The following is a 109,464-nucleotide window of genomic DNA, read 5'->3' as shown; positions in this document are numbered from 1 at the left end:
CGATGTCGTCGGGGGGGGGGGCGTTCCCCTCGATCCGATCTGGATCGGGGAGGAGGGGGGAGAGCGACTGGGGGAAGGGGGCGAGTGGGTGATGGGGTGGGGTTAGGGTTTGGGTCGTGGGGGATATGGGGAATGGGGGGGCGGCTGGGCCTTTGCCCAGTTGGGCCGGTTGGTGGCCTAGCCGGCTGGGCCGTCTGGCCCAGTGGGGGGTGCGTTTCCTTTTTGTTTTTGTTTTTTTTTGCTTCTCTCCTTTTCTTTTTATTTATTTTCTATCATGTTTTAAACCATTTTAAATCATCTAGGCATTTTATAAAAATGTGTTAGCTTTACTATAACTACCCTGGCATTTAACTGCACACTCCGAACATTTTAGTTTAATATTTTGAAACCTTTGCCGTTTGACATTAATTTGAATTTGAATTTGACGCGGTTTCGAATTAACCCAAGATTAGTAACAGTAATCGCAGATGACATGGCATCATTAGGAGAGTTTTACTATAGCTTGATTACCCGGGCGTTACACTGGAAGCGGAACTGCCCCAAGTATTTGGCGGATAAGAAGGATGGCAAAGTGAAAGGTATATTTGATATACATGTTATTGATGTGTACCTTACTAATGCTCGTAGTAGTGCCTGGTTATTTGATACTGGTTTTGTTGCTCATATTTGCAACTCGAAACAGGGGCTACCGATTAAATTAAGATTGGCTAAGGACGGGGTGACAATGTGTGTGGGAAATGGTTCCAAAGTCAATGTGATCGCCGTCGGCACGCTACCTCTACATCTACTGTCGGGAATAGTTTTAGACCTAAATAATTGTTATTTGGTGCCAGCGTTGAGCATGAACATTATATCTGGATCTTTTTTGATGCGAGACGGTTATTCATTTAAATCAGAGAATAATGGTTGTTCTATTTATATGATTAATATATTTTATGGTCATGCACCCTTGATGAGTGATCTATTTTTGTTGAATCTCGATTATAGTGATAGACATATTCATAATATTGAAGCCAAACTATGCAAAGTTAATTATGATAGTGCAACTTATTTATGGCACTGCCGTTTAGGTCATATTGGTGTAAAGGATGAAGAAACTCCATGCTGATGGGCTTTTGGAATCACTTGATTATGAATCACTTGATGCTTGCGAAGCATGCATCATGGGAAAGATGACTAAGACTCCATTCTCCGGGACAATGGAGCGGGCAACTAACTTATTGGAAATAATATATACTGATGTATGCGGTCCGATGAGTGTTGAGGCTCGCGGCGGGTATCGTTATTTTCTGACCTTCACAGATGATTTGAGCAGATATGGGTATATCTACTTAATGAAACATAAGTCTGAAACATTTGAAAAGTTCAAAGAATTTCAGAGTGAAGTGGAAAATCATCGTTACAAGAAAATAAAGTTTCTATGATCTGATCATGGAGGTGAATATTTGAGTCATGAGTTTGCTCTTCATTTGAAACAATGTAGAATAGTTTCGCAACTCGCGCCACCTGGAATACCACAGCGTAATGGTGTGTCCGAACATCGTAACCGTACTTTATTAGATATGGTGCGATCTATGATGTCTCTTACCGATTTACCGCTATCGTTTTGGGGTTATGCTTTAGAGACAACTGCATTGATGTTAAATAGGGCACCATCTAAATCCGTTGAGACGACACCATATGAACTGTGGTTTGGCAAGAAACCTAAGTTGTCATTTCTTAAAGTTTGGGGCTGCGATGCTTATGTGAAAAAGCTTCAACCTAATAAGCTCGAATCCAAATCGGAGAAATGTGTCTTCATAGGATACCCAAAAGAGACTGTTGGGTACACCTTCTATCGCAAATCTGAAGGCAAGATATTCGTTGCTAAGAATGGATCCTTTTTAGAGAAGGAGTTTCTCTCGAAATAAGTGAGTGGGAGGAAAGTAGAACTTGATGAGGTAATTACACCTTCTCCCGAATTGGAAAATAGTTCATCATAGAAATCAGTTCTAGTGATTCCTACACCAATTAGTGAGGAAGCTAATGATGATGATCATGAAACTTCAGATCAAGTTACTATCGAACCTCATAGGTCAACCAGAGTACGATCCGCACCAGAGTGGTACGGTAATCCTGTTTTGGAGGTCATGTTACTTGACCATGACGAACCTACGAACTATGAGGAAGCGATGATGAGCCCAGATTCCGCAAAATGGCCTGAGGCCATGAAATCTGAGATGGGATCCATGTATGAGAACAAAGTGTGGACTTTGGTTGACTTGCCCGATGATCGGCAAGCCATAGAAAATAAATGGATATTCAAGAAGAAGACTGACGTTGATGGTAATGTTACTATCTACAAAGCTCGACTTGTTGCGAAAGGTTTTCGATAAGTTCAAGGAGTTGACTACGATGAGACCTTCTCACTCGTAGCGATGCTTAAGTCTGTCCGAATCATGTTAGGAATTGTCGCATTATGATTATGAAATTTGGCAAATGGATGTAAAAATTGCATTCCTTAATAAATTTTTCTTAAAGAAGAGTTGTATATGATGCAACTAGAAGGTTTTGTCGATCCTAAAGGTGCTAAAAAAGTGTGCAAGCTCCAGCGATCCATTTATGGACTGGTGCAAGCCTCTCGGAGTTGGAATATATGCTTTGATATTGTGATCAAAGCATATGGTTTTATACAGACTTTTGGAGAAGCATGTATTTACAAGAAAGTGAGTGGGAGCTTCGTAGCATTTCTAATATTATATGTGGATGACATATTGTTGATTGGAAATAATACAGAATTTCTGGATAGCATAAAAGGATATTGGAATAAGAATTTTTCAATGAAAGACCTCGGTGAAGCTGCTTATATATTGGGAATCAATATCTATAGAGATAGATCAAGACGCTTAATTGGACTTTCACAAAGCACATACCTTGATAAAGTTTTGAAGAAGTTCAAAATGGATCAGTCAAGGAAAGGGTTCTTGCCTGTGTTACAAGGTGTGAAGTTGAGTCAGACTCAATGCCCGACCACTTCAGAAGATAGAGAGAAAATGAAAGTCATTCCCTATGCCTCAGCCATAGGTTCTATCATGTATGCAATGCTATGTACCAGACCTGATGTGTGCCTTGCTATAAGTTTAGCAGGGAGGTACCAAAGTAATCCAGGAGTAGATCACTGGATAGCGGTCAAGAACATCCTAAAATACCTGAAAAGGACTAAGGATATGTTTCTCGTTTATGGAGGTGACAAAGAGCTTATCGTAAGTGGTTACATCGATGCAAGCTTTGACACTGATCTAGATGACTCTAAGTCACAAACCGGATACGTGTTTATATTGAACGATGGAGATGTAAGTTGGTGCAGTTCCAAGAAGAGCGTCGTGGCGGGATCTACGTGTGAAGCGGAGTACATAGCTGCTTCGGAAGCAGCAAATGAAGGAGTTCATATCCGATCTAGGTGTACTAGCTAGTGCATCGAGTCCAATGAATTTTTTGTGACAATACAGGAGGAATTGCCTTGGCGAAGGAATCCAGATTTCATAAGAGAACCAAACACATCAAGAGACGCTTCAATTCCATCTGCGATCAAGTCAAGGAGGGAGATATAGAGATTTGCAAGATACATACAGATCTGAATGTTGTAGACCCGTTGACTAAGCCTGTCTCACGACCAAAACATGATCAACACCAAGACCCCATGGGTGTTAGAATCATTACTATGTAATCTAGATTATTGACTCTAGTGCAAGTGGGAGACTGAAGGAAATATGCCCTAGAGGCAATAATAAAGTTGTTATTTATATTTCCTTATATCATGATAAATGTTTATTATTCATGCTAGAATTGTATTAACTGGAAACTCAGTACATGTGTGAATACATAGACAAACAGGGTGTCCGTAGTATGCCTCTACTTGACTAGCTCGTTAATCTAAGATGGTTAAGTTTCCTAACCATAGACATGTGTTGTCATTTGATGAACGGGATCACATCATTAGAGAATGATGTGATGGACAAGACCCATCCGTTAGCTTAGCATTATGACCGTTTAGTTTTATTGCTATTGCTTTTTCATCATGACTTATACATATTCCTCTGACTATGAGATTATGCAACTCCCGAATACCAGAGGAACACCTTGTGTGCTATCAAACGTCACAACATAACTGGGTGATTATAAATATGCTCTACAGGTGTCTCCGAAGGTATTTGTTGAGTTGGCATAGATCAAGATTAGGATTTGTCACTCCGTGTATCGGAGAGGTACCTCTGGGCCCTCTCGGTAATGCACATCACTATAAGCCTTACAAGCAATGTGACTAATGAGTTAGTTGCAGGATGATGCATTACGGAATGAGTAAAGAGACTTGCCACTAACGAGATTGAACTAGGTATGATGATACCAACGATCGAATCTCGGGCAAGTAACATACCGATGACAAAGGGAATAACGTATGTTGTTATGCGGTTTGACCGATAGAGATCTTCGTAGAATATGTAGGAACCAATATGAGCATCCAGGTTCTGCTATTGGTTATTGACTGGAGATGTGTCTCGGTCATTTCTACATAGTTCTCGAACCCGTAGGGTCCGCACGCTTAACGTTCGATGATGATTTGTATTATGAGTTATGTGTTTTGGTGACTGAAGTTTGTTTGGAGTCCCAGATGAGACCACGTACATGACGAGGAGTCTCGAAATGGTCGAGCGGTAAAGATTCATATATTGGAAGGTTATATTCGGACATCGGAATGGTTCCGAGTGATTCAGGTATTTTCCGGAGTACCGAGGGGTTACCGATACCCCCGGGGAAGTGTTGGGCCAACATGGGCCTAAGGGAGAGAGAGGGAAGCCCGCATGGGGTGGCCGCGGGCCCCCCTCCTAGGGAGTCCATATAGGACAAGGAGTAGGGGCGGCGCCCCCCTTCCCTTTTCCTCTCCTTCTCCTTCCTATTCCCTCCGGTGGAAAAAGGAAGGGGGAATCCTACTTAGACTAGGAGTCCAAGTAGGACTCCCCCCATGGTGCGCCCCTCCTAGCCGCCGGCCTCCTCCTCCCCCCTTTATATACTAGGGTGGGGGCACCCCAAAGACACACCAAGAAATCTCTTAGACTTGTGTGCTGCCCCCCTCCACAGTTTACTCCAGTCATATTGTCGTAGTGCTTAGGCGAAGCCCTGCGCGGATCACATCACCATCACCGTCACCACGCCGTCGTGCTGTCGGAACTCTCCCTCGACCCTCTGTTGGATCAAGAGCTCGAGGGACGTCATCAAGCTGAACATGTGCTGAACACGGAGGTGCCGTACGTTCGGTACTTGGATCGGTTGGATCGTGAAGACGTTCGACTACATCAACCGTGTTAACCTAACGCTTCCGCTTTCGGTCTACGAGGGTACGTGGACACACTCTTCCCCTATCGTTGCTATGCATCTCCTAGATAGATCTTGCATGATAGGAGGAATTTTTTTGAAATTACATGCTATGTTCCCCAACACAAAGAACGGACTATCCAGAAGGAGCACGACTAAAACGCTACCGACTCTTCTCACTTCCACCTTAGATCTGATATTCCTCCTCCTTGTTTTCCCTCTTTAGCATACTGGTCCTTATAATCATATTACATTTATCGTGTAACTGGTGCATTTGAGTGAGTCAGAGATATCCTAACATCTAGCATCAGAGCCTTCTCACCACCATCCCCAAATTTGACCAAAATTCTGCCCAATTTTCCCCCACCCTTCCTTCGACCTCCACCACCATCGATCCTGCCTTGAAAATCTACCTATACAAGTTCCATGTAGAGACTAAGGCGCGGACCAGCGACATCCTCAGGAAACTCGAAGACCGGGAGATCTTCTACTCCAAGTTCAACATGGTGGTTCCTTCTCTGCAGTTGGCGAGCTCCACGATCGCGACCTCTGATGGAGGCTTCACAATCAACACCGATGTTGTGCCAGTCATCCCCAATATCTCCCGCTCCACCACCAAGGTCAAGGAGGTCCTCGAGGTCATCCATGAAGCATCCTTTGGCTACCTCACAATGGTGCTGGTCACGTGTTTGATGGATGGTTTGAACCAAGTCATTAACACTGCCATCGTCAACGAAGTTCATGACGTGACCATCACCGTCTACCACAAGCCCGCGGTCGACCACAATGACAAGGAGGTCGAGCAGTTTGCCTCGGTGCGAGCAATGTCCTCCACCGACAGCGACACATCCTCTGTCACTAAGGAGGTCATTCCTCCCAAGACGATCACTGTCGATATCGATCCCAAGTATGACTTGTAGGAATGTGAGGCACACACACCGGTGCAGGCGACTGTTAATGCCTTTTCTCAATGGTTTTTCTGGTGACCAACAAGGCGTAAGACGTCATCGACACCATCTATTTTGTTGCAATGGCGCTGGCCATGTATTCGATGAACCGCTCTCATCGCGACACCAACCTACCGAGGTATGCGTTTCACCCAGCTACGATACCCTCATGACTAGTGCAACAATCGAAGTTGTGGCCATTGTTTTTGTGAGATATTGCAGATGGAAACCGACACAACCTATGTTATGGACATCATTTTCTTGCTCTCATGAACTACGTCTCAAGCACGTGGGCTTCTATCACAAGTTACTTATGTGATGACACATTTTTCTGCTAATTTGAATTTCTTAATAGAATCTTTGAGTTATCAACCAAGTCTACAACCACATGAAGTTCACATCTCTAGGCTAATTATGTTTCTATTCGGAGATAATGATTTTCTTGAAGTTTACTGTTCCGAGTTAAGTCTCATGGAGGAAACTTTCAGTTGTTTGCCGGGCGCACATAGGTAGTCTTGGCGTCCACTTGATCATGCAATATCTATGCTTACAACCAAGCAAGTTACAGCTAGGCAATGGTACATCGACCATCTTGCACAGAAAACCTTTCCTACGCTGAAAACCATGGGTTTCTTCATCGTGCATAGAGGGCAGCCACATGATTGGATGGACAAGCCACTTGTCGCTATCCACATCACAGCCTGGGGCCGAGAGGCCCTAAGCGACACCAGACATGAGAAACAAAAAAACGACATCTCATTGCGTGTGAGACACCTCCTATTTTTTCACATTTGAGCAATGGGAAACACGTGAGCAATGAATAAAAACAATATCCATTAGTTTGAGCTCCAAGGCAGTGTTGCGTACAGAATTATTAAACACAAAAACCAACAAAGCACGATGATTATACACGAACACAAGCAATGAAGATCTAACAACAATGCCTGTAAACCACACCAATACCTTCTATAACCGCCTCCCCAGAAGATCGGCAACATAGCCTAGACTGCATCCCGCCGTGAAAATGATCTCACTCGCCCGACTGCAAGAAAACATCCCTTGTCAAGCCTTTCTCGACAACCATCCACCATCACCGACAATATTTGTAGGCCCATGTTCTCCTATCACAGCCTCTTCACTTCATTGTGGTTATAATGTGCAGTTGCCCATCCATCAAAGAGTAAGTCTGGATTTGCGCTGCACATATAGAACAAGCATGCAAGATAAGACAATCGGACAATCTAAAAATGAGAAAAGGGCTATCTGATCTCCACCGACGGGAATTAGATTTCCATCGCCAGCCCAAACAGAAGCTACAACGGCAAGACAATTTCGGGGAAGGAAGCAATGGCTCCTTTCTCAACGTGATTCATACAGAAAAAATCGGGCAAAACGAAGCAAGACAAAGAGAGCAAGAACAGAGGAATAAACAGGCAAAAAAGCAACCTAGTCAAGCAACGTACAGGTCCAACGATGACAAGAAGAGCTTGCATAACATGAAAGAATGAAGAACGAGAGAAACCACAGTTAGGCAAGAAATGAACCCGGAGAAAAGAAAGAGAAAAACCGTATCAGAGCCAAAAGACACGCCATACCGGGCAACACAGGCGAGAAGCATACCCAACCTCGAGAGAATCTAGAGAGGAGCAAAGCGAGGGACCCGAGGACGAGATTCTCGTGGCACGACGACTCTATCTGGCAAGGCGGCGGGTTGTAGGGGATGAACACCTACGTGAGCCTGTTGTTGGGTGGCTTGGAAACAGACAACGTTGCGAGGCAAGTAGGGAGAAGAGGAGGTCCACCCCCTTATATACGAGCACCAAGCCAACCCCAAATGGACGGGCATATATACCCAACGACGTATGACAACGAACAACACCACTCGGGCAACCGACAACACGCAATCCCACCCCAGCGCAAGCGGGGTCTGACAAACGCAACGCCCACGATCCACCTATCATGGAACTGAGGCATCTCTCCCAGGTGCGTGCCGTCCGGGTAGATCGAAAGGTTTGGAGTGCCTCGGGAAGCCAACCACGGAAGGCCAACACAAAACGGATGGCCGAAAGGCCTCCACGCTGGCAGAGGCTGCAAGGAGGCACACGGCCGGCCGACGCGAGCCAAGCACCCCAACGTGGGGCGAAGGACGCTGACAAACAGACCAGGTCTGGCCATTTTGAGCGGGGCAATGCGCGAGAGCGCTCACGCGGGCACACACGACAACTCCACATGACGGCGGCCCGGGCCACAGTCCCTCCGTCATGGACCTCCAAGGCACGTCGCCTAGATGCGCGCCATTCGGACAGATCGGACGGCATGAAAAGCCTCAGGGAGACCCCCATGGCATGCCACCGCAAAATGGACGACATGGAGGGTACTCTCACCCACGGAGGTCCCAAGAGGCGAGTACTCCATCATTCTTTAAAGGATTAATACATCATATAGTGTTTCACTCATAATCGACCAACTTTTTTAAACATATAAACTTAAGTACTTTGAGCAAGTAATAATTCTATGCTGGACATGTAATTAATTTGTGTTGGAATTTGCTAGTGGGGTTTTGGCCCAAAGCCCAACTAAAATTCTGAAACTCTCTTGGCCCATTCATGCACACATCTGAGTGGAGTGAGGCTAAAGTTTAGTCCCACCTCATAAGTTGAGAGAGAGTTGCACCTATTTATAAGGTGAGCTCTTCTACCACTTGTATGAGCATGAGAAGAGGAGACATACATGCGTGCTCCTCCTCCTCGCTCTCCTTGCCACGCCTCATCACGACGCGCTATGGGTTGCAGGGTTGAGCCGAGCCGAGGACAGAGCTATGCACATTGTCTATATTTTTGCTGCTTGGGAAAAATTAATGAGTCATTAATTAATGATTAATGGGCGTGTTAATTACTGAACCGTTTCTGATTCTTTTGGATCGTGACCACTCGGACATGGGGTTTACTTCCACGACCTACCCGACCCGCACTATATAGTCAGGAAGATGTCTACCCTAGCCGCCGCCGCTTTGTATGGTTTCTCACCATCGTTCCAGATCATTACGCCGCCAAGCAAGTCTTCTTCATCCCTCCTTTCGGTGTGCACCGGGAGAAGGGACAGCAGGCCTACGGAACCCCGCCTCTCGTGATCCTGTACGGGAGAGGGGCGATCAGGTTTTTGGGGAGTGCACTCGCGCGACTGCTGGCAGCGACGACTTCATGAACGACGACTTCTTCCCCGACCTCGGCAACCTCATCCTCGACGACATGGGCGACAACGTCAACGCTGGCGGGGCTGCTCCCGCTACACCGTACGTGATTCTATCCTTCCTGTTTGAGATCGTGGTAGAATTCATGTTTCTAGTATGTGCCCTATATGTGATCTGTTCATCTACTATGCTAGCTCGCATGATTAGTTCAATCTCTGCTACAGTAGTCGTGATTTCTTTTGTTTATTCGGATTCAATCTCGTAGTAATTTGCTCATATTTCCAACAATCCAAAAACTGATTATAGGCAATTTACTCCGAGTGGTTTTGCTGCGCATCTGAAGCCGTCTGCCTTTAAGGGGGCGCAATATAAGAGGTGGCGCACAAGAGAAGTCTACTGGTTTTAGACCATGGGCTGCTATGACACCACCAAGGGCAAGCCTGAGGGCGATCTTAATCCAGCACAACTGGAAACTTTTGAGAAGATCGATACTCTCTTTAAAGGCGCTCTTCTGAGTGTTCTGGATGATTCCATTGTGAATTCTTATATGTCGTTTGAAAATGGCAAGGACATGTGGGCTGCGCTCGAGGCCAAGTTTGGCGCCTCAGACGCCGGCAGCGAGTTGTACGTCATGGAGCAATTCTATGACTACAAGATGACTGATGAGCGCTCTGTTGTACAGCAGGCTCATGAGATACAGTCGCTCGCAAAAGAACTTGAGTATTTCAAGTGTGTGTTGCCGGACAAATTTGTTGCCGGGGGCATCATTGCCAAGCTTCCACCTTCATGGAACAATTTTGCTACTTCCCTGAAACACAAGAGACAGGAGTTTTCCATTGCAGATCTCATTGGTACTCCTGATGTTGAAGAGAAGGCGAGAGCAAAGGACACGCGTGCTCGAGTTGCTGAGGGAGCTTCTAGTGCCCACATGGTACAGAAGAAGAACTTCCAGCCCAACAAGTTCAAAACAACAAGAACAAAACTCAGGGAAAAGGCAAGTTTGATACAAAGAACAAGCCATCACATTCTACCAACTTCAAGAAGAATTCTCATAAGAAGGGGAAGGGACTTTGCCATGTCTGCGGCGATCCTAATCACTGGGCTCCGAAGTGTCCTAACCACTTTGAGGAGCACGAACATGAGAAGAGCGGCAGGTCCACTAATGTTGTCATTGGTGATACTGATATGAAGGAATCAAGGTACGGTATTTTTCTTACCATCCTTTCAGTATTTCAATTCCCTGATTGGTTAATTGACACCGGTGCCAATGTACATGTTTGTGCTGACGCCTCCATGTTTTCTTCTTACCAAGCCACAGGGACTTCTCCCGTGTTGATGGGGAACGGGTCACATGCCATCATTCGAGGTGTTGGTACGATCGATCTGAAGTTTGCTTCGGGGAAGACCGTGCGTCTGAAGAACGTTCATCATGTGTCGTCCATCAATAAAAATCTCGTTAGCGGCTCCCGTTTATGTCGAGATGGTTTTAAGTTGGTTTTCGAATCCAATAAAGTTGTAATTTCTAAGTATGGACAATTTTTTGGAAAAGGCTATGAGACCGGAGGCTTGTTCCGCCTGTCTTTGTCAGATATTTGCACTGAAGTTATTAATAATGTTTGCCAGAATAACGAGTCTGATATTTGGCATTCACGACTTTGTCACATTAACTTTGGGTGCATGACGCAGCTAGCCAATATGAATTTAATTCCGAAAATCTCTATTGCCAAAGGCTCTAAGTGCCAAGTATGTGTACAAGCTAAGCAACCTCGTAAGTCCCATAAGAATGCAGAGGCAAGAGACTTGGCGCCACTAGAGCTTATACATTCTGATCTTTGTGAGATGCATGGCGTGTTGACAAAAGGTGGAAAGAGATACTTCATGACGTTGATTGATGACTCCACTAGATATTGTCATGTGTATCTTCTGAAATCAAAAGATGAGGCTTTAACTTTCTTCAAAAACTATAAAGCCGAGGCAAAGAACCAACTTGATCAAAAAATTAAACGGCTTAGGTCCGATCGTGGTGGAGAATATTTTTCCAATGAATTTGATCTGTTTTGTGTGGAACATGGTATAATCCATGAGAGGACGCCTCCCTACTCACCCCAGTCAAATGGGGTAGCCGAAAGAAAGAACCGAACTCTAACTGATATGGTTAACACCATGTTAGACACTTCGGATCTCTCCAAGGAATGGTGGGTGGAGGCGCTAATGACTGCGTGTCATGTCCTAAACCGAGTTCCCACAAAGCATAAGACCATGACTGCATTTGAGGAATGGGAAAGGAAAAGATTGAAACTCTCTTACCTACGTACTTGGGGTTGTTTGGCGAAAGTCAATATACCAATTCCCAAGAAGCGCAATCCTGGACCAAAAACCATGGATTGTGTTCTTCTGGGCTATGCTTTTCATAGCATCGGCTATATATTTTTGATAATGAAATCTAAGGTATCTGACATCCATGTTGGTACGATTATGGAGTCGAATGATGCAACTTTCTTTGAGGACATATTTCCTATGAAGGATATGTCGAGTTCATCAAATCAGGAGATACCAACTCTATCTAGTGAGGAATTCACTATAATTCCTGAACCCACCATTGCGATGGAACACGTTGAGAATCCTGTTGAGGGTGACAATGGAACTCCTGTGAGGAGTAAGAGACAGAGGACTGCAAAATCCTTTGGTGATGATTTCATTGTATACCTCATGGATGACACACCTAGGACTATTTCAGAAGCCTATGCATCTCCTGATGCTGACTACCGGAAGGAAGTTGTACGTAGCGAGATGGATTCCATCTTAGCTAATGGAACCTGGGAGATCACTAACCGTCCTTATGGGTGCAACCCTGTAGGATGTAAGTGGGTGTTCAAGAAGAAGCTTAGACCTGATGGTACGATTGAAAAGTACAAGGCACGGCTTGTGGCTAAGGGTTATACCCAGAAAGAAGGTGAAGACTTCTTTGATACTTACTCACCTGTGGCTAGACTGACCACAATTTGGGTGCTACTATCACTAGCTGCCTCACATGGTCTTCTCGTTCATCAAATGGACGTTAAGACGGCTTTCCTCAATGGAGAGTTGAAGGAGGAAATTTACATGGATCAGCGAGATGGTTTTGTAGTACCTGGTCAGGAAGGAAAGGTGTGCAAATTATTAAAGTCTTTATATGGCCTTAAACAAGCTCCTAAGGAGTGGCATGCAAAGCTCGAAAGAACATTAACTACTGCCGGCTTTGTAGTAAATGATGGTGACAAGTGTGTGTATGTGACGCCCCCAATTCAATCGTACACTAATCATACACACAAACGTGTACGATCAAGATCAGGGACTCACGGGAAGATATCACAACACAACTCTACAAATAAAATAAGTCATACAAGCATCATATTACAAGCCAGGGGCCTCGAAGGCTCGAATACAAGAGCTCGATCATAGACGAGTCAGCGGAAGCAACAATATCTGAGTACAGACATAAGTTAAACAAGTTTGCCTTAAGAAGGCTAGCACAAACTGGGATACAGATCGAAAGAGGCGCAGGCCTACTGCCCGGGATCCTCCTAAACTACTCCTGGTCACTGCCAGCGGGCTGCACGTAGTAGTAGGCACCTCCAGTGTAGTAGTAGACGTCGTCGACAGTGGCGTCTGGCTCCTGGACTCCATCGCCTGGTCGCAGCAATCGAGTATAGGAAGGGGAAAAGGGAGAGCAAAGCAACCGTGAGTACTCATCCAAAGTACTCGCAAGCAAGGAGCTACACTACATATGTATGCAATGGTATCAAATGGATTAAGGGTATCATATGTGGACTGAACTGCAAAATGCGGAATAAGAGGGGGATAGCTAGTCCTTTTGAAGACTACGCTTCTGGTAACCTCCATCTTGCAGCAGGAGAAGAAAGTAGATGGTAAGTTCACCAAGTAGCATCATGTAGCATAATCCTAACCGATGATCCTCCCCTCGTCGCCCTGTGAGAGAGCGATCACCGGTTGTATCTGGCACTTGGAAGGGTGTGTTTTATTAAGTATCGGTTCTAGTTGTCATAAGGTCAAGGTACAACTCCAAGTCGTCCTGTTACCGAAGATCACGGCTATTCGAATAGATTAACTTCCCTGCAGGGGTGCACCACATAAGCCAACACGCTCGATCCCATTTGGCCGGACACACTTTTCTGGGTCATGCCCGGCCTCGGAAGATCAACACGTCGCAGCCCTACCTAGGCACAACAGAGAGGTCAGCACGCCGGTCTAAATCCTATGGCGCAGGGGTCTGGGCCCATCGCCCATTCCACACATGCACGTTGCGTACGCGGCCGGTGAGCAGACCTAGCAACCTCCATTACAAAGGAAGTTGCGTTACGCGGTCCAACCCGGCGCGCCGCTTAGTCGCTGACGTCACGAAGGATTCGGCTGATACCACGACGTCGAGTGCCCATAACTGTCCCCGCGTAGATGGTTAGTGCGTATAGGCGAGTAGCTAGACTCAGATCAAATACCAAGATCTCGATAAGCGTGTTATTTTGAAATAACCACGGACGCCGACCAGGGCCAGGCCCACCTCTCTCCTAGGTGGTCTCTGTTGGGTTTCGTAGTAATTTCAAAAAATTTCCTACGCACACGCAAGATCATGGTGATGCAAAGCAACGAGAGGGGAGAGTGTTGTCTACATACCCTCGCAGACCGACTGCGGAAGCGTTGACACAACGTAGAGGAAGTAGTCGTACGTCTTCACGATCCAACCGATCAAGCACCGAAACTACGGCACCTCCGAGTTCGAGCACACGTTCAGCTCGATGACGATCCCCGGACTCTGATCCAGCAAAGTGTCGGGGAAGAGTTCCGTCAGCACGACGGCGTGGTGACGATCTTGATGCACTACAGCAGCAGGGCTTCGCCTAAACTCCGCTACAGTATTATCGAGGAATATGGTGGCTGGGGCACCGCACACGGCTAAGGAATAGATCGCGTGGATCAACTTGTGTGTTCTAGGGTGCCTCTGCCTCAGTATATAAAGGAGTAGAGGGGGGAGGCTGGCCGGCCAAGGTGTGGCGCGCCAGGAGAGTCCTACTCCCTCTGGTAGTAGGATCCCCCCCCAATCCTAGTTGGAATAGGATTCGCGGAGGGGGAAAAGAGAGAGAGGGGGCCGGCCACCTCTCCTAGTCCTAATAGGACTAGGGGAAGGGGGAGGCGCGCAGCCCATGTAGGGCTGCCTCTTCTCTTTTCCACTAAGGCCCATCATGGCCCATTTAGCTCCCGGGGGGTTCCGGTAACCTTCCCGGTACTCCGGTAAAATCCCGATTTCACCCGGAACACTTCCGATATCCAAACATAGGCTTCCAATATATCAATCTTTACGTCTCGACCATTTCGAGACTCCTCGTCATGTCCGTGATCACATCCGGGACTCTGAACAACCTTCGGTACATCAAAATGCCTAAACTCATAATATAACTATCATCGTAACCTTAAGCGTGCGGACCCTACGGGTTCGAGAACAATGTAGACATGACCGAGACATGTCTCCGGTCAATAACCAATAGCGGGACCTGGATGCCCATATTGGCTCCTACATATTCTACGAAGATCTTTATCGGTCAGACCGCATAACAACATACGTTGTTCCCTTTGTCATCGGTATGTTACTTGCCCGAGATTCGATCGTCGGTATCCCATACCTAGTTCAATCTCGTTGCCGGCAAGTCTCTTTACTCGTTCCGTAATACATCATCCCGCAACCAACTCATTAGTTGCAATGCTTGCAAGTCTTATGTGATGTGTATTACCGAGAGGGCCTCAGAGATACCTCTCCGACAATCGGAGTGACAAATCCTAATCTCGAAATACGCCAACCCAACATGTACCTTTGGAGACACCTGTAGTACTCCTTTATAATCACCCAGTTACGTTGTGACGTTTGGTAGTACGCAAAGTGTTCCTCCGGTAAACGGGAGTTGCATAATCTCATAGTTACAAGAACATGTATAAGTCATGAAGAAAGCAATAGCAACATACTAAACGATCGGGTGCTAAGCTAATGGAATGGGTCATGTCAATCAGATCATTCTCTTAATGATGTGATCAACTCATTGTTCATGGTTAGGAAACATAACCATCTTTGATTAACGAGCTAGTCAAGTAGAGGCATACTAGTGACACTTTGTTTGTCTATGTATTCACACATGTATTATGTTTCCGGTTAATACAATTCTAGCATGAATAATAAACCTTTTATCATGATTATAAGGAAATAAATAATAACTTTATTATTGCCTCTAGGGCATATTTCCTTTAGTCTCCCACTTGCACTAGAGTCAATAATCTAGATTACACCGTAATGATTCTAACACCCATGGAGCCTTGGTGCTGATCATGTTTTGCTCGTGGTAGAGGCTTAGTCAACGGGTCTGCAGCATTCAGATCCGTACGTATCTTGCAAATCTCTATGTCTCCCACCTGGACTAGATCCCGGATGGAATTGAAGCGTCTCTTGATGTGCTTGGTTCTCTTGTGAAATCTGGATTCCTTTGCCAAGGCAATTGCACCAGTATTGTCACAAAAGATTTTCATTGGACCCGATGCACTAGGTATGACACCTAGATCGGATATGAACTCCTTCACCCAGACTCCTTCGTTCGCTGCTTCTGAAGCAGCTATGTATTCCGCTTCACATGTAGATCCCGCTACGACTCTTTGTTTAGAACTGCACCAACTGACAGCTCCACCGTTTAATGTAAACACGTATCTGGTTTGCGATTTAGAATCGTCCAGATCAGTGTCAAAGCTTGCATCAACGTAACCATTTACGACGAGTTCTTTGTCACCTCCATATACGAGAAACATATCCTTAGTCCTTTTCAGGTCTTTTAGGATGTTCTTGACCGCTGTCCAGTGATCTATTCCTGGATTACTTTGGTACCTCCCTGCTAGACTTATAGCAAGGCACACATCAGGTCTGGTACACAGCATTGCATACATGATAGATCGTATCGCTGATGCATAGGGAACATCTTTCATATTCTCTCTATCTTCTGCAGTGGTCGGGCATTGAGTCTTACTCAATTTCACACCTTGTAACACAGGCAAGAATCCTTTCTTTGCTTGATCCATTTTGAACTTCTTCAAAATTTTGTCAAGGTATGTTGTTTGTGAAAGTCCAATTAAGCGTTTTGATCTATCTCTATAGATCTTTATGCCTAATATGTAAGCAGCTTCACCGAGGTCTTTCATTGAAAAACTCTTATTCAAGTATCCCTTTATGCTATCTAGAAATTCTATATCATTTCCAATTAGTAATATGTCATCCACATATAATATCAGAAATGCTACAGAGCTCCCACTCACTTTCTTGTAAATACAGCCTTCTCCGAAAGTCTGTATAAAACCAAATGCTTTGATCACACTATCAAAGCGTTTATTCCAACTCCGAGAGGCTTGCACCAGTCCATAAATGGATCGCTGGAGCTTGCACACTTTGTTAGCTCCTTTTGGATCGACAAAACCTTCTGGTTGCATCATATACAACTCTTCTTCCAGAAATCCATTCAGGAATGCAGTTTTGACATCCATTTGCCAAATTTCATAATCATAAAATGCGGCAATCGCTAACATGATTCGGACGGACTTAAGCTCCTTTTAATTATTATTATCAATAATATAATATTTACTTATTTTTTGTTTTTTTCCAGGCGGCTGGGCCCCATGTGTCTGTGGCTCATTAGGGGTTGGTAGCGCAATTAGCGCAAATGGCCTATTAGGCCGGCGAGTAGACGCCGGTGGCTTTCAGCCACGGCGGAGGCATGCCAGATTGCCGCTATGGGCGGCGAGTCGAGTCGCGGTGGCCACCGAGGGCGAGCTCGCGCTCGCGCGGTTCCAGAAGAAGCAGAGGGAGGCCGTGGGGTGAAGGGAGGAGGGCCATGGCGGAGCTGGGCGGCGGCGGATGCGTGCGGGGAGGCAGTGGAGGGCGCGGGCGAGCAGAGGCGTGGCAGAGCGGCGGGGCGCTGGCGGCCAGGGCTGCGCGCGGTGGGCGAGGCCGGCGAGGCCAACGCGTGGGTGCATGGTCGGGAGGGCAGCAGCGGGGCATGCCGCAGCGGCAGGCGACGCGACGGCCGGCAAAGGCGGGCACGGCAGGAGCGGGTCGAGGTGGAGGAGGGGGCAAGACGAGGACGACTCGGTCACGGGGAGCACGACGCAGAGGGCGCGCTGGCCGTGGCGGAGGTAGGCGGAGCGCAGCGGGCGAGCAGCGCGATGGGGGCGCGGTGGCACGGGGACGGACCGGCCGAACAGGGTGTGCGCGGGGAAGGTAAAGGAGGATAGGGGGTTCCTCACAGGGGGGCTGCAGGGGCTAGGCAGTGGGCTCGGGGAGGCGGCGGCAGTGTTGTCGGCGATGGGGGCGGCGTCATTCGGGGGGGAGTTGTGGGCGTCGAGGTCGATCCCGTCGATCCGACGATGGAGCTCGACGGCGGGGATGAGGAAGCAGCGACGCGGCTCCGACGAGTGGACCTCCAGGCGGCGGCGGTTGGTGTCGAAGCGAGGCTGCGGCTCCAAGTGGGGTCGCGCGAGGGAGAGGAGAGGCGCGGAGAAGGCCGGGGTGGCGGTGCTCGGTGCCAGCGGCGGCCTCTGGGGGGGGGAGCAGTGGCCCGGGTGCAAGATCAGGCTCCTCCCCGATCCAAACCAGCGAGGGAAAAGGTGAGCAGCAAGGGGAGTGGGGTTTGTGCGGGTGGGCGTGTGGGGGGAGGTTGCTCTAGGTCACGGGGTAGTGGGGGATAAGGAAGCCCGGCTGGGCCTGGTGGGCCGGCCAGTGCAGTGGCCAGCTGGGCCGTCAGGCCTAGCATGTGGGGTGGGCTTGTTTCTTTCTTTCTTTATTTTTTTTTAACTTTTCTGTTTTATTTTAGATACTGCTTCTTTTAGTTTATCCAGTAACAGGCTTTTGTAAAATGAAACAATCTGTCAAAACAAATACTAGGCATTATTTAGTACTGCCACAAAAATCTTGGAGTTTTAATTGAAATAGTTTAGAACTTCTATAATTCTAAAAAGGCATTTCAGTAAAGACTTGGTCCCTGTTTTAATTGCTTTAGGGCAATTAAACATTTTATTAATGTTGGTTTCTCCCTGATAATTAGTTAAAGAATATTTGCAAACCACCAAACATTTTTATTTTACCATTTGAAGACACAACAATTTGACTTAAATTTAATTTGAATGTGAAATTGGTTTGGATCAAAGTGAGGTGTATTAAAATAGTCATGATGACCTGGCTTGATTAGTGTGTGATTACTGTAGCTTAACGACCGGGGTGTTACAGTGTACTATCGCTATGGTGGGGGCGAAGGAGTAATTCTTTGTCTGTATGTCGACGACATATTGATCTTTGGAACCAAATTGATTTAATCAAGGAGGTTAAGGATTTCTTATCTCGCTGTTTTGAGATGAACGATCTAGGAGTAGCTGATGTTATCTTGAACATCAAGCTGTTGAGAGATGAGAATGGTGGGATCACACTGCTTCAGTCTCACTATGTGGAAAAAGTCTTGAGTCGTTTTGGGTATAGCGACTGCACGCCTTCTCCAACTCCATATGATGCTAGTGTGTTGCTTCGAAAGAATCGACGGATTGCTAGGGATCAACTGAGGTATTCTCAGATTATTGGCTTGCTTATGTATTTGGTGCGTGCCACGAGGCCTGACATCTCGTTTGCTGTGAGCAAGTTGAGTCGGTTTGTGTCAAAACCGGGAGATGATCATTGGCATGCGCTTGAGAGAGTTATGCGCTACTTGAAAGGCACCGCGAGCTATGGGATTCACTACACCGGATATCCAAGGGTACTAGAGGGTTATAGTGACTCAAACTGGATATCTGATGCTGATGAGATTAAGGCCACAAGTGGTTATGTTTTTACACTTGGTGGTGGCACTGTTTCCTGGAAGTCTTTCAAGCAGACCATCTTAACGAGGTCAACTATGGAAGCAGAACTCACAGCATTAGACATTGCCACTATTGAAGCAGAGTGGCTTCGTGAGCTCTTGATAGACTTACCTATGGTTGAAAAACCAATACCCCGTATCCTGATGAACTGTGATAACCAAACTGTGATCGTCAAGATAAACAGTTTTAAGGACAATATGAAGTCCTTAAGGCATGTGAAGAGGAGACTAAAATCTGTCAGAAAATTGAGAAACTCCGGAGTTATTAGGTTGGATTATATCCAAACATCGAAAAACTTGGCAGATCCCTTCACAAAGGGTCTATCACGTAACGTGATAGATAATGCATCGATGGAGATGGGCTTGAGACCCACCGCATGAGTTGTCCGTAGTGGTAACCCACTCTATGTGATCGGAGATCCCGTGAAGTAGAAGTGGGAGACAAGCTGTTGGTCAGCTGAGAGGAGAGTATTCCTATTTTAATTATCCCACTCCGTGAAGATGCAATACTCTTCTGATCTGCATGGCATGTTGATACTTATCTTAATGTGTTCCAAGTGGCTTATTCGGGTAAGCAGAGATGTTGTCCTGCAAAACATCTTCTGAGGAACACACCTATATGAATTTGACTGTTAACGTCGCAGTCTGCGAGAATTGGGTGTTCTCTAATAAATTCATGAAAAGGCCCTGGAGTACGACGTATATGCTCTACCTGCGGGGAAGCCTTGCGGCAGCCTAGTATCGGTCAAGAATTTGTGTGAAACTAGTCTCGCGGAAACTTGTAGTTCAAGGCATAGTTCACTATTCAAGTTGTGATCTAGTGTAGCATAAATCTCTAAGTGGAAATTCAACTTCACACTTTTCACTAAGCACCGGTATATAAACAATGTTTTGGACCCAAATGGTGAGATGTGCCAATGAGACTTTGTGGGGGATTGTTGGAATTTGCTAGTGGGCTTTTGACCCAAAGCCCAACTAAAATTCTGAAATTCTCTTGGCCCATTCATGCACACATGTGAGTGGAGTGAGTGAGGCTAAAGTTTAGTCCCACCTCATAAGTTGAGAGAGAGTTGTACCTCTTTATAAGCTGAGCTCTTCTAGCACTTGTATAAGCATGAAAAGAGGAGACCTACACGCGCGCTCCTCCTCGCTCGCCTCACCACGCCACGCCACGCCTCGTCACGACGCGCCGCCGGTTGCGACATTGAGCCGAGCCGAGGACAGAGTTATGCACGTTGTCTATATTTTTGTTGCTCAGGAAAAATTAATGAGTCATTAATTAGTAATTGACGGACGCGTCAATTACTGAACCGTTTCCGATTCTTTTGGATCGTGACGACTCGAACATGGGGTTTACTTTCATGACCTACCCGGCCCGCATTATATAGTCAGACAGACGTCTACCCTAGCCACCACCGCTTCGTATGATTTTTCACCGCCGTTCCAGATCATTGCGCCACCAAGCAAGTCTTCTCCATCCCTCCTTTCGGCGTGCACCAGGAGAAGTGACAGCAGGCCTCTGGAACCCCACCTCTCGTGATCCTATACGGGAGAGGGGCGGTCAGGTTTTTGAGGGACGCACTCGTGCGACTGCTGGCAGGGACGACTTCACGAACGACGACTTCTTTCCCGACCTCGGCAACCTCATCCTTGACAACATGGGCGACAACGCCGATGGTGCTGCTCCCGCTGCACCGTACGTGATTCTATCCTTCCTGTTCGAGATCGTGGTAGAATTCATATTTCTAGTATGTGCCTTAGATGTGATTTGTTCATCTACTATGCTAGCTCGCATGATTAGTTCAATCTCTGCTATTGTAGTCATGATTTATCTTTTGTTTATTCGGATTAAATCTCGTAGTAATTTGCTCATATTTCCAACAATTTTATGTATAAATACATGTATAAATCAACATTAAGATATTTCGGATATTAACAGTTCCAAGTATAACATCATAAATAAACACTGAAGCCTTGCATGCATAAAAGTCAAACAATCACATCTCAACTATGACCTTCCCCGTTGCATGGCCACTCAAGCTCTTTTCCCACGCATCTGCCGCCTTCTCGAATGGATGCCGCGAGTCGATGACCGTCTTGAGCTTCCTTTCCTTCACCAGCTCAAGCAAAAACCTGAGGTCCTCCATACCCAGCGACAGGATAACCGTGGACAGCTTCTTCTTGGAGAATAGCGTCAGAATGGACGCGACAAAATTCCCAAAGTTGGGAGCTACGTCGACCACTCTGCCGTGGCTGCCGAGACTCGGCTTGAACGCCGACCACTTGCCGCCGTTCGTGGTGTTGACGATGTAGTCGTACTTCTTGCCGGAAGAGTTCTTCAGTGCCGCGCCTTCCGGGGTCTTGTAGTCGAGCGCCTCGTCGGCGCCGATGTCCGCGACAAGCTCCAGGTTGCGCGCGCCGCAGGTGGCCGTGACGTTGTGGTTCCCGAGCTTAGCGAGCTGGACGGCGTACGAGCCGATGCCACCGGACGCAGCAGTGACCAGGATGTTGCTGCCGACGCCCGTGCCGTCGAACTTGGTGCCAATGGCCTTCACGGCCTGAAGCGCCGTGAGGCCGGCCACGGGGAGCCCTGCGGCATCCGCAGAGGACACGCCGGTAGGGAGGGGGGCGGTGATGCTCTCCGATGCCGCCACGTACTCTGCGAGGCCACCAGCTTTCTGCCGGCGCGATTCGTCTCTCGTTAATGATGGATGCCACGAAATGAAATGGATGTTAAATGCTGAGCAAGTTCGAAATTACCCAGAATATCAACTTGGAAACAACTTTGTCGCCAACTTTGAACTCTTGGACCGCAGAACCAATCTCAACAATCTCTCCAGCAACGTCGGTTACTGTTTGACAAATCGCAAGCATTTTGATAATTTGGAAATAAATTATGTATCATCTAAAGAGAAGCCATTCATTCCTTCTGACTGAATTTCATTGGAAATGCAGCAGCTAAAATATGAACAGGTAATATCTCTTACTACTACAGTACATCAGTACTCACTGTTACGGCGATAAGTAAACTAGTAAATGCATTAATACCTGGAATGAATGGAAATTTAGGGACAAAAGGACGTAGCAGTCCCTTCTGTATCCGACAATCGGCTGGATTGATGCTTGCTGCTTCAACTTTTATAAGAACTTCACCTTTTTTCAGTGATGGAACAGGGATCTCCACATACTGCATAAAAACAGATTGATTTTTTTTCCTTTTGTTCTCAGATTACCAAAAGGGGAGCTCTCAAGCCAATTGAACTAATTCGGTTTGCAATGCTCCAAGAGTAACAGACAGTTCATCAGAAATATAAAAAAAAACTCATGACTTAGCTGGAGGCACCAAAAATGTAGAGCAGCATGTAGTTTTCTTTCAAGAAATTGTTTTCCTTTTTACAGCGCCCCCGGCATTACAAAGTCAACTCAATTGGGTCCACAGAGTGTAGCCCGTATCCCCTTCCACGATCTACTTATTTCTAGGAAGCTACCATATCTAACAAAATCCCGATAAGTGCGGAAATTTCAGCACAAATATACATGCTAGTATCTTCTTCAAGAATTTGTCTGATTAATTAATTAATTTGCTGATTAATATCTTCTCATAGGTCACCGAGTAGCCAATAAACTAATAAATCGTCCGATTAATAGATTAACTTGTCGATTAACCTATTAACTCACCAACTAACCGAGCAGTTACCGGCGATGTTGGAATAAGCCATGGCGTCTGGTGTGGTCGGGCTCGTCTCGTGCGTGCGGGACGTGTGGGACGCAGCGCCGTGGCGAGTGTGCGTGCAAGCTACAACAGTATTGTGTTTAGCAGTCAAATGCATGCGTGCATGGGTTAGTTAAATGACTGCATGGATAAGTCGTTAGCTCCGGAGGGATTCCGGGATAGTTAGCTGGGCGTGCGGTACGTGGAGTAGTGGCCGAACCTGCCGGCTAGTCAGGTACGTGTGTGAGGCCAACTCTTTGTATATATGTTGCATATATCAAGCAATGAGAAAGAGGCCGGTGAGGGCCAGAGAAGAAAATATAGTGCATGTTTTCTCACCAGGAGCAAGAGGCGAAGCCATTTTCCTCCTTGGTGAAGTGTGTATGTGTTCTTGAGAGAAACCTCATGAGAGTTGTGTGAGGCAGCTTGGGGAAGAAGAAGAGCGGCGCTGCGACAAGAGTTGGCGCCAACATTTGGTATCATGAGCCAGTTTGTCTTGGGTGTTGCTCCCCTTGCCGGAGGCGGTGTTGGCCGGTGGCTACGCGATGAACCTTCGGGCCGTGTGTCGGCCTATGAAGGTATGCGGCGGCAGTTGTCACGGCGGACATGGAGGCCTCGGCGGCGTGGCTGCGGCGAGCGCGAGGCGATGGCAAGGCGGGGCGAGTCCGGACATGGTGGTGGCACACGGCTTCGACGTGGCAACCGCGGCTCGGGCACGGCACGATTGGAGAGGACGTGGAGGTGCGCGGTGGCGTTGGGCGGTGGCGTTCAAGGCGTTCGAAGAAAGGACGCGGTGGCGCATGCAGGCCGGCGGCGAGCGCGCAGACGGGCAGCTAATGATGACGGCGGCACAATGGGCGACTCAGGAGCGACTGCAAGACGGACGCGGCATCGGCGTCCATGACGACAACAGCGCGACAAGTACATAGCCGGGAAACTGAGGGAAGCGTCGAGAGCACGGGCACTTCAAACGCGAGTGCCCGCGGCTGTATAAAGGACCGGTGGCGGAGCAGACTCTCCTAGCCAACGCCAACATCAACGACAACGGACTTCTTTAGGCCGTGCTTAGGAGGTGTGTGTTGGAATAAACTAGAACATTTGGTGTGGTCGGGCTCGTCAGGTGCATCAGGTGCGCATGCGACATACGGAACGCGGCGCCGAAGGGAGTGTGCGTACAAGCTACAACAGTATTGTGTTTAACAATCAAATGCATGCATGCATGGATTAATTACCGGCTGCATGGATAAGTTGTTAGCTCCGGAGGGATTTCAGGATTGTTAGCTGGGCGTGCGGTACGTGGAGTAGTGGCCGAACCTGCCGGCTAGTCAGGTACGTGTGTGAGGCCAACTCCTTGTATATTTGTTGCATATATCAAGCGATGAGAAAGAGGCCGATGAGGGCCAGAGAAGAAAATATAGTGCATGTTTTCTCACCCGGAGTAAGAGGCGAAGCCATTTTCCTCCTTGGTGAAGTGTGTGTTCTTGAGAGAAACCTCATGAGAGTTGTGCGAGGCAGCTTGAGGAAGAAGAAGAGTGGCGTTGCGACAAGAGGCAGCGCCAACAAATGATTTCCTCAACGATGGGTAGTATAGTAGTTAACGATTTCCTCAATAATGGCTAGTATAGTAATTAACGATTTTTTCAACAATGGCTAGTATAGTAGTTAAAGATTTTCTCAACAATGGCTAGTACTATAGTATGTCTCCAGATGATAAACGGTTATGGGGAACAGATTTGCAGAAAAGCAGATGCAATTCCACCAAAATGGTTACCAAGATCATCCATTCCAAAGCACACGCTTCCGAGATAGAAGCGAACTGCAAATTAGGCTGACCTTGAGGGCAGCGCTGCCGCCACCGTAGCCACTGTACTGGACGGCGCGCATGGTGGCTGGCCTCCCGCCGGTGCCGGTTGCCATGTTCCTGAGCTAAACCTGCGTACTGCAGTTCTTGGATGGAGCTGGGTTAGAAGATAGCACAGGAGCATACAGTGCCCCAACTTGAGGGCGTCTGCAATTCTGCATATACTGCCATCTACCAAAGGCATCTGACTTGGGTACGAAGGGTTTGACCGTGATTGAGTTAGATCTTCGTAATTTAATGCACCAACAGTTCTTTTAGCACCACTTGGTATGTTTGACTCTGATTATAATTAGGCTACTTGTTATATTGATCAATTGTTGTCGCAATCGCCGCATCAATCATTATGCAGTTTGCTAAATGCAATGCCCCTGCAAGAAAAAGAATAGTTGCCGATGCGATGAACGCGTCGCATCATGCGGTGTCAGATGCGGATAATCCCCTCTGCACAGGTGTGGAGACGCACCATATTTACATGAAATGCATATTATAAATGGTCATTCTTATATAACTATTGACATCAGATTTTGGCACGGTGAAAAACTTAATTAAGATGGCCTTAAATGGAGAAGTGCTCAAAATGAGAAAGTTCCGTATCGTCAAAAAGAAAAACTTTGATATTTGGGCCATAGTCATCCGGTCTCATCCCTAAGGCCGAAGTTGTGTTCGAAGTATTCAGATTTTGTATTCGAAACACTTTTCGGCTGATTATGCCCCCAAGATGGCCTTATATGGGAAAAGTTTTCACACGGATTGTCTTCATCTCGTCGAAACGATCGATTTTAATATAAAAATCGTCTCACTCCAAGGTCGTATGCAAAAGTTAGAGCCTGCACAGCGCGACTCTTCAATGAGAAAAATATGACGCCCGGAACCAGACACATGTGTGGGTATGTCTGATGAGCTGCGTGAATATTTAGCTATTTTGCGCGAGGAATTTGGCCATGAAGATGACCTCGGATCAAAAAACGTTCAACATGAAAGTTGTTCGCCTCGTCGAAACGGTCAAGATTGCTTTTGGGCTCGTTTTCATCCGAGCTCGTTTACCACCACAAAAAAGACCCGTAATGTGCAGTCAGTTTAAACCGAACAGTTTTGGAAAGTTCGGACAAAACCAATCCGAAATTGACTAGGGTTTTGGATGTGAATCCAAACCTTTTCCTTGCATGGGAAGTCCAGCCGCCTTTTATATACCCAAGGGTTGACGGCCGATTGAACAACAACACACAATCGCAAAACACATCTACTTTTTACCCTAGTTTTACATCCCTCCCTTGTTCTTTCTCTCTCGTTCTTCGTTCGTTCTTCGTGTTGAAGGGAAGCGATCCTCGAGGCTCTAGGGGCGGGCGAACTGACCTAGGGAAGCCCATAGCCGCCGCACGTTCAGACGGGATCCCTCCCGGGCGCTTGGGGTTTCGGGTCCTGAAAAGCACCCGCCGGATTGCTTGTGTACCGCGCTTCCGGATGGGTCTCCTTCGGCGTGAGCTGCGGTGCATCACCCTCGGTGTTGGAGGTACACGGTGACGTGTTCGCGTGCGAACATACTTTTTGGCGACTCCGCTGGGGAAGAAAGATCAAGAATCATCATCAACCATGTCAAATCTCCCCAAGCCCTCAGAAGTTGACGCCGATAACATTATTAAGCCCGGTCTTGATGAACTATCGGATGAACATCGCCAAGCCTATGAAGCGCGCAAGAAGCAGCTTGAAGAGGCTTTTGAGGCGCTCAAGAAGAAGCGCGAGGAGGAGGATTTAGAAGTGTTTCTTTCAAGTTTCAAGAAGGACCGTCAAGGCAACATCACTCAAGTTGGAAACGTCAATTTCCCTCCTCTCCTTGACGAACAAGATGTAATCACTGTGAGTAAAGTTTTTTCTCCAGAGCAAGTGGCTGTGATTGAAAGTCTTGTTAGTAAGGGTAATGTGATGGCATACAATTCTTTTGTGGCTAGTGCTAATGCTCAGAAAAATATGCCTTCATCATCTAGTGGTACAGTTAGTATATCTGAAAACCCTACTTCAATTGTACCTATTTCATCGGCATCACCTATGCAACCACAATATAATATGTCATTGAATTTTTACCCTACTCAAACCAACCAGCTTGTGTCTGCACCTACATATCCTAATCCTATTATGAGTGTGCCCAATTCGGTGTCTACGCCGAATCACTTTGTCACACCACCCATAAGCGCAAGCATGTTTGGTCTTCCACCGAATTATGGTTCAGCGCCCATCCCACAAGTTGCACCAATAGATAGTACTCAGGTTGCTCCTATGTCATTACCACAAACATCTTCATCTATCTCGGATCCAATTTTAGCTAAATTAAGGGAGGATTTGCATAAGATGTTTCTAAAAACTTTCGGAAACGAGCCAAAAGTAAAGAGTCGTATGTACCAAAAGCCTTATCCTGAACACTTCAATGCAATTTCTTACCCTCAAGGTTATAAGGTTCCTGATTTTGTTAAACTAGATAATTCCCCGCGCGTTGCAGCGGATAAATAAGCTAATAAAGAGTTTAGATGTAACAATAAAGAAATGGTTCCCAAATAGTAAACCTACTAACGTTATGCTAGTCTGGAATGGTAATAACATCATGTAGTGCATGAAATCAAAATGTGACCGCAGGCAGAGGTGATTGTATAAGAAGTTGAAGATGCTTATTTCCTTCTGATCAGCTGAGCTACACATTAAAACAAACATCATTTGCTTGTTTTTTCGGAAGTTGCAGCCACTAAAATTTATGCAACACCTCAAAAGATTTATCTAACTATAAAAAATGCATTAAAAGGTAATACTAAATGAATCTGTATTGAAGCATATAGTACTGATTAGCATATTAGCGCCGCATTGTTTTTGTTTGTTTTATTCCTCTTTCCATTGTGCGTTCAGACAAAACGAACAAATCAATTACATGATAGATCAAGAGTTCTAATTTATATGAAGTATCCAAACATATAATTGGCATTAGGGAAAATACAAACATATATAGAAAGATATGTCCAAAAGTATTTTCTTCTTGGTCCTTCATGTAGATTATGTCTTGGTCCCCAGGAGAGCCTGTGACTCCACAATGAAATATTACTTACAGTTGTCAACTGAAGCTCATGGGTAGCTTATGACAAAACTATGCATCCATTTATATGGCATCAGTGTATTACTTGTGGTAATGTGCTAGTGTAGAAATGGAAAATCATTATGCAAAAATAATATATATTATAGGAACCAACAAACCTTATGGGAAAACATAACAATCATATGTCCATTCGAGTAATCATATGATAGAAACTTTATTATCTTGTAGAGAACAATAAAATGTAAGCTGAACATGGTATGGATAGAATAACAGGAATAGAACATTAGAATTACTATGATGCATTCCTGTATAGAACTGGCCAAAATCTGAACATTTAAGTTGCCTCTTCTTGCAGGCATTTTCAGTATGATGGAGGGCAACCACCGCAACCTAAGAAATGAAACTGCTACCTGCCAAAGGGATGCAAATAATGCAATAGGTTGAGACCTGTTTCTTCAAATAGATAAAAAAAATATTACCTGGCTCACTACTAACTCTACATGAGCATTCCCATGGTTCCAACTCTCATATGTGTGACGAATAATCCAATAGACACAAAAATATGAATATGCCGCTTTGAGTTTATGATATCTAATCAGTGAAAGAACAAACACATTATCTGCGGCAATCTGCGAGGATATGACCACTGAAACAATTATGCATATGCAGGTATTGAGGGGTTAACTGTATTGGCTGAAATTGACTTCAAAACAGATGTTATAATGTTATTCACCTGTACCCAAGTGTCCAATTTCTCGTACAATTGAATCTCTTTCTTAGCTACAGCATGCAATTGAAGAAATCAAACTGGGCAAGGAAAACCCATAGAAAGTCAAGAGTAGTTGCCAGATTCCAATCTTATACGCAACAAAGGAGAAGCATGAGCTATATAGGAGGACTTGTACTGATTAACTGGTATATAATAAATCCGATTTCCCTGAGTTGGATCCCAGCCAACTTTCCTTGATCTTCAAAAATGAAACTGCAGATAAACCCAAAGAATCATCCAAATATTAATCACTCCATCGATGATGACATGGTGGAGCCATGGCGAGAGGATGGCAGTGTATGATTGGCAAGGAGAAGCAGTATTCTGTTTGTGAGGGATTCATCCTATGGAGATATGGTTGTTTTATAGGAAGAGCAAAGGAAGACGTATGGAAGGGAAAGAGATATGTGTGATGAATGGGAAGGGGAGAAGACACGCATGTTTTCTTGATAGCGTCCATCTGTTTCTTGTCCAATCGTTTCTTCTGGATTTGGTGAGCATCTACTAATAATGGTCTCCATATGATTGAAAGTCCTCTGGTGACAGAAAACAGAGCGCTCGGTATTGAATGGGTTGCCGGTTTGCTAGGAACTGAAAACTAAACGCACGGAATCGGAATAGACTACTCTCAGGAAAACACTGAACCTGCCACCGACTGGAGGATTCAAGCATCACATGGGCAACACCTGGAAGCCCTGGCTGCGCCTGTGAAATGAGGCCCTGCCCAACATGATCACCAGCTAAGCCCTTTGAGCTTGAAAATAAGTGCGTCCACCAGCTGGAGACCTGCCCAACGCGGCGTCCGCTCCATGGTTGAGTTGTCGAGCAGAGTATCCTTTCCATGCGAGAGCCCAGCGGTCGATCTGATTGGCGGGCGGGTTGTGCCGGAGGAGCACCTGATGCAGAGATGAATCCCCGCCGGCGTGGCTACTTAGAAAGGGGATAATTTTACTGCACTGGAGGAGGCTGGATGTGGGACAGAGATGCTTATGTGGTTGTGGGTCCTTAGCAAGTAACTGATGCTTATTTGGCCGGGGGTGTTCTACTGATTGGACCCATATGTAAGTCAATAGAAGAATGATGATGTGGCTAGGCTGATGATGTGGATAGCTTTCATGTTAAGAGAAATAGGATAGTGAGGACCAACTATTTAGGTATTATAGATTTAGTGGTGAGGGTACGAAAACAACTTGGGAGCATGTTAGTCAGTATCCATCGCAGTTGGGTGAAGCAGGTTCCATAGAAGAATTGAAAGTGCGTTTATTTCCATTATCTTTAACTGGTACCGCATTTTCATGGTTTGCTGCTTTACCACATGGCTCAATTCTCTTATGGTCGCAATTGGAGCAAAAGTTTCATGATCATTTTTATAGCGGCGATAATGAGCTAAAGTTGTCACATCTTACATCGGTTAGGCAAAAACATGTTGAATCGGTTACCGATTACGTCAAGAGATTTGGAGATATAAAGAACCAATGTTATAGCTTAGTGATAATTGAGAGAGACTTGGCGGATCTTGTTCTTAGTGGTTTGAAAACTCACATTAAAGAGAGGTTAGAAAGTTATGAGTTTTTGAGCATTAATCAAGTCTTACAAAAAGCTTTGGCTCAAGAGAGTCGAAGTAAAGAGGTCCATAGGTCTACAATCGATCGTCCTAGAATGTATATGGTTGAACATAATGATGATAATTCGGACGATGAGGTTGATGTCTATACTATCGAATTTGTTTGGTCCTCAAAGGCTAAACCTTATATGTGCAATGCTCTTAAGCCGACTCGCGAGAATCGTGATGAGAAAGTGAGGTTTACTTTTGATATATCAAAGTGTGATAAAATATTTGATACTCTCTTGCAAAATAAGATGATTAGAATATCACACACCATACCGCCGTTTGAGGAGCTGAAACGGCGTGCTTATTGCAAGTACCATAATTCATTTTCTCATGCTACTAACGATTGCAATGTTTTCAGACGACAGATACAATCGGCCATTAATGATGGACGATTGAATTTTGCTGAGATGCAAGTTGATAAACAGCCCTTCCCGATGAACACCATGGACTTGGAGGGAAAGAAAATGTTGATTCGGCCTAGCATAGCCGAATCTGCTAATAAAGATAATGTTCTTATTGGTGAACCCAGGAAAGGCAAGGAGAGCGACAAAGTCTTGGGACGAGAGGTTGTGCTTGATAAGCAACCGATGGAAAGGAAGTATTGAAGATCACCATAAAAAATCCTGCACTCGGGGGGCAACCACAAGTACAAGAAGATACTCATGTTAAATTTATCAAGCCCTAGAATTAAGAAGTTAGTAAGTGGGGAAAGAGTGAAGCTAAGCGCAAGCGAATCAGGCCAACTTTTGATATGTTGCTATCCAAATATGCAAGTCCAGCGGCCGGTTCTAGCTCTAATTGGCCATCACATTCAAAGCGTTCAAGATCACCTCTGGAACAAGAGTTTCGATGCTATGCAAGGCCATATGGGCCATGGGCACCGACACCATGGATGTCACAACCCTCCTATGCGCCATATTGCATGAGAGACTTCAATGGAGGATGGTGGCAGCCCCCAATGGCTCCTTGTGCTTTTCATATGGGGTGGGCAGCACCTAGAAGGCATGCTCGCAAGAGGCTTTATTATCCCACACAAGGTCGTTTGAGCTATGGTGCTAATCGACCAACAAAAATTTCTCCAAGTAAGGCCAACAAAAAAGTGTGGCGTGTTAAGTCATGTAATGCGGAAATTGCAGAATGTGACAAGCAAAAGGAGATCGAAAAGCCGGTTGTTGGTAATCTGGCTACTTCTAGTTGTGATATTGTTATTGTTCAGCAGGGTTCCATGGTTAGTGATCATGAGGCAAGCACAAGCAGGGCCAAACCAAGGGATCCCAAATATACTCAACCTAAGTGATGTCCTCCCGGTTTAACCAAGACCATGAAAAGGAGATTACAACGCATGAGGAACCACGAGAAGGTAGAGCACAAAGAGGAGAGGCAAAGGGACGAATTGTTAAGTGAAATTCGGCCCATGGCACTCACAAAACAAGTGTGGAGGCCTAAACAAAAACAAAACACAGATGTTTCTACATTAGCTGCAGCAACACCTTCACCACCAAAAGAGGATGATGCGACCCCTATTACATCGTCCACACCACCTGAAAAATCCCCTTCAATTGAGGAAACTTTGAGCCCAATATACACATTGGGGGATGAAGATGAGATGGTGGATTACGATTCTACGCCGGTTCGGGATGGTATGGATATTAATATGGTGTATTACTTACCTGCCGAGTTTCGTGCTATAGGTGAAGAAGGGGAGGTGGCTCAACTGGATTTTGGTCCAAAGAACGCTATCTTCGAGAAGCCAAAAGAACCGGTGAAACACTTGAAGCCATTGTACCTCAAAGGTCATATTAACGGATCGCCAGTTCCTAGGATGCTCGTTGATGGTGGTGATGTGGTAAATCTTACGCCCTACTCGGTCTTCAAGAAGTTGGGATTAGATAACGATGCATTGATGAAGACCAATATGGTACTTAATGGATTTGAGGGTAATGAAAAGACAGAGGCCAAAGGTGTGATGTGCATGGAACTCACCGTGGGAAGCAAAACTTTGCCCACCACATTCTTCATCGCCGAGGTGCAAGGTAACTATAATGTTATATTAGGCCGCAATTGGGTTCATGCTAACCAATGTGTGCCATCTACCATGCATCAATTCTTAATACAGTGGGTCGATGATGAGGTAGAAGTCATTCACGCGGATAATTCGGCTTGTGTTGCTTTGGTCGATGCATCGGTGGATTGGAATCATCCGGATGTTACTTGCTTAAAGGCGTGATTTCTCGGAGTTTGATTTCCTTAGTGCTATGAGGAACGGGTTCATTCCCATCTCTTTAAAGCCGATTGGTGGTAATCGATTCCAGGGTATGATGTAAACAAGTTAAACATGGCCGATATAGAAATTATCGCCCTAAGCACATAAAATGGACGATGGAGTGTTGACATCATCCTTAGGAAAAGCATCGTGCAAGTTATTTTTCGGTGCACAAGTTTGCCGAAAAACAGGGGGGCATGTGTTGACACCAGATTTTGGCACGGCGAAGAACTTAATTAAGATGGCCTCAAATGGAGAAGTGCTCAAAGTGAGAAAGTTCCATAGCGTCAAAAGGAAAAACTTTAATATTTGGGCCATAGTCATCTGGTCTCATCTCTAAGGCCGAAGTTGTGTTCGAAGTATTCAGATTTTGTATTCAGAACACTATTCGGCTGATTACGCCCCCAAGATGGCCTTATATGGGAAACGTTTCTACACGGATTGTCTTCGTCTCGTCAAAACGATCGATTTTAATATAAAGATCGTTCCAATCCAAGGTCTTATGCAAAATTTAGAGACCGCACCACGCGATCCTCCAATGGGCAAAATATGACGCCCGGGATCAGACACATGTGTGGGTATGTCTGATGAGTTGCGTGAATATTTAGCTGTTTTGCGTGAGCAATTTGGCTATGAGGATGACCTCAGATCAAAAAAAATTCAACATGAAAGTTGTTCGCCTCGTCGAAACGGTCAAGATTGCTTTTGAGCCTGTTTTCATCCGAGGTCGTTTACCACCACAAAAAAGACCCACAAGGTGCAGCCAGTTTAAACCGAACAGTTTTGGAAAGTTCGGACAAAACCAATCCGAATTTGACTAGGGTTTTGCACGTGAATCCAAACCTGTTCCTTGCACGGGAAGTCCAGCCGCCTCTTATATACCCAAGGGGTGACGGTCGATTGAACAACAACACACAATCGCAAAACACATCTACTTTTTACCCTAGTTTTACATCCCTCCCTTGTTCTTCCTCTCTCGTTCTTCGTTCGTTCTTCGTGTTAAAGGGCAGCGATCCTCGAGGCTCTAGGGGCGGGCGAACCAACCTAGGGCAGACCATAGCCGCCGCACGTCCAGACGGGGTCCCTCCCGGGCGCGTGGGGTTTCGGGTCCTGAAAAGCACCCGCCGGATTGCTTGCGTACCGCGCTTCCAGACGGGTCTCCTTCGGCGTGAGCTGCGGTGCATCACCCTCAGCGTTGGAGGTACACGGTGACGTGTTCGTGTGCGAACAATAACATTGCTTGTAGTTCATTTGAAATTCTATCGCGTTCAATGGTCAGATGCTCCGTACTCATGTTAGGTGTGTCGTACTCATTTTTTTTAAGGCAGTACAATCGGGATGCTCATATACAAAGCTCAGAAATATGCGAGCACCAATGACAAGTCTAGAACTTAAACTCTCACGGGCTGGTTTCATCACAAGGAACATACCCATCCGAGCTACGTTCAATTCGTTGCCGCAGCCATGTTGAAGGTGCTGATTTAGAGGACCTTCGACGATGTCCTTTTTTTCAAAAATAGGATGTTCGAGTTGAAGCTTTAATGTTTGCCGCATGAAAATAGGAGGTCGTGCTTTTTTATCTTTCTTTTACTTCTAACATTGTGCATCCTCAATGTCTCTTCGATGCCATGATGCTTTTTTATCTTTTTACTTCTAACATTGTGCATCCTCAATGTCTCTTCGATGTCATCATGCTTTTTTATTTTTTATTTTACTTCTAACATTGTGCATCCTCAATGTCACTTCGATGCCATGTTGTTACATAAAGTAGAACTACACACCATAATTAATTATTCCTGCATTTTTTCCATTATAGTTGGAGTACAAGATGTGGCCACCATTGGCGGAACCAGCCTTGCTACGAAGACCGAAGTGACAATACAATTATCTACATTACCATCCAATAACTATAGTAGGTCTAGCCAATAATAGTTAGACTAAAAACACACTTCCATCAGAGCCGGACATCATCCGTTGGCGTTGGAATGAAGGTGGAGCCTATACTACATCTTCCTGCTACCATGCTTTATTCCACGGATCTATCCCCCGACCCAGATTAGCGGCTTACCTGGAAAGGGCTCCCTTGAATGTGAAAATCATCATGTAACTCGCGAATCAGGACCGTTGCTGGATGGACGAGAGGCTGGCTAGGCGTGACTTGTCTCACCTCCCACCGTGTTGTGTGCTCTGTGATCAGGGCACCGAGGACATCCACCACCTTCTCGCGGGTTGTGTGTTCTCCAAGACAATTTGGCACCACACCCTGGTCTGGTGCAAGTTCACCACCCCTCCGCCTGATGGTTGCATCCCCCTCTATGACTGGCGGAGTGCGTCACTGGATGCGTCACCTGCATGCCTATGCAAATGCGTCGTGTCCATTGTCTGTTTGGTGGCTTGAGCAATAGGGAAATATCACAATGCTATTATCTTTGATCGTCATCGGTAACCCTCCATTGATGACTTGTTCTTGACCATTCAAGATGATGTGTGCGCTTGGGCCAAAGCCTGCGCCAAAGGGATCGAAGCCCTGCTTGATGTAACATAAATCTTAGATTTTGGGGGCGAGCAACCCCTTTCTTCTGCTCATGAGAATCTCCCGTATGCCTAACTGGTGTACGTGTTGGAGGTTCTCCACCCTTGTAACCTACTCTATCGATCAATGCAACAATACACTTCCATGAGTATTGGAGAAAATAAAAGGTTGAAAACGCCCCTAGAACTGGAAGCAAGTTTCCATCTTTATCTTCCAAACTAACACCTTCAAGAGTGAGAAGACACAAATCCGCCAACATTATGACAATAGGTTGTCATTATTTTCTCCTTTTCTTTTACTTTTGGTGGTATGTGCATCTCCAACGTCTCTTTGACATCATGTCATCAGAGTCAAAATGTTCTCTGCTTCATATGGTGCTTTAATGAAGTGCCCTTTATTGAAAACAAAAGCATAATGTTAGGAGCTATGAAAAGAAATTAAAGAACCATGCACTTTAGCCAAACCAGAAATAGTAAGGGTGCCAGCAAAATGTGGGCTACGTGATTGATTTTAAAAATTGGTGGACTTCTTGCAAATTGATGACTCATACAAGCTTATCAACATGAGCTTCTTTCATCATTTTCCTAGTTTGTTTTTTTTGTTCAACTACACATTTTAAAGGAATTTTAGTACTCCATCCTTTGCAGCTATAATGTATATAACATAATTTATTATTGTTGGAGTACAAGATGTGGATTGGTGAAAACAATCCTCACTACGAGAACGGAAGTTACAAAAAACAGTTATAATGCTGCCAAAGAACGATAGTCAGTCCAACAAAGAACGATCTTAATCTTCGAAACCAACACCTTCAAGAGGAGATGACACTAAACATGTCGGCCTTGCCTAATTTAGTCAATGAAGGTATACTCAATATAGAAGGTATGTTGCATAAACTAACCATGCATTCAAGCACACCCCATTCGACCATATTAATAAGGGCGGCTCAATTCATCATATAGCCACCTAGCTTGGACAAAAGAGTTAGCGACATTCTACACAGTGGATGTGCTTGGAGACGGATGGATAAGTTGTTGAGTCCAACCATTGAAGGCCATGCCATGAGCAGTGGCCTCAAACACATCACCTTCGGGTTGAGATGGTGGATATATGTATCTATCAGGACCGGATGGCCTCAAAGACATCATCACAAGTTTTCACCCTAGAAAAATATCATCAATCGGTGTTAGAAGCACCAAAAAATTGGGCATCATATGCCCCGATAAAGGCTAGAGAGAAAAATCCCTAGTGAATGGTGGGAGAAAATCAGAGGCTGCATCCAACCACGGTGCTGTGAATGAAAGATGAGGCACAGGCTCCTACCAAGGAGTAACAAAAGGTCATACATGCCCACCGCGGTTTTCGATGGTGAACATAAAGTTGCTTTCATGTAATATGTCCCATGTAATTGTCTAGTACCATTGCAAGTCTATTTTTTCGGGAAAATGTTTCATAGGGGATATTATTGTAGTCTTGTCCTATACCTTTGTTCCAGATGACGTGATTCATTTGCTTTTGACACTTCTTCAACATGTCTAATCTGTTGGACTCGTTAATAAAATCATAGGAATCTCCCATCACAAAAAATAAAAAAATCATAGGAATCTCTATATTGTTTAAAAAAATAGTGGTCATAATATTTATACTCACTTCATGGTAAATATCTCTTCTTGCAAATAAAAAACACTAGATGTTTGATTTGCTTATGAATTACATGACCAAACGATATCAAACAAGCACTTGACCAATATAACAGCAGAAATTTACAGTAAACGTGTACATATATGCATGAAGCTCACATCACAACTATGACCTTTCCTGTGATGTGCCCGCTCATGCTCTTCTCCCACGCGTCCGCTGCCTTCTCGAATTGATGCCGTGAGTCGACAACCGTCTTGAGCTTCCCTTCCTTCACCAGCTCAAGCAGAAACCTCAGGTCCTCCTTCCCCATCGATTCAATCACGATGGACAACTTCTTCTTGGATAAAAACGTCAGGATTGATGCGACAAAGTTCCAAAAGTTGGAGGCTATGTCGACGACTCTGCCAGGGAAGTTGAGGGCCGGCTTGAATAAGGATGGCAATGGGTCGGTTTGGATCGGGTTGAACAATATCAAATCCATATACATATTCATGAAGACAATCTTTGCCCGCTCATGAAAATATCCACGGGCAAAAAATTGTGTCCATGTCCAAACCCGATGGATATCCATACCCATTGGATATCCATTGGGTCCTCTCGAGACATATAAATAAGACATAACACAATGTTAACATAAGCTCTTCCGTTCTTCACCTAGTGGCAGGCTAGGCTTCACTTATGGTAAACATCAACTTATGGTACATCAATGCCCACTTACAACCTAAGATCATTTAGTATTTTTCTAACAGATTAGAATGACAACTCATTTCAGAAGGAGATAAAAATAAGGGAAGGGGCGTTGCAGTATGTTACGGTGGGAATTGAATGTCAAATAATAAAAGTTACGGTGGGGATTGTGTGATTTCTTTTACATGTTTTAGATAACAGTGTAAAATTGCAGTGGGACATGTGACCGTGGGTAGGGATAGCAGATTTTTGCCCATTAAGTCATACTATCGGGTCGGGTTTGGGTATACCCACGGGTACAAGATTATATCCATGCCCTACCCACGAGCAATCGGGTCGGGTTTGGGCGCTGCCCGTGGACACAAAAGCATATCCAAACCCTATCCATTCGGGTCGGGTATCCATGGATATCCATGTCCATGGGTAAAATTGCCATCCTTAGGCTTGAAGGCCGACTACTTGCCATCAGTCGTGGTGTTCATGATGTAGTCGTACTTCTTGCCCGAAGAGTTGCTCAATGCCGCGCCTTGCGGTGTCTTGTAGTCCAGCACCTCGTCGGTGCCGATGTTCATCACAGCCTCCAGGTTGCGGGCACCGCAGGTGGCGGTGACGTTGTCGTTTCCGAGCTTGGCGAGCTGGACGGTGTACGTGCCCATGCTGCCCGATGCCGCCACTAGTAGAAAAAGGGCCATTTGTCCCGGTTCTAGAGGGCCTTTAGTCCCGGTTCTGGAACCGGGACTAAAGGGTCGTTACTAAAGCCCCCCCCCTTTAGTCCCGGTTCTTACACGAACCGGGACTAAAGGCCGTCCACGTGGCCGCTGTCTGGAGCTCCACCATTAGTCTCGGTTGGAAAGTTATTTTTACGGAAAAATATTGATTTTTTTTATTTTTAAAATTTTGAATTATTTTCCAATTTAATCTCTAATCACCCCTCATCACTGCTCAATTTAACCTCTAATCTCTAATCATCCCTCATCATTCCAAATCATCTAACCTCCTGGCCGGTCATCCATCCTCGTACTACTCCAGCCTGAGCACGCTTAACTTCCAAGTTCTATTCCCCCTCGTTTTCAAGTCTGCACTTGTTGTTTTCCTGACAATAGTAAGATGTCAATCCTATTAACCCTCAGTAGTTTAGCTTGAGCATGAAGTCACATGTTTCACTGTTTGAGTTTGAAACTATTACTCTAAAAAACAATAATTATTTAGTAACACTAATATTTCTTAAATAAGTAGTTTGACCATAGTTTGACCAAAATTCAAAAAATTGAAATAATTATTTAGTAACACTAATATTCTTGAATAATTATATAGTAACACTAATATTTCTTGAATAAGTAGTTTGACCACAGTTTCATCAGATTTGACCAAAATTCAAAAAAACTATAATAATTTTTTAGTAACACTAATATTCTTAATAACTATTTAGTAACACTAATACTTCTTGAATAAGTAGTTTGACCAAAGTTTGACCTGATTTAACAAAAATTGAAAAAAACTGAAATTTGAGCATAACTTTTTTCCTTTTAGAATTTGAGGATTCTAAAAATTTACAAACAGGCCATAGGCTGTCAAAATCGGATGCGGATTTTCGTGTTGAATATTTTGATATATTATATGTTTCTTCAACATCGTATGCAAAAGTTATAGCCGTTTTACTTTTTCATGACACTTTTTTGCAAAACATGTCCAAATTTAAGTTTTTAAATTTTCCTAACTAGTAGATGTAGTAATATAACTACATCTCGAAGGATTTTATTTTTTGAAGTTTTATCATTTTATTTTGCTTTTTACAAAACTGAAAAGGCGATCCACAAGGAGAGGGTAGAGTTTGAAAATGGGACCTTTAGTCCCAGTTTGAGACACGAACCGGGACTAAAGGGCATTGCACCCTTTAGTCCCGGTTCGTATCTCAGACACCAACCGGGACTAAAGGGCATCGCATCCTTTAGTCCCGGTTCGTGTCTCAAACTGGGACTAAAGGGCTCATTTGAACCGGGACTAATCCCTTTAGCCGCACGACCCGGGACCAATGCTCACATTAGTCCCGGTTCGTTACTGAACCGGAACTAATGGGCTTATCTGGCCCGAACGAAAGCCCTGTTTTCTACTAGTGTGCGGTGATCAGCATGTTGCTGCCGCGGCATGTGCCGTCGAACTCTGTGCCAATGGCCTTCAGGGCCTGCAGAGCAGTGATGCCAGCGATGGGCAGCCCTGCGGCATCCGCAGCGGATACTCCGGCGGGTCAGGTGACGATGATGCGCTCGGATGCTCCAACATACTCAGCGAGGCCACCAACTTTCTGTAATTAAACATCTTCTGTCATAAATGATGTGCATATAAATGAGACATAAACTAAATTGTTCAAATCATGGCTTTTCGAATTACCCCGAGGACTAATTTGGACACAACTTTGTCACCAATTTTCAACTCTTGAACCGCAGAACCAACCTCAACAATCTCTCCAGCGACGTCGGTTACTGTTTCATTAGCAGGCAGTGAAAGGAGTGTTTAGATTGGCATTGACAATAACAATATAGTATTCCCTCCATCCCATAATATAAAAGTGTTTTTGACCTCTTATATTATGGGACCGAGGGAGAACTATATACCCCGCAAACAAAACAATATACTACTTTTAAAAATACAATATACTACTCTATATACTAGTGTGTACATCTATGTTGAAAAGTCGGTCAACACTTTTAGATAATTGATCCTTGCTTTTATGTTGTTGTAATGTAATTTTAGCTTGTATAGACTTTTTTCTCTTCCTTCCCTGTTTTGTTTTGTTTTGAGTCTTCACTCTTGTATTTTTTTAAATTAATAAAAATAAGCCATAGAGTCCTGTTTTTTCCCTCAAAAATATATATAACATATACCTATCTTACGATATACTAAGCAAAGGTCGGATGTGCTAAATCTTTCACTTTATATTTTTTTACATATACTCTATCATTGCATATAATTGACCAGTTATGAATTTCTATCCGAAGCATTCCTTGCAAATTGCAATCAACTCCATGGGAAATATTGTCATCACAAAAGACAAAGCCTTGTGTACAAGAAATATGTTATGCGTGAGTACCTGGAATAAACGGAAATTTAGGAATAAAAGGACGGAGCAACCCTTTCTGGATCTTCCAATCCGCTGGATTTATGCTTGCTGCTTCAACTTTTATGAGAACTTCATCTTTCTTCGGTGAAGGAACTGGGATATCCACGTACTGAAGTAATATGCAAGATGCCCCTCTTTTTTAATGACATGCTCTTCTTCAATGAAGCAATCAGTAATCAAGCTCTTGTTGAAATTCTTCTGAAAGGCAGAAAGTTCACCTGGAGCAATATGCAAGATGCCCCTCTTTTGGAAAAACTGGACTGGTGTTTCACTTGTAAAGCCTGGACTCTCATGTTTCCTTCCACTCAAGCCATTCCTCTTGCCAAAATTACTTCAGAACACCTCCCTATTGTTATCCAAGTGGGCACCTGCATTCCTAAATCTCAGGTTTGAAAATTTGAAAATTCCTGGCTGAAGCACCCTCAATTCAAGGATGTAGTTAGGAATATTTGGGAGCAAGATATTCAAGAAGCTGATAGTGCTAAATGCATTGCTGTAAAATTCAAAAGGCTTAGGAAAGGTTTAAAGATCTGGGCCAAATCAATTTCAAACCTCAAAGAAATTATTCAGAACATCAACTACATGATCCTATTCTATGATGTCACTGAGGAATTGTAACATCCCAAATTTTCAATTTGGAATGTTATACATAGATCATTCTTGCATATCATATTTTTATTGAATTTTGTCCCGCGATCCTCAAAATCCTAAGCAACTCAAGGACCCTCGGAGAGAGTTGGGGATTTCCCCAGTTTTCAAATTTGATTTTTATCAAATTTTGAAATGAGGATTTTGGTTTTAATTATTTTTCTCTCCAAGAATATTTCATATTAAAATATATGAGAGGGGATAATATGACTTCTCCAAATAAATGAAATATGGGAGGAAAAATATTAAAATCAAATATTTGTTTTATTTGGGTGTTATTGCAATTTTGTTTGCATTAGAAAAAAAATTGCACGTTTTCAAAATTGCATTTTAGGGTCAAGAAAATGTTCATCTCGTTCTAAATATTTTACTTAGACGATGAAAATTTGTTTTAGCATTTTTAGAATTTTATTTTATTTTCTAGGATTTTCTTAGTTTCGGCGGAATTATTTAAAAAAATGCGCAGGGGCTAACTGGGCCAAAGCCCAGCCGCCGGCCGACCTCCCCCACGACACCGTCTCCCTCAGGAGACCGACGCCGCCACGCCTCCCCGGACCGGAGTCCGGCTAGGACTCCGCCCCGCCGCCCCTTTGCCCCCTCCCGAAGGCACCCCCTCCCCTTTATATACCCCACCCCGCCACCGCCACCACCACCCCACCCCGCCCAAGCCACACCGCCGCCGCTTGCCCGTGCCCCGGCACTACTGCTGTGCCGCGCCGCTGCCGCACCCCTGCACTGCTGCTGTGCCACGCCACTGCCGCGCCACCGCCGCCTCGCCCCACCGTCGCCGCGGCGTGTCGCCGGACCGAAGAGGTAGCCACCGTTTTTTTAAAGAAAACCAATCCGTTTTTTTAAGAAAACCCTACTTCGTTTTTTCGGTTCGCCGGTTTTTCCCGGTTTTTCTGTTTAGCGGACGTTCGTTCGGACGTTCGTTTTAATGAACGGTTTTCGCTCGTTAGTTATAGACAACGAATGCTCGTTCGTTAGCCTGTTCATCAGTTTTCTTTAATTGGATTTTTTTTCTGCGATTATTTCTGATCGCGATTTCTGATCCGATTTTCGTTCTAGTTTATCTTTTTGCTCGTTTATCGGAATCAGGCGATTCAAGCGCCTAGATCTTCGTCTCGGGATCCTCTTTCCGTTTAACCAACTTGAACAAGCTTTTGCTACTGTAAAATTTGACCTAGGTCCAGATTAGTAAACGGATCTTGTTTTCTTCGCCGTTTGAGTTTCGTTGCTCCGTTTGATTTGATTCTTTTTGCAAACCGAAGTTCTTAAGTTGAACTTTCTGGTTAGATCTTCTTATTTGACATGTACTCGTGTTTCTTTGCTTGATTGCTTATGTATGCTATTGTTTGTTTGCGATAGAATTCCCGGAGTGCGAAGCGTGTTATTTGGAGTCTCTAGGTTTCGTGGATCGTCAGCAAGGCAAGTAACACTTTGATCATACCCCTTTATCACCCAGTTTTATGCATTAGTTACAATCCTCAAACATTGCATGGTTAGGATGTCATTAACATGTGGGCTGGGAAGTAGTTGATGAGGTAGAACCTATTGCCCTGTTACATTCAAACCCTTGGGAGTTACTTATACGCGTTGCTTATATTGCTATGCTATGCTTGTAGACATGGTTTGGGTGAGTGAAATCCATGGCAGATGTGAGATTATTAATTAATGGTTCAACTTAAGGTGGCAACTTAAATACACATCTGGGTGGATTGAGGCACCTGGAGTACCCAGTGTTGCGTGTATTTTTGGAAATCTTGGAGTACCTGTGTGATTTTCCTATGGACCGCCACCCAGGCTCAAAGGGAACTGAGATGATTCATGCTAGAAACTTCCGTGTGCAGCCACAAGCTATTATGGGCTCTAGCATAGTTGAGTAAGTTACGTGAAGCTCTTCAAGAGGTGGATCAGCAGGTAATGGGTTGTAGGTTTGGTATGGTCTGCCCGGAGTAGAGAGTTAATGTTTCTGAAAGACTATGTCTCGGTCATCCATTTCTCAAACACCATATAGTGCGAGAAATCCAACAGAGGAAATCGAGTCTTGTGGGGAAAAGTGCGCAAACCTCTGCAGAGTGTACAAACTAATCATGGTTAGCCGTGTCCCCGGTTATGGACATCTTGAGTATCTAGTACTTGGAGTATCTTAAGTATCTCATCACTCTAAATTAATATTGTTGGGTTGTTAATTACCTTAATTGGAATTGAGTTGGAGGAACCTTCTCAATGATGTTTCAACTACCATGATAGTTAAATAAAATCTATTCCTTTGTTGTAGGGAAAAATTGGCTTTTCGCAAAAACTATAACCATAGAGCTTTCCACGAGCCAAATATGCATGTAGTGATAGTATTATACTGTACTTGCTCTACTTTGTTACCTTGCCAGCATATTCCATGTGTTGACCCGTTTTCGGGCTGCAACGTATTATGTTGCAGACTTTTCAGACGAGAAGTAAGGTTCGTTAGGTCGTTGCCGTGCAGCTCAGCTATGCCGTTGGAGTTGATGGACTCACTTTATCTTCCAAGCCTTCCGATGTTATCATATTAGATGGTCTTAAGCCATGTTTTATTGTAATAAGTTCTCTTTGGAGACATTCGATGTAATAAGTGTGTGATTGCTACTCTGTTATAAATCCTCGAGTACTGTGTGTGTCAGCATTACCGATCCAGGGATGACATTGAAGCACAGAGACTTGACCGTTTGAGGTCGGGTCGCTACAAGATGGTATCAGATAACACGCTGAGTGTAGGACACGACCACTAAGCTAAAGCCATAGATCACTATTCTCTTCTCATTTCTGACTCCTCTCCATTTTCCACTCTTTATGATGGCGGATGCAAGGAACAAGTTTGCACAACCGGATGAAGAAGAACCTTTTGGACGACACTTGAAAGAAGTCACTAGGTACCTGAACATAGGAATACCAAGCTTCACAGGGACTTAAAACTCCACTTTGCCAGAAGTGGAGCGATGGATGATTCAAGTTCCAGGAAGAACATTCATGCCAGTCACTAAACCCATAGAGTTTTCCTTTGATGCACCAACCTGGAGTCTAGGCAAGAGTATGATAGCTCACATCACCATGGGGCGCATTGGAGAAGTTTATCAAAGGAGCTTAAGGATACTATCTACCAGATTTTTGGGCGTCGAGACGAGCAATGGGAGATGATCAGCACCAGGAAGGATATATCAATTGCAGCTTTCATCCAGGAACTAAACCAGCACATTCGACGCCAGGAGAATCAGATGTGTGCAGGCATGATAGATCTGAAGAAGGCAATGGCTAGGATTACGGAACTTGAGGAAGAACTCAAGGCTACACGTGAAGATTATGAGGAGGAAATCGCCGTACTAGTGGATAAGAATGCCGACCTAACAATGAAGCTAGCAGTATTCCTGGGAGACCCCGCACCAGTAGAAGAAGACAAAGAACCCAAGGAGATTCACCCGGAGAACTACATCATCATCAACGACACCGACTCCGAGCTTAGCGATGATGACTTTGAAGACGAAGCTAGAGCAGTTATCATGGAGTCTTCGACCGATCAATATTTTTTAGTAGACCACCACATAAGTAGTAGTATTACACCATGTAAATAGAGTAGTCCGAGCACTATTGCGATAGTTCTAGACTGATTGTATGCCTTGCTTGATTGATTGAGTGAAATGATTGTGTTTGTCTCGTGTGCATATGGGTAGTGCTTTCTCATTAGACCTCATTCTATTCTAATCTCTCCCCTCTAAACCCATCAGATGCCTCCGAGACGTGACCCCGGATTTGCTTTCCCACTGGAGCTCACTCAGTTGATCCAGCAACAGAATACCCTGATGCAGTTGTTAGTTCAGAACCAAGGCAACAACAACAACAACAATCCACCACCACCACCAGTGGACAACTTAGCCCGTTTTCTGAGGTTGCAGCCACCGGTGTTTTCCAGTAGCACCGAGCCTATAGTAGCAGATGATTGGCTCCGCAGGATTGGAAGGGAGTTAACCACTGCAGGATGTACCGATGCTAAGAAGGTGCGTTTTGCCGCACATCAGTTGAATGGACCAGCAACCTCATGGTGGGAGAATTACACTGTCACCTACCCTATAGCCACGGTGACATGGGACCAGTTTCAGCAAGCCTTCCATATAGCTCATGTCTCAACTGGATCAATGAGTATGAAGAAGCGTGAGTTTCACAACTTACGCCAGGGGAACCGTACCGTGGCTCAGTACGCGGATGAGTTTAGCAAGTTATCTCGCTATGCCCCTGATGATGTGGCCACAGATGCCGCAAAGCAGGAGAAGTTTATGGAAGGGCTGAATGATGAGATGAGCATGCAGTTGATGGTGGCAACATTCGACGACTACCAGGAGTTGGTAGATAAGGCTCTTATGATTGAAGGGAAGCAGCAGCAGATTGAGAGCCGTAAGAGGAAGTATGGACAAGGGAGGTATAATTCGGGAGCTCAGCAAAAGCCTCGCCTAACCATGAACTCGGGAGGACTTGTTCATAACCATGGAGGCCACACCCATAATGGAGGAAGTAACCATAACCATACCGGCCCAAGGAATGGGAATGGGAATGGAGCAAGCAACAATCAGAACCACCCCAATCCAGCCACACCTGCGAAGAGAGACCTAAGCCACGTTACTTGTTTCAAGTGCGGGAAGACTGGACACTATGCCATGGAGTGCCCTGAAGGGAAGAATGGAAACAGAAATGGGAGCGTTGGGAAGAAGTCCAATCCATTCAACAAAGGACAAGTAAACCACGTTAACGTGGAGGAGGTTGAAGAGCAACTAGACGCGGTTATAGGTAAGTTTTTGGTTAAGTCATTTACCGCTCTTGTTCTTTTTGATACTGGTGCATCGCATTCATACATATGAAGGGAATTCGTGGATAAGTTTAAACTACCGACCCAAACCCTTAGGACCCATCTGTTAGTAAGTTCACCTGGAGCAGAGTATATGGCTAGTCGATGGTGCGACCAGATACCCCTAACCATTGGCAACCATGTTTTTTCGTCCGACCTAATTATCTTGGAGTCACAAGGATTGGATGTGATATTAGGAATGGACTAGATGTCAAAGTACGGAGGAAGCATTGACTGTGTTAGTAAGTCAGATTGTCTCACCACCCCGGAGGGAAAAAGGATCAAGTATATATCTAGGCATGCACCCAGAAGTAGCCAAGTAAATACCCTCACAGGAGTTGTTCAGGAGGAAGTGCCTGTAGTAAATGATTACCTGGATGTTTTCCCAGAGGAGTTACCAGGCATGCCACCGGATCGAGATATCGAGTCTTTGATAGAGCTATTGCCAGGCACAGGGCCAATATCCAAGAGACCCTATCGGATGCCCGCGAATGATCTAGAGGAGATTAAGAAATAGATCAAGGAGTTATTGGAGAAAGGTTACATTCAATAGAGTTCATCACCATGGGGAGCCCCAGTGCTTTTGGTTGAGAAGAAGAATAAGTCCCTAAGAATGGTTGTTGATTATCGAGCCTTGAATGAAGTGACGATCAAGAACAAGTACCCATGGACGATGATCAATGATCTGTTTGACCAGCTGCAAGGAGCTAAGGTGTTTTCGAAGATCGATCTACGATCAGGATTTCACCAGCTGAAGATACGGGAGAAGGATATAGCAAAGACAACATTCACCACACGGTACAGGTTATACGAATATACGGTCATGCTGTTTGGACTGACTAATGCCCCTGCCTATTTCATGAGCATGATGAACAAGGTGTTCATGAAATATTTGGATAAGTTTGTTGTGGTGTTCATTGATGATATAATGGTATATTCGAAGAATGAAGAGGAACACAAGGAGCATTTGCGTTTAGTTCTCGAGAAACTCAGGGAACATTAGTTGTATGCCAAGTACAGCCAATGCGAGTTTTGGTTGAAGGAAGTCGGATTCCTTGGACATGTTATATTAGGAGAAGGTATGCTACCTCTTGAGCTTGCGTTGGTTTTCCCCGAAGAGGAAGGGATGATTGTAACACCCTCGATGCGACTATATCTCCCACGTGTCGAGGCACGACTTAGAGGCATAATCGCATTGAAGGCATATGTCGCAAGTTAGGCAATCTTCACAACATCCCAAGTAATATAAATCATAAAGGGGAGATAACATAGTTGGCTTACACTCGCCACGTCAATCAAGTACATAAATAACATTACATCATCCAAACACTCATGGCCCGACTACGGCGCCAAAATAAAATATAACCCAACATGCGATACGGTCCCAATCACCCCCAACTGGGCACCACTACTGATCATCAGGAAAGGAAACATAGTAACGTTGAGAGTCTTTGTCGAACTCCCACTTGAGCTCAAGCGCGTCACCTGGAGCGGAATCATCAGGCCCTGCATCTGGTGTAATAGTAATCTGTGAGCCACAGGGACTCAGCAATCTCGCACCCTCGCGATCAAGACTATTTAAACTTATAGGTAAGGCAAGGTAAAATATGAGTGGAGCTGCAGCAAGCGACTAGCAAGTATGGTGGCTAACTTATTCGCAAAACAGGGCGAGAAGAGGAGGCAAAGCACGAGCGCGAAACTAGAGAACAACCTGCGCAAACATTACTCCAACACCGTGTCCGCTTCCCGGACTTCGCCGAGAAGAGGCCATCACGGTAACACACTCAGTTGATTCATTTTAATAAGTTAAGGTTCAAGTTATCTACAACCGGACATTAACAAATTCCCATCTGCCCATAACCGCGGGCACGGCTTTCGAAAGTTCAAATCCCTACAGGGGAGTCCCAACTTAGCCCATGACAAGCTCTCACGGTCAACGAAGGAATAGACCTCCTCCCAAGACGTTTCGATCAGACTCGGTATCTCGGTTCTTCAAGACACTTCGACAGGTTAAAACAAGACCAGCAACACCGCCCGAATGTGCCGACAAATCCCGATAGGAGCTGCACATATCTCGTTCTCAGGGCACACCCAGATGAGACATCCTACGAGTAAAACCAACCCTCAAGTTGCCCCGAGGTGGCCCCGCAGTCTACTCGGTCGGACCAACACTCAGAGGAGCACTGGCCCGGGGGGTTAAATAAGATGACCCTCGGGATCCGGAAACCCAAGGGAAAAAGAGGCTAGGTGGTGAATGGTAAAACCAAGGTTGGGCATTGCTAGAAAAGCTTTAATCAAGGCGAACTATCAAGGGGTTCCCATTATAACCCAACCGCGTAAGGAACGCAAAATCCGGGAACATAACACCGATATAACGGAAACTAGGGCGGCAAGAGTGGAACAAAACACTAGGCGAGAGGCCGAGCCTTCCACACTTTACCAAGTATATAGATGCATTAAGAAAACATGGCAATATAATGATATCCCAACAAGTAAATAAATGTTCCAACAAGGAACGACCTTCAATCTTCACCTGCAACTAGCAACGCTATAAGAGGGGCTGAGCAAAGCGGTAACATAGCCAATCAACGGTTTGCTAGGACATGGTGGGTTAGAGGTTTGACATGGCAATTTGGGAGGCTTGAAAGCAAGTGGTAGGCATCGTAGCATTGGCATAGCAAAAGAGCGAGCAAACTAGCATAGCAAAGATAGTAGTGATTTCGAGGGTATGATCATCTTGCCTGCACAGTTGTCAGAGTTGACTGGATCCTCGAAAGCAAACTCAACGGGCTCCTCGTTAGCGAACTCGTCTCCCGGCTCTACCCAAACAAGACAAACAAGCAACAAGGACATAATCAACCACGTGCAAGGACCAAACACTATGGTCCAAAGATGATATGCTATGCGGAATGTATATGCAAGATGTGACAGGGAATGCATGAACCTGGCCTCAAATTGGAAATCCAAGTGTGCCACTGGAAAGATGAGATGAAATCGCTTGAAAACGATATAAAGAACGCCGGAATCGGAGTTACGGTTTGGAAATGGCAAGTGATTCAAATATGGCACCGGCCTGCGATTTACAGTAAGTAGCCATCTAAATGCGATGAGATGAACATGCTACAGCACCCAAAGATGACAACAAAATACATGGCAGGGATGCATTCAAGATTCTTAACAAAAGTCTAGCACTGAGCTACGGCCAATTCATCCATTAACAGGTTCAAACAAGCATGGCAAAAATGCATATGACAAACAGATCTCAGACTTAGTGAAATCAACACTTGTCTGAAATTTCAGATCAGGTAGCACTCTTCGGAGCAACAAAACTACATGCTGCAGGACCTCAATATGGCAAAGTAAAGCATGGCATGGAGCTACTCAAAGAGCTTAACAAAAGTCCCTTAGTGACCTTGAGCCAAAAGGGATCAGAAAATACAATTGAAAGCATGTGAACATAGCAAAAACATAATCAATTTTCAGACTTTGTGAAAACTGGAGCATGCTGAAATATAACTCAAGTAGGCATGTTTACGAGCTCGATGCACTCACCACGGAGCAAGTCATGACAAGACAAGCATACATCCATCAAGAAGGCACAAAATTCAAGCTAGACATGGCAAGAACAATAACATAGCATGCACGGATCAACTACAACATCATCGGCAAAATTGCAAACAAGTTGACAATCTGCCCAGATTCACAAAGTAGCTAAAGTAGAGCTCGATTGACTCAAGCTAGGGTGCTCCATAATTGCAAATAAAGACATGGATGGATAGAGCACTACAAGATTAACAAAAATCATTACTGATCATCCTCAAAAGAGGCACGGATCACTAGGAAACAACATGAACATATGGCCATATGAGATAAACTGTTCTAGGACTTAGTGGAAATGTAAGTCCCTGAAAACAGAATTACTAAGTGCACCACTTTGCAAGCTTGCACCAGACACCACACACATCACAAAATACATGGGTTGCACCTCTGGAAAGATGACAAAACCCTTAACAAAACATATGTAGAGCATCAGGGCATATCATGCACACATTAATCATGGCAAAAATGACAAAAACCTAAAAGGAGTAGCAGATCTGACAATTAACTCAAGTAGCACTCTTCTAACAGCATTTCGGGCATCAAGATGAACTCAAATGAAAATGATACAATGGAATGAAATGATGTACTCTCTGAGATGGACATTTTCATATGCTATATGCCCAAATCGGAGCTACAGATGCAAAGTTACGAGGCTATGAACAGGAGCACTTGGATTAGGGTTCCGGGCAAAAAGTCAACCCGAGACAAATCCGGATCTGAGATCTGCACGCTTTACGAGGATCGCCGGGGTTCTTGCCGGAGTTCATCGCCGGACTTGGCGAGGGGAGGCACGCCGGCCGGACTCGGCAAGAAGACGAGGAGGACGACGGAGGGCGGCGGCGGCGGAGCACAGCGCGGCGGAGGCGGCGACGCGGCGGCCGGCGAGGCAGTGCGGCGGGCGAGGCGGCGCGGCGATGGTGCGGCGGCGGAGCGGCGGAGGCAGCGGCGCGCGCCGGCCGGGCGGGGCCGGGCGGCGCCTCGGGCGCGAGGAGGCGGGGCGAGGGAGCGGGCTCCGACGGGCCGCGCGACGCGGGGGCGAGGGGCTGCCACTTGGCGCCTGGTGGCTGGCTGCGGCGACTTTGTCCAGCACCGGCGGACACGTCCGGCGCGCGGATGACGAAAGGGCTAGGGTTAGGGTAGGAGAAGACCCGGAATTTCGTGGAGGGATCTATTTATAGGCATAGAGGGAGCTAGGAGAGTCCAAATGAGGTGCGGTTTTCGGCCACGCGATCGTGATCGAACGATCTAGATGATGGAGCAGGCTTAGGTGGGGTTTGGGCCAAATTGGAGGGGTGTTGGGCTGCAACACACATGAGGCCTTTACGGTCCCTCGGTTAACCGTTGGAGTATCAAACGAAGTCCAAATGGTACGAAACTTGACAGGCGGTCTACCGGTAGTAAAGCAAGGCCGCTTGGCAAGTCTCGGTCCAATCCGGAAATGTTTAGTCCCCACACACGAAAGAAAACTAGAAATGACCACCGGAGGAGAACAAAGCGCCGGAATGCAAAACGGACAACGGGGAAAATGTTCGAATGCATGGGATGAACACGTATGGAAATGCAATGCACATGATGGCATGATATGAGATGCATGACAATGATAACAACACACGGAGACAAAGACCCGAACCCGAGAAAATAAATTAACTTAACGCCGAAACGGCAAGAGTTGGAGTACAAATTGGGAAAGTTACATCTGGGGTGTTACAACACTCCACCACTACGAAAGGATCTCGTCCCGAGATCTAGGACTGAAAGAACGCCGGGTACTCAGAACGGAGGTGATCCTCGCGTTCCCAAGTAGCTTCACGGTCGGAATGGTGTGACCACTTGACTTTGAGAAATTTGATTGACTTGTTGCGAGTCTTGCGTTCAGTCTCTTCAAGAATAGCAACTGGGTGCTCACGATAAGAGAGATCTTCTTGGAGCTCAATGTCCTTGAAGTTGACGGTGCGGTCAGGAGTCTTGAAGCACTTTCAGAGCTGAGAGACATGGAACACGTCATGAACATTTGCAAAGTTTGAAGGAAGCTCGAGTTGATAGGCGAGGTCGCCTCTCTTACTGACAATCTTGAAAGGTCCCACGTACCTGGGGGCAAGCTTCCCTTTGATACCGAAGCGACGAGTACCTTTCATAGGAGAGACGCGGAGGTAAACATGATCTCCGATCTCGAAAGCCAAATCACGGTGCTTACTATCATAGTAGCTCTTCTGGCGGGATTGGGCTTCTTTGAGGTTATCACGAATGACTTTGCACATTTCCTCTGCCTCTGTGATTAAGTCATTACCCAAAAGCTGACGTTCACCGGTTTCAGACCAGTTGAGAGGGGTACGGCACTTCCTGCCATACAGAATTTCAAATGGGGCCTTACCCGAACTTGCTTGAAAACTGTTGTTGTAGGAGAATTCAGCATAAGGAAGACAATCCTCCCACTTAATGCCGAAGGAGATCACACAAGCCCTGAGCATATCTTCAAGAATCTGGTTGACACGCTCGACTTGACCGCTAGTTTGAGGATGGAAAGCTGTGCTGAAGCGGATGTTGGTGCCCATGGCCTTCTGAAAAGAATCCCAAAACTTCGAGGTAAAGATGCTGCCACGGTCTGAAGAGATCACTTGAGGAATACCGTGCAGAGAGACAATCCGAGAGGTATAGAGTTCCGCCAATTGAGCTGCAGTGATCGACTCTTTGATAGGCAGAAAGTGAGCCACTTTGGTGAGTTTGTCGATGACAACGAATATAGCATCATTGCCACGCTTGGACTTTGGAAACCCAGTCATGAAGTCCATTTCAATGTGGTCAAACTTCCATTCTGGAATGGCAAGAGGTTGGAGGAGACATGCTGGCCTTTGGTGTTCTGCCTTCACTCTTCTGCAGACATCACATTCATTCACGAATTGAGCAATCTCGCGCTTCATTCGAGTCCACCAATAAGCCTGCTTGAGGTCCTGATACATCTTCGTGCTCCCAGGGTGGATGGAGAGGAGAGAATTGTGAGCCTCATTCATAATCACTTTACGAAGGTCACCTTTGGGTACAACAATACGATCCTCGAAGAAGAGAGTGTCCTTGTCATCAAGGCGGTAGCACTTGTACTTGGGCTGACTCTTGGCAATCCCAATCTTCACCTTTTTCACCATAGCATCAAGAAGCTGGGCTTGGCGAATCTGGTCTTCCAAGGTAGGAGAGACTTGAAGGTTGGTGAGGAAACCTTGAGGAACAACTTGCAGATTTAGTTTGCGGAAAGCTTCACAAAGCTCGGGTTGATAAGGCTTGAGAAACAGACTGTTGTAGTAAGCTTTCCTGCTCAATGCGTCAGCAATCACATTGGCCTTGCCTGGAGTATACTCAATACTCGGATTATATTCTTGAATCATTTCGACCCATCGAGTTTGCCTGAGGTTGAGATTAGGCTGAGTAAAGATGTACTTGAGACTCTTGTGATCAGTGAAAATGTCCACTTTTCTTCCCAATAGAAGATGTCTCCAAGTCAAAAGAGCATGCACAACTGCCGCCAACTCGAGATCATGAGTGGGGTAGTTCTTCTCATTAAGCTTCAACTGGTGAGAGGTATAAGCAACAACTTTCTTCTCTTGCATCAATACTGCGCCAAGACCTAGGAGAGAGGCATCACAAAAGACCTCGTACAGCTTGGATTCATCAGGCGGAGTCAGAACTGGAGCAGTGATCAATTTCTCTTTCAAAGTGTTGAAAGCAATGTCACACACCGGAGACCAAACGTACTTGACGTGCTTCTGGAGAAGATTAGAGAGAGGCTTCGCGATCTTAGAAAAGTTTTCAATGAATCTTCGGCAATAGCTTGCGAGACCGAGGAAGCTACGGAGTTGCTTCACGTTCTGAGGAGGTTCCCAATTCATAATTGCAAACACCTTCTCAGGATTCACGGCAATTCCCTTGGCAGAGATGATATGACCAAGATAAAGAACCTCATCGAGCCAAAATTCACACTTGGAGAACTTGGCGTAGAACTTGTGTTCCCTGAGCTTATCAAGAACCAAACGCAAGTGCTTGGCATGATCTTCCTTGTTCTTCGAGAAAACTAGAATGTCGTCGAGATAGACCAAAATGAAGTCATTGGTATAGGCGTTGAAGATGAAGTTCATCATGCGAGAGAACGTCGGAGGAGCGTTGACGAGACCAAAAGACATGACAGTGTATTCATATGAACCAAAGCTTGTCCTGAAAGCCGTCTTGGGAATATCTTGCTGACGGATTCGAATCTGATGATAACCCATATGGAGATCAAGCTTGGAGAATACTTGGGCACCTTTGAGTTGTTCGAACAGCTCGTTGATATTGGGAAGTGGGTATTTGTTCTTGATGGTCTTCTTGTTCACTGGACGGTAATCAACACAAAGTTGGTCCGTTCCATCCTTCTTCTTCACAAAAAGAACACCACAACCCCACGGAGAAGAACTAGGCCGGATGAGACCCATTTTCTCTTGAATATCGAGTTGCTTCTTCAGCTCCTTCAAATCTTCCGGTCCGAGCTTGTAAGGACGTTTGCACACAGGTTCCGTGCCAGGCTCAAGATCAATAACGAATTCAACTGGCCGGTGCGGAGGCATTCCTGGAAGCTCTTCTGTAAAGATGTCTTGATATTCGTAAACGACTGGAATTTGTGAGATAGCATCCAATTCACCCTTCTCATTGAGAGAAAACAGACGGATGGTATCATCACGAGCGGAAAAGACAATTACATCCTCAGACGAATGAGTCAATTGAATCTGCCTGGCAGCACAATCAAGATGCGCCTTGTGCTTAGAAAGCCAATCCATTCCGAGAATAAGATCAATATCCGAGTTACCAAGAACCACCGGAGAAGAGAGAAACTTGTAGTCGCCCAATGTGATAGAGATATCGGGAGCAACCAAACTAGAAGTCAAAAGCTTGTCGGGAGAAACAACATGCATGACTTTGGGCATGCTCTGGGTATCAACATTGTGCTTCGATGCAAAAGGACATGACAAAAAGGAATGCGATGTACCAGTGTCAAAAAGAACTTTTGCAGGAACGTCATTAACAGGAAGGTTACCCATGATCACATCTGACGAGTCCTCTGCCTGAGCTGCATTCATCAAGTTGACCTTGGCGTGCTTGGGGTTATGCTTGACCACAGCTGTACTTACCGATCTGACAGGAGGAGGAGGAGGAAGACGCCTTTGATTGAAACACTTGTTGGCACAGTGACCCTTCTGTTGGCACTTGTTGCACGTGACCTCTGAAAGCGGATGGTGATAAGGAGCACTCGATCTTGGAGCTTGAGACGAAGTTTTGTTCTGAAAGCCGGGGTTGGGGGGGTGGGAAGATCCACTGCCACCTTTGCTCTTCTGCTGATACGGCTGACGGAACGAAGGAGGAGGAAGCCAATACTTCTGCTGCTTGGCCACTTGAGTAGAGGAAGAAGGAGTAGCATCTCTGACTCGCTTCTTGGAAGCATCACATCTCAATTGAGCAGCCTCTTGCTTCAATGCCATGTTGTAGAACTCATCGTACCTCAAGGGCTCAAAGAGAACAAGAGCTAGCTGAATTTCTTCTCTGAGACCACCTCTGAACTGGTATATCATGCTCTTCTCATCAGGGACGTCCTGCTTGGCAAAGCGGGCGAGCTTCTGAAACAACTTGTTGTAGTCATAGACAGACAAAGAGCCTTGCTTCAGGTTGTGGAATTCCTCACGCTTGCTTTCAACCACGCTCTGGGGAATATGATGAGCCCTGAAATCTTGATGGAAATCATCCCAAGTGATAACACGTCCTCCTCTGGAATCCTTGTACTGCTGGAACCATTCTGCAGCTTGATCTTTGAGTTGGAAGGAAGCGAACTTGACAAAGTCCTCAGGCCTGACGTTACTACACTCGAAATGCTTGCACAGATCCACTAGCCAATCGTCAGCATCGGTTGCCTCAACACAATTGCTGAAAGTCTTTGGCCCGTTAGCAAGGAACTGGTTGAGTGTAGCAAAGTGATTCTGATTGTTGCCATGGTTCCCTTGGTTGCCTTGATTGCGCTCTTGGAGAATTTGCATGATCAACTGTGTGTTTGCATTGGTTGCGGCCATCACAGCTTGCCATGCCTCTAGAGGAGGTGGAGGTGGAGGCAGATCAGGATTCGGAGTCGTGCGCGTTGGAGGAGCCATCCTGAAGAGGTTGACATCCATTAGCACATTGACAGACAAATATTGAAGCTGAATCCAACGGAATGAAAATTGCAACATATAGTCTTCACATCTGAACAAAATGAACGAATGCATTCCTCTTGAAATGGTCACATATCCATAAATTGAGAAGCCACTTACAATTAAGGTAGAGAAATAAATCAACAAGGTACGGATCAAGAACGAATAATCGGTAAGAAATCCCAATCACAAACCAATATCCGTGGAAGAAGAACTAGAGCTACAAGAATTCCCACTTATGAAACTCCCGAACCTTTCCGGTTATGCAATCAGGTGTTGGGGATACAGGGGAAGCATAATATCTCACCCAAACTATTAAATCCTACATCCAGCTGTATCCATCCTTCAACACATAACTAAGAAACCTTCGGAAACCATCTACCTCAACCTTCGAAAAGCATCCGTTATACAAGTTATGGCGATACTCCCTAACTCCCGCCCCAGTACTGGGTGGCGTCAAGGTTATCTCACCAACGAACTGCATAAAAGAGATTTTCAATGTCGGCATACTAAACTCAGATATTCCAGAACTGCAATGATAAAATTATGATGACAACACCTCAGAGCTCAACTCCCCGGGACACTTCCACAAAACCCCTGACAGGAGGCACCAAGACAATGTTCTCATCATAAAACCATCGGAACGATTCCAAGATACCCGCGTGATCCTAAAATTTTTTTTTAGTGAAATTTGAGAAGAGAATAGTCAAAACTCTACGTCAGGATGCCTTACCAGAGCGATGAGGAGACTGGGAAGTAAAAACAATTCGTAAACTCTCCGATATATAATTCCTAAATGACTCAAAACATTTTTCTAGACACAACTCGGCCGCTAATAACGATCAAGCAATGGGGCTCCTAAGGTCGGGGATGGCTCTGATTACCAACTTGTAACACCCTCGATGCAACTATATCTCCCACGTGTCGAGGCACGACTTAGAGGCATAATCGCATTGAAGGCATATGTCGCAAGTTAGGCAATCTTCACAACATCCCAATTAATATAAATCATAAAGGGGAGATAACATAGTTGGCTTACACTCGCCACGTCAATCAAGTACATAAATAACATTACATCATCCAAACACTCATGGCCCGACTATGGCGCCAAAATAAAAGATAACCTAACATGCGACACGGTCCCAATCACCCCCAACTGGGCACCACTACTGATCATCAGGAAAGGAAACATAGTAACGTTGAGAGTCTTCGTCGAACTCCCACTTGAGCTCAAGCACGTCACCTGGAGCGGAATCATCAGGCCCTGCATCTGGTGTAATATTAATCTATGAGCCACATGGACTCAGCAATCTCGCACCCTCGCGATCAAGACTATTTAAGCTTATAGGTAAGGCAAGGTAAAATATGAGTGGAGCTACGGCAAGCGACTAGCAAGTATGGTGGCTAACTTATTCGCAAAAGAGGGCGAGAAGAGGAGGCAAAGCGCGAGTGAAAGTGCAACTATCCCTAGGTGGTTTTGGTAATTCATAACAACATATAGCTCATTGAGCTAATGCTATTCCAAGATGACTATTTCAGGAAAGCTCAATGATTGGCATGGCATGGATGTGAAAGTGGAACCCTCAAAATGCTAAGGACAAAGGATTGGCTCAATCTCAAAAGCTCAAGACTCTTCATTTTATATTTTAGTGATCCAAGATCACATTGAGTCTTTAGGAAAAGCCAATACTATCAAGGAGGGATGAGGTGTTGCTTAATGAGCCTCTTGCTTCATGTGCTTAGTGATATGCTCCAAAACCCTCAACTACTTTCCCATATTCACATATGACCTAAACCCTAAGCCAAACTCGGTCCTGCCGATTCTTTCTATCCGGCGCCACCGAGTTTCACTTGTCATAAGCCACTGCCAAACCCTAGCAATTCAGTTCTACCGATAGGGATCTCGGTCTCACCGAGATGGGATTGCAAACTCTCTGTTTCCCTTTCGTAACTTTTCAGTCTCACCGAAAGAGCGAATCGGTCCCACCGAGCTTGCAATGTAAACTCTATGTTTCCCTTTTGTAACTTTTCGGTCTCACCGAAAGAGCAAATCGGTCCCACTGAGTTTGCCTGACCAACTCTCTAGTTAGCTTATTACCAAACTCGGTCTCACCGAGTTTGTGTAATCGGTCTCACCGAGATTACGTTATGCCCAAACCCTAACCATATCGGTCCTACCAAGTTGCATGTCAGTCCCACCAAAAATCTCTAACGGTCACTAGGTTTACCTTTTCGGTCCGACCGAGTTTGTTGATTTGGTCCCACCGAGATTGGAAAACTGTGTGTAACGGTTGGATTTTGTGTGGAGGCTATATATACCCCTCCACCTCCTCTTCATTCATGGAGAGAGCCATCAGAACACATACACAATTCCAACTCATATGTTCTGAGAGAGAACCACCTACTCATGTGTTGAGACCAAGATATTCCATTCCTACCATATGAATCTTGATCTCTAGCCTTCCCCAATTTGCTTTCCACTCAAATCTTCTTTCCACAAAGTCCAAATCCTATGAGAGAGAGTTGAGTGTTGGGGAGACTATCATTTGAAGCACAAGAGCAAGGAGTTCATCATCAACACACCATTTGTTACTTCTTGGAGAGTGGTGTCTCCTAGATTGGCTAAGTGTCACTTGGGAGCCTCCGACAAGATTGTGGAGTTGAACCAAGGAGTTTGTAAGGGCAAGGAGATCGCCTACTTCGTGAAGATCTACCACTAGTGAGGCAAGTCCTTCGTGGGCGATGGCCATGGTGGGATAGACAAGGTTGCTTCTTCGTGGACCCTTCGTGGGTGGTTGCTTCTTCGTGGACCCTTCATGGGTGGAGCCCTCCGTGGACTCGCGCAACCATTACCCTTCGTGGGTGGAGCCCTCCGTGGACTCGCGCAACCGTTACCCTTCGTGGGTTGAAGTCTCCATCAACGTGGATGTAGGATAGCACCACCTATCCGAACCACGGGAAAAACATCTGTGTCTCCAATTGCGTTTGAATTCTCTAAACCCTTCCCTTTACATTATTGCAAGTTGCATGCTTTACTTTCCGCTGCCAATATACTCTTTGCATGCTTGCTTGAATTGTGTGATGATTGCTTGACTTGTCCTACAATAGCTAAAATCTGCCAAGAACTAAAATGGGAAAAGGTTAAGTTTTTATTTGGTCAAGTAGTCTAATCACCCCCCCCTCTAGACATACTTTTGATCCTACAAGTTGTATCAGAGCTTTGGTCTCCATTTGCTTTGATCTCCATAGCTTTTGGTGGTCATAGCCTTGGTTTCACAACCTAGGAGAGTATGGTGTCTAGCGAGGGAAATTATCACCGTAGAGGTCCTTACTTTGATGGTACTAATTTTGCTAGTTGGAAGCATAAAATGAAAATGCATATTCTTGGACATAACCCCGCCGTTTGGGCTATTGTGTGTGTTGGTTTGCAAGATGACTTCTTTGATGGGAAAGAACCAAACCGTGAAGCTACCGCGGATGAGTTGAAGATGTTGCAATACAATGCTCAAGCTTGTGATATTCTCTTCAACGGATTGTGCCCCAAAGAATTCAACAAAATCAGCCGTCTTGAGAATGCAAAGGAAATTTGGGACACTTTGATTGATATGCATGAAGGTACCGACTCCGTCAAGGAATCCAAGTTGGATGTGCTTCAAAGTCAACTTGACAAGTTCAAAATGAAGGATGGTGAAGGTGTCGCTGAAATGTACTCTAGGCTTGCTCTCATCACAAATGATATTGCCGGCTTAGGAAGTGAAGAGATGACCGATAGATTCATCATCAAGAAGATTCTAAGAGCCTTGGATGGAAAATATGATACCGTGTGCACATTGATCCAAATGATGCCCAATTACAAAGATCTCAAGCCAACAGAGGTGATTGGAAGAATTGTTGCTCATGAGATGTCACTTAAGGATATAGAGGAACTTCACAACAAATCAAGTGGTGCCTACAAAGCCTCATGTGAAGCCCCTACATCATCAAGTGAGAAACAAAACTTCAATGAAGAATTGAGCTTAATGGTGAAGAACTTCAACAAGTTCTACAAGAGTAGAAGCAAAGATAGAAGCTTCAAGTCAAGGTCCTACAATGACAAAAGATCTTCTAGTCGAGAGCGAAACTGCTACAGTTGTGGAAGACCCGGACACTATTCCAATGAGTGTACGGCTCCCTACAAGAGAAGAGAAGATTCTCCAAAAAGAGGAAGCAAAGAATCACCACCAAGAGAGAGAAGGAGTAGAGCTGATCGTTATGAACGAAGATACTCACGGAGAAGCAAGGATTCGGAAAGGAAGGAAAAATCATCAAGGAGCTACACAAAACGAAGACATCAAGCTCATGTTGGTGAATGGGTATCCGGCTCCGACTCCGACAGCCACTCCGAGAGAAGTTATCACTCCGACACCGAAGATACTCAAGATGAAGGTGTTGCCGGTCTAGCACTTGTGTCAACCAACTCCTACGACATATTTGACTCACCAAATGAAGGAATTGGAAGATGCTTCATGGCCAAAGGTCCTAAGGTAACACACCCCGAGTATGTTGATTTCAATAGTGATGAAGATGACTTGTTAGGTGATGATTTGCTTGTTGACAACTCTAGCGATGAATACTATGATGAAACGTCAATTAATCATGCTAATCAAGATAAAACGAATGACAATGATAAGGAGAAGATTGAGGCTCTAACTAAAGAACTAAACACTCTTAAGTTAGCTCATGAAACTATCTTCGAAGATCATCGAGAACTTTTAAGAGCTCATGAGAAATTACGCTTTGAAAAGCTCAATCTTGAGCAAGAGCATGAGTTCTTAAAAGCAATCAATGATGATCTCCGCAAGAAAAGTTCTTCTTACATTGCCAAGCGTTTACTCTTATCCACTTACATGCCTCAAGTCAAGTCTAGTAACAAGAACAAGAAAGATTCTTCCTCTAGCAGTAACAATGATCATGCTAAATCCAATATTGTTGCTTCGAGTAGTTCTCTTGATTCCACTAATGATTATCTTAGCCAAGTTACACTTGAGCAAGAAAATAGCTTATTGAAGGGAATTATAGAGAAAGGAGTGTACAAAAGCCTTGCCGGGAGTAAGCAATTCGAGGAAATTGTGCGCAAGCAAGGAATGCACCGGAAGAATCAAGGTGTTGGTTTTGAACGAAAGTTCAATGCCAATGGAGTTGAGTGGGAAGAAGATCAATACCCCAAGACAAAGTTTGTTCCTCAACAATAGAAGTATGATACTTCTTTCAAGGGGACACAAGCTCAAGATGATCTTCCACCACAAGACTACAAGCAAAAAGGCAAGGACAAGCTTCAAGAGGAAATTGATGCATTTGAAGAAGCTCCTAAGACCTTAGTCAAGTGGATTCCCAAGACTACTTCAAGTTCCACTTCATCAAGTATGACTACAACTCCAAGGATTCCCATCAAGATGGTGTGGATCCAAAAGAAGAACTAGAGAGTTCATGAGGGTGACTCTGCCAACATACTTCACTCTTATCATTTTGGCTAGAACAAGTGCAATCAACTTCCACATCTTGCACTAGTTCAAGGAGTCACAAACCCTCTTGTTGGTAAGACAAGGGACAAGGTAACCTAAAAGTTTTCATGGACATCATCTTGTGTGTGAATCACTCTATGTCTATGGATATCCTTGTTTGTTCCTTGTGGGACTAACCCATGTAGGTATTGAAAGTGCAATTCACTCAAATGGATAGCTCCAAGTGATCTACATCAACATTGAGCATACACATCTTCAACATCTACATGAAGTCATCATCGACAAAACCCGAGGTTAGTTCATCCCTCTAAGGGGGGATATCACATCTAGGGGGAGCTTTACTCTAAGACTTGAGCTAAAGCAACTCTAAAGATGTGAACACAACAATGCTTTATGTAAAAGTGGTAACCCCACTTGAGCTTAAACGATGAGTATGACCTATGATCAAGTGTTCTCACTTGACTCCTAAGTCAATATACTCATATATAGATGACCTTGTCATCGCAAATTGCTTGATAGATGCTAGAATTGGTTGTGCATGCCTTGTCACATATTTCATTTGCCATCTTATTGTGTGAGCATGCTGGTTGCATATTTTACTCATTCGAGGACATCCACTTGTTGTTTTGATTGTTTGGTTTTATTTCCTTTTGCCAAGTGGATGGACAAGAATGCCTAAGAACCTCCTCTAGCTATCTATGCTTTTCTCGTCTCAAACTCTATTCATGCTACATCACAAAATTTGATCAAGTCAGATTCGAACCACTCTGTGTGAGGAGCGCTCGGAGTCCCCGATTCGTCATAGACTTAAACTTCCAAAACCTCTTTATGATTCTCGGTCTGACCGATACCCTACCTTAGGTCCTACCAAGATCATTAAGTTGATCTAGGTTTTCGATCTCGGTGCAACTGATTTGAACCATTCGGTCTCACCGAGTTGCAACAACTGTATACAGTTTTGCATCTCGGTGCCACCGAGTTGTTCCACTCGGTCACTCCGACAGGGTCGGGCTATATATAGTCACGGGCAAAAATTTGGAAATTTCTCCGAACCCCTTCGCCCGCGCGATAGCCTGCTCTGCCAACTTGGTCTCCGGATTGTCTCCTCACCGCCAGCCGCCTCCAGTCGCTGGTCTCCGTCGCCATCAACGGAAATTCAACCCCGTCGTTGCCGCCATAGCGAGTCTCCGCCGAACTAGGGTATGGACTCGATCTTTGTGCTATTCCCTAATCCGATTCTTAGCACATTGTGATCATCATGATTCTTGCCACATTGTTAAACTTCTATCTAGTCAATGAACTCGTAGATTAGGTTTAATTCAAAAATTTTAGGGTTAGGTTTCCGCCGAAACCATCTCGGACCCACCAAGTTGAAAAACTCGGTCCCACCGATTTGGCTTATGCCATTGCACAAGTGAGACTCAGTCTGACCGAGAATTACTTATCGGTGTGACCGATTTTGGAACTCTGTGAAACCCTAGCAGTCTCGGTGCCACCGAACTTTGACTCGGTCTGACCGAGTTCACTAGTTTAGGTGCCAAAACTGCTTCGGTATCACCGAGTTTAGAAATCGGTAGATCCGAGATGCTTTCAGTGGGAAACTAAAACTAAGTGTTTGAATTATTCTTTTGCAAAAATCTCTGCATTTTGTGATGCTTATCCACTCTATCTCATCTATAACTTATTCACAGGGTCAGGAGTCAGAGTTTGCATCATGTCAGACCAAAGTGATAGCCAGAACTTGTCAGAGCAGCAAGTGCAGATGAGTGAGGGCACTAGTCCCTCAAGTTCCTCAGATGATGGCAGCAGGAGCACCCCTAGCAATCTGCCTAAAGCTGCCACAAGACAGAGAAAGAAGAGAACCTCAGACTCAGAAGATGAGGATTATGTGGCAGAAGAGGAAGCAACCTCCAAGAGAGTTGAGCCAGCACAGGGCATAAAACCAGGGATGAAGATCAAAAGGCCAGCAGGCAGGCAGCCTATGTCAAAGGCCAGAGCTTCAACTGAGAAGCCCACTCCCATTGAGCTAGTTGCTGCTGAAGGCAAGAAGAGGAAAGAAAGGGTGAAGAAAACTGTAGCCAGAGTGCTTGGCAAGGCTTCCATCATGGAAGATGAGGAGGAAGAAGAAGAGGTAGCTACACCAGCACCTAAGGCACCCAAGCTGATGGGTGATGCCATAAGAACAGGGGCAGCTGCTTCCAAGGCCAAGCCAGCTCCAAAGCCAAAGCCAAAGAGGAACACAAGAAGCATCCCAGCTACTGAGAAGAACAAGGCCCCAGTGCCTGAAGCTGCAGAAGAAGAAGAAGAAGAGAATGTTCTTAGAAAGCTCAAGCCCAAGATCCCAGACCACAACGATGCTCATCCTGTGGCTGAGGATATGAAACTCAGGAGAGATTTAGGGCTCCGGAAGTGGAGAGAAGCAGACCCGTATGCTTCAAGGAGAAGGACTGCAGTTGACTAAAGGTTTCACACCAAGGAGCAGCAAGACTTTTATGAGACAGTGCTGCTAGACAAGAAGCCAATTGTCTATGACATGAGATGGGTTGATTGGCAATACATCAAGGACAACGAAGAGTACTACCCTGGAGTGCAGGACAGCTTCAAGGCATGTGGAGTAGAGGACTTTGTTGGGCAGAAGCTCACAAAGTGGAACAAGGAACTCATCATGCAGTTCTACTCCACAGCCCATTTCTATCCAGATGGCAGGATTGTATGGATGTCAGAGGGTACGAGGTACCAGTCTACAGTTGCTGAATGGGTCAGCTGATTAATGCCCCAGAAGAGCATGACTATGACTTGGATGTCAAAGTGACAGAGATTCAGACTGCAGTGGAGCAGCTCCAGGATGACATGCAGGAGAGGAGAGGCAAGACTACAACTGATGCCTTTGCCAGAGTGCCACGAGGTCCGAGGTCGTCTGCAGTGCCAGTTGCTGACCCCAGATCCACCACGTCTGCACCAGCTACAGCCTCAGTTCCACCAGCTCCAGCGTCCACTTCAGCCTCGACTCCGACCACGTCTACAGTGTTGGAAATATGCCCTAGAGGCAATAATAAAAGTATTATTATTATATTTCTTTGTTCATGATAATTGTCTTTATTCATGCTATAACTGTATTATCCGGAAATCGTAATACACGTGTGAATACATAGACCATAATATGTCCCTGGTAAGCCTCTAGTTGACTAGCTCATTGATCAACAGATAGTCATGGTTTCCTGGATATGGACATTGGATGTCATTGATAACGGGATCACATCATTAGGAGAATGATGTGATGGACAAGACCCAATCCTAAGCATAGCACAAAGATCGTGTAGTTCGTTTGCTAGAGCTTTTCCAATGTCAAGTATCTTTTCCTTTGACCATGAGATCGTGTAACTCCCGGATACCGTAGGAGTGCTTTGGGTGTATCAAACGTCACAACATAACTGGGTCACGAAAGTGTCTGTTGGGTTGACACGGATCGAGACTGGGATTTGTCACTCTGGATAATGAAGAGGTATCACTGGGCCCACTCGGTAATGCATCATCATTATGAGCTCAAAGTGACCAAGTGGTTGATCACGGGATCATGCATTACGGTACGAGTAAAGTGACTTGCCGGTAACGAGATTGAACAAAGTATTGGGATACCGACGATCGAGTCTCGGGCAAGTAACATACCGATTGACAAAGGGAATTGTATACGGGGTTGATTAAATCCTCGACATCGTGGTTCATCCGATGAGATCATCGAGGAGCATGTGGGAGCCAACATGGGTATCCAGATCCCGCTGTTGGTTATTGACCGGAGAACGTCTCGGTCATGTCTGCATGTCTCCCGAACCCGTAGGGTCTACACACTTAAGGTTCGGTGACGCTAGGGTTATGAAGATATGTATATGCAGTAATCCGAATGTTGTTCGGAGTCCCGGATGAGATCCCGGACGTCACGAGGAGTTCCGGAATGGTCCGGAGGTAAAGAATTATATATAGGAAGTGCTGTTTCGGCCATCGGGACAAGTTTCGGGGTTATCGGTATTGTACCGGGACCACCGGAGGGGTCCCGGGGGCCCACCGGGTGGGGCCACCTGTCCCGGGGGGCCCACATGGGCTGTAGGGGTGCGCCTTGGCTTCATGGCCAAGGCACCAGCCTACTAGCCCATGCGCCTAGGGTTTCCACCACGGAGGAGTCCAAGTGGTGGAAGGCACCCCGAGGTGCCTTGGGGGGGAGGGAAACCCTCCCCTGGCCGCCGCACCTAGGAGATTGGATCTCCTAGGCTGCGCACCACCCCCCCTTGGCCCTCCTATATATAGTGGGGGAGAGGAGGGATTTCATACCTCAGCCTTTGGTGCTTCCTCTCTCCCCGTTACGTCTCTCTCTCGTAGTATAGGCGAAGCCCTGCTACTGTGGACGCCCTGCATCCACCACCACGCCGTCGTGTTGCTGGATCTTCATCAACCTCTCTTCCCCCCTTGCTGGATCAAGAAAGGAGGAGACGTCATCCGTTCTGTACGTGTGTTGAACGCGGAGGCACCGTCCGTTCGGTGTTTGATCATCGGTGATTTGAATCACGTCGTGTTCGACTACATCATCCCCGTTCTTTGAACGCTTCCGCTCGCGATCTACAAGGTACGTAGATGCATCTAATCACTCGTTGCTAGATGAACTCCTAGATGGATCTTGGTGAAACCGTAGGAAATTTTTTGTTTTCTGCAACATTCCCCAACAGTGGCATCATGAGCTAGGTCTATGCGTAGTTCTCTTACACGAGTAGAACACAAAGTAGTTGTGGGCGTTGATTTTGTTCAATATGCTTGCCGTTACTAGTCTTATCTTGATTCGGCGGCATGGTGGGATGAAGCGGCCCGGACCGACCTTACACGTACTCTTACGTGAGACAGGTTCCACCGACTGGCATGCACTAGTTGCATAAGGTGGCTAGCGGGTGTCTGTCTCTCCTACTTTAGTCGGATTGGATTCGATGAAAAGGGTCCTTATGAAGGGTAAATAGCAATTGGCATATCACGTTGTGTTCATTGCGTAGGTAAGAAACGTTCTTGCTAGAAACCCATAGCAGCCACGTAAAACATGCAAACAACAATTAGAGGATGTCTAACTTGTTTTTGCAGGGTATGCTATGTGATGTGATATGGCCAAAAGGATGTGATGAATGATATATGTGATGTATGAGATTGATCATGTTCTTGTACAAGGAATCACGACTTATATGTCGATGAGTATGACGATCTACAAGGATGATCATGGAGCCCCAAGATGGAGATCAAAGGAGCTGTGTGATATTGGCCATATCATGTCACTATTATTATTTGATTAAATGTGATGTTTATCATGTTTTGCATCTTGTTTACTTAAAACGACGGTAGTAAATAAGATGATCCCTTACAACAATTTCAAGAAGTGTTCTCCCCTAACTATGCACCATTGCTACAGTTCGTCGCTTCGAAGCACCACGTGTTAATCGGGTGTGATAGATCCTTTCGTTCACATACAACGGGTGTAAGAAGTTTTACACATGCAAAAACACTTAGGGTTAACTTGACGAGCCTAAGCATGTGAAGACATGGCCTCGGAACACAGAGACCGAAAGGTCGAACACGAGTCGTATGGAAGATACGATCAACATGGAGATGTTCACCGACGATGACTAGTCCGTCTCACGTGTTAATCGGACACGGATTAGTTGACTTGGATCGTGTAACACTTAGATGACTAGAGGGATGTCTAATCTGAGTGGGAGTTCATTAATAATTTGATTAGATGAACTTGATTATCATGAACTTAGTCTAAAATCTTTACAATATGTCCTGTAGATCAAATGGCCAACGTTGTATTCAATTTCAACGCGTTCCTAGAGAAAACCAAGCTGAAAGACGATGGCAGCAACTATACGGACTGGGTCCGGAACCTGAGGATCATCCTTATAGCTGCCAAGAAAGATTATGTCCTACAAGCACCGCTAGGTGATCCACCCGTCCCACAAAACCAAGACGCTATGAACGCTTGGCAGACACGTACTGATGACTACTCCCTTGTTCAGTGCGGCATGCTTTACAGCTTAGAACCGGGGCTCCAAAAGCGTTTTGAGAGACATGGAGCATATGAGATGTTCGAAGAACTAAAAATGGTTTTTCAAGCTCATGCCCGGATCGAGAGATATGAAGTCTCCGATAAGTTCTTTAGCTATAAGATGGAGGAAAATAGTTCTGTCAGTGAGCACATACTCACTATGTCTGGGTTACATAACCGCTTGACTCAGCTGGGAGTTAATCTCCCGGATGACGCGGTCATTGACAGAATCCTCCAGTCGTTTCCACCAAGCTACAAGAGCTTTGTGATGAACTTCAATATGCAGGGGATGGTAAAGACCATTCCTGAAGTATTTGCAATGCTGAAATCAGCAGAGGTAGAAGTCAAGAAGGAACATCAAGTGTTGATGATGAATAAAACCACTAAGTTCAAAAAGGGCAAGGGTAAAAAGAACTTCAAGAAGGACGGCAAGGAAGTTGCTGCGCCCGGCAAGCAAGCTGTCGGGAAGAAGTCAAAGAATGGACCCAAGCCTGAGACAGAGTGCTTTTATTGCAAAGGGAAGGGTCACTGGAAGCGGAACTGCCCCAAATACTTAGCGGACAAGAAGGCCGGCAACACCAAAGGTATATTTGATATACATGTGATTGATGTGTACCTTACCAGTACTCGTAGTAACTCCTGGGTATTTGATACCGGTGCCGTTGCTCATATTTGTAACTCACCGCAGGAGCTGCGGAATAAACGAAAACTGGAAAAGGACGAGGTGACGATGCGCGTCGGGAATGGTTCCAAGGTTGATGTGATCGCCGTCGGCACGCTACCTCTACATTTACCTACGGGATTAGTGATAAACCTCAATAATTGTTATTTAGTGCCTATATTGAGCATGAACATTGTATCAGGATCTCGTTTAATACGAGATGGCTACTCATTTAAATCCGAGAATAATGGTTGTTCTATTTATATGAGAGATATGTTTTATGGTCATGCTCCGATAGTCAATGGTTTATTCTTAATGAATCTCGAGCGTATTACTACACATGTTCATAGTGTGAGTACCAAAAGATGTAAGGTTGATAATGATAGTCCCACATACTTGTGGCACTGCCGCCTTGGTCACATAGGTGTCAAACGCATGAAGAAGCTCCATACAGATGGACTTTTAGAGTCTCTTGATTATGAATCATTTGACACGTGCGAACCATGCCTCATGGGAAAAATGACCAAGACTCCGTTCTCAGGAACAATGGAGCGAGCAACCAACTTATTGGAAATCATACATACTGATGTGTGCGGTCCAATGAGTGTTGAGGCTCGCAGAGGCTATCGTTATGTTCTCACCCTCACTGATGACTTGAGTAGATATGAGTATGTCTACTTAATGAAACACAAATCTGAAACCTTTGAAAAGTTCAAAGAATTTCAGAGTGAGGTTGAGAATCAACGTGACAGGAAAATCAAGTTTCTACGATCAGATCGTGGAGGAGAATACTTGAGTCACGAATTTGGCACACACTTAAGAAAATGTGGAATAGTTTCACAACTCACGCCGCCTAGAACACCTCAGCGTAACGGTGTGTCCGAACGTCATAATCGCACTCTATTAGATATGGTGCGATCTATGATGTCTCTTGCCGATTTACCGCTATCTTTTTGGGGCTATGCTTTAGAGACTGCCGCATTCACTTTAAATAGGGCTCCGTCGAAATCCGTTGAGACGACACCGTATGAATTATGGTTTGGGAAGAAACCTAAGCTGTCGTTTCTAAAAGTTTGGGGATGCGATGCTTATGTCAAGAAACTTCAACCTGAAAAGCTCGAACCCAAGTCGGAAAAATGCGTCTTCATAGGATACCCTAAAGAAACTTATGGGTATACCTTCTACCTCAGATCCGAAGGCAAGATCTTTGTTGCCAGGAATGGATCCTTTCTAGAGAAAGAGTTTCTCTCGAAAGAAGTAAGTGGGACGAAAGTAGAACTTGATGAAGTATTGCCTCTTGAACCGGTAAATGGCGCAACTCAAGAAAATGTTCCTGAGGTGCCTGCACCGACTAGAGAGGAAGTTATTGATGATGATCAAGATACTTCTGATCAAGCTCCTACTGAAATTCGAAGGTCCACAAGGACATGTTCCACACCAGAGTGGTACGGCAACCCTGTCTTGGAAATCATGTTGTTAGACAACAGTGAACCTACGAACTATGAAGAAGCGATGGCGGGCCCGGATTCCGAAAAATGGCTGGAAGCCATGAAATCCGAGATAGGATCCATGTATGAAAACGAAGTATGGACTTTGACTGACTTGCCCGTTGAACGGCGAGCCATAGAAAATAAATGGATCTTTAAGAAGAAGACAGACGCGGATGGTAATGTGACCATCTATAAAGCTCGGCTTGTCGCTAAGGGTTATCGACAAGTTCAAGGGGTTGACTACGATGAGACTTTCTCACCGGTAGCGAAGCTGAAGTCCGTCCGAATCATGTTAGCGATTGCCGCATTCTATGATTATGAAATATGGCAAATGGACGTCAAAACGGCATTCCTTAATGGTTTCCTTAAGGAAGAGTTGTATATGATGCAGCCGGAAGGTTTTGTCGATCCTAAGAATGCTGACAAGGTGTGCAAGCTCCAACGCTCGATTTACGGGCTGGTGCAAGCATCTCGGAGTTGGAACATTCGCTTTGATGAGATGATCAAAGCGTTTGGGTTTACGCAGACTTATGGAGAAGCCTGCGTTTACAAGAAAGTGAGTGGGAGCTCTGTAGCATTTCTCATACTATATGTAGATGACATACTTTTGATGGGAAATGATATAGAACTCTTGGACAGCATCAAGGCCTACTTGAATAAGAGTTTTTCAATGAAGGACCTTGGAGAAGCTGCTTATATATTAGGCATCAAGATCTATAGAGATAGATCAAGACGCCTCATAGGTCTTTCACAAAGCACATACCTTGATAAGATTTTGAAGAAGTTCAAAATGGATCAGTCCAAGAAAGGGTTCTTGCCTGTTTTGCAAGGTGTGAGATTGAGTTCAGCTCAATGCCCGACCACGGCAGAAGAGATAGAAGAGATGAGTATCATCCCCTATGCCTCAGCCATAGGTTCTATTATGTATGCCATGCTGTGTACCAGACCTGATGTAAACCTTGCCGTAAGTTTGGTAGGAAGGTACCAAAGTAATCCCGGCAAGGAACACTGGACAGCGGTCAAGAATATCCTGAAGTACCTGAAAAGGACAAAGGACATGTTTCTCGTTTATGGAGGTGACGAAGAGCTCGTCGTAAAGGGTTACGTCGACGCTAGCTTCGACACAGATCTGGATGACTCTAAGTCACAAACCGGATACGTGTATATGTTGAATGGTGGAGCAGTGAGCTGGTGCAGCTGCAAACAGAGCGTCGTGGCGGGATCTACATGTGAAGCGGAGTACATGGCAGCCTCGGAGGCAGCACATGAAGCAATATGGGTGAAGGAGTTCATCACCGACCTAGGAGTAATACCCAATGCGTCGGGGCCAATCAAACTCTTTTGTGACAACACTGGAGCTATTGCACTTGCCAAGGAGCCCAGGTTTCACAAGAAGACAAGGCACATCAAGCGTCGCTTCAACTCCATTCGTGAAAATGTTCAAAATGGAGACATAGAGATTTGTAAAGTACATACGGACCTGAATGTAGCGGATCCGTTGACTAAACCTCTCCCTAGGGCAAAACATGATCAACACCAGAATTCCATGGGTGTTCGATTCATCATAATGTAACTAGATTATTGACTCTAGTGCAAGTGGGAGACTGTTGGAAATATGCCCTAGAGGCAATAATAAAAGTATTATTATTATATTTCTTTGTTCATGATAATTGTCTTTATTCATGCTATAACTGTATTATCCGGAAATCGTAATACACGTGTGAATACATAGACCATAATATGTCCCTCGTAAGCCTCTAGTTGACTAGCTCGTTGATCAACAGATAGTCATGGTTTCCTGGCTATGGACATTGGATGTCATTGATAATGGGATCACATCATTAGGAGAATGATGTGATGGACAAGACCCAATCCTAAGCATAGCACAAAGATCGTGTAGTTCGTTTGCTAGAGCTTTTCCAATGTCAAGTATCTTTTCCTTTGACCATGAGATCGTGTAACTCCCGGATACCGTAGGAGTGCTTTGGTTGTATCAAACGTCACAACGTAACTGGGTGACTATAAAGGTGCATTACAGGTATCTCCGAAAGTGTCTGTTGGGTTGACACGGATCGAGACTGGGATTTGTCACTCCATATAACGGAGAGGTATCACTGGGCCCACTCGGTAATGCATCATCATTATGAGCTCAAGGTGACCAAGTGGTTGGTCACGGGATCATGCGTTACGGTACGAGTAAAGTGACTTGCCGGTAACGAGATTGAACAAGGTATTGGGATACCGACGATCGAGTCTCGGGCAAGTAACATACCGATTGACAAAGGGAATTGTATACGGGGTTGATTAATCCTCGACATCATGGTTCATCCGATGAGATCATCGTGGAGCATGTGGGAGCCAACATGGGTATCCAGATCCCGCTGTTGGTTATTGACTGGAGAGTCGTCTCGGTCATGTCTGCTTGTCTCCCGAACCCGTAGGGTCTACACACTTAAGGTTCGGTGACGCTAGGGTTATGAAGATATGTATATGCAGTAATCCGAATGTTGTTCGGAGTCCCGGATGAGATCCCGGACGTCACGAGGAGTTCCGGAATGGTCCGGAGGTAAAGAATTATATATAGGAAGTGCTGTTTCGGCCATCGGGACAAGTTTCGGGGTTATCGGTATTGTACCGGGACCACCGGAGGGGTCCCGGGGGCCCACCGGGTGGGGCCACCTGTCCCGGGGGGGCCACATGGGCTGTAGGGGGTGCTCCTTGGCCTATATGGGCCAAGGGCACCAGCCCTACTAGGCCCATGCGCCTAGGGTTTCCACCACGGAGGAGTCCAAGTGGTGGAAGGCACCCCGAGGTGCCTTGGGGGGGGAGGGAAACCCTCCCCTGGCCGCCGCACCTAGGAGATTGGATCTCCTAGGCTGCGCACCACCCCCCCTTGGCCCTCCTATATATAGTGGGGGAGAGGAGGGATTTCATACCTCAGCCTTTGGTGCTTCCTCTCTCCCCGTTACGTCTCTCTCTCGCAGTATAGGCGAAGCCCTGCTACTGTGACGCCCTGCATCCACCACCACGCCGTCGTGTTGCTGGATCTTCATCAACCTCTCTTCCCCCCTTGCTGGATCAAGAAAGGAGGAGGCGTCATCCGTTCTGTACGTGTGTTGAACGCGGAGGCACCGTCCGTTCGGTGTTTGATCATCGGTGATTTGAATCACGTCGTGTTCGACTACATCATCCCCGTTCTTTGAACGCTTCCGCTCGCGATCTACAAGGTACGTAGATGCATCTAATCACTCGTTGCTAGATGAACTCCTAGATGGATCTTGGTGAAACCGTAGGAAAATTTTTGTTTTCTGCAACGTTCCCCAACATACAGAAGGCTTCGTCCTTGGAGTGCTCCGGACTCCACCACCACCTGAAGATCAAGCCTGAGTGTCGACTTAGCACTATGCATTTTCTAGGAACTTTTTGGTAACTTGTTGCCAAAGGGGGAGAAAATGTATAGATCATAGGCTTTGAGAGAGAGTGTTGCTTTTATTCTCTCTTGTTTTATTTGGTGGTTTTTCGAACTTTGTTTGCTTTTGTGTGAGATACTATGTCATTGCTCGTGAGACATTGATGATCATGTGTTTGATCATAAGCTACACTTAATGTTTGCTTAATATTATCATCTTATCTATCTTATGTGATCATTCACTATTCTTGGTGATGAGTGCATGTATTTCATTCTTATCATTTTAAGCGCTCCACCAAGATGTATGTGAGATGGAAGAGTAACCCATGACTCTAACTCTTTGTGCATTTGCAGTCCAAAGCAAATTTTAAATATGCACAAATTTAGGGGGAGCTCTTACTTGTCACATACTTCTCAAAGCGACGATATATTTCATGCTTATTGTCATTTGTCGAAGCTTTGATCTATATGTTGTCATCAATTACCAAAAAGGGGGAGATTTAAAGTGCAACTATCCCTAGGTGGTTTTGGTAATTCATAACAACATATAGCTCATTGAGCTAATGCTATTCCAAGATGACTATTTCAGGGAAGCTCAATGATTGGCATGGCATGGATGTGAAAGTGGAACCCTCAAAATGCTAAGGACAAAGGATTGGCTCAAGCTCAAAAGCTCAAGACTCTTCATTTTATATTTTAGTGATGCAAGATCACATTGAGTCTTTAGGAAAAGCCTATACTATCGAGGAGGGATGAGGTGTTGCTTAATGAGCCTCTTGCTTCATGTGCTTAGTGATATGCTCCAAAACCCTCAACTACTTTCCCATATCCACATATGACCTAAACCCTAAGCCAAACTCGGTCCTACCGATTCTTTCTATCCGGCGCCACCGAGTTTCACTTGTCATAAGCCACTGCCAAACCCTAGCAATTCGGTTCTACCGATAGGGATCTCGGTCTCACCGAGATGGGATTGCAAACTCTCTGTTTCCCTTTCGTAACTTTTCGGTCTCACCGAAAGAGCGAATCGGTCCCACCGAGATTGCAATGTAAACTCTATGTTTCCCTTTTGTAACTTTTCGGTCTCACCGAAAGAGCAAATCGGTCCCACCGAGTTTGCCTGACCAACTCTCTAGTTAGCTTATTACCAAACTCGGTCTCACCGAGTTTGTGTAATCGGTCTCACCGAGATTACGTTATGCCCAAACCCTAACCATATCGGTCCTACCGAGTTGCATGTCAGTCCCACCGAAAATCTCTAACGGTCACTAGGTTTACCTTTTCGGTCCGACCGAGTTTGTTGATTCGGTCCCACCGAGATTGGAAAACTGTGTGTAGCGGTTGGATTTTGTGTGGAGGCTATATATACCCCTCCACCTCCTCTTCATTCATGGAGAGAGCCATCAGAACACATACACAATTCCAACTCATATGTTCTGAGAGAGAACCACCTACTCATGTGTTGAGACCAAGATATTCCATTCCTACCATATGAATCTTGATCTCTAGCCTTCCCCAAGTTGCTTTCCACTCAAATCTTCTTTCCACAAAATCCAAATCCTATGAGAGAGAGTTGAGTGTTGGGGAGACTATCATTTGAAGCACAAGAGCAAGGAGTTCATCATCAACACACCATTTGTTACTTCTTGGAGAGTGGTGTCTCCTAGATTGGCTAAGTGTCACTTGGGAGCCTCCGACAAGATTGTGGAGTTGAACCAAGGAGTTTGTAAGGGCAAGGAGATCGCCTACTTCGTGAAGATCTACCGCTAGTGAGGCAAGTCCTTCGTGGGCGATGGCCATGGTGGGATAGACAAGGTTGCTTCTTCGTGGACCCTTCGTGGGTGGTTGCTTCTTCGTGGACCCTTCGTGGGTGGAGCCCTCCGTGGACTCGCGCAACCATTACCGTTACCCTTCGTGGGTTGAAGTCTCCATCAACGTGGATGTAGGATAGCACCACCTATCCGAACCACGGGAAAAACATCCGTGTCTCCAATTGCGTTTGAATTCTCCAAACCCTTCCCTTTACATTCTTGCAAGTTGCATGCTTTACTTTCTGCTGCCAATATACTCTTTGCATGCTTGCTTGAATTGTGTGATGATTGCTTGACTTGTCCTACAATAGCTAAAATCTGCCAAGAACTAAAATTGGGAAAAGGTTAAGTTTTTATTTGGTCAAGTAGTCTAATCACCCCCCCTCTAGACATAATTTCGATCCTACAGCGAGCGCGAAACTAGAGAACAACCTGCGCAAACATTACTCCAACACCGTGTCCGCTTCCCGGACTCCGCCGAGAAGAGGCCATCACGGTAACACACTCAGTTGATTCATTTTAATTAAGTTAAGGTTCAAGTTATCTACAACCGGACATTAACAAATTCCCATCTGCCCATAACCGCGGGCACGGCTTTCGAAAGTTCAAATCCCTGCAGGGGAGTCCCAACTTAGCCCATGACAAGCTCTCACGGTCAACGAAGGAATAGACCTCCTCCCAAGACGTTCCGATCAGACTCGGTATCTCGGTTCTTCAAGACACTTCGACAGGTTAAAACAAGACCAGCAACACCGCCCGAATGTGCCGACAAATCCCGATAGGAGCTGCACATATCTCGTTCTCAGGGCACACCAGATGAGACATCCTTACGAGTAAAACCAACCCTCAAGTTGCCCCGAGGTGGCCCCGCTCTACTCGGTTCGGACCAACACTCAGAGGAGCACTGGCCCGGGGGGGTTAATAAGATGACCCTCGGGCTCCGGAAACCCAAGGGAAAAAGAGGCTAGGTGGGAATGGTAAAACCAAGGTTGGGCATTGCTAGAAAAGCTTTAATCAAGGCGAAACTATCAAGGGGTTCCCATTATAACCCAACCGCGTAAGGAACGCAAAATCCGGGAACATAACACCGATATACGGAAACTAGGGCGGCAAGAGTGGAACAAAACACTAGGCGAGAGGCCGAGCCTTCCACCCTTTACCAAGTATATAGATGCATTAAGATAACATGGCAATATAATGATATCCCAACAAGTAAATAAATGTTCCAACAAGGAACGGCCTTCAATCTTCACCTGCATCTAGCAACGCTATAAGAGGGGCTGAGCAAAGCGGTAACATAGCCAATCAATGGTTTGCTAGGACATGGTGGGTTGGAGGTTTTAACATGGCAATTTGGGAGGCTTGAAGGCAAGTGGTAGGCATCATAGCATTGGCATAGCAAAAGAGCGAGCAAACTAGCATAGCAAAGATAGTAGTGATTTCGAGGGTATGATCATCTTGCCTGCACAGTTGTCAGAGTTGACTGGATCCTCGAAAGCAAACTCAACGGGCTCCTCGTTAGCGAACTCGTCTCCCGGCTCTACCCAAACAAGACAAACAAGCAACAAGGGACATAATCAACCACGTGCAAGGACCAAACACTATGGTCCAAAGATGATATGCTATGCGGGATGTATATGCAAGATGTGATAGGGAATGCATGAACCTGGCCTCAACTTGGAAATCCAAGTGTGCCACTGGAAAGATGAGATGAAATTGCTTGAAAACAATATAAAGAACGCCGGAATCGGAGTTACGGTTTGGAAATGGCAAGTGATTCATATATGGCACCGGTCTGCGATTTACAGCAAGTAGCCATCTAAATGCGATGAGATGAACATGCTACAGCACCCAAACATGACAAGAACATACATGGAAGGGATGCATTCAAGATTCTTAACAAAAGTCTAGCACTGAGCTACGGCCAATTCATCCATTAACAGGTTCAAACAAGCATGGCAAAAATGCATATGACAAACAGATCTCAGACTTAGTGAAATCAACACTTGTCTGGAATTTCAGATCAGGTAGCACTCTTCGGAGCAACAAAACTATATGCTGCAGGACCTCAACATGGCAAACTAAAGCATGGCATGGAGCTACTCAAAGAGCTTAACAAAAGTCCCTTAGTGACCTTGAGCCAAAAGGGATCAGAAAATACAATTGAAAGCATGTGAACATAGCAAAAACATAATCAGTTTTTAGACTTTGTGAAAACTGGAGCATGCTGAAACATAACTCAAGTAGGCATGTTTACGAGCTCGATGCACTCACCACGGAGCAAGTCATGACAGGACAAGCATACATCCATCAAGAAGGCACAAAATTCAAGCTAGACATGGCAAGAACAATAGCATAGCATGCACGGATCAACTACAACATCATCGGCAAAATTGCAAACAAGTTGACAATCTGCCCAGATTCACAAAGTAGCAAAAGTAGAGCTCGATTGACTCAAGCTAGGGTGCTCCATAATTGCAAACAAAGACATGGATGGATAGAGCACTACAATTACAAAACATCCTTACTGATCATCCTCAAAAGAGGCACGGATCACTAGGAAACAACATGAACATATGGCATATGAGATAAACAGATCAAGGACTTAGTGGAAATTGTAAGTCCCTGAAAACAGAATTAGCAAGTGCACCACTTTGCAAGCTTGCACTAGTCACCACACACATCACAAAAATACATGGGTTGCACCTCTGGAAAGATGACAAAACCCTTAACAAAACATATGTAGAGCATCAGGGCATATCATGCACACATTAATCATGGCAAAAATGACAAAAACCTAAATGGAGTAGCAGATCTGACAATTAATCAAGTAGCCCTCTTCTAACAGCATTTCGGGCATCAAGATGAACTCAAATGAAAATGATGCAATGGAATGAAATGATGTACTCTCTGAGATGAACATTTTGATATGCTATATGCATGAATCGGAGCTACGGATGCAAAGTTACGAGGCTATGAATAGGAGCACTTTGGATTAGGTTCGGGCAAAAGTCAACCCGAAACAAATCCGGATCTGGAGACCTGCACGCTTTACGAGGATCACCGGGTTCTTGCCGGGATTCGTCACCGGGACTTTGGCCGAGGGGAGGCACGCGGCCGAACTCGGCAAGAAGACGAGGAGGACGACGGAGGGCGGCGGCAGCGGAGCACAGCGCGGCGGAGGCGGCGACGCGGCGGCCGGCGAGGCAGCGCGGCGGGCGAGGCGGCGCGGCGATGGTGCGGCGGCGGAGCGGCGGAGGCGGCGGCGCGGGGATGGTGCGGCGGCGGAGCGGCGGAGGCGGCGGCGCGCGCCTGCCGGGCGGGGCCGGGCGGCGCCTCAGGCGCGAGGAGGCGGGGCGAGGGAGCGGGCTCCGGCGGGCCGCGCGGCGCGGAGAGGGGCTGCCACTTGGCGCCCGGTGGCTGGCTGCGGCGACTTTGTCCGGTGCCGGCGGACACGTCCGGCGCGCGGATGACGAAAGGGCTAGGGTTAGGGTAGGAGAAGACCCGGAATTTCGTGGAGGGATCTATTTATAGGCATAGAGGGAGCTAGGAGAGTCCAAATGAGGTGCGGTTTTCGGCCACGCGATCGTGATCGAACGATCTAGATGATGGAGCAGGCTTAGGTGGGTTTTGGGCCAAATTGGAGGGATGTTGGGCTGCAACACACACGAGGCCTTTACGGTCCCTCGGTTAACCGTTGGAGTATCAAACGAAGTCCAAATGATACGAAACTTGACAGGCGGTCTACCGGTAGTAAACCAAGGCCGCTTGGCAAGTCTCGGTCCAATCCGGAAATGTTTAATCCCCACACATGAAAGAAAGCTAGAAATGACCACCGGAGGAGAACGAAGCGCCGGAATGCAAAACGGACAACGGGGTAAATGTTCGAATGCATGAGATGAACACATATGCAAATGCAATGCACATGATGACATAATATGAGATGCATGACAACGATAACAACACACGGAAACACAGACCCGAACCCGAGAAAATAAATTAACTTAACGCCGAAACGGCAAGAGTTGGCGTACAAATTGGGAAAGTTACATCCGGGGTGTTACAATGATGCAGCAGAGTAGCGTAAGTATTTCCCTCAGTTTTTGAGAACCAAGGTATCAATCCAGTAGGAGGCCACGCTCAAGTCCCTCGTACCTGCAAAAAACGATAGCTACTTGCAACCAACGCGATTAGGGGTTGTCAATCCCTTCACGGTCACTTACGAGAGTGAGATCTGATAGATATAATATTTTTGGTATTTTTGGTCTAAAGATGCAAAGTAAAAAGTAAAAGGCAAGGTAAAAAGCAACGCAAGATTAAAGTGATGGAGATTGATATGATGAGAATAGACCCAGGGGCCATAGGTTTCACTAGTGGCTTCTCTCAAGAGCATAAGTATTCTACGGTGGGTGAACAAATTACTGTTGAGCAATTGACAGAATTGAGCATAGTTATGAGAATATCTAGGCATGATCATGTATATAGGCATCATGTCCGTGAAAAGTAGACCGAAACGATTCTGCATCTACTACTATTACTCCACTCATCGACCGCTATCCAGCATGCATCTAGAGTATTAAGTTAAAAACAGAGTAACGCCTTAAGCAAGATGACATGATGTAGAGAGATAAATTCATGCAATATGAAATAAACCCCATCTTGTTATCCTCGATGGCAATGATACAATACGTGCCTTGCTGCCCCTTCTGTCACTGGGAAAGGACACCGCAAGATCGAACCCAAAGCTAAGCACTTCTCCCATCGCAAGAACTACCAATCTAGTTGGCCAAACCAAACGGATAATTCGAAGAGACTTGCAAAGATAACCAATCATACATAAAAGAATTCAGAGAAGATTCAAATATTATTCATAGATAGACTTGATCATAAACCCACAATTCATCGGTCTCAACAAACACGCCGCAAAAAGAAGCTTACATCCAATAGATCTCCACAAGAGAGGGGGAGAACTTTGTATTGAGATCCAAAAAGAGAGAAGAAGCCATCTAGCTACTAACTATGGACCCGAAGGTATATGGTAAACTACTCACACTTCATCGAAGAGGCTATGATGATGTAGAAGCCCTCCGTGATGACGGCCCTCTCTGGCGGAGCTCTGGAACAGGCCCCAAGATGGGATCTCATGGATACAGAAAGTTGCGGCAGTGGAATTAGGTTTTTGGCTCCTGTTCTGATCGTTTGGGGGTACGTAGGTATATATAGGAGGAAGGAGTACGTCGGTGGAGCTCCGAGGGGCCCACGAGGCAGGGGGGCGCCCCCCACCCTCGTGACCGCCTCTCTGATGCCTTGGCGTAGGGTCCAAGTCTCCTAGATCACGTTCGGTGAGAAAACCGCGTTCCCGAAGGTTTCATTCCGATTGGACTCCGTTTGATATTCGTTTCTTTGAAACACTGAAATAGGCAAAAAACAGCAATTCTGGGCTGGGCCTCCGGTTAATAGGTTAGTCCCAAAATAATATAAAAGTGGAAAATAAAGCCCAATATAGTCCAAAACAGTAGATAATATAGCATGGAGCAATCAAAAATTATAGATACGTTGGAGACGTATCAGGCATCCCCAAGCTTAATTCCTGCTCGTCCTCGAGTAGGTAATGATAAAAAGAGAATTTTTGATGCGGAGTGCTACTTGGCATAATTTCAATGAAAATCTTCTTAAATTGTGATATGAATATTCAGATTCGAAAGATTCAAGACAAAAGTTTATATTGACATAAAAATAATAATACTTCAAGCATACTAACAAAGCAATTATGTCTTCTCAAAATAACATGGCCAAAGAAACTTATCCCTACAAAATCATATAGTCTGGCTATGCTCTATCTTCACCACACAAAGTATTTAAATCATGCACAACCCCAATGACAACCCAAGCAATTGTTTCATACTCTAACTTTTTCAAAACTTTTTCGATCTTCACGCTATACGTGAACGTGAGCCATGGATATAGCACTATAGGTGGAATAGAATGGTGGTTGTGGAGAAGACAAAAAGGGAGAAGATAGTCTCACCTCAACTAGGCGTATCAAAGGGCTATGGAGATGCCCATCAATAGATATCAATGTGAGTGAGTAGGGCTTGCCATGCAACAGATGCACTAGAGCTATAAGTATATGAAAGCTCAAAAGAAACTAAGTGGGTGTGCATCCAACTTGCTTGCTCATGAAGACCTAGGGCAATTTGAGGAAGCCCATCATTCGAATATACAAGCCAAGTTCTATAATGTAAAATTCCCACTAGTATATGAAAGTGATAACATGAGAGACTCTCTACTATGAAGACCGTGGTGCTACTGCACAAGTGTGGTAAAAGGATAGTAACATTGTCCCTTCTCTCTTTTTCTCTCATTTTTTTATTTGGGCCTTTGCTCTTTTTTTATGGCCTCTTTTTATTTGGGCTTCTTTGGCCTCTTTTTTTTCATCCGGAGGCTCATCCCGACTTATGGGGGAATCATAGTCTCCATCATCCTTTCCTCACTGGGACAATGCTCTAATAAAGATGATCATCACACTTTTATTTTTCTTACAACTCAACAATTACAACTCGATACTTAGAACAAAATATGACTCAATATGAATGCCTCCAGCGGTGTACCGGGATATGCAATATGACAATGATGGAGTGTGTCATAATAAACGGAACGGTGGAAAGTTGCATGGCAATATATCTCGGAATGGCTATGGAAATGCCATAATAGTTAGGTATGGTGGCTGTTTTGAGAAAGGTATATGGTGGGTGTATGATACTGGCGAAAGGTGCGCGGTATTAGAGAGGCTAGCAAAGGTCGAAGGGTGAGAGTGCGTATAATCTATGGACTCAACATTAGTCATAAAGAACTCATATACTTATTGCAAAAATCTAGAAGTTATCAAAGCAAAGTATTACGCGCATGCTCCTCGGGGGATAGATTAGTAGGAAAAGACCATCGCTCATCCCCGACCGCCACTCATAAGGAAGACAATCAATAAATAAATCATGCTCCGACTTCATCACATAACGGTTCGCCATACGTGCATGCTACGGGAATCACAAACTTTAACACAAGTATTATTTAAATTCACAACTACTCAACTAGCATGACTTTAATATTATCACCTCCATATATCAGAACAATTATCATGCTTCAATCTTTTCTTAGTATTCAACACACTCAAAAGAAAATTTCACAAATCTTGAATACCAAGCATATTATTATTGAGAAAATTACCATGCTATTAAGAGACTCTCAAAATAATTTAAGTGAAGCATGAGAGATCAATAGTTTCTTTAAAACAAATCCACCACCGTGCTCTAAAAGATCTAAGTGAAGCACATAGAGCAAAACTACATAGCTCAAAAGATATAAGTGAAGCACATAGAGTATTCTATCAAATTTTAATTCATGTATGGCTCTCTCAAAAGGTGTGTACAGCAAGTATGATTGTGGCATACTAAGACACAAAGACACAAATAATACAAGACGCTCCAAGCAAAACACATATCATGTTGGTGAATAAAAATATAGCTCCAAGTAAATTAGCGATGGAAGTGGACGAAAGAGGGGATGCCTTTCGGGGCATCCCCAAGATTTGACTTTTTGGTGTCCTTGGATTATCTTGGGGGTGCCATGGGCATCCCCAAGCTTAGGCTCTTGCCACTCCTTGTTCCATAATCCATCAAAAGAATTCACCCAAAACTTGAAAACTTCACAACACAAAACTTAAAGTAGAAAACTCGTGAGCTCCGTTAGCGAAAGAAAACAAAAGACCACTTCAAGGTACTGTAATGAACTCATTCTTTATTTATATTGGTGTTAAAACTACTGTATTCCAACTTCTCTATGGATTATAAACTATTTTACTAACCATATATTCATCAAAATAAGCAAACAACACATGAAAAAACAGAATCTTTCAAAAACAGATCAGTCTGTAGTAATCTGTAGCTAGCGCAAGATCTGGAACCCCAAAAATTCTAAAATAAATTGCTGGACGTGAGGAATTTATCTATTAATCATCTTAAAAAATAATTAACTAAATATCACTCTTCAAATAAAAATTACAGCAGTTCTAGTGAGCGCTAAAGTTTCTGTTTTTTACAGCAAGTTCAACAAGACTTTCCCCAAGTCTTCCCAACGATTCTACTTGGCACAAACACTAATTAAACAAAAAAACACAACCAAAACAGAGGCTAAATAATTTATTTATTACTAAGCAGGATCAAAAAGCAAGGAATAAAAATAAAATTGGGTGGCCTCCCAACAACCGCTATCGTTTAACGCCCCTAGCTAGGCATAAAAGCGAGGATAGATCCAGGTATTGCCATCTTTGGTAGGCAATCCATAAGTGGCTCTCATGATAGTTTCATATGGAAATTTTATTTTATTTCTTGGAAAGTGTTCCATGCCCTTTTTAATGGAAATTTAAATCTAATATTCCCTTCCTTCATACCGATAATCGCACCAACCGTTCTAAGGAAAGGTCTACCAAGAATAATAGGCAAGAAGGATTGCAATCTATATCAAGAACAACGAAATCTACGGGCACATAATTCCTATTTGCAACAATAAGAACATCATTAATCCTTACCATAGGTTTCTCAATAGTAGAATCCGCAAGATTCAAGTTTAGAGAGCAATCATCAAAATTACGGAAATCTAGCAAACCACATAAAGTCTTGGGAATAGTGGAGACACTAGCACCCAAATCACACAAAGCATAAAACTCATGATCTTTAATTTTAATGTTAGTAGTTGGTTCCCACTCATCATAGAGTTTTCTAGGGATAGAAACTTTCAACTCAAGTTTTTCTTCATAATATTGCATCAAGGCATCAACAATATGTTCGATGAAGGCTTTCTTTTGACTATAAGCATGTGGAGAATTTAGCACGGATTGCAACAAGGAAATACAATCAATTAAAGAGAAACTTTCATAATTAAATTCCATGAAATCCAATATAGTGGGTTTAGCAACATCTAGATTTTTATTTCTTTCAATCCCACTTTCATCAATTTCATCATAAAGATCTAAATACTTCGAATTTTTAGAACGCCTTCTAGGTAAAGGAAGATCATATTCAGTTTCATCAAGATTCATATTCCAAAACAAATATTTAATAGGAGACACATCAATAACTTTTATATCTTCATCTTGATTTTCATAGGAATTCGGTTTAGCGGCCATCTTATTGACTAAGGTGGCTTACATATCCGAAATTTCAGCAGCCATCTTTTCTAGACGAGCAATTTGGGATCTTATACCATCAAATTCTTTAGACATATCATCAAGCTCTTTATTCATATAACTCATAAAAAAAATTTGTTCCTTAAGATCATTTCTAAAGAAATTATTATGCTCAAATTGCAAAACCATAAACTTCCTAACATTGGTTTCGATCTCCTCTAACCTTTTAAGGTGAAGATCACCAAATCTCAGTTGAGCCATCGCGACAAACAAGCAATCTAACACACGAGCAAACAAAAAGGCAAGCGGAAAGGAGAGGGAGGATAGAGAAAGAGAGGGGGGGCGAATAAAACGGCAAGGGTGAAGTGGGGGAGAGGAAAACGAGAGGCAAATTGCAAATAATGTAATGCGAGAAATAGGGATTGTGATGGGTACTTGGTATGTTGACTTTTTGCGTAGACTCCCCGGCAACGGCGCCAGAAATCCTTCTTGCTACCTCTTGAGCTTGCGTTGGTTTTCCCCGAAGAGGAAGGGATGATGCAGCAGAGTAGCATAAGTATTTCCCTCAGTTTTTGACAACCAAGGTATCAATCCAGTAGGAGGCCACGCTCAAGTCCCTCGTACCTACACAAAATGATAGCTACTCACAACCAACGCGATTAGGGGTTGTCAATCCCTTCACGGTCACTTACGAGAGAGATATCTGATAGATATAATATTTTTGGTATTTTTGGTATAAAGATGCAAAGTAAAAAGTAAAAGGCAAGGTAAAAAGCAAAGCAAGATTAAAGTGATGGAGATTGATATGATGAGAATAGACCCGGGGGCCATAGGTTTCACTAGTGGCTTCTCTCAATAGCATAAGTATTCTACGGTGGGTGAACAAATTACTGTTGAGCAATTGACAGAATTGAGCATAGTTATGAGAATATCTAGGCATGATCATGTATATAGGCATCACGTCCGTGACAAGTAGACCAAACTGATTCTGCATCTACTACTATTACTCCACTCATCGACCGCTATCCAGCATGCATCTAGAGTATTAAGTTAAAAACAGAGTAACGCCTTAAGCAAGATGACATGATGTAGAGAGATAAATTCATGCAATATGAAATAAACCCCATCTTGTTATCCTCGATGGTAACGATACAATACATGCCTTGCTGCCCCTTCTGTCACTAGGAAAGGACACCGCAAGATCGAACCCAAAGCTAAGCACTTCTCCCATGGCAAGAACTACCAATCTAGTTGGCCAAACCAAACGGATAATTCGAAGAGACTTGCAAAGATAACCAATCATACATAAAAGAATTCAGAGAAGATTCAAATATTATTCATAGATAGACTTGATCATAAACCCACAATTCATCGGTCTCAACAAACACACCGCAAAAAGAAGATTACATCGAATAGATCTCCACAAGAGAGGGGGAGAACTTTGTATTGAGATCCAAAAAGAGAGAAGAAGCCATCTAGCTAATAACTATGGACCCGAAGGTCTGAGGTAAACTACTCACACTTCATCGGAGAGGCTATGATGATGTAGAAGCCCTCCGTGATGATGGCCCTCTCCGGTGGAGCTCCGGAACAGGCCCCAAGATGGGATCTCGTGGATACAGAAAGTTGCGGCAGTGGAATTAGGTCTCCTGTTCTGATCGTTTGGGGGTACGTAGGTATATATAGGAGGAAGGAGTACATCGGTGGAGCTCCGAGGGGCCCACGAGGCAAGGGGCGCGCCCTAGGGGGGGCGCCCCCCACCCTCGTGACCGCCTCTCTGATGCCTTGGCGTAGGGTCCAAGTCTCCTGGATCACGTTCGGTGAGAAAATCACGTTCCCGAAGGTTTCATTCTGTTTGGACTCTGTTTGATACTCCGTTTCTTCGAAACATTGAAATAGGCAAAAAACAACAATTCTGGGCTGGGCCTCCGGTTAATAGGTTAGTCCCAAAAATAATATAAAAGTGGAAAATAAAGCCCAATATAGTCCAAAACAGTAGATAATATAGCATGGAGCAATCAAAAATTATAGATACGTTGGAGACGTATCAAGGTATAGCAGTAGATCCCACCAAGGTTTAGTTAGTCACTGAATGGTTGGCACCCACTTCAGTTAGCGAGATCTGCAGTTTTCTTGGACTCGCAGGATACTATCAGAGATTCATTGAGAATTTTTCCAAGATTGCGAAGCCAATGACGGAATTATTGAAGAAGAATACCAAGTTTAAATGGACGGAAGATTGCGAGGCAAGTTTCCAGGAGTTGAAGAAACGTTTGACTACAGCCCCAGTGCTGACACTGCCAGATATACGTAAGGATTTTCAAGTGTATTGCGACGCCTCTCGCTTAGGACTTGGAAGCGTGCTTATGCAGGATGGAACAGTTGTTTCGTATGCCTCACGACAACTAAAACCGCACGAATTGAATTATGCCACGCATGATTTGGAGTTAGCATCCGTAGTGCATGCATTAAAGACCTAGAGGCGTTACCTTATTGGAAACCATTGTGATGTGTACACGGATCATAAGAGTTTGAAGTACATTTTCACCCAGAAGGAGCTGAACCTTAGGCAGAGGAGATGGTTGGAGCTTATAAAGGACTATGATATGAAGCTTCACTATCATCTAGGAAAGGCCAATGTCGTAGCAGATGCTTTGAGCCGGAAGAGTTACGCTAATACCCTAGAAAGCACGGGATTGCCGAAGGAGTTAGCAGAGGATCTCCGGGAACTTCGTTTGGAGATTGTTCCTAGAGGTTTTGTTGCAACAATGGAGGTTCAGTCTACATTGTTGGGAAAGATTCGAGAAGCTCAGAAGGATGACAAAGAGATTGCGGAGACAAAAGAGAAAATGAGCGAAGGAAAGGCCAAAGGTTTTCGTGAGGATGAGCACGACACCTTATGGTTTGAGGACCGTGTTTATGTGCCCAATAACACAGAGATCCGGAAGTTAATACTTTAGGAGGCTCATAACTCACCATACTCGATACACCCCGGAAACACTAAGATGTATTTGAATTTGAAGGAACGTTTCTGGTGGGCAGGGATGAAGAAGGACATCGCCGAGTATGTAGCTGTATGTGATGTATGTCAGAGAGTGAAGGCAGAGCATCAAAAGCCAGCAGGATTGCTACAGCCTATGCCGATACCCGAATGGAAGTGGGATAAACTTGGCATGGATTTTATCACCGGACTGCCCAGGACCAAATCAGGTTATGATTCTACATGGGTAGTAGTTGACCACTTGACCAAAGTAGCACACTTTATCCCAGTGAAAACAACTTATACCAGTGCAAAGTTGGCCAAGATATATATGACCAGGATCGTATGTCTGCATGGAGTTTCGAGGACCATCGTATCGGATAGGGGGACACAGTTTACCTCAAAGTTTTGGCATCGGCTGCACCAGACTTTGGGAACGAGATTGGAGTTCAGTACAGTATTTCACCCGCAAACGGATGGACAGACCGAGAGAGTCAACCAGATTCTGGAGGATATGTTGAGAGCCTGTGTGCTAGATTATGGATCTAGTTGGGATGATAATTTGCCTTACGCAGAGTTCTCATACAACAATAGTTACCAAGCTAGTCTGAAGATGGCACCGTTTGAAGCCCTGTATGGACGAAGGTGCAGAACACCGTTGATGTGGGATGAAGTTAGAGACCGACAGTTGTTTGGACCAGACTTGATCAAAGAGTCTGAGGAGAAGGTTGAACTGATTCGAGATAGACTGAAGATAGCTCAGTCCAGACAGAAGAGTTATGCAGATTCGAAATGCAAGGAGGTAACCTATGAAATTGGAGATAGAGCATATCTGCGAGTATCACCTTTGCGAGGAGTGAAACGTTTTGGACTTAAGGGAAAGTTAGCCCTGAGATTTGTAGGACCGTATCATGTTTTGGAACGGATGAGAGAAGTTGCCTACAAGTTGGAGTTACCCGAAGGACTGTTAGGAGTTCACGATGTGTTTCACGTTTCCCAGTTGAAGAAGTGCCATGCTGAGATGGCCGATATACCGCTAAGAGATACCGTACCCTTGGAGGCGATTCAGTTGGACAATGATCTGACTTATGAGGAAAAGCCAGTCAAGACTTTGGAGTTTGCCAGTCGAGTCACCCGCAGCAAGGTTCACTGGAGCCACCATACCAAGGACGAAGCCACATGGGAACGAGAGGATGATCTTCGCAAAGACCACCCACACCTATTTTCTAGCCAAACCGAATCTCGAGGGCGAGATTCATCTTAAGGGGGGTAGGTTTGTAACATCCCAAATTTTCAATTTGGAATGTTATACATAGATCATTCTGGCATATCATATTTTTATTGCATTTTGTCCCGCGATCCTCGAAATCCTAAGCAACTCAAGGACCCTCGGAGAGAGTTGGGGATTTCCCCGGTTTTCAAATTTGATTTTTATCAAATTTTGAAACGAGGATTTTGGTTTTAATCATTTTTCTCTCCGAGAATATTTCATATTAAAATATATGAGAGGGGATAATATGACTTCTCCAAAATAAATGAAACATGGGACGAAAAATATTAAAATCAAATCTTTGTTTTATTTGGGTGTTATTGCAATTTTGTTTGCATTAGAAAAAAATTGCACGTTTTCAAAATTGCATTTTAGGGACAAGAAAATGTTCATCTCGTTCTAAATATTTTATTTAGACGGTGAAAATTTGTTTTGGCATTTTTAGAATTTTATTTTATTTTCTAGGATTTTTCTTAGTTTTGGTGGAATTATTTAAAAAAATGTGCAGGGGCTAACTGGGCCGAAGCCCAGCCGCCGGCCCACCTCCCCCGTGACGCCGTCTCCCTCAGGAGACCGATGCCGCCACGCCGCCCCGGACCGGAGTCCGGCTAGGACTTCGCCCCGTCGCCCCTTTGCCCCCTCCCCAAGGCACCCCCTCCCCTTTATATACCCCGCCCCGCCCAAGCCGCGCCGCCGCCGCTGCCGCGCCCCGCCGCTGCTGTCGTGCCGCGCCGCGCCACCACCGTCGCCGCCACGTCTCGATGGACCGACGAGGTAGCCGCCGGTTTTTCTTTAAACAAAACTGATCCGGTTTTTTTAAAGAAAACCCTAGTTCGTTTTTTCAGTTCGCCGGTTTTTCCCGGTTTTTCTTTTTAGCGGACGTTCGTCCGTTTGTTCGATTTAACAAACGGTTTTCGCTCGTTAGTTATAGATAACGAACGCTCGTTAGTTAGCCTGTTCGTCAGTTTGCTTTAATCATATTTTTTTCCGCGATTATTTCTAATCATGATTTCTGATCCGATTTTCATTCTAGTTTATCTTTTCGCTCGTTTATCAGAATCAGACGATTCAAGCGCCTAGATCTTTGTCTTGGGATCCTCTTTCTGTTTAACCAACTTGAACAAGCTTTTGCTACTCTAAAATTTGACCTAGGTCCAGATTAGTAAACGGATCTTGTTTTGTTCGCCGTTTGAGTTTCGTTGCTCCGTTTGATTTGATTCTTTTTGCAAACCGGAGTTCTTAAGTTGAACTTTCTGGTTAGATCTTCTTATTTGAGATTTACCCGTGTTTCTTTGCTTTATTGCTTATGTATTCTATTGTTTGTTTGCGATAGAATTCCCGGAGTGCGAAGCGTGTTATTTGGAGTCTCTAGGTTTCGCGGATCGTCAGCAAGGCAAGTAACACTTTGATCATACCCCTTTATCACCCAGTTTTATGCATTAGTTCCAATCCTCAAACATTGCATGGTTAGGATGTCATTAACATGTGGGTTGGGAAGTAGTTGATGAGGTAGAACCTATTGCCCTGTTACATTCAAACCCTTGGGAGTTACTTATACGCATTGCTTATATTGCTATGCTATGCTCGTAGACGTTGTTTGGGTGAGTGAAATCCATAACAGATGTGAGATTGTTAATTAATGGTTCAACTTAAGGTGGCAACTTAAATACACATCTGGGTGGATTGAGGCACCTGGAGTACCCAGTGTTGCCTGTATTTTTGGAAATCCCGAAGTACCCGTGTGATATTAGGTTTGGCTACGAGGTCTGTTTGGTATTAGGCCCATACCATCAGCGCCCCTTCATCAGTTAGATAGAAGTAGCGACAGAGGTTGCGAAGATGGTGGATTTGGTCTTACTGTTGTACGACTTTGTAAGGTCTTGTGTTAATAATTAATAAATTGGTCGTATGCATCATCCAGATGCAGAGGCCGGGGGTATTCCACCTTTTCTAAAAAAACATTTCCCTTTCCACATTCAAATGGTGTATGGCTCCAAATCAACAAACTCAATATTCATTAAGAAGTGGCCCAATCCCCCGACCCCCCGAGTCACTCCCTAGGCGACTCCGGGGGCGCAACCCCGCCGCCACCTAGAACTCCCCCACCGGTGCTCCCCCTTCACCGATGCCGTCGGCATCTGCGCCGCGGTGGCAGCGGGCCCCCGCTACCAAACGGAGCCTGGGGAGGCTCCTTCTCGTGGGGTGCTAGCGACTGCTGGTCTTGGATGGGGACGGAGATGGCGGCTCGCCAGTGCGGGCATGACGGGGTGGCAGCCCCGGGACACGGAGGAGCGGGGTTGAGGCGGCTTGCGGTTCCCGGTGTCAGGGCTATGGGATGGTCCCGTTTCTGGGGTCGAACCGGCCCAGATCTGGCGGGGCGGCGGCTTCCAAGGTGGGCCTCTGCGTGTGGCGGGCTGGCTGGGGCGTGGCTGCTCCGGCTGGCATCCGCGAGTCCGTGGTGGTGGCGGTGTACCATGGATTAAGGGCGGAGACGCGGCGGCGTCACTTGAGGTGGTGTGCTGGTAGCGATGAGTTTGTCCGGATCTGGCAGGACTAGTGGCAGAGGCTACTGTGATGTGAAATGTGACTCTTCCAGATGTGGTGGGTGATCTGCTCTTGCGGCTCCGGTGGGTGCTGGGTTCTCTAATGTGGGTTGGGAGAAATCCCTGCTTCGAGACGAGTCTCACAACGACGACAACCGTGGGTGCCGTTCCCTTACTGGAGGCATTGTGTTGGACCCGATCGGACTCCCTTCCTCGAGCTCGGGGGAAACTCTTGTCTTGGTCTGGCCTTCGGACCAGACGGCGGCAGCGGCGGCAAGGCGTCGTTACCTTCCTGAAGGTGTCATCTTGTTGCTCGAGGAGTCTCGTTGGTGTGGCTTGAGTCAGTCGGCTGCCACTCTGGGCGTGGGCCTCCTGGGAGCAATGTACGCCATCTCCGGTGCTCTCACGATGGTACCTTCCCTAGGTTCGCTCAGGCCCTGCCGTTCAGTTGCCGACTTCCTCTTGGCACAAATGGGTGGCAGTACATTGCTATGTGTTGGCCTTGTGTTTTGGTCTTGTTGCAGTAGTCTCGACGTTGGTTGTGACATGGCTGGGTTGCTTTGTGGCTTGCCTTGTTGTCATTGGCATGAGGTTGGACTAGGGATGTGTGTGGTGGATGTGGAGGCTAGTTCTCGTGATTAGCGTTGTAATGGCTGAAAGGCCCTGTATCCGGCTTCTTTGCCGCTTCTGGTTTAATGCGATGATACACATGCTTGTGCGTATTCAAGAAAAAAATATTCATTAAGAAGTTTTATGCTCCATTTGAAGCTACAGACCTCTTGAAACAAAACCCTCGCAAAAAAAATCTCCTGCAACAAACGAAGTTGGCATGAAACTGTATGGCTCCAGTCAAAGCTACCAAAAGCATGCGCTCTGAAGTTCACCAAGACATAAACAAGACAGCTAGCATAAAAGCTCACCTTAAGGGCCGCAGCACCGCCACCGTAGCCGCTATACTGCACGGCATGCTGGACGGCTTCATCCCGGAGGTGGCCATAATCCTATGACAAATGTGAGTCGTATGCCTTTGGATGGAGCTAGCGAAGAATAAATCAAGCTAGCTCAAAGCATATTGTTGAACATATAGTTTGTGCATGTATATTGTATAGCCCAGCCCACCTTCTAGTCATTGTATAGTTAAGGTTGTGGCCCATCTTGTATTCCATATATACGTGCGCTATGCACCGACCAATACATTGTGAAGCATTGTCAAAACACTCGTTTCCAACATGGTATCATACCTGCGATCCTAACCCTAACCCTTCCTGCCGCCGCTGCCGCAACCTGCCGCTGCTGCAACCACGCGTCGCCGCCCACGCTTCCGCCCGCATCCCGCCGCGCCGCCCCAAGCCGCGCCGCCACCCCCTTGCCGCGCCGCCTCCCCACGTGCCGCCGCAACCTCGTTCCCCTCTCGGACTCATGGCCTCCCCCGGTTCCTTCGGCACCACCCGTAGCCGCCGCACCAACCTGTTCGAAGGTCCCAACCCCATCGTCATCCGCGATCTCAACATCCTCGCTCGGATTCCCGTCGTCCTCGATCACCTCTCCTCCACCTACTATGCCTGGAAGACATACTTATTCCTTGTGTTCCGTGAGTACAATCTCCAGGATCACATCAATGGCTCCGTGGATTTCCGCTTCATGGAGGACGATGAGGAGTGGACTTCCATCGACGCCACTCTCATCCGTTGGTTCTACACCACCATCTCAAAGAACCTCTTCCACACGGTAGTCTCCATCGAAGATGACGCTCACGCCGTTTGGACCAAGCTCAATGGCCTCTTCACCGACAACGCGCTCCAACGCAAGGTTTTCTTGCACGGTGAGTTTTTTGGGTGCCGGTAGCTTGACTTGTCTGTCGACGACTATTGCATGCGCCTCAAGAAGCTTATTGACGAGCTCCGTGACCACGGTGAGAAGGTCTCCGACGAGCTTCTTCTCAGCACCCTCATCACCGGCCTGAACGACGACTTCGAGAACGCCGCCTCCAACATCCCTCTCATCACCAACCCGACCTTCCCCAAGATCGTCGCGTACCAGAAGCTGGAGGAGAGGAGGATGCGGATGTCGCGCACCCGGGCCACCCACACGGCCCTTACCGCCGCTACCCGCGGTGGTGTGCCGCCCACCGCCCCGGCTCCCCCGCCGCGGCCCGCCCCGGCTCCCCCGCCACGGCCCGCCCCGGGCCCCTTCCAGGCGCCACCGCCGCACGGGTTCCCCTACCCGGCGCCGCCGCAGGCCCCCCCCCCCCCCCCCCCCCCCCCCCCGCCGAGCAGCAGTAGCGCCGGGGCGGGCATCGTGGCCGAGATGGCCGCAAACAGCAGCAGCAATAGCAGACTGCCCACGGTGGGGCGCCGCGCCAACTGCAGCAGCAGCTCCCGTCGGCGCCCTGGCAGGCCGGCCAGAACCCCTGGATGGGGGTCGTTCACGCGTACTACATGCCTGTACCGCGCGCCCCCGTCCCCGGTTTCTTCGGTGCTCGTCCAGCCTCTCATCAGGCGCTTCACGCGGCCCCTCAGCCGTATCCGCCCGCGTCGCTCTACGGCACCTCTGCGGCCTATGGGCTACCTTCGGCCGGTGGGTTCGCGGCGCTGCTGCCACAGCCGCTGCCGTCGGCCCCGGCCCTCCCGCCGTCGCCTTGGGATGCCACGCTTCTATCGGCCCTCCACACTACAGCAGTACACTGGCGGTGGCGACTGGTATATGGACACCGGATCCACGGCTCACATGGCCGCCAACCCCAGTAACCTTCTTACAACTCACCCCATTCACGCAGCTTCTCGCATTATCATGGGTGATGGTTCTTCCATGCCTATTACTCATGTCAGTCATGCTGCTTTTCCTTCTAACTCCATGCCATTATACCTTTCTAACGTACTTGTCTCTCCTGACATCATTAAAAACCATGTTTCCGTTCATTCTCTTACATGTGAAAATCCTGTCACAGTTGAATTTGACATGTTTGGTTTTTCTGTTAAGGATGCCCGTACCCGGATGGTGCTCCACCGATGTGACAGACCCGACGAGCTCTACCCGGTCCACTCATCCACCTCCTCCATTGATGCACCCATGGCGCTTTCCGCCGGAGTGGACCTTTCGCATGCTCGTCTCGGTCATCCCACCACCGCTACCCTTCGTCATATTCTCCGGAGTTTTTCATTCACGTGTAATAAGATCGACGATCACACTTGTCATGCTTGTCGTCTCGGCAAACATGTTCGTCTTCCTTTTAGCACGTCCTCGCATGTTGCATCATACCCGTTTGAGTTAATTCATAGTGATGTTTGGACCTCTCCTGTTGCAAGTAACACGGGCTATCTTTATTATCTTGCCATACTTGATGATTTTTCGCACTATGTGTGGACCTTCCCGTTGCGGCGAAAGTCGGATTCTGTTGCCACTCTCACCGCGTTCTACTCCTATGTCTCCATGCAGTTTGGACGACCCATTCATGCGTTGCAAACAGACAACGGGAAGGAGTTTGATAACCTTAAGATCCGCAACCTTCTTGCCACACATGACACGATTTTTCGTCTCACTTGCCTGTACACTTTGCAACAAAATGGTCGCGTTGAGTGCGTGCTTTGCACTCTTAATGACTGCGTCTGCACCCTCCTCTTTCATGCCAACGTGCCACCACGTTTTTGGCCCGACGCGCTTGCCACCGAATCACTACTCATCAACATTCGTCCATGTCGCACTCGCGGGAATTTTGCACCTCATCACCTTTTGTTCAGCATGCCACCCTCCTATGCTGACCTCTGCATCTTCGGTTGCCTGTGCTACCCTAGCATCACTTCCACTACTCCTCATAACCTCGCACCTAGGTCCATGGCATGTATTTTTCTCGGCTATCTCCCCAACACCAAAGGCTACCGTTTCTATGATCCTATCTCACATCGGGTGATCACTTCCCAACACGTTTACTTTGATGAGATGGTTTTTCCGTTTCGGTAGGTACCTTCGGATGTTGCGTCTTTGCCCGCTCCCGCTGATGGCCGTTCGCGTGCCTCTCTTGGGACGCCTCCCGGCTTTGAGGGTGCCCCCCGCGCCACGGGTCGAGTTTCTCCCAGGCTGGCTGCCTTAGGGGCTGCACCCCTCCCGGCGCCCGTGACGCCCTTGGCGTCCCCGGCCCCGACCACGCCGTCGGTTGCTACCTCTTGAGCACTGTGTTGGTTTTCCCTTGAAGAGGAAAGGGTGATGTGATGTCTACTACACAACCTTCTTCTTGTAGACGTTGTTGGGCCTCCAAGTGCAGAGGTTTGTAGGACAGTAGCAAATTTCCCTCAAGTGGATGACCTAAGGTTTATCAATTTGTAGGAGGCGTAGGATGAAGATGGTCTCTCTAAAGCAACCCTGCAACCAAATAACAAAGAGTCTCTTGTGTCCGCAACACACCCAATACAATGGTAAATTGTATAGGTGCACTAGTTCGGCGAAGAGATGGTGATACAAGTGGTATATGGATGGTAGATAATAGTAATCTGAAAATATAAAAACAGCAAGGTAACTAATGATAAAAGTGAGCACAAACGGTATTGCAATGCATTGAAACAAGGCCTAGGGTTCATACTTTTGCTAGTGCAAGTTCCCTCAACAATAATAACATAACTGGATCATACAACTATCCCTAAACATGCAACAAAGAGTCACTCCAAAGTCACTAATAGCGGAGAACAAACGAAGAGATTATGGTAGGGTACGAAACCACCTTAAAGTTATTCTTTCCAATCAATCCGTTGGGCTATTCCTATAGGTGTCACAAACAGCCCTAGAGTTCGTACTAGAATAACACCTTAAGACACAAATCAACTAAAACCCTAATGTCACCTAGATACTCCAATGTCACCTCAAGTATCCGTGGGTATGATTATACGATATGCATCACACAATCTCAGATTCATCTATTCAACCAACACATAGAACCTCAAAGAGTGCCCCAAAGTTCCTACCGAAGAATCACGACGAAAACGTGTGCCAACCCCTATGCATAGGTTCATGGGCGGAACCCGCAAGTTGATCACCAAAACATACATCAAGTGAATCACGTGATATCCCATTGTCACCACAGATACGCACGGCAAGACATACATCAAGTGTTCTCAAATCTTTAAAGACTCAATCCGATAAGATAACTTCAAAGGGAAAACTCAATCCATTACAAGAGAGTAGAGGGGGGCAGAAACATCATAGGATCCAACTATAATAGCAAAGCTCGCGATACATCAAGCTCGATCACCTCAAGAACACGAGAGAGAGAGAGAGAGAGAGAGAGAGATCAAACACATAGCTACTGGTACATACCCTCAGCCCCGAGGGAGAACTACTCCCTCCTCGTCATGGAGAGCACCGGGATGATGAAGATGGACACCGGAGAGGGATTGCCCCCTCCGGCAGGGTGCCGGAACTGGTCTAGATTGGTTTTCGGTGGCTACAGAGGCTTCTAGCGGCAGAACTGCCGATCTATTGTGCTCCTCGAAAGTTTTAGGGTATATGGAGATATATAGGCGGAAGAAGTACGTCAGGGGGGCTACGAGGGGCCCACGAGGGTGGAAGGCGAGCCCAGAGGGGTGGGCGCGCGCCCCTACCTCGTGGCCTCCTCGAAGCTTCCCTTACATGCACTTCAAGTCTTCTGGGCTTCTTTCCTTCCAAAAATGGGTTCCGTGAAGTTTCAGGTCAATTGGACTCAGTTTGGTTTTCCTTTTCTTCGAAACCCTGAAACAAGGTAAAAACAGAAACTGGCACAGGGCTCTGGGCTCTGGGTTAATAGGTTAGTCCGAAAAATGATATAAAAGTGTATAATAAAGCCCATAAACATCCAAAACAGTAGATAATATAGCATGGAGCAATCAAAAATTATAGATACGTTGGAGACGTATCAGCATCCCCAAGCTTAATTCCTGCTCGCCCTCGAGTTGGTAAATGATAAAAACAGAATTTTTGATGTGGAATGCTATCTAACATATTTATCCATGTAATTCTCTTTATTGTGGCAAGAATATTCAGATCCATAAGATTCAAGACAAAAGTTTAATATTGACATAAAAATAATAATACTTCAAGCATACAAACTAAGTAATCATGTCTTCTCAAAATAACATGGCCAAAGAAAGCTATCCCTACAAAATCATATAGTCTGGCTATGCTCCATCTTCACCACACAAAATATTTAAATCATGCACAAACCCGATGACAAGCCAAGCAATTGTTTCATACTTTTGATGTTCTCAAACTTTTTCAATCTTCACGCAATACATGAGCATGAGCCATGGACATAGCACTAAAGGTGGAATAGAATGGTGGTTGTGAAGAAGACAAAAAGGAGAATGTAGTCTCACATCGACTAGGCATATCAACGGGCTATGGAGATGCCCATCAATAGATATCAATGTGAGTGAGTAGGGATTGCCATGCAACGGATGCACTAGAGCTATAAATGTATGAAAGCTCAACAAAAGAAACTAGTGGGTGTGCATCCAACTCGCTTGCTCACGAAAACCTAGGGCATTTTGAGGAAGCCCATCATTGGAATATACAAGCCAAGTTCTATAATTTAAAATTCCACTAGTATATGAAAGTGACAACATAGGAGACTCTCTATCATGAAGATCATGGTGCTACTTTGAAGCACAAGTGTGGTAAAAGGATAGTAGCATAGCCCCTTCTCTCTTTTTCTCTCATTTTTTTATATTATTTTTTTATTTGGGCCTTTTCTCTTTTTTTATGGCCTCTTTTTTTTCGTCCAGAGTCTCATCCCGACTTATGGGGGAATCATAGTCTCCATCATCCTTTCCTCACTGGGACAATGCTCTAATAATGATGATCATCACACTCTTATTTACTTACAACTCAAGAATTACAACTCGATTCTTAGAAAAAAAATATGACTCTATATGAATGTCTCCGACGGTGTACCGGGATGTGCAATGACTCATGAGTGACATATATGAAAGAATTATGAACGGTGGCTTTGCCACAAATACGATGTCAACTACATGATCATGCAAAGCAATATGACAATGATGAAGCGTGTCATAATAAACGGAATGGTGGTAAGTTGCATGGAAATATATCTCGGAATTGCTATGGAAATGCCATAATAGGTAGGTATGGTGGCTGTTTTGAGGAAGACACATGGTGGGTTAATGGTACCGGCGAAATTTGCGCGGTACTAGAGAGGCTAGCAATGGTGGAAGGGTGAGAGTGCGTATAATCCATGGACTCAACATTAGTCATAAAGAACTCACATACTTATTGCAAAAATTTATTAGTTATCGAAAAAAAGTACTACGCGCATGCTCCTAGGGGGATAGATTGGTAGGAAAAGACCATCGCTCGTCCCCGACCGCCACTCATAAGGAAGACAATCAATAAATAAATCATGCTCCGACTTCATCACATAACGGTTCACCATACGTGCATGCTACGGGAATCACAAAGTTCAACAGAAGTATTTCTCAAATTCACAACTACTCAACTAGCACGACTCTAATATCACCATCTCCATATCTCAAAACAATCATCAAGTATCAAACTTCTCATAGTATTCAATGCACTTCATATGAAAGTTTTTATTATACCCCTCTTGGATGCCCATCATATTAGGACTAAATTCAAAACCAAAGAAAATTACCATGATGTTTAGGACTCTCAAAATAATATAAGTGAAGCATTATAGTTCATCTATTTCTACAAAATAAAACCACCACCGTGCTCTGGAAAGATATAAGTGAAGCACTAGAGCAAATGACAAACTACTCCGAAAGATATAAGTGAAGATCAATGAGTAGTCGAATAATTATGCAACTATGTGAAGACTATATAACATTTAACAATTTCATATCTTGGTATTTTATTCAAACATCAAGCAAAACTAAATAAAATAAAATGACGCTCCAAGCAAAACACATATCATGTGGTAAATAAAAATATAGCTCCAAGTAAAGTTACCGATGAACGTAGACGAAAGAGGGGATGCCTTTCGAGGCATCCACAAGCTTAGGCTCTTGTTTGTCCTTGAATATTACCTTGGGGGTGCCTTGGGCATCCCCAAGCTTAGGCTCTTGCCACTCCTTATTCCATAGTCCATCGAATCCTTACCCAAAACTTGAAAACCTCACAACACAAAACTTAACAGAAAACTCGTAAGCTCCGTTAGTATAAGAAAATAAATCACCACTTAGGTACTGTTTTGAACTCATTCTAAATTCATATTGGTGTAATATCTAATGTATTCCAACTTATCTATGGTTTATAAACTCTTTTACTATCCATAGATTCATCAAAATAAGCAAACAACACAGGAAAAACAGAATCTTTCAAAAACAGAACAGTCTGTAGTAATCTGGATCAAACGTATACTTCTGGAACTCATACAATTCTCAAATAAAATGCTGGACCTGAGGAATTTATCTATTAATCATATTCAAAAATAATTAACTAAATAGCACTCTCCAAATAAAAATGGCAGCAATTCTCGTCAGCGCTAGAGTTTCTGTTTTTTACAGCATCATCAACAAGACTTTCCCCAAGTCTTCCCACCGGTTCTACTTGGCACAAACACTAATTAAAACATAAAAACTCAATAATAACAGAGGCTAGATAAATTATTTATTACTAAACAGGATCAAGAAGCAAGGAACAAAAATAAAATTGGGTTGCCTCCCAACAAGCACTATCGTTTAACGCCCCTAGCTAGGCATGATGATTTCAATGATGCTCACATAAAGGATAAGAATTGAAACATAAAGAGAGCATCATGAAGAATATGACTAGCACATTTAAGCCTAACCCTCTTCCTATGCATAGGGATTTTGTGAGAAAACAACTTATGGGAACAATAATCAACTAGCATAGGAGGGCAAAACAAGCATAACTTCAAAACTTTAAGCACATAGAGAGGAAACTTGATATTATTGCAATTCCTACAAGCATATGTTCCTCCCTCATAATAATTTTCAGTAGAATCATGAATGAATTCAACAATATAACCAGCACCTAAAGCATTCTTTTCATGATCTACAAGCACAGAAATTTTATTACTCTCCACATAGGCAAAAATCTTCTCATGAATAATAGTGGGAGCAAACTCAACAAAATAATTATCATGTGAGGCATAATCCAATTGAAAACTAAAATCATGATGACAAGTTTCATGGATATCATTATTCTTTACAGCATACAAGTCATCACAATAATCATCATAGATAGCAACTTTGTTCTCATAATCAATTGGAACCTCTTCCGGGATAGTGGATTCATCACAAAATAAAGTCATGACCTCTCCAAATCCAGTTTCATCAATATAATCATCATAAATAGGAGGCATGCTTTCATCATAATAAATTTTCTCAACAAAAATTGGGGGACAAAAAATATCATCTTCATCAAACATATCTTCCCCAAGCTTGTGGCTTTGCATATCATTAGCATCATGGATATTCAAGGAATTCGAGCTCGGTACCCGGGGATCCTCTAGAGTCGACCTGCAGGCATGCAAGCTTGAGTATTCTATAGTCTCACCTAAATAGCTTGGCGTAATCATGGTCATAGCTGTTTCCTGTGTGAAATTGTTATCCGCTCACAATTCCACACAACATACGAGCCGGAAGCATAAAGTGTAAAGCCTGGGGTGCCTAATGAGTGAGCTAACTCACATTAATTGCGTTGCGCTCACTGCCCGCTTTCCAGTCGGGAAACCTGTCGTGCCAGCTGCATTAATGAATCGGCCAACGCGAACCCCTTGCGGCCGCCCGGGCCGTCGACCAATTCTCATGTTTGACAGCTTATCATCGATAAGAGCAAGGATAGATCTTGGTCTTGCCATCTTTGGTATTGGAAAGAAAAGAGAAAATTTCTATTATATAGCATTTTTTTTCTATTTTGACATAGCACATGGCCATTAATGGTGGAATGAAAGATTAAGCACGTTACGGAATTGGCATCTAAGCTAGCCTTCATTTCTATGATAATTTCATTTTGATAAAAGCACAAAAGAGAGGTAGATTCAACCTTCTCACTCATGGGGTGCCCAAATATAGTTTTAATATTTTCATAAGTATCAATGGGATCCCCCTCAAGAAAACCTTCTTCAAAGATAGAATCTAGAACATGCTTGAATGAAGAGGGTAAACCAATATAAAAGCTTTTCAGGTAAACTTCAATTTGATATTGGGGCACATAGCTAGCTCGAATTCTCAATAGCCTATCCCAAGCGTCTTTCAAAGATTCATCAAGTAAATAACGAAAAATTCCGGGATCATCTTCATCAAAATTATCCAAACTCTCATTGATAACCCCGGTAGGTCTCTCCATAGCATCATTATTTATGAGCTTAGAGAGGTCAGAGGGACTATCCAAGGTAAAACCCGGGAGAGAACCCTTAACCCTTTTTGAATCGGCCATGGTACAAGAAAACAAATGGGAAAAGACAAATAAAACGGCAAGGGTGAAGTGGGGGAGAGGAAAACGAGAGGCAAATGGCAAATAATGTAATGCGGAGGATAATAGTTGTGATGGGTACTTGGTATGTCTTGACTTGGCGTAGATCTCCCCGGCAACGGCACCAGAAATCCTTCTTGCTACCTCTTGAGCACTGCATTAGTTTTCGCTTGAAGAGGAAAGGGTGATGCAGTAAAGCAGCGTAAGTATGTCCCTCAGTTTTTGAGAACCAAGGTATCAATCCAGTAGGAGACCATGCACGAGTCACCTCGTACCTACACAAACAAATAAGAACCTCGCAACCAACGCGATAAAGGGGTTGTCAATCCCTTCACGGCCACTTGGAAGGGTGAGATCTGATAGAGATAATAATAATAATAAGATAAATATTTTTGGTATTTTTATGATATAGATTGAAAGTAAAGATTGCAAAATAAAATAGATTGGAAACTTCTATGATGGAAAATAGACCCGGGGCCATAGGTTTCACTAGTGGCTTCTCTCAAGATAGCATAAGTATTATGGTGGGTGAACACATTACTGTCGAGCAATTGATAGAAAAGTGAATAATTATGAGAATATCTAGGCATGGTCATGTATATAGGAATCACGTCAGTGACAACTAGACCGAAACGATTCTGCATCTACTACTATTACTCCACACATCGACTGCTATCCAGTACGCATCTAGAGTATTAAGTTCATAAGAACAGAGTAACGCCTTAAGCAAGATGACATGATGTAGAGGCATAAACTCATGCAATATGATATAAACCCCATCTTTTTATCCTCGATGGCAACAATACAATACGTGTCGTTTCCCTCTGCACTGGGATCGAGCATCACAAGATTGAACCCAAAGCTAAGCACTTCTCCCATTGCAAGAAAGATATCTAGTAGGCCAAACCAAACTGATAATTCGAAGAGACTTGCAAAGATAAACCAATCATACATAAAAGAATTCAGAGAAGATCAAATATCATAGATAATCTTAGATCATAAACCCACAATTAATCGGATCTCGAAGAACACACCGCAAAAGAAGATTACATCGAATAGATCTCCAAGAGAATCGAGGAGAACTTTGTATTGAGATCCAAAGAGAGAGAAGAAGCATCTAGCTACTAATTATGGACCCGAAGGGTATGAAGTAAACTACTCACACATCACCGGAGAGGCCATGGAGTTGATGTAGAGGCCCTCCGTGATCAATGCCCCTTCCGTCGGAGCTCCGAAAGGCTCCAAGATGGGATCTCTCAGGTACAGAAGTTGCGGCAGTGGAATTAGGTTTTCGTGGTGCTCCTGGATGTTTGCGGGGTACGTGACTTATATAGGAGGAAGAAGTAGGTTGGTCGAGCAACAAGGGGCCCACTGAAGGAAATATGCCCTAGAGGCAATAATAAATGTTATTATTTATTTCCTTATAATCATGATAAAAGGTTATTATTCATGCTAAGAATTGTATAACCGGAACATAATACATGTGTGAATACATAGACAAACAAAGTGTCACTAGTATGCCTCTACTTGACTAGCTCGTTAATCAAAGATGGTTATGTTTCCTAACCATGAACAATGAGTTTGTTATTTGATTATGGGATCACATCATTAGGAGAATGATCTGATTGACATGACCCATTCCATTAGCTTAGCACCCGATCGTTTAGTATGTTGCTATTGCTTTCTTCATGACTTATACATGTTCTTATGACAATGAGATTATGCAACTCCCGTTTACCGGAGGAACATTTTGTGTGCTACCACAACGTAAAGGAGTACTACAGGTGTCTCCAAAGGTAATGTTGTGTTGGCGTATTTCGAGATTAGGATTTGTCACTCCGATTGTCGGAGAGGTATCTCTGGGCCCTCTCGGTAATGCACATCACATAAGCCTTGCAAGCATTGCAACTAATGAGTTAGTTGCGAGATGATGTATTACGGAACGAGTAAAGAGACTTGCCGGCAACGAGATTGAACTAGGTATGGGATACCGACGATCGAATCTCGGGCAAGTAACATACCGATGACAAAGGGAACAACGTATGTTGTTATGCGGTCTGACCGATAAAGATCTTCGTAGAATATGTAGGAGCCAATATGGGCATCCAGGTCCCGCTATTGGTTATTGACCGGAGACATGTCTCGGTCATGTCTACATTGTTCTCGAACCCGTAGGGTCCGCACGCTTAAGGTTACGATGATAGTTATATTATGAGTTTAGGCATTTTGATGTACCGAAGGTTGTTCAGAGTCCCGGATGTGATCACGGACATGACGAGGAGTCTCGAAATGGTCGAGACGTAAAGATTGATATATTGGAAGCCTATGTTTGGATATCGGAAGTGTTCCGGGTGAAATCGGGATTTTACCGGAGTACCGGGAAGGTTACCGGAACCCCCCGGGAGCTAAATGGGCCATGATGGGCCTTAGTGGAAAAGAGAAGAGGCAGCCCTACATGGGCTGCGCGCCTCCCCCTTCCCCTAGTCCTATTAGGACTAGGAGAGGTGGCCGGCCCCCTCTCTCTCTTTTCCCCCTCCGCGAATCCTATTCCAACTAGGATTGGGGGGGGATCCTACTACCAGAGGGAGTAGGACTCTCCTGGCGCGCCACACCTTGGCCGGCCAGCCTCCCCCCTCTACTCCTTTATATACTGAGGCAGAGGCACCCTAGAACACACAAGTTGATCCACGCGATCTATTCCTTAGCCGTGTGCGGTGCCCCAGCCACCATATTCCTCGATAATACTGTAGCGGAGTTTAGGCGAAGCCCTGCTGCTGTAGTGCATCAAGATCGTCACCACGCCGTCGTGCTGACGGAACTCTTCCCCGACACTTTGCTGGATCAGAGTCCGGGGATCGTCATCGAGCTGAACGTGTGCTCGAACTCGGAGGTGCCGTAGTTTCGGTGCTTGATCGGTTGGATCGTGAAGACGTACGACTACTTCCTCTACGTTGTGTCAACGCTTCCGCAGTCGGTCTGCGAGGGTACGTAGACAACACTCTCCCCTCTTGTTGCTTTGCATCACCATGATCTTGCGTGTGCGTAGGAATTTTTTTGAAATGACTACGAAACCCAACAGTGGCATCCGAGCCTAGGTTTTATGGTTTGATGTTATTTGCATGAGTAGAACACAAGTGAGTTGTGGGCGATATAAGTCATACTGCCTACCAGCATGTCATACTTGGTTCGGCGGTATTGTTGGACAAGACGACCCGGACCAACATTACGCGTACGCTTATGCGAGACCGGTTCCCCCGACGTGCTTTGCACACAGGTGGCTTGCGGGCGACTGTCTCTCCAACTTTAGTTGAACCAAGTGTGGCTACGCCCGGTCCTTGCGAAGGTTAAAACGGAGTCTATTTGACAAACTATCGTTGTGGTTTTGATGCGTAGGTGAGATTGGTTCTTGCTTAAGCCCGTAGCAGCCACGTAAAACTTGCAACAACAAAGTAGAGGACGTCTAACTTGTTTTTGCAGGGCATGTTGTGATGTGATATGGTCAAGGCATGATGCTGAATTTTATTGTATGAGATGATCATGTTTTGTAACCGAGTTATCGGCAACTGGAAGGAGCCATATGGTTGTCGCTTTATTGTATGCAATGCAATCGCGATGTAATGCTTTACTTTATTACTAAACGGTAGTGATAGTCATGGAAGCATAAGATTGGCGAGACGACAACGATGCTACGATGGAGATCAAGGTGTCGCCGGTGACGATGGTGATCATAACGGTGCTTCGGAGATGGAGATCACAAGCACAAGATGATGATGGCCATATCATATCACTTATATTGATTGCATGAGATGTTTATCCTTTTATGCATCTTATCTTGCTTTGATTGACGGTAGCATTATAAGATGATCTCTCACTAAATTATCAAGAAGTGTTCACCCTGAGTATGCACCGTTGCCAAAGTTCGTCGTGCCCAGACACCACGTGATGATCGGGTGTGATAAGCTCTACGTCCATCTACAACGGGTGCAAGCCAGTTTTGCACACGCAGAATACTCAGGTTAAACTTGACGAGCCTAGTATATGCAGATATGGCCTCGGAACACGGAGACCGAAAGGTCGAGCGTGAATCATATAGTAGATATGATCAACATAACGATGTTCACCATTGAAAACTACTCCATCTCACGTGATGATCGGTTATGGTTTAGTTGATTTGGATCACGTAATCACTTAGAAGATTAGAGGGATGTCTATCTAAGTGGGAGTTCTTAAGTAATTTGATTAATTGAACTTAAACTTATCATGAACTTAGTACCTGATAGTATCTTGCTTGTTTATGTTGATTGTAGATAGATGGCTCGTGCTGTTGTTCCGTTGAATTTTAATGCGTTCCTTGAGAAAGCAAAGTTGAAAGATGATGGTAGCAATTATACGGATTGGGTCCGTAACTTGAGGATTATCCTCATTGCTGCTCAGATGAATTACGTCCTGGAAGCACCGCTGGGTGCCAGGCCTGCTGCTGGAGCAACACCAGATGTTATGAACGTCTGGCAGAGCAAAGCTGATGACTACTCAATAGTTCAGTGTGCCATGCTTTACGGCTTAGAATCGGGACTTCAACGACGTTTTGAACGTCATGGAGCATATGAGATCTTCCAGGAGTTGAAGTTAATATTTCAAGCAAATGCCCGGATTGAGAGATATGAAGTCTCCAATAAGTTCTATAGCTGCAAGATGGTGGAGAACAGTTCTGTCAGTGAGCATATACTCAAAATGTCTGGGTATAATAATCACTTGATTCAATTGGGAGTTAATCTTCCGGATGATTGCGTCATTGATAGAATTCTCCAATCACTGCCACCAAGCTACAAGAGCTTCGTGATGAACTATAATATGCAAGGGATGAACAAGACTATTCCCGAGCTCTTCGCAATGCTGAAAGCTGCGGAGGTAGAAATCAAGAAGGAGCATCAAGTGTTGATGGTTAACAAGACCACTAGTTTCAAGAAAAAGGGCAAAGGGAAGAAGAAGGGGAACTTCAAGAAGAACAGCAAGCAAGTTGCTGCTCAGGAGAAGAAACTCAAGTCTGGACCTAAGCCTGAAACTGAGTACTTCTACTGCATGCAGACTGGTCACTGGAAGCGGAACTGCCCCAAGTATTTGGCGGATAAGAAGGATGGCAAGGTGAACAAAGGTATATGTGATATACATGTTATTGATGTGTACCTTACTAGAGCTCGCAGTAGCACCTGGGTATTTGATACTGGTTCTGTTGCTAACATTTGCAACTCGAAACAGGGACTACAGAATAAGCGGGCACTGGCAAAGGACGAGGTGACGATGCGCGTGGGAAACGGTTCCAAAGTCGATGTGATCGCGGTCGGCACGCTACCTCTACATCTACCTTCGGGATTAACATTAGACCTAAATAATTGTTATTTGGTGCCAGCGTTGAGCATGAACATTATATCTAGATCTTGTTTGATCCGAGACTGTTATTCATTTAAATCAGAGAATAATGGTTGTTCTATTTATATGAGTAATATCTTTTATGGTCATGCACCTTTGAAGAGTGGTCTATTTTTGATGAATCTCGATAGTAGTGATACACATATTCATAATGTTGAAGCCAAAAGATGCAGAGTTGATAATGAAAGTGCAACTTATTTGTGGCACTGTCGTTTAGGTCATATCGGTGTAAAGCGCATGAAGAAACTCCATACTGATGGACTTTTGGAACCACTTGATTATGAATCACTTGGTACTTGCGAACCGTGCCTCATGGGCAAGATGACTAAAACACCGTTCTCCGGTACTATGGAGAGAGCAACAGATTTGTTGGAAATCATACATACCGATGTATGTGGTCCGATGAATATTGAGGCTCGTGGCGGATATCGTTATTTTCTCACCTTCACAGATGACTTAAGCAGATATGGGTATATCTACTTAATGAAACATAAGTCTGAAACATTTGAAAAGTTCAAAGAATTTCAGAGTGAAGTTGAAAATCATCGTAACAAGAAAATAAAGTTTCTACGATCTGATCGTGGAGGAGAATATTTGAGTTACGAGTTTGGTGTACACTTGAAAAATTGTGGAATAGTTTCGCAACTCACGCCACCCGGAACACCACAGCGTAATGGTGTGTCTGAACGTCGTAATCGTACTTTACTAGATATGGTGCAATCTATGATGTCTCTTACTGATTTACCGCTATCGTTTTTGGGTTATGCTTTAGAGACGGCCGCATTCACGTTAAATAGGGCACCATCAAAATCCGTTGAGACGACGCCTTATGAACTGTGGTTTGGCAAGAAACCAAAGTTGTCGTTTCTTAAAGTTTGGGGCTGCGATGCTTATGTGAAAAAGCTTCAACCTGATAAGCTCGAACCCAAATCAGAGAAATGTGTCTTCATAGGATACCCAAAGGAGACTGTTGGGTACACCTTCTATCATAGATCTGAAGGCAAGACATTCGTTGCTAAGAATGGATCCTTTCTAGAGAAGGAGTTTCTCTCGAAAGAAGTGAGTGGGAGGAAAGTAGAACTTGACGAGGTAACTGTACCTGCTCCTTTATTGGAAAGTAGTACATCACAGAAAACTGTTTCTGCGACACCTACACCAATAAGTGAGGAAGCTAATGATGATGGTCATGAAACTTCAGATCAAGATACTACTGAACCTCATAGATCAACTAGAGTAAGATCCGCGCCAGAGTGGTACGGTAATCCTGTTCTGGAAATCATGCTACTAGATCATGATGAACCTACGAACTATGAAGAAGCGATGGTGAACCCAGATTCCGCAAAGTGGCTTGAAGCCATGAAATCTGAGATGGGATCCATGTATGAGAACAAAGTATGGACTTTGGTTGACTTGCCCGATGATCGGCAAGAAATTGAGAATAAATGGATCTTCAAGAAGAAGACTGACGTTGATGGTAATGTTACTGTCTACAAATCTCGACTTGTCGTGAAAGGTTTTCGGCAAGTTCAAGGGATTGACTACGATGAGACCTTCTCACCCGTAGCGATCACATAAATGGATCACATAAGCCTTGCAAGCATTGCAATTAATGAGTTGGTTGCGGGATGATGTATTACGGAACGAGTAAAGAGACTTGCCGGCAACGAGATTGAACTAGGTATGGGATACCGACGATCGAATCTCGGGCAAGTAACATACCGATGACAAAGGGAACAACGTATGTTGTTATGCGGTCTGACCGATAAAGATCTTCGTAGAATATGTAGGAGCCAATATGGGCATCCAGGTCCCGCTATTGGTTATTGACCGGAGACATGTCTCGGTCATGTCTACATTGTTCTCGAACCCGTAGGGTCCGCACGCTTAAGGTTACGATGATAGTTATATTATGAGTTTAGGCATTTTGATGTACCGAAGGTTGTTCAGAGTCCCGGATGTGATCACGGACATGACGAGGAGTCTCGAAATGGTCGAGACGTAAAGATTGATATATTGGAAGCCTATGTTTGGATATCGGAAGTGTTCCGGGTGAAATCGGGATTTTACCGGAGTACCGGGAAGGTTACCGGAACCCCCCGGGAGCTAAATGGGCCATGATGGGCCTTAGTGGAAAAGAGAAGAGGCAGCCCTACATGGGCTGCGCGCCTCCCCCTTCCCCTAGTCCTATTAGGACTAGGAGAGGTGGCCGGCCCCCTCTCTCTCTTTTCCCCCTCCGCGAATCCTATTCCAACTAGGATTGGGGGGGGATCCTACTACCAGAGGGAGTAGGACTCTCCTGGCGCGCCACACCTTGGCCGGCCAGCCTCCCCCCTCTACTCCTTTATATACTGAGGCAGAGGCACCCTAGAACACACAAGTTGATCCACGCGATCTATTCCTTAGCCGTGTGCGGTGCCCCAGCCACCATATTCCTCGATAATACTGTAGCGGAGTTTAGGCGAAGCCCTGCTGCTGTAGTGCATCAAGATCGTCACCACGCCGTCGTGCTGACGGAACTCTTCCCCGACACTTTGCTGGATCAGAGTCCGGGGATCGTCATCGAGCTGAACGTGTGCTCGAACTCGGAGGTGCCGTAGTTTCGGTGCTTGATCGGTTGGATCGTGAAGACGTACGACTACTTCCTCTACGTTGTGTCAACGCTTCCGCAGTCGGTCTGCGAGGGTA

The 109,464-nt window shown here is 45.1% G+C and overlaps 1 protein-coding gene and 1 pseudogene across 1 annotated transcript; both read right to left on the bottom strand.

The window, feature by feature from the left end:
• Positions 1-21,309: 21,309 nt before the first annotated feature.
• Positions 21,310-25,174, bottom strand: LOC125537652 (chloroplast envelope quinone oxidoreductase homolog). The gene is made up of 4 exons (XM_048700972.1): positions 24,955-25,174; positions 22,458-22,596; positions 22,170-22,261; positions 21,310-22,087 (listed from the first exon to the last, which is right to left on the bottom strand). The coding sequence occupies exons 1-4, from the start codon at positions 25,036-25,038 to the stop codon at positions 21,407-21,409; spliced, it is 996 nt and encodes a 331-aa protein (XP_048556929.1). The 5' UTR covers positions 25,039-25,174; the 3' UTR covers positions 21,310-21,406.
• An 11,853-nt stretch (positions 25,175-37,027) lies between these two features.
• Positions 37,028-91,909, bottom strand: LOC125541627 (annotated as a pseudogene).
• Between the last annotated feature and the right edge of the window lie 17,555 nt (positions 91,910-109,464).

The sequence above is a fragment of the Triticum urartu genome, chromosome 2 (assembly GCF_003073215.2).
Source record: "Triticum urartu cultivar G1812 chromosome 2, Tu2.1, whole genome shotgun sequence".
Lineage (NCBI taxonomy): Eukaryota > Viridiplantae > Streptophyta > Magnoliopsida > Poales > Poaceae > Triticum > Triticum urartu.
This window is presented reverse-complemented; position numbering and strand designations above follow the sequence as displayed.

Excerpts from the sequence above, each read along its gene's own strand:
- LOC125537652 (XM_048700972.1), bottom strand. The coding sequence starts at position 25,038 with ATGGCAACCGGCACCGGCGGGAGGCCAGCCACCATGCGCGCCGTCCAG. Across the intron at positions 22,597-24,954 it reads GCGGCAGCGCTGCCCTCAAG|TATGTGGAGATCCCTGTTCC; the intron begins GTCAGCCTAATT and ends GTTTTTATGCAG. Across the intron at positions 22,262-22,457 it reads TAAATTTCCATTCATTCCAG|TAACCGACGTTGCTGGAGAG; the intron begins GTATTAATGCAT and ends TTTGTCAAACAG.